This window comes from Micromys minutus, assembly GCF_963924665.1.
Source record: "Micromys minutus genome assembly, chromosome: 25".
Lineage (NCBI taxonomy): Eukaryota > Metazoa > Chordata > Mammalia > Rodentia > Muridae > Micromys > Micromys minutus.
Genome location: NC_137960.1, coordinates 45,815,337 through 45,959,515, shown reverse-complemented (window position 1 = coordinate 45,959,515; position 144,179 = coordinate 45,815,337). Strand labels below are relative to the sequence as shown.

Sequence of the window (144,179 nt, the reverse complement as noted above, 5' to 3'; positions counted from 1 at the left end):
CTGCTCAAATGTATGGATGTTTATAACCATTCAATATTTCTAATCAGTAACATATATAAAAAATTTAACCCGAATTCACCCAATGCGTTGTAAATCCAGTCAGAATATAATGCCCCATGTCTGTTTGTTTTCATTTCTCTGAAACTGGGTTGTAAAAGTCCTGGGTTATGTGTTAGGTACTTACTGCTCCCCAGTTCTGTAGGATAGATGTCATAAGTCAAGAAGTCCATCATTTCCGATGCCTCCAGGAAGGATCCCTCTTCTACTCCACATCCAGGGAAGACAGTGTAAAGCTGAAATCTGCCTCCATATTCACATGGTTCTTGTAGGGACATAGATCATATAAATTAGAGACTTAACCTGTTATTTCTGTAACAACTCCACCTCTAACACCTAAGGTACTAAATTTTAGGATTTCAAAATCCTTTAAAACAGAAAGATAGAAACAACTTGTAATTGAATTTATAGCCATTCACAACTCCTGCTTGAGTTACATTATTCATTTTTGAAAAGAGATTAATAGTGTGTAAAATTTGTGTGTGTGTGTGTGTGTGTGTGTGTAGTGCAATTGTTTGTATGTATGGAGGGGTAGAGGTTGGCAGAATATCTTATATTGCTCTTTACCTTATTATTTAAGACTAAGTCTCTCTCTCTACTTCTCCCTCTTTCTCTCTCTCTCTCTTTCGAAGAAACATAACCATGTTTTATTATTGGCACTGAGACAATGTTTAAAGCTTTACCACAAAGCTTGTGTTTTTGGAAATTTTGGAGAATTGTGCAAAGAATTGTGCATACAAAGGTTTTCTTGACTTGGTTATTTTTAAATTGCTGTTAGAATAAACTCTGGCATGACTTTACTAATAGATGGCAGGGCTTCAGAGAAAGCAAACTTTGGAAAATGCTATCAGCACAAATCAAAAGATAATTAACAAAGACTCAAAAGTTTTCTTTCGGGGGATACTCAATTGAAGCTTTGCATGTTCACAATTTCAATGTTATGCTGACTTCTTGTATTATAAAGAGTGATTTTTATTTATAATAATATTTTCTCTGATTTTATTGGATATACTTGATTTACATTCCCAATGTTATCCCCCTTTCCGGATTCCCTTCCTTATCCCCTATCCCATCACCTCTCTCCTTCCCTCTTCCCCACTTTCTTTTTCTCCATTTTTGTTTTCTGTGTATTCTAGCCTCTGTCGTATGCCTTTCCCTTGTGGTGTTCCCATTCTTATAAGAGAGACAGAGTGTAATCTATGTGACTATTTGAGGATATAATTTTGGATGACAACAATGAAAATATGGACCCAGGCAATAGAATGGCAAGTGAAGGGGTGGTGAAGGAGCTGAAAGGGTGTGTTGAGGGGACTGACCATGTGTGCTCTGAGGGAAGAGCACAGGAGCTGTTGTGTTAGAGCTGCTGGTTAGAGCACTTGTTACTCGGCACCATCTTTCAGTTTCTTATAGAGACAATGCAGGATTATCTCTGCTGTCTTTACAGCTACATCTTTTACTGATATTCATGTTCTGTGGGGTTTTCCAGTCTTCCAATGACAAGACATATAGGCTATTGTTAATCTTTTGTTGATGCATGCACAAAGTAGAAGATGGTAGGGACTCAGCAGAGCAGGGTGCAGTCAAGTAATCAGAACCAGAAACAACTTGTTTTCTTCATTTCCTTGAATCTTTACCATCTCTGTCTCATTGACTATTGAACATCAGAGATGAAGTAGAAAATAGCATGGTCAAACTGGTGGATTTTGCAATAACCATAAATTATAACTTAATGTTTCAGAGCCTAGACAAAATGAAATAAACAAACAAACAATTTCACTTCACAGAAATTCCTAACAAATGACTTAGAATTCAATTTTCTTCATTTTCTAATAGCTCTTAGTTATGCTTGTTCTTGAAAAATAACTTGTATGCATACAGCATTTCTTCAATTTTCAGCAGGAATCTTTATTTTTTCCTCAAATTTCATATACACATCCTCTACTATACAGTAAAGGTTACAGAGTGTTGACTTTGGTAAAATATTCCTTGAGATATTTCACCAAAGCAAGGAGGCATGTAGGTTAGGTAGAAAAGTATTTTCAATAAAAGATAAGCTGAAGTAAAACTAAGAAAATGGGGGTCAAGATTTCTACTCAAATTAAACTACTCTACCAATTGAAAAGTATTATTCTTAGTTTATTAACACACTATAACCTGCTTGCTGGTGTTAGTATGCATTGTTTTCCAGCTCATGTCTACATTTGGTTTAGAGATGAATGTGTATTTCATACAGAATAGGATTTTCAGAATAAGTTCTTATTAGCTAACACCTTCAGCATCTTTTCTAAGAAACTGTCTTGAAATACAGAAACCCATCCCTGAAGATGCAGAACTGTCAGGTAAGACTATAAGCAATGTTTTCTTTGGCTTACTTTATGTCAAGTGCTAGAACAAGTACGTCATAAACAATGATAAATTAGAATCAGTGAATGACTGAGATGGTTTCAGATTCTGCAACCTCATTTACATAGCAAAGCTGGACTGACAGCTCACTGGTCAGTCAGCATGTTGGGGAGAAGACAAAGCACACGAATGATGACTTTATCCCCCATCATGTAGTGAAAACGATGGAGCCATTAGCAAAGAAATAGAAGACACAGTTCCATATTAAATATTTTGCTTTGTGCTTTGGATTATTCTGAGCAAGTAGCCACATCTGAAGTCATAAACTGGGCATCTTAAAAATAGAAGGGATTTTTTACAGTTATGAGGAATTGAAAGCCCAATCAAGATGTCAGTAGTTTTGCTTCTACTGAGTTTTCTTTCTTTCACATGGACACTGTTAGGCTGGAGGTTTGGGGACAAAGGCAAGATGACCTGGGCCAAGGGGTCCCTGCCCTTCTTTACTGACCAGAAGCCTGCAATGGCAAAGGCCCATGCAGAACACTGGGCAAAGCCAGCTCCTAGTTCCAGATTTTAAAGTGACCATTGGACCTAAGACTCACCTACAGAGCCCTAAACTCAATAAATAAGGTTATAATCCCAAAAACCTCACCACCACATCACAACCTCCCCAAACCATTTAAGAAACCCCTAATGCAACTCAACCTTGTGACTTTACTGACCAACCTCACTGCTGTGAGGTCTGTGAACCTGCTTGGAAGATGCACCAATAAATCTGTCTTTTTACTACCAATTCAACTTAATTTGAGTTATGTCAATGGAGAAGCCATTTAGCCACCTTTTTACTATTTCCTCCTGTAGCAAAGAGAAAACTAGTTTAGGACATTAACCTCATCATGAGACCAGGACCTATTTAATCTAACCCTACTTCATTCCATAGAACTCACTCACTCTTAACTACTGTCACAGTGAGGGTGACGGTATCAGCATATGAGTAGCAACACCAATACGTTCAATCACGACAAGAGGAAAGACTTGAATGCTCACAGTTGTAGAGGAGAATGATGAGACACGAGTTCTTTGTGTTCAATGAGTTATGGAGGATTATCTTCAGTTTTACTTATTGAGAAGAGTAATCAACAGCTGTGGTGATAGCCTAGGTTGCTTGGGGGTTTCCATAGTGACCCTTAGCCAGCAGCTGAATCAGATGTAACATATTCCTGTCTAGATGAAGCTTGCTTCCTCTATTATTTGGTGATCCCATTTAGATCAACATGTCTGTTTTTATGCTGATACTATGCTGTTTTGTTATTGTAGCTCTGCAGTACAATTTGAGATTAGGGACGACGATACGTCCAACAGTTATTATTGTTGTTGTTGTTGTTGTTGTTGTTGTTGTTCAGAATTGTTTTAGTTATTCTGGATTTTTTTTTTTTGTGTTTCCCTATAAAGTTGAAAATTGTCCCTTCATTCAGGCCAGAGGAGAGGAAGAAAGAGCAAAGTTCATCTTAAAGTCTTTATCTAAAAGCACAAGTTAGCCACTGAGGATTTTTTAAATCTTAACCAAACAGTGCTTGTCAGATTTCTCTAGCCATGATGTAAAGAGTGACAGGTGGGTCACTCAGTAGCACAGAGAGAAGCTCATCTGTCAGGATCGCAGTAGGCTAGGGTTTCTAGCTCTGTAGACCAGGATGGCCTTGAACTCACAGAGATCCACCTGCCTCTGCTTCCCGAGTGCTGGGATTAAAATCCTGAGCCACCGTGACTGTCTGCTAGGTTAGAGTTTCATATCATTTTCCTAAAAATTCCAGTACACATCAACAAGTACCTTTAAAACATGAGTACACTTGAGAGGCACACATCTTTAATCCCCTGGAGCTATTGAGTTCTAGGACATCTAGGGCTCACACAGAAACCATGTCTTGAAAACAAAACAAAACATTAGCAGACACATGTAAGTGTACTGAGAGCCCTGCTCACTTGTCTGCCATTCCTATGGCTGGCAAGCATGGCAAATATTTCCTTCAGCCTGTTTTACTCTTACTTTAGTTGGTATTAGAGACAAGATTTCAAACAAGAGAAATTTCTGAAGAGAAGGCTATGATACTGGTCCAGCTTGCTTTATAGTGTAAAAAATTTCTGGACCAAAAGAATTAAGTACTCTCTGGTTACAATAGTCCTAAAGACTCATGAGGTCAAGTTCTATAGACCCAAATTTAAGATTTTTTTTTCTCTTAATCCTAGAAGCGTCTCAGGGTAAGACCTGACACATTTCCAGTTTAACGTACTTTTGGGCATTTCATGCCCATATTTCTAACTATAATTATAGAGAATAGGCTCAATTTATTGTCAAAACCAGAAGAGGGGGTAACTTCTCTGTTCCTCAATATTCAGACCTCTCTTTCCTCAAGAGTTTAAATAGTACACGTGACATTCATGAGGACTAATTTTTCTGTCTTTCTTACAAAAGTTCTGTCCCTGGCATGACAGTAGGCATGCTCTTAAACTTACTATGTCCCTGGCATGACAGTAGGCATGTTCTTACACTTACTATGTCTCTGGCATGACAGTAGGTATGTTCTTACACTTACTATGTCCCTGGCATGACAGTAGGCATGTTCTTACACTTACTATGTCCCTGGCATGACAGTAGGCATGTTCTTACACTTACTATGTCCCTGGCATGACAGTAGGTATGTTCTTACACTTACTATGTCCCTGGCATGACAGTAGGCATGCTCTTACACTTACTATGTCCCTGGCATGACAGTAGGCATGCTCTTACACTTACTATGTCCCTGGCATGACAGTAGGCATGCTCTTACACTTACTATGTCCCTGACATGACAGTAGGCATGTTCTTACACTTACTATGTCCCTGGCATGAGAGTAGGCATGTTCTTACACTTACTATGTCCCTGACATGACAGTAGGCATGTTCTTAAACTTACTATGTCTCTGGCATGACAGTAGGCATGTTCATACACTTACTATGTTCCTGACATGACAGTAGGCATGTTCTTACACTTACTATGTCCCTGGCATAACAGTAGGCATGTTCTTACACTTACTATGTCCCTGGCATGACAGTAGGCTTGTTCTTACACTTACTATGTCCCTAACATGACAGTAGGCATGTTCTTACACTTAACTATGTCCCTGGCATGACAGTAGGCATGTTTTTACACTTACTATGTCCCTGGCATGACAGTAGGCATGTTCTTACACTTACTATGGTTTGCTCTCTTTTCTGTACTCATTACATGGCATGTCTTGCCTGCCTCATGAAAATTGACGCTATCCTGGGAAGAGTCAATCTGTTTCCAAACTGGGAGAGATAAATTAAATAGCAAATCACTTGAAACAAGATAAAATAATATAAATATCACTACATATATGTAAGCAATGCCTAGGGCTCATAGAAGGAGAATGTAGTTGGACCAAGTTTGTTTGTATTTTTTTTAAGCTGGGGCTCAATGAATGGATAGAGAAAGAAAGGTCTGTCTATTTTTCTCTGGACCATTACGTGAATACAGAGACGTCAAAGGCTTTATGTAACAAATTTCATGAGACAAAAGTATTGTATGAATATTATAAATGTAAAACTTTATTAAATGTTTTACATATTTTGTTATCTACAATTGCTGTAAGAAATCAACACAAATTTAGTAACTTAGAAGAATATATATATATATATATATATATATATATATATATATTATACAGTTGTGAGAACAGAAGTCCCGAAGGGTTTCATGGGACTAAACTGCTGGCATTAATCATCAGGGCTTCAGTCTTTCTGGGGCCTCTAGATACAGCCATTCCCTTGATCTTTCCAGCTCCTGTAAGGTAATGAATGGCATTCCTTGACTAATGGTGGGTGCCTTCCTCTCTCTTCAAAGGCAGCAATGGAAGGTTGAATTCTTTAATTACCAAGTCACTCTGACCTCTTCTGCTTGCCTAGTTACTTTAAAGATCTTTGCAATACAGCACTGGTCCCATTTCAAGGTCAGCCGACTGTGGACCCAAGTTCCATTTGCAACTTTAGTTCCCTGCAAAGGTGACATATTCGAAGCCTATGAGGAACAGGTTGTAGACGTTTTGGGAGTGGTGACAAAGGCATTATTCTACTCTGTCTACTCTCTGGAATGTAATGACTACCCTCCAGATTGAGCTTTGCATGTGCAGCGAGTCTGCTAAGGGCAAGAGCTCCTTCTTCTATGTTGTAGTTTATACTCATCAAGGAGTTGCTGAAATGGCTGCTGCTTTTAATATCTCCTGGGGGGGATTTAAGCCTGCTTTGTAGGTTATTCATATTTATACTGTGGAACATTTCTATTTCAAAAGGAATCTGTTGATAACAATAAAAATGTACTTCACAGATTATTTTTAACTTGGCTGATAGTTAACATTTGCTAATTTTAGCACCTAAACCTTTTATATGAAATAGATCTACATGCTAAATTTACATAACAAATAGAAATTTTATTAACTGTAGGAAAATTATTAGTTTGCATATTTAAAGATATACTTTAGATAAAAGAAATACTATCAAATATATTGCAAGGCAGTATTTAGCTCATTTATTAAACCAACTAACACACTCCACAACATTGAGTTCTATTGGTATAAATTAAGATTTTTGACTGAATTTCAGTTGTTTTAAATCACTGTTCGAACTAACCCTGATGTTTAATTAGTTATTTTTTCTATTAAGACTTCTGTTATAATCATATCCCTAAAGATACCCCATTAATTCTGCATAAGTTTTTTAAAAGGTTCACTGCTGATATTTTAACTTTTAATGATACAACCTTCCATATAGTGATTAGTTTTATTTCCTGATTTGATTCATGTGATTTCCATTTAAACCCCATCCCAAATACTCTTAACATCTGCAGGACTAATGAAGGCATAGGTAATCATTATATTTAACCACTATCATTTATCATACACATAACAGCACAGAAGGAAGGTTATCACCTGCCACAGTCCATCTTACGGAAGCACTGAAGCTAAGGATCATTCTGTCTTTTCCTCTCAGGCTGGCTCAGCTCCTGCCTGTATTTTGGTGTGTATTGTCAGCCTAGAACTTGTCTGACTTTCTTTTGTTGTTGTTGTTGTTCTAATCATATTTTCCTTATTAGGATTTATCTTAGAATTCTCTCCTCAATGGACCCTGACTTGGTTCCATCATCAACTGCAATCGCAGAGACACCTCCCCTGCCTACCCAAAGTCCTATGCTTTCTTCTCTTGGTGTAGTTATCATCTGATATGTTGATTATTGATTTCACGATATTTTCCACAGTGCCATACATCCCCAGTGAACACAGACCATGTTTTAAGTCTCCGAATCGTATCACATTCTCAGTGTCCTATGTACAGTAAAAATACGTTTTAAGTTTATAGTGGCAGGCTGCATGTGCCTCCAGCCTTGAGTGTTACAGATGGCAGATATCAGTGGTGGCTAAAAAAGTTAGGTTCTGTTTCTACCTTTTTGGTTGTGGTGATGCAATTCTGGGAAAAGAATGTAATGAGTCCTCACAGGGGAATTGCTAGGAAAAGTTTCTCCCTTCAGGAGAGGACTGAGCTGGTCCCTCTCAGTTTGGGGGACCTATGGAGAACTGTCCAATAATAAAGATTACATGTATGTATACAACATCCTAATGGGAAGGACTCGGGTCTCACTCTTCTCTCTGGAGCAGATAATTCCATATTGAGCTCCACACAGTTATTAATATAAGAAGATGCATGGCAAACTCTATTTAAATCACCTTTTTATAATTGCATTAATTTATCAGGAAGCCGAGTACTTGAGTTTCAAGTATGAGAATCTGAAAGATGGTTAAAGGTTATAAAACGAGTTTTAACAAAGGATCTTTTCCTTTCTGTCTCCCTTTGTCCTTCCCTGAGGTGCAGATATTAAAGCTAAGGCCTCATCTTTGCCGTGCAGGCATTGTGCTATTATGCTACACCCCCAACTCCCGTAACAGGATTTTAAAATCTGTTCCACATTGTTTTTAATGTAAGAAGGCATTTGGAAGAGGAGTCTTTTTTTTTTTTTTTTTTAAGGTTTATTTAGGTGCATACACTGTTGCTGTCTTCACACACACCAGAAGAGGGCATCAGATCTCATTACAGATGCTTGTGAAGCTGAATAAGCCCTTTCCTCTCCGACTTGCTTTTGGTCATGGAGTTTTCACCTAACTCTGACAAGGGTAGAATCATTCATTCACTCAGTGAAGACAACAATGCTTAGGAATACTTTGGGTGCTGTCATTCAAGATACAGACTCTGGGGAAAATGTCAATAGAAGAAGGTAGCAGTCACTTTAGGTTTCTGTATGTTGATAAAGATTTCACGAAGTCAGAAAAGCAACATGGTATAAGGCAGGAAGAGCTCTGAAATCAGGTAAACAAGGCTATACCTATATTCCACCACTGACTAGTTAATATAATCTTACAGAGGTAGCTTGATCTTCACAATAAAGTGAGTTTACTTCTATGTCAAGGAGACATTTAGCACAACATATGTTATTTGGGAAAAGTTCAATATTTATGAACTGTTCCAATGTTCTCTTTTCAAATCAGCCTTCATTTTCAAAATAGATGTGCATAAAATATTTGCTTACAAACCAAAGGAGGTTACAGTACAATCCTAGAGCCAAGTATTTCACAAGGCAGAGGTTTCATCTGAAAGATGAAGAATTATGACAGCTAAGGCATTAAATTAGATATCAAAACATTAGCCTTTCACATTGAGCTAATTTTTTTTGAAAACTGGCCTCGACAAACTTTCCTTTAAGACAAGAGGGTTCTTTGTTTATTTATTTATTTGTTGTGGTTTTAATCATGAAGGTCTGTTGGTTTTAAAAGGGCTCTTTGACGATGAGTCTGCACTCATATATGTGAAAGCAGTTTTGTAAGATCATGAATGAAGTCTGTAGTTTTAATGAATTGTGACTAACACAAATTCATGGGAACAATCTTTAAAGGATTTGGCTACAGATCAACACCCCATACTTAGAAAATACAGATAAATATTTTGCCTTGAATGAAAATTCTGAGCCTTACAAGTTTGAAATGTTTCAGATATAAACCCACATTGTGAAGTTGCTTCATTGTTAAATTCATGTATTAAACCAGCTAAGTCTCTACCTTTCATAGTGACATTGAGACACCTACATAACATATAAACGTCTTTTATATTATTTTACACTATTGCTTTGCAAAAATATAGTGGATACTTGCCAGTAGCAATTTATTTTTCTGATTTTATAAAACATTTAAATCTCAAATTTTTAGCTCCTGCTGCATTTCATTTTGTTCTTTTCTCCAGAGGGTGAAGGTTTTGTAATTTATTTTACATCTGTGGGTTTCATAGTGAAGGAGCAAAATATCTGGGAAGAGCAAAAATAACCAATTTACATTATGTGAGGCATTAAGTACTTGTTATATTACTATTTCTTCCCAATTTACTTATATGTCTAGTTATATGTATATGTATATTATATATACATATAACAATATTATATACACTTATATGTATTTATGTTATACATTGTGTATTATATATTACATGTACTGACATTCTTTCAATAACATGTATTAAAGAATGGACTGCATTGTTTTTCTGCACACAGCATTTATAAGTGCTGTCTCTGCTGTCTCTCTGCACGCCATTTCAGTTACAGTAGTCCTTAGTCCTACCACATTCTGTGTCTAAAAGAATGTCCGGCCAAAATGTCTCTTGAGGAATGTTGCTCTTCAGTTTAGCAGCCACTTCTCATACATCACCGTTCAGCACATTGAATGAACTGAGTGTGACTGATGAGCTAACCTCATCTCACTTTGACTGATACAAAAGTAGCAGTCACATGCCCATGGGAGTTACTGTATTAGACAAGTGTTGAAGGCACAGTGCAGTGGGCTGGGTACCGTGCAGATGTGCTTCCTATGTCTCCAGGCTTCCCCTCTTTCTCAAGCTGGTCAGCCCTCATCCAAAGCAAAAGCCAAGTCAAGCTCATTTCCTCCACAAAGCATATGCTCAATACACTTGTCTGCATGAATGCATTAATGCTGTACAGGAAATCATTACGTTAGTGTACAAAAATTTAATTAAAATACACGTAAGCTTCAGCATAAGATATGTTCTATTAGTATGTTCTATTAAGTGAGAGCTTATAATGCTAACTACTTTATATATCATTTTTGCTTTATACAGCTTGTGTCATCATCAAATTAGAGTTCCGGGGTTACTTGGAATATACAAAGAACAACTCGCAGGAGTCTTTTCTCTCTTCCATGTTGGTCCTGGGGGTTAAGCTTATCTTTAGGCTAGGCAACAAGAACCTTTACCTGCCTAAAGAGATGAGGTGTCTAGGTTAAAAAAAAAACCCAAAAAACAAAACAAACAAACAAACAGCTAGAACTTGAATCAAATCCAAGACAAGTGGGGACCTTGTTAGCCTAAACAGAATCAAGTGGAACCCTTCGGCCCAACGGCTAGTGAAGATCATAATAAAACGAATCATGTCTGAGATGCATTGTTTAACAATCATAGTTTAGTCTCAATAAAAAACTGTGGCTCAATTTCATTTACAAGAATCCAGTCCTAGGCGCAAGCATCAATTTCTAAAGGACATGTAGCTCCCTCTAGTGACAGTTGTTGGGATATGTTATATGCCTAGCAAGCATTTAACAGTAAAAATTGCTCTGTGTGGAAGTAACAGTGCAGTGGGAAGAAGAGGCGAAATTATTTACCCAGAACGTCACCAAAATTGGATTACAGTTTCAGAAGACCTGATAGAGATATCTGTGTCACTCTCCATCCGCTGTAACTTTTATGAGACCTGTAATTTTCTAACGCATTTTTATTGGTGCGTTTACCACTGTGTGATAAACACCACACCATACAGTTCTTATAATCATCCAAGTAGGTGACCCTTTTGCTTTATTAAAATAGCCATCACTACAATAGCCTTTATAGAAAAATTGTTATTTTTTTAATTTATGCGTATAACTGGGTTGGTTATATTGTCTATGAACGTTATCGAAAGAAGTTAAATGGTGTTTTGAAAACGTGATATACAGAAGGTGAAATTTGTTCTGGTAAATTTGAATTTGAGGACCACGAATACCTTCTTTTTCTCAAAACAAAAAGGAAATGAATGTGTTTTTAAATATTAATTTATGTGTGGATGAGGAAAGGAAATGGGAAAAATATGAATCAACTTGACAATGATTATGGGTTAATGCTTATCTTAAAGTGACGTCACATCCTGTTCAGAGAGCCTCGGAATCAAATCTGCTGGGCTCATATCGCTCTGTCATTTTCTATGTTATTTTGGTAAGAGATCCAGTTTCTCCTTGTTTCAATAAAATGAATATCTTAATACATCACAGAATAAGACCTATACGACGTGGTGTGTATCACAGTGCCAGATGCACCAGTAAAAACAATCATTAAATATAACCACAAAACATCTTCCAAAAACCAAGAAATCCCCAAACCCACAGAGCTTCATTCCTGAGCAATGTCAGAGGTTAGCGTAGAATTGCGTTTTTATTATTATTTTCAGTACAGGTTAGCCTCCAAGTCAACGATTCTCTCTAGCACCAGAGTACGGAGAGGACAGGTAAGGGCCAGCACACTGGGCTAGACTTCATTGTTTTTTTAAATTCCGGGAAAGCGGGGTGGGGGCGGGGCTGGAGAAGTCCGTGCATTCACCTTGGTTAAATGCAGACATTTCGGCTCCTAGCTTTTTAAAAAAGTGATGAACTTGCATGCTGACTGTGGACAGCAGACAGACACACAAACGGCTGCAGCCGGGATGCGGGAGACGTTCCCAAAAGCCCCGCCACAGCCTTCAGTCTATGATCACTGACTTTCCTTTACCGAAACAATCCTGACAATTGCAACCCGCTACATTTACAGAAGCCAAACAAATACGAAAGTCAATCCCGCTGGAGAGCCAATCAGGTGCGCTGCAGGCTCTCGCGATACCTGCGGGACGCGGCTCTGACGTCACCGCCCTGGAGACAGCGAAGGGCGGAGCTGGGGCTGCGAGAAGTGAGGGTTGGGAGTAAACTGAGGTCTGTGCGACCGGACAGGACATGAGCGGCCCGGAGCGGGACGAGGGGACCCCTGTCCCCGACAGCCGCGGCTTCTGTGATGCCGACACTGCCCCGGCGACCCCAGGCCGGCGTCTGCTGCTCGGCGAGAAGGCGGTAACAGGTGAGGGCCTCGCGGGGATCGTGGGGAGCCCAGCGCCCTGGGGTGTCTCGGGCCTTGACCCCCAGATGCGGGTGGCCGCAGCTAGGCAGGGAGAGACTCCGCTCGTAGTCGAGGGCCTCGCGGCAGCGGCGTTTGTGACACCTGAAGATGCGGAGAAGGCCCTAGAAATTCGGGGAGCGGAGGCCCAGGCCCACGACGTGAAGATTGAACGGGGCACCATCGCGGTGGCATCGGAAGAGAAGTCAGAAGTGGCGACGCACGAGAGTGAGGAGGTGATGGAGGTGGAGCCGAAGCCTGCGAGTGAAGAACTGGAGATGTTGGAGGCTAGTGGAGGAGTGAGGGAGTCGCAGGAGGAGGCAGGGCCTTGGCACGTAAGCATAGATCTTCGCACGAACCCGCTGGAGGCCATCCAGCTAGAACTGGACACTGTGAATGCTCAGGCCGACAGGGCCTTCCAACATCTGGAGCAGAAGTTTGGGCGGATGCGGCGACACTATCTGGAACGAAGGAACTACATCATTCAGAATATCCCAGGCTTCTGGATGACTGCCTTCCGGAACCACCCTCAGTTATCCGCCATGATTAGGGGTCAGGATGCAGAGATGTTAAGGTACATAACCAATCTGGAGGTGAAGGAACTGAGACATCCTAAGACGGGCTGCAAGTTCAAGTTCTTTTTTCGAAGAAACCCCTACTTCAGAAATAAGCTGATTGTCAAGGAATATGAAGTGAGATCATCTGGTCGAGTGGTGTCTCTTTCCACTCCAATCATATGGCGGAGGGGGCATGAGCCCCAGTCCTTCATTCGCAGAAACCAAGACCTCATCTGCAGCTTCTTCACCTGGTTCTCAGACCATAGCCTTCCAGAATCTGACAGAATCGCCGAGATTATCAAAGAGGACCTGTGGCCAAACCCACTGCAATACTACCTGTCTCGTGAAGGAATCCGTAGACCCCGACGTCGCCCAATAAGGGAGCCTGTGGAGATTCCCAGGCCTTTTGGCTTCCAGTCAGGTTAACTTTTACCTTTGAAAATGCAGCTGAATGAGCCCCTTCTCACCTGTGCTTGAGCAGATGCAGCGGGTACGCAGTGTTTTGATTTCTTTGCTCCTGACTTTTCTGCATCTTCTGTCTGAATAGTTTCTCCACCTTGACATTAAGACTGTGGACCTGCTTCTGCTTTCACATGGCCCCATGCTGTTCTGAATTCGTATCTGCTGGTTCATAGACAGGGCTTGTACCCTTTCTAAGCGTAACATGAAACTGTACATTAAACTGCCTTTACACTGTGGATCCTGTTTTCAGTGTTACCCATTTACTGCCACCTAGATGTCTTTATCTGTTTACTTGTTCAGCATGTGGCAGTGTGTGCACAAAAGTTTTGGACAGTTTGCTGGGCCTAAGGTCGTTGCAGGAGTGGGCCAACTTCTGTGTGATTTTGTGACTTTCCAGGCTATATCACATTTTGTTTGCCAGTACTCCTCACCCTCACGCTCCCACCTTTCTCCTGTTATTGTAAAGAAAAGTAGTTCAGAAACATCTGTAACATTAGGAGTTGTAGTTCATTTAGCATTTCCTGAGAGGATGCTCAGTAAGAGGCCACAGAACTCTGCCTTGTTTCCTCTCTTACCCATTCCTCAACCTGGTTAGCAAACCCTAGAAAGCCTATAGGGCGACGGAACGAGACACACTTCCTAATAGTGTATAAAAGAAGTAAAGAGATTGTGATGGGTGCTCTTAGGGAAAGTGAGATGAAAAGGCGTAGAACCAAAATAAGTCAGATAAAATTGGTCTGAGGATGAAGACAGGATGTGTGCTTTCACAGTTTGGTCAAAGGTGATGGGAAGAGAATTTCTCAGGAAAATACTTTCTATGAGTGTTGAATGTCGCCTAGACAATGCTATTTAAAGAAGCAGTGCCAGTTTTGGTTGTTTTCCTCTCTGTGTGTGATCTGATGTCAGTGAAAGTGTAATATTGTGCTCATATTTTACCAGTATTCAGTAAAATGTGACTTGTTTCTACTTTTGGAGAAATTTAAACACTTCTGTTTTGCATTCATTTGAAACCATTTGGTCTATATCAAATGTGTCTATCAAATTATTATCTTCATGGGAAAATAAGTGTGTGACTTGACTGCCTTGATAGTCTCTTCTTAAACTGCACATAGCTGTAAAATTTCTTTGTCAGATTAACACTATATTATGACTATATTTGTTGCCATTTTTATGCATGATGGTAAATAAAAGCATGGCACCCTGTTGGATAGCTTTTTTCCCCCACCTTGGCCATAAACCTGCCTCAGTAGGTTTGTATAATTAACAAGATTGTTGAATTATCAGATTTCATAAATGAACACAATAAACATCCCAGAGGTATCAAGAGAACACAGTAATGTTTCTCCTGCTGTAATTGTTACTGTTAGTGTTTTGTTGCTTTAGAAGGTTGACAGTTACAACTGTTTACTGAGATTTGAGACCTTTCCACACAACTTGTGCAGTACTCCCATATCTTCACTCTTCAGTTTCACAATTTGTCTCCACAGATGATATTTTCATGTTATTGAAATGTGCATTTCATAAGCAGACATGAATAAAGTACTTACCAATGAATATACCATTTCAGACCCTTTCATCTGTGAAAATATTAACTTTATCATTATCTTCCATTTGTCAGATACTTCAAAGCCTTTTATCATAACTTCTCTGCCTCGTATTATTTCTGTTCCCGAGTGTGAGATAACCTTTTTAGGGACTCCTGTTGCTGGAAAATAAAGTAATTACTCACTGTGGTGAATTACACACTTTTTAAAAGGCATTCTGCTAGGCCTTGAACAAGAAAATGGATACATTCCATTCCTTTCAGACCTGATATGCAAATATACCATGATACAGTAGGTAGAGAATGATACTGTTTCACATTTTTACTTTTATTTCCCTCAGAATTTAGAAACCTTACGAAATAGAGCTAAGTGTATTTAGTTTTTTATTGCAGCTACTATGCATTGCACATAGTTGTCAGCAATTTATAGATTGACGAAATGAACCACACAGATGGCAGAGGTAAGTGCCCAGAAAGACTTAACGTAATGGGAAGAAGTTTCTTGGTATATTTGTTGTTAAAAGATGACATCCTGGGTTTTGGCACCAGTGTTGGGCAAAGGATGAAGAGAGTGTGTGTGTGGGGGTATGGCCTGTGGAGGTGTAGTGAGGCCTGGAGGTGAGGGGGTTGCCTCTGGGGGACCCATGTTGGGAATCCCTTCCACCTAAGGGACCGGCCACACCAGGGTATAGTACAGAATAGACTTTATTCAGGTCATGGGGGAGTTAAGAGGGTAGTAGAAGCAGAGAAGAGAGAGGAGTAGAGGCTTGCCAAGAGCACATGGAGAGGTGGGGGTGTACAAGAGCAAGAGAAGGAGGAGGGGGCAAGCAGCCCCTTTTAGAGTGTCAGGTCACTGGGGCTGTTGCCAGGTAACTGAGGGGTGGGATTTGCCAAATCCCAACAATCTTGCTTTAAAAACCATGCTGATAGTTTTCAAACCATTTGTAAAATTGATGTCAGAAGAATTTGCAAAGGAGTTTGATAAATAGCAAAATGCTCTTTTTTAATGATTAGACAAGGTTTAGACTTTTTAATGTATAATTTTTCATCTGCCATAATAACACCACTTCATGTTGAATACTCTTGTAAAAGTTATTTGCTTTTGAACATTGTAAGGTAGATCTTACACTGACAATAGGATATTATACTCAAGGCATATGTTGTCTAATACATTGGCAGTCTGAATCATGGATTAGTGTTTGGGCATATTTATCTGCTCTACACAGATTTGCTATAAGTAACATGTACTAACTTACAGAGTGAGTGTGAAAAACAAGATATTTCAGGTTTTCACATTACATTTTGAAAATACTGTCAGAACGGGACTAAATATATATTTCATACATAAATTTATATTTATATGGCATATAAATATAAATCAGTTTTCCATTAATGTGGCTAGTCGTAATTATACAGGACATTATTTAATGAATCTCTAAGTAAATGTATTTTTAAAAGTTAAACAGTATTATTTTCTTCCCATGAGCTGCATATGCCTTTGTGTAAGTCAAGATTTATCTAGCTAAAATGCAAGATCAATAAAGAATAGTGGGTTAAAAGAGGTGAGATATGTTTATTAACTTGAATGCCTAAGATACAATGAGTTGTTTGTAAAATGTACTGTCAAATTAGTCTACTTCTGATATATGCAGAGTAGATTGAGTCTAAATTTACACTCTGGTTTATAACTAAATTCTAGCAATTTCTAAAGATTAGTGTAGATTCATATTTTTTCTAGAATAAAATGGCTTTGTATCATCTGATTTAGAGATATGCACTATAATCAGAAATTACTTACTGTAGATGTTATAATAACTGAAAATTAACCCTGAAAATAGGTTATTCTACTCTAGGCATGTGCTGTATAATACAGTGGCAGTGTATGTGTTACATGGGCTTTGTATTTAACAGTTGTTTAGCAGCAACAAATCTGGGCTTGGCATTGTATTGGGTCACTTTCATGAGTGCTTAACACTCGAAGGAGCATGCTTTGCTTTTGAATAGTAATGTGGCCTTAAATTTTAGCAGCCTTAGTCATTATTTTTGAATGTGATTAGATGAGATGGTTCTGTCTTTGCTGTTGAGGAACTCATTCAATGAAGGGAGAATCACTTGTTTGGTGTTTTCTCCCTTAAAACTCAATATTGCTCATCCCTAAAAAAAAATACACAAACAAATTTAGGGGGAACCAAACTGGCAGAGAGGAAGCATCAAAGACGTTGGCGACTTCTCACTTTTCTTTACTATTGAGTCCTTGACTAAAGAAGTTGTGTGAGCATCTGTTTGTTTTATTTGTATTTCTAGAGCTGAGGACCCAACCCAGGACCTTGTGCTTGCTAGGCAAGCACTGTACCACTGAGCTAAGTCCCTGTGTGAGCATTTTAGGAAAGAGTGAGTAACTTGGGAGCAGTGCTTTATTCACGGCTAATTGCTGCTTTGATCCATTGGACTCCTTCATCCATTTCTCCTGACTTCAGAGATTCTGAAGACCTACAAGAAGTTTTCACCTACCCATGTTATAGTCAGCTACAGTTGTCAGTTTGACACAAACTTGGAATGAGCTGGGAAGAAGAAACCTCACTTGAAAAATTGTTAAGATCAGATTGGCTTGTGGCCATGTCTGTGTGTCATTTTCTGAATTGATAATTGGCATGACCCACTGTGGGCAATGCCACCCTAGACAGGTGAGGCCTGGCCATGTAAGGAAGATAGCTGAGGAAGCTAGAGGGAACACCAGTTCTGCTTCGGTTCCTGCCTTCAGGTTTCTGCCCTTGAGGATGTACCTATAAGCTGACATAAGACTTCTTTACTGTCTTAGGGTTTCATTGCTGGGAAGAGACTCCATGACTAATGTAACTCGTATCAAAGAAAACTATTAGAGCTGGCTTAAAATTGTAGAAGTTATCACTATGGCAGGAAGCTGGACATCATACAGGCAGATATAGTGCTGGAAGAGCCAAGAGCTCTGCATCTTGATCCAAACACAGCCAGGAGGGGACTGACTGCCTTCTTGCCTTTGCTTCTGGAGTTCAGGCATACATGACTATCAGATAATAAAAAAAATTTTTTTTAGAGTATAAATGTTTGGCATTCTTAAAAGATGTCCCAGTGTTTAATGAAAGTGTTGTTCTAAGACAAAATGTTTCCCAAATCACTACACTCCTGCGAGGTTGGTTCTGGTGCTCTCTAGCTCTAGCTAGGAAATGTCAGAAGAAAGATCCAGAGGACACAAAATACCCACTCTTCCCACTCACATAGTTTTAAACAGTTTGGTGATTGAAATGTCAAGAGGCTGCATCTGTCTGGTTACAATAATGAGACTAACAACCAAGTTAACAATATGCTTAGAAAATGACAACTATGTTGTGAGTGCTATTCTTATGACCAGTTGTTAGGTTTCATTGATTGTGTCATAAACAGTTATTTTATAGATGCTAAAATAAAATGAAATGTGTCTTAGAATTGAGATTGGACCATGTAAATTGTTGAAACCTAATATATCCACAGAATTTTACTGTAACATTGCTCTTCATTTTAGTAAATTCCACTAATGTCTCTAGTATCATCCATGTGATTCAGGTGGGAACAGTAACTCCACACACTGATGATTCCATATGTATGACCATCTAGCTATCAATGCATGCCACAGCACCTATATATTGAAAGATATTTAAAATTATTCTTTCATTTATCTTTAAATTACTACAATGATCTTACATTGAAGAAAATTGCACATAAAAAAAAAAAAAAAAAAGACATGGGTGTGAAGGCACCTTTGATCCAGCACTTTGGATACAGGCAGGTGGATCTGAGCTGGAGGTCAGCTTGGTTTACATAGTTCCAGGATTTCTAGAACTACAAAGAAAGTAGCAGCCTCCCTTCCCCCTCCCCATCTCCTGTCTGTCATAATGTTAAAGAATAACTCAGGAGTGTCCTAAAGAAATCACAGAGTCCATTATAGCAGTGTTTATGTTTACAAAGAAAGTTAACTAAGGCCAAAAGGACATTTGTTAAGAGAAAGAAGAAAGGGGCCAGAAAAATAGTTGCTATTTGTGTGTATATTTTTATTTTATTTAGATCAATTGATTTTTCTTTCTTTCTTTTTTTTTTTTTTTTTTTTCTTTTCCTTTTCTTGGGAGATGGGCCTATGAAGAGGCCAGTCTGGGCATACTGTCTTTGAGTAAGAACACTCAACTTTGGAGTAGAAAGAAAGGAAAAAATCTAACTGCATGATCTGCCAGGTGTCATTCTTATCACCTCAGAGTTTTAGTTGAACCAGGTGCCATCTTGGGTAATGTTTGTCTTAACCCCTATTCCAAGACTCTTATTGTAGCGCAAAGGTACTCTGGGAGGAATCAGTTTCCCCTGGCAAAGAGCTATAAGCCTTTGTTCTAATAGGAATGGAAACATTAAATATGCAAAATTTATTTCTCTTTGATCTTTCCTTTCCCTAAGGATTAACATCCTCATTCTCAGACTTTAGTAAAGACAGTGATGACTAAGTAAATAAATAGTTTTTATTTAGTTATTTTTAAAAAATGATTGAATAAATACGTTTTCTAAATTGACTTGCATGAATGACCTTTCATTTTAAAGACACAATTGCTTAAGTGTCTGGAAAAAAAAAAAGCGAATTGATTCTACCTTCACAAAAGCAAATTTGGGCAAATATTAATTGGCTTCATACCCACAGGCATGAAGCCGAACCTAAGGTCATACATAACCCATGGCAAAGGAAGATTAATGTGTATGGTTTTAGAAATTAAAATCCGCGGAGACTGTACTTCCTTCAGTAATTCTCAAGGGCTAACTGGATATGGCATGTGTCGTGGCCACCTGTAAGGAGCGGTTTACTTTTTAATAAAATTTATTTATTTAAAAGTGAAAAAAATACCCAATTGCTTTGTAGATGTCAGCCAATTTATAAAAACACCAAAATCTCTGCAGAAGTAGAAATTCATCTTTGGAATGTCTTGTTTGCTTGAAAATAAAAACAGCGACGACACTTTTTTTTCTTTCCGAAATCGGATTCTGCGCAATTCTTCAGTAGCCGCCATGAATCGAATCTGTGTCCGAAATAAGGAAGGCCTGTGAGGTGGCGAATTCGCTTCTCTATTCCTAAGGAGCTTGATGAAATCTGACTTTATTAGACAATAGGTTTTATTTTAAAATTTATTTTGAGTCATGGTTTAGATAGTATCGCAATTAAATTAGAGACTTACGAATAGATGTAAAATATAATGCGACGTCCATTTATATAAATACTCAATTTCCCATATAAGATTAAATTTACATCATTTTAAAAGACAAAAAGAACACACTTGATTGACAAAAGAAATCGGGATTGCGAGTTCTCGAGCTGTGGTTAGTGGCAGATGGTACACTGACGTCACAGGTTGCCATGGCAGCTCCAGCCCGAAAGAAAAGGGGTGGAGCTAAGCACTCACTGCGGTGCTGCGCTGCGTCTGCAGAGGACAAGGAAAAGCTCCTCTGCAGGGCTGTCAGCTGCCAAAATGAACGGTGTGGAAGGGGACAGCGAGCTCCCTCTCGCTAACACCACGACCCCTGCCCATGCCTCCGAAGATCTGGATCTGAAGCAGGACCAGGAGCTCCGTGAGGAGACCGACACGATGCGGGAGATGGAGGCTGCGGGTGAGGCCGGTGCGGAGGGCGGCGCGTCCCGGGATTCCAAGCACTGCGACCCTGAGCTCTGCCTCCGAGTGGCTGAGAATAGCAGTGCTGCGGCCGCGGGAGAGGGGCTGGAGGAGGCTCCATCTCCCTCAAAGGGCCGGGACGCACCCTCAGCCCCTGTTGCAGCCGACGACAGCAGTAAAAATGGCTGTCAGCTTGAAGGGCCTCGCAGCCCTGCTAAGCAGAAAGCTCTGGAAGCCTGTGGTGCCGTGGGTCTGGGGTCTCCGATGATGCCAGGGCCGAAGAAGACCAAGGAAATGACTACGAGGTGCGCCATCTCTGCGGCCACAGGCAAGGAGGGAGAAGCAGGGGCGGCAATTCAGGAAAAGAAGGGGGTACAGAAGGAAAAAAAGGCAGCTGGAGGAGGGAAAGAGGAGACTCGTCCCAGAGCTCCGAAGATCAATAATTGCATGGACTCGCTGGAGGCCATAGATCAAGAGCTGTCAAATGTAAATGCGCAAGCTGACAGGGCCTTCCTCCAGCTGGAACGCAAATTTGGGCGGATGAGAAGGCTCCACATGCAGCGCAGAAGTTTCATCATCCAAAATATTCCAGGTTTCTGGGTCACCGCTTTTCGGAACCACCCCCAGCTGTCACCAATGATCAGTGGCCAAGATGAAGACATGATGAGGTACATGATCAATTTAGAGGTGGAGGAGCTTAAGCACCCAAGAGCCGGGTGCAAATTTAAGTTCATCTTCCAAAGTAACCCCTACTTTCGAAATGAGGGGCTGGTCAAAGAATATGAGCGCAGATCCTCAGGTCGAGTGGTGTCACTCTCTACGCCAATCCGCTGGCACCGGGGTCAAGAACCCCAAGCCCATATCCACAGGAATAGGGAGGGGAACACGATTCCCAGTTTCTTCAACTGGTTCTCAGACCACAGCCTCCTAGAATTCGACAGAATAGCTGAAATTATCAAAGGGGAGCTGTGGTCCAATCCCCTACAATACTATCTGATGGGCGACGGGCCACGCAGAGGAGTTCGAGTCCCACCGAGGCCGCCAGTGGAGAGCCCCAGGTCCTTCAGGTTCCAGTCTGGCTGAGCTCTGCCCTCGTGAGAAGCTCTCGCAAAAGAGTCTGACCACCTCCCCAGCTTGGCCAGCAGCATGCAAGCCTTCTGTCTGCTTTTTCTTCCTGTTGGATTGTGTTCTTTGGTTCTGCTAAGTCTCCAGTAGTTTCAAGATTGTGCTTTCCAAGTCTTTGCTCTTCTTTCTCTGGGCCATCACAATGTTCCTCATAGTGTTAATGGTGTTCCAAGTGCATGGCCTTCAATTCAAACGCTTCTGTGTCAAGCTCACGTGCTGTAGTTTGTAATCCTTCCTTTGCATGGCTTGGTTCCTGTCCGTGACACAATCTTCTTTTAGTTTTTCTTTTTTTTAAAAAGTGGTTCTCTACCACAAGGAAGCTCGACACATCCTTATCAAGAACTAGCCATGTTTCATACTTCCTGCTGTGTTCTGATGTCTATGTGCTGTGAAGAACTGTGAGTTTCACCACTGCAAGATAGAACTGTATCCCAACCCAGCCATCAACCCAACTACAGGACATCCCAGGCTCTTGCCACCAGATCCTAGCTGTCTTCCTGGGCCTTTGCTTGTTATCTGTATAATGAGCAGGTGGCTGTAGGTGACAGGTGAGGAATGTTTTCTGTCACCACATGGGTCTTGTACTTTTGGTTGCTGTGCGTTGTGTTCAGTTACTGGTGAGGATGGAAGTCTGTGCAAGGCCCACCAGCTCTTTCCTGGTTGAGCTTTGAACAGGCCCAAGCAGGTCCTTCCTTGGTAGCACATAGAACCCCCTACTGTATCAGTTCCCATGGCTCACTTAGCTGCTGGGCAGGACCTGTAGTCACATGTGGCAGTGCCCCAAGCAAAGCTGAAGTGACTCCCTTTCAGAAGTTCTTACTGATCCAGGCAACTTTGATAGGTAACTCCCCCTCTTCCTGTGTTCACACCCACTCTGGTTAGGTCAAAGTTTCCTACGTTGGGGCAGGTAGAAAGCCTCTGTGGCACATAGGGATAGCAATACCTTTCTCTCTTGGGCTCTTCTCTTTTCTTCCTCCCTTCTTTGTCTTTGAAGTAGTTGCAGCCCAGAGACAGAAAAACAAAACAGAAAACAGGCTTTTTTTATTTGCTTCCCCCTTGACTGTGCAGGCAGAAAAAGGTACTGTAAGGTAGATTCCAAGTCTCTCTGCCCTGACTATTGGACCTTCCATAGCAGCATCTGAGAATTTCAAGGGAGACCAGCTCCACCCTTCCCTCCAGTCTACCAGATGCTGTGTGTTTCTTCAGCTCTAGTTTGAGAATTGGGAGAAGAGAGAAGAATGTCCGTGGCAGAGCATGTGCCTGCCCTGAGCAGCCAGTGAGGGAATGAATGCATCTGTCCCCCGTTTCTAAAGGACAGCAGTTCTTTTGCAGGCCTTAACTTGTAGAAATGACCAGAGAGAAAAAATGTGCGACATCTTTGTTGTGTTTGCCTGATCTTGAACCTTAACTGTCAGCTTTTCAATTTCCTTTCTTGTTTCCATTCTAACAAAAGAGGAAGCAGGCTGAAGAGTGCATTGTGGGAGGGAGACCCCGAGCCTCTTAGGGGTGTGAGGATATGAGGGTCTGGATTTGCAGGACCAGCTCCAGTGAGTTTGCAGCAGGGCTGTCACGGCTCCTGCCACTGTACCCCTCAGCCATTCCCTTTCTCTTTAAAGAGCTCCTGTGATGCTCTGGAGGTCTGGAGACCTTCAGTGGAGGCTGGGATTTAAGAAGACTAGAGGGAAGAGCCTGTTGCAGAGTGAGCTTTTCTAGGTCTGCTGTGATGGATGACATATGGAAGGAACAGGGTTGGGGGCAGGGGTCCCTGAGGCACATTCCAGTGTAGAGGGCAGTGGGGGTAACCAATGGGTTGGGATATAAAACGGATGCTTGGGGGACTTTTCTAGTTTTGTCCTAATTCTCAGCTGCACCAGTAATCTTAGCGAACAGATGTAAATCGGGGTGCACCTTGTCTGTGGGAGATCAATGGTGTGCACCCCTCATTCCACTGTGCTTGACCAAGCCCTATCTCCCTGTCAGCTGACTGGCAGGATTGACGTTTACAAGCCTGCCTTTTACTTATCACTGAGAACAAGTGCAAATATTAGAACTTCTGTCACTTGCAGTATGAGGACCCCGATGAATATTCATTACTAGACTAACTTGTTCTGGTGTCTGTTCATATATAGCTGTATTCTCAGACGTACAATCCGCACAATGTGATCTCTGAAGTCTGAAGACTTTTTGAAAACTTGCTATGTCTTGTAAAAGTGGTTTCACAAAGACAAATGTAACTCGTCTTACTGGTACTTCTTGCTGTAGTAATACTTGACATTATGTTCTTATTCAGTTTGGGAAGTAGAACGGCTATCAACTAAATGAGGATCTTAGTCCTTTGTCTTCTCCCGTGTGCTTGAAGGAAAGATATGTTACTGTTACGTTTCTCGTTTGCACCAAAACTAACTAAATAAAAATGAATAAAAAGCTCTATGCTGTTTGGGGTAATACACAGTTGTACAATGATGAAGCATTTCACTTTTATTCACAGAACAACATGAACTGAGCAGACCAGGATGATTTTTTTTTCTTGTTTGAGTCAACAGATGAGAGACTATCTGAACTGGTTTTGAGGCAGCACAGAGAATAGCTAGGGGAGCTGGGTGTAGTACAGTCTGTGACTGCAGCTCTAGGGAGGAGGAGCTGGAGTCGAAGCTAGCTTGGGCTATAAAGCGATGCACAGGCAGTGAGCTATATACATGATATACAATAAATATGTACATATATAGCATACATATTAAGACTATATTGAAGGAAGGAAGTTAAGATCTAAAATGAAGGAAGAAAAACAAGAAATGCAAGGGAATGGAGGAGGCAAGGGGTGTAGGAATGAACCCACTGTTTGGCAAGTGACATCAGGGTATAATTTTCACGGTAGATGAAGCTGAGCAGAAGCCATGTTAACCTACAGCAAGTGAGTGGCGCTGTCTCATCAGAATGACAGTACCTTTGTCAGATTAAAGCTGAAAAGGGAGTGGTAGCACATGACTACTTCTAGGGCAGGAAGAAAGCAGAGACCACCAGAGATGGTCCACTTGCAAAAGAAAGCCAGGCTTTCTCTCACATCTCTGACCCCAGAAGTAATTATGTCAGCAAGACCTGCCTCCGACTACTCAGTTACTTGACACTTTTTAACTTAACAGAAAATTTGGTACATTTGCTCAAGTTTTGCTTTGTTGGCTAAAAATATTGGTTATTCATTTTTCTAAACAATATAGCATCCATATTTTAATACAGATAATGCAGAAGTATTTAACCTCTAAACCTTTAATGAAGAGTGGCACAAGGAAAAACTATTACTTGAAACTGAAATTGTGAAATATTTTAGGGGTTTAGATACAGTCACAGACTTGCATTTTGGGTATTCCTGCTAACTGTTTTGTCTTCCAAGGCAGGGTGTCACCAAGTGTGTAGCCCAGGATGGTCTCCAACTCTTGACCCTCCTGCTGCTGTCTCCCTAAGTGCCAGTATTAAAGGTACAGGTAAGGACAACTGGGTACTCCTTTCAAAGCACCACACTGCTGCAAGGAAATAAAGCAGCACTCACAAGGTCCGTGAAGTTTTTTTCAGAAGGCTATTTTAAACCCCATAAGGAAAGGACTTGGACCAAGGACGATACTGTTCGCATAACTGGGACCAATGATGGCTCACAAGGTATTTTTCCACCAACAACAGTATTATAAGTGATAAACATCAGTACAGGTCCTTATGTTACCAACTCCCCCCCACCACCACACACACACACTAGTGGTTGTGTCAGAAAGCTCCATGCTTTTTTTAGTACATGTAACTATGAAAGAAGAAAAGAGCTGGAGAGATAGCTCAGTAGTTAGATACACTTGTTGCTCTTGCAGAGGACTTGTTTGGTTTCTGGCACCCTTATCTAGTGACTCAGTTATAATTCAGCCTCAGAGGCTGTCTTCTGGCCTGCATGGGTAGTTGCATGTAGACAAGCAGGCACACACATAAATAAAAATGATATAATAAAAAATAGTTTTTTTTATTAATATTCTTTTTAATCAGAAAAGCCTTATTCATTTTATGTAAGGATGCCTGGTCCCTATAGAGACTAGGAGGCCAGACAAGGGCTCAGCAAATCCCTTGGGACTGTAGTTATAGGGAGTTGTGAGCTGTCAAGGTCTTCTGCAAGAGCAGCAAAAACTCGTAAATGCTGAGCCATCTACCTTTCCAGCTCCATCTTTTTAATTTTTATGAGGCTACTTAATTTTTAAAAAACTTTTAACATCTAATTTTTTATTGTGCATATCTGTATACAAATGTGCCAAAGCTTGTGTGTAGAGGTGAGAAGTCTCGCACCAGTCTGTTCTTTCTACCTCTGCATGGGTTTCAGAGGCTAACCTCAGGTTATCAGACTTGTTCAGCACTTTTATCCACAAAGCCATCCTGCCAGCCCTGTCCACCTCTCCTGCCTAGTTAGAAACACTGACACTTTTTATGAACCACGAGATACAATTTAAATGTAGCTTAATACAGAGGCACTCACTAGAGGCAGCAGTGACAAGCCAGCAGGTGAGACAAGGGGCAAAGCACTGTAAACTCCAGCTCTCTTTGTAGAAGGAAAAGACTGGTTGGATGATGCAGCATCTTGACTCATAGTCTTTAGATGGGAACTGGGAAAGGATTTTTCATTTGAAGTTACTTTTAACTTTCTAAATTTTGGGCTTCTCAATTCTTATACCAACAACCATTTATAAGCATTGAAGCATGCATTTTTGGGTCTCGAGATGGCTCTGCGGTTAAAGGCACTTGCCCCAAGTGTGATTGACCTAAGCTTAATCACTGGGACACACATGGTAGAGGAAAAGAAGATACACACACACAGGCACACACACACACACACACAGGTTCTCACACATAGGCACACACAGGCACACACACACACACACACACACACACACACAGAGGTTCTCACACATAGGCACACACAGGCACACACACACACACACACACACACACACAGGTTCTCACACATAGGCACACACAGGCACACACACACACACATGCATACTCACAGGCACAGGCATATGCTTCCACACAGACAAATATAAATATAAAATTATTAATATAATATATGTAATAATATGATATAAATATTCAATAACACAAAAGACATCCAAAGGGAAATATAGCTTTATTTCAAAGCAAAGAGAAATCTCTACTTAAGCAAATCATAGACAGCATCTTTTACTTTGCCCTGAGCTTGTTGCTTGTACTTATTATAACATTCTAATGACATTCTGAATATCAAACATATCTTTGTATATATGTTCTTATTGATTAACATCAAAGATACTGATAATAAAGAAAGATGTTTTGTATCCTGTTCAATTACCCTGAGAAACACATTCTCATAGTACAGTTGGGATGTATCAGAATATTTGGAAATAAAAAAAAGTTTTTCAGTGCATGTGTTAATATACTAAATTCCAAGAAAAAATAATCAGAATGTTTTCTAATCCTGTCCACTGTGGACAGTGCAGTTAACAGTCAAAAGAGGACTGAGGAACCTACAAACATCCACTGAATCTAATCTTGTGTAAACAAGATCTGATGCATATGTTAACTAATCAAAACCACACAGAACACAACATATCCTGCCCTGAAGACAAAGCTGGAACTTAAGTTTAATAGGTAAAAATTTAACTTTCTCATGTGAAAAAATTCATGTTAAGAAATGAGGTTATATCATTTTAAGAAATCATGGTTGAAAAAAGGAAATAGCAGAAAGCATACTTGCTTGGAACAATAACATATTTTCACTAGACTCTGGTATTATCAATTCAGATTATAATTTCAATTAAAAGTATGAATAGTCAGCACAGGGTTTACTTACTAGGTCTCAAATCATAGTAGAGCATCAGATTTATTAGAAGCTTGCTTAAAAAGCCATTGCTGTCCCCACTCCCAACATTTCTGATTCAGCAGGTTTGGAACAAAGCATTCAGATCTGCATTTTCAAGTTCTATGTTGTTCTGCTATTAGTCTGGACCAGGTTTTGGAAACTGCTGGACCAGGTGGACGTATAAATACACACTAAATGTGTTTGTTATCGTCTTGGGAGAATCCTCCAAACTACCAGTATAGAAAATATCAGTCATATTCTTTTTTAAGTCTAGGTTACTAAAAATATTAATATAACAAGAACTATTACACATTAAAATGATTCATATAAAAAAGACAGATTGACAAGTATCCATTTGGTCAATTTTCACTGAAAAACTGTTCTTATAAAACATTTGTGTTGCTATGGAATATTAAGATTTTTAAAGAGTATGTCTACTGTACATGTGGTTGGTTCATTTTTCAGTAGAGATTATTTTGCTGTTTGTGTCTTGAGAACCGAAGGTATAATGGACCAAGGGATAGTAACCAGCTGTTTTGGAATTGTTTGTAGAGAATCTTGAAAATTTGTAGTCCAGGGGTAACTCTGTGAAAGAGGGAAGGAAAGAAATGATTTGTTTTATAAGCCTCCAAACTCCTTTCATAAATGCAGAAAGATTAAAATCCAGCGTTTCACAAGCTGAACAAGGACAACAATAACAATCACATTAAAGTTGATGAAGAAAGGACCATGAAACTTCCACAACACACAAAGAACTATGGAGAGCTAAAGCATGCTGGAAGTGGAGGAACAGATTTCCCCAGAAAGGGAAATAACCTCGGTTATCCAGGACCAAACGGTAGGGCCAAATGGTCAGTCTTGAAAACAAGTAACGTTTATAGACCAAATGGTTTGTCTTTATGTATTTAGGGATATATGTATGTATGTATATATATGTGTACACACACACACACACACACACACACACACACACACACGTAGCAGTAACTAATAAAAACAGAGGTCTGAATTTGAAGAGCAAAGGGGGACATTTGTGAGGTTTAGACGGTGGAAAGAGAGAAATGATGTAACTATAATGTTAAAAAATAAAAGAATAAAATAATTCAGTTTCATAATTTTGATACCTGTACTGTAGATAGGTTGGCACCAAGGATGAAGAGTGTAGAGTAAGTATACAATATTTGCAATAGTATGTATGCCAAGTCACATTTAGACATACCACACAATGATTATTGGGAAGAAGAAATCAGTTAGCGCTGGTGAACATCCTATACCCTGGGCCCAGGGTATTTAATTATGATCAACATAAATATAAAACATGCAACAGCAATGCTGCTTATGATAACAGCAACAATTTCTTATTAAAAAATGAGGGGGGCTGGAGAGATGGTTCAGTGGTTATGAGCACTGACTGCTCTTCCAGAGGTCCTGACTTCAATTCCCAGAAATCATATGATGGCTCAGAACCAATCTGTAATGGGACCTGATTCCCTCTTCTGCTGTATTTGAAGACAGCTACAGTGTACTCATATACATAAAATAAATAAAAAAAAACTTAAAAAAAGAAATATGAGGGGCTGTTAAGTTGGCTCCACAGTTAAAATCAATTGCTGTTCTTCCTGAGGCTCTAAATTTGGTTCCCAGCATCCACATCAAGTGGTTCATAACCACCTATGATTCTAGACTCAGAGATCTGTTGACCTTTTCTGACATCCAGGGGCACCCCACCCCTCCACACCTTAAAAAGCAAGGGTGGTTAGAGAGATAGCTCAGTGGTTAGAAAAATGTACGGCTCTTACAGAGGACCCAAGTTTGGTTCCCAGAACCTGTATCAAGTGGCTCACAGGTGCTTTCAACTGCAAAGGGATCTGATACCTCGGTGGACATGTGCATTTATATGAACATACCAACACACACAGACAGACAGATAGACAGACAGACAGATAGTTAGACAGACAGGCAGGCAGGCAGACAGACAGACAGACAGCCACATAATTTAAATAAAGGAAAAGACAAGAGATCCAGGGAGCTGAAGAGATTGCTCAGTGGTTAAGAATACTTGCTGTTTCATCAAGAGGACCAGAGTCTGAAGCCCAACATCAATATTAGGTAGCTCACAACTCCCATTCCTCCAAGTCCAAGGAATCTGAAGCCTCTTTCTGGCCTCTACACACACACACACACACACACACACACACACACACACACACAGAGAGAGAGAGAGAGAGAGAGAGAGAGAGAGAGAGAGAGAGAGACAGAGACAGAGACAGAGACAGAGACAGAGAGAAAGACACACGGGGAGGGGCAAACTCCGAGTGATCAAGAATAAGACAGCGCATCTCTGCTGTAGGGAGTCACTGATGAGAGTTAACTACTTGGAAGCAGAGAAACAAAAACTCCCTCCTGCTTCCTGCTTATTATACCAAGTATTCTCCTAAGTTCTGTCCTGAATACATTGAATCAGCCTTATTATCCCAACTGTGGAACAGTAAGTGTAGGAAAAGGAATAGATTTCCACATGGTAAAAAGACAGAGAAATGGAGTGACTCTTGGAACTGCAACTGCAGGACCTACGTCATAAAAGATTTTATCTTTATGTGTAAAGCTATGACCATCACACATTTGCCTTCCTTATTCTGAAGTAATACAGCAGTGCCTAACCACTTAGTCTGACATAAGCTATAATTGTGTTACATTTTGAAAAAGTGTCTCCAGCATCAAAACGAATAATACTCTCTCCCCATTTCCCAGCAAAAAAGGGGGGGGGGCTTGTTTCAGTTTAGTTTGACCTGCTTATTAGCTCCTCTGAGAGAAGCTGGCCCTGCCACATTCTCTCCTAAGGTGCAGGGAGAGCTTTAAGAATAAGAGAATGGCTTCCCTAGTGTCCACCCTCGGGCGCCCCAGCTCCCTGCTGCCCTCCCATGCGACCTGCATCCCTGGCCCACGGCCAAGGCCAAGCAGCATGCAGCTGAGTGGCTCATGTTACCCGTGACTTGGAAGCGGCTCTTGCTCAGTGACTTCCCTAAGGAGCCACCTCTCTGGGTCCCACCGTCTGGAGCGGCTCGGCCTCTCAAGCACCAGGGGATGCGGGATCCATGGTGAAGCCTGCGTCTGTGCCCCACAAACGACGCGGCGGTGGGGACGAAGGATAGGAGCTTAAGGGATGTGGCCTGGAGCCCAGAGAGCCATCTCCTGGCCAGCAGGGGGAACCCCTAGTCAGCGGGCGGCGACAGGGTAAAGCCACATGAAGGTTTTGGCAGTATTGGAGGAACCCTCTACCACCTACTGATCTGCTAGCTCTTGAAGATGGAGTGCACACAGCCTCACAGAAACCCTTGAGGACAAGAATGAAGGACTTGAGACTGACATTGAGTCCTGCCAGAAGGATCTGAAGGAATGGGGTTCACTGAATTTGGGATAAATAACTAATTACTACTGAATCTCCTAATGGATGTGGTACAGTTGTAGACAAAATACTTTTGTGTGCATTTTTAATGAAAAAGGTTTTGTTCACATTCTTGACTTTGAAGATGCTTATCTTGGAAAAGGAGGGTTTGACAGCTTTAGAGGAAGCATTTAGGTCTTCCGCACCTGTTCTGTGAAATGGTCCTCTGCACCAGAAGGTTTACTTGTGGTGCGTGGAATGAATGCACTTATATAGCTGGTGCTAATAAACACTTTCTAGTACATCATTTTGGCTCCCCTTGGTTGAACAAGTAGGAGACTATGCAAAATGTGAGATTGCTTCTGAAAGCTAACCTTGTTTTAAAACAGTTAGTTTATCGAGGACTTCCATTTGGGTAGCTTGTTTTAACTTTCACTATTTGCTGTTTATTAAAGCAGCAGGCAATGAATACCGCGGAGCAATGGATAAAGAACAGGAGGAAGCAGAAGCTTGCCCTTCCTCCCTTTTTCTGAGATGAAGGAAGTGATCTGGGCAGTTTACTGACTTGTTTTGAGGACATTTTAATATTGTTGATTACTGTAGACCTGTAGTTTCAACACTGACAGCACTTTAACCATCTCGCCTTGAGCCCTGGTCCTAGAGAAATCTCATTCAGTTATTTGAAGGCAGCTTTACACGTAGGTGGGGTTTTGTTTTGTTTGTCTTGCTTTTGCACCAATTCTGTATTCCTGTTCTGTGCAGATGGAGCCAGAACCACTAGACAGCAGCTCTTCCTATTTAAAGGAGCTCACTAGTACGAGCTGCAGCAATGCCTCTTTCCTAGTTTTGTCCGTATCTTGTTATGTTATTTGATTTGTCATTACTAAGTTACTGTGTTACAATTTTATTTTTAATAAAGTATAGTATACTGTTCATGTTTGAGCTATGTATCAGTGACTAATCTTTGCATTGGACTCAGAATGCTGTCTTTGTTACTGAATAGTCTTGTCTACATTTCTGCATTTTTGACATTAAATTTGACAATCCAAAATTTAAAAAAATATGAGAATGAAAGGTAGGAAATGTCTCCATGATTATGAGCATTCAATGGTCTTCTAGGGCACCCTCCCTCAGTTTGAGCATCTACACTGGGTGGCTGTCACAGGTGCCTGCCTGCATGTGACAGAGACGAATAAGATTAAATATATATTTACAAAACGAAGAAAAGCAAGGTGCATGCATGTGGCAGCCGAGGGCTCATTTTCTAAATATCTTAGAAGTAAGTTTTAAATGGAAACTTGGTTTCTTTGACTTTCTTACTATTCACAACCACACTTTACATTTTTTTTTATCCATGTGGGCATCTTAGAATAATACAGTACCTTCTATTATTATATCACCCCAATAAAATTCCAAACTATTTTGAAAGAAAATGGTTTTGTTAACAGCATTTTAGTTTTTTCTTTGCTTTGTTTTTGGTAAGAAAGATTATTTTAAGGCTGTCTTTAATTTTATGTGTAAGCACGGAACGACAACAAAAAGGAACACCTGAGAACAAAATACCATTTCAGAAGGACATACTCACATACTGAGTTTGTGTACTGACACTAGGTTCTTTTAGAAGATCAAGCCTAACTTAGGGCCGCCACCACCATCCTACTGATAATTCAGACAAGTAATTGCTTTTTCCCCTTGTATCCATTCTGAAAGGGAGAAAATGCACTCTGAAACCATCAGCTCCAACGCAGGAATGTGAAGCTCAAACACATATCCATGGTTCTGACTTGGAGGGGAAAGAAATAGAGTGGACAGACACAGATAAACACCAGGGTGACACTCACGGACACATGATTCCAAGGACAAATGAACGAAGAGGGAAACCACTTTCTGGCACAAATTTTCCTTGGTATGTGGGTTCGGGCTGAAGGCTAGGCTAGCTACTGGTGGCAGGAAGCCCAGGGACTTTAGGCAATCTTCCAGGGCATCAGAGACAGAAGCAGAAGTGATTAGCTAGAAGTCCAGTGCAAAGGAAGGCAGAGAACTGGATTCTGCTCTTTTCTCCTCAAGTCCTTTGCCAAATTCAAGAGATCTGGACCCTAAGACTCCACAATGAAAGCAGACACCTCTATATAGCAGGGTGGGCTTCTTCGATCCATGAGGACACATTGCTTCCATCTGAAGAAGAAAGGCAGCCCAGTGAGTGTCTCAGACTTTAAGTTACTATGTGTGTTCCAGAGAACTGGGAACTTACCATTAAGAAATCATTCTCATGTTAATAACAAATTTTCTCAGAGCGTCTAGTTTGTTCCATGTGACTACAGCTACTCTTGGAGCCCAGTTACAGACATTTTCGCTCTTTTATGCTCCCTAATCCCGCTTTCGGAGCTTCATTCTGCCCCCCCCCACCTTCCTTCCTGCCTGGCTCCCACAGTGGTGGGGACTGAACCCAGAGCCTGTCTGTGACAAGGACCTGCACTGCCACCCCCTCTGAGCTCCTTCCCAGCACAGCAATTCACTTTGCATTGTGTCCAATCAGCTCACCACTACCTCAATTTTGATTTTGAAAGATTTAATTAAAAATTTCCATTCTCTTAGCTTTTACATCTCTACAAAATGTCTCATTCCTTTGTTTTCTGTCATTGGCCATTTTGTTATTATTTTTGTGGTCTCTTAGCTTCATATTTCTGGCAAGTTTTTCATTCTGGGGCACACATTATATGAATTGCTTTTAAGGAGTATTTATGTCCCAGAATAATATATTTCTCACAAAGAAACGGACATTCATCCTCATCAAGTATATGGAGGCGTTAGCCACTGCTGGGAGAACTAGTAATTTTTGCTAGTCAGCTGTTTGAAGCTGAGTTTCAGCCCCAGTGAAAATGTGGACTCTGCCTTAACTTACCCTTACAACAGAGACTTCTTTCCTTCTGGTTCTCACCTTAGGTTATGTGAAGTTACTGAAAAGGTCCCAACCCAGGTTGCTATATCTAGAAGCTCTTTCCCTTAAAGAATAACTCATTAAACAGACTGAGCAGGATATATTTAGCAACACACACACACACACACACACACACACACACACACACACACACACGTAACAATCAGTGAAGAAAGAGGCCATGAATTTGAATGAGAACAAAGAGGGGTGTATGAGAGATGTTAAAAGAGAAGAATGTCTTGAGAAGACTGCTCCTTTTGAAGACAACAGCTCGAATGGTCACCTCTTGGACAGGGAGGCTTCACAGCTGTTTCCCCCTTACCTGCAATTGATTCAATGCTCGGAATTGCAATCGTGCTGTAGGTGCTGATTCTCTTAGAGGACCACGTGTAAACCATGGCATCTTCTTCATTTCCTCGCCTCGAGACTGAGTCAATAAAGTACGAGCCCCATTTATTAGATAAGGAATTTAGAGGCTTCCCCTTTGGCACCTGAGAGAGGAAGGAACACTGATTAGGACGGCACCTGTAGTGAAGAGCTACAGCAAGTGACCCACTCACTAAGTGAACAGAGGAGGAAAAGCTGCAGGGCCTATGGGCAGGCTTTGGAAACCTGCTTTATGTTGGGAAAGAAAATGACATTTCCTTATTATGAGCGCACTTTAATGCGACCCAGGATTGGCTCCTTAAAAAGTTGTCATAATCTAAAATCTATATATTCTCTATGACTGAAATAATTCTAATTTACCTACTATCATCATTATTAGTATTGTTATATTGTTGGATAATTAAAACCTACTTCACTGGAGTTTCCTGCTAGTGTTTGTTTTTTAGAAGAGTGTGAGGATATAAAAACATTTATTGCTTTTAGTGTATCTGAAACATGAGGCCAACACATGAATAAAGGTTTAAAATGACTAGTTTCTAATTTATTTAATTTGACATATAAAGAAATGGCATGAGGTGACTGCTTCTAGTTTGTTGTTGAGAGGGAACATGGGATCTTTGACATACTAGATAAGACACTGAGAAGACACACGCTCTCAAGCAGAGGATCCTGCTGTTCTGCCAAGTAAGCTGCATGTCTGAGGAAGTGGCTTTCATGATCCTTTTCTCATGAGACAGTAACTTTGTTTTTAATCATAAGAAGTAACATGTCTAAGAATTGGACTGCCGACAGACTTCTCAGCTGCAGGGAGGCTTGGTTCACCTTGAACCAAGATAAGCTATTGCTAGAGAAACAGCCGTTGGTGAGCACTAGAAGCTATAGAAAAATCTTGATTCTGCTTTCTGTATAAAAGATGCTGGAACTCTGAATAAATCAGGCATCAGCAAGTTTTTGCACTGCATTCCCTGTGTCCTGATTAATGTGAATCTCACTTGGGATCTGTCTTAGGGTTTTACTTCTGTGAACAGACACCATGACCAACACAAGTCTTATAAAAGATAACATTTTAATTGGGGTTGATTTATAGGTTTAGAGGCTCAGTCCATTATCATCCAGGCAGGCATGGTGCAGGCAGAGCTGAGAGTTCTACATTTTCATCTTAAGGAATGTAATTTTAAGCTAGTGGAAGACTGACTTCCAGGCAGCTAGGGTGAGGGTCTTAGGCCCATGCCCACAGTGACAAACCTACTCCAACAAGGCCACACATCCAAATAGTACCACTTTCTGGGCCAAGTATATTCAAACCATGAAGGGTCCCTCAATGCACTGAATGTTGACAGACAAGGTCTAAATGTGAATCCTTTGCTGGCCTGGAACTTTCTATGTAGACTAGGCTGTCTTCAAATTTATAGAGATCTGCTTGCCTCTGCCTCATGGGCTGAGACTAAGTGCACCACCATACCTGGGTTACTGGTTGGTTTTTTTTTTTTTTTCTTCATATCAATATTTTTTAGGTCTTCATTGAGAGAACTGAAGAATAAATATGTCCATTTCTAGGTCTAACTGCAAACTCTTCATTATGGATTTTCCAAGGGGTAGGTATATTACAGATACTTATTTGCTTCTGTGTGTGCATGTGTGTGTGCGTGTATGTGTGTGTGTGTGTGTGTGTGTGTGTGTGTGTATGTGTGTGTATATGCACATGTGTGTGCATGCACAGGGCAGAGGTGGATGTTGAGTGCATTTCTCTCTCAACCTTATGTTTTGAGACAGGTTCTCTCACTGAACCTGGTGCTCACTGTTTTCTGAGACTGGCCAGCCAGCCCTGTGGGTCCTCCTTTCACCAATCCCAATTTCTTGCAGCCACTACAAACATTTCCACATGGGTTCCAATACCAAAAAAAAAAAAAACACACATGGTATGCACTCACTGATAAGTGGATATTAGCCAAAAAGCTCAGAATACCCAAGATACAGACCACATGAAGCCCATGAAGAAGGAAGACCAAAATGCAGATGCTTCGGTCCTTCTTAGAAGGGGGGATAAAAATATTCAGAGGAGGAAATATGGAGACAGAGGCTGAAGCAGAGACTGAAGCAAAGGTTATCCAGAGACTGACGTGGGGATCCAGCCCACATACAGCCACCAAACCCAGACAATATTGCTGAAGCCAAGAAGTGCTTGCTGACAGGAGCCTGATATAGCTGTCTCCTGAGAGGCTCTGCCAGAGCCTGACAAATACAGAGGTGGATGCTCACAGCTAACCATTGAACTGAAAATGAGGCCCCCAGTGGAGGAGTTAGAGAAAAAGCTGAAGGAGCTGAAGTTATGCAACCCCATAAGAACAACAACCAACCAGAGCTCCCAGGGACTAAACCACTATCCAAAGAGTACACATGTAGTGACCCATGGCTCCAGCAGCACATGTAGCAGAAGTTGGCCTTCTTGGGTTTCAATGAGAAGAGAAGCTCTTGGTCCTGCCAAAGCTTGATGCCCCAGTGTAGGGCGGGAAGGCAGGAGGACGTTGGTGGGTATGGGGGCAACCCCATAGAAGCAGGGGCATGGGGGATGGGACAGAGGTTTTATGGAGTGGAAGCTGGAAAAGGGGATAACATTTGAAATGTAAATAAAATACACCCCACAAAAAAAAAATCAGAACCACGGTTTCTGAAAGAAAAAAAAAAAAGAAAGAAAGAAAAAGAAAGTGAAAGAGTTAAAATTTTAAATTGGCCCCACTAACTCTGCCTTGAGGACAAGTATGTCTCAAGGCTCAGAACAAAAACCGCAGACCACCTGGTCTCTATAAGGTCTGGCTCTGCAGTTTTGAGAAAAACAAGTATGAAGGTCAGTATGCCCCAAAACAGGGTGGCCTGGAGTTGAACCATGTCCAAAATAGGCAGAGTGTGCCAATTTGAATGAACCAATGAAATTGCTATGTGATTATTCCTATAAATACTTCTCCCCATTTGAGTTCGGGGTCGACTCCCCTATCTCCTGCGTGAGATACGTGTCGTCCCCAGAGCTCTGGCCTAAATAAACCTCTTGCCTGATTGCAGCAAGATAGGCTCTCCGTGAGTTCTTGGGTTCGCGTTCTCCCAGTACTTGAGTGAGGGGCTTCCCCAATTCGGGGGTCTTTCAAAAGAAGCCATGGGTTCTCAGGACTGAACTCGGGTCCTCATGACTGCAAGGCAAGCGCTCTCCTGACTGGGCCTCTCCCCAGCTGTGCCCCTGCTTCTTTCTGTCCTTCACGGTGTAACGTGGGAAATCGTGGGAAATCGTTCCTACAATGAGGTCACTGTCTCGGCTACTTTTCTCCTGCTGTGAAGGGACACCGTGACTATGATAACATACAGAAGAGTGTACTGAGGCTCACAGTTAGGGTTAGAGTCCAGGATCAATATGGTGGGCAGCATGGTAGCTGGCAGGCTGGCACGGTGCTTCTCACTAGCTAAGAGCTTACATTCTTGTCTATAGCTAAGCAGAGAGCTTGCTGGGAGTGGCCTGGCTCTTGAAACCTCAAAGTCTTCCAAGGCCAGGCTTCCTAATCCCTTCTAAACAGTTCCAGCAACTGGAGACCAGGTATCCAAATAGATGAGCTTATGGAGGCCATTCACATTCAAACCACCACAGTTACAACGATATTTTCAAACTTAATAAACATTACAGGTATGGCTTTACTTTCAGGTCTATACTCTCCCTTCAGAGTTCATTTTTATATGAAGACGAGGAAAGAGACCATATTTTTCTCATTTTATTCTTGACTGGAATGCTGTTTTCTTAGAGTGTGACACAGGGACCTGTCTGAGCCCTGTTATTTATTCACAACAATTGTTACAGATGAAGCGAATATCTCCTAACATCCGTGTGGCCAGAAGAATTACACACATTTTAGAATTTTTCAGTTTGGGAATATCTGAATATACTATACTTAAGCATCTATCATTTTAAAATTCAGAATTTGAAGGCTCTAAAATCTGGAATTTTTTGAACAACATCATATTGATGTTGTTGCTAGAAAAATTTCAGATGCCAGCCAAGTGTAGTGATGTATCCATATTAGCCAGCTGTGTTAGTGTAGCCATATTAGCCAGCTGTGTTAGTGTATCCATATTAACCAGGTATGGCAGTGTATCCATATTAGCCAGGTGTGGCAGTGTATCCATATTAGCCAGGTGTGGCAGTGTATCCATATTAGCCAGGTATGGTGGTGTATCCATATTAGCCAGGTGTGGTGGTGTATCCATATTAGCCAGGTGTGGTGGTGTATTCATATTAGCCAGGTGTGGTGGTGTATCCATATTAGCCAGCTGTGTTAGTGTATCCATATTAGCCAGCTGTGTTAGTGTATCCACATTAGCCAGGTGTGGCGGTGTATCCATATTAGCCAGGTGGGTGGTGTATCAATATTAGCCAGGTGTGGTGGTGTATCCATATTAGCCAGGTGTGGTGGTGTAGCCATATTAGCCAGCTGTGTTAGTGTATCCACATTAGCCAGGTGTGGTGGTGTATCCATATTAGCCAGGTGTGGTGGTAGCCATACACTCCCAGAACTCAAGAGGCTGAGGTAAAAGGACTTCAAGTTTGACACAAGCCTGAGCTATACAGCAAGGCCCTGACTCATAAAACTAAAGTTCAGACTATGGGATTATTAGAATTCTGGGTTAGTTATGCTTATCTGATACTATGTTGTGAGTACAAAAATTAAAAATGAATAAGGTTTGTAACATGACTAATATCTGTAGGTTAAAATCCCTTTGCAATATGGTTAGTAATCTTGGAATAAAATCCTCCTTTATTCTATTTCTTTATTTTATTTATAATTATTTCCTTAATCTTGCGAGTGTTAAATCTTCTGTGTAAATTGCAGAAAAGCTGCCCAAATCTTTCCAGGACTTTGCATAGCCCTGTGGCATCAGTTTTGCAGATAAATTTATCATGCCCTCTTAAGAAGATGTCTTCAACTATGTAGGTTTGTACTTAAAAACTTTAATAGAAGCATAAATCTTATGGATGGCGATCTTACTTATTTGATGAGGTAATTCTGAGAGCTGTTCAATTTATCTTTGTGGATAATTTGTCTCTTGGTACCCTTGAGGATGTGGCTACGGTGAAGAACAGCTGCTGGGCGTTTGAGTACCAATGTAGCTCCAGCATTTTGAATGAGCCTTTGTGTTAATTCTGATACCTTGATTTCTTCAATACTAATAGTCAGATAACTGTAATGTATGACAATTTGGAAACTGCCTTTTAATCTTATTCTACATTTCTTTCTCTTTTCTCATGGCCAGCTCTCTTAGATGGTATAATCAATAAGAAATACCCTTGTTTACATCAGAACCTGGAAGGAGACCCTAATGGGAGCTGCCTGGGTCTCCATGAAATACATGCATGCACACACGCACACACATTTTTCCTCTTCCTTAATTGTCTTCAAATATATTACATTTCCACTATGGATTTAATGGCTAGGTCTTCCCTAAACACAGGCTTTCTTATTTGTTAAAAGTGCTCACCATTAAAAGTAAGTTAATTTTGGACCTAAATTTAAAAACAAAATATTCCTAAAAGGATGCAATTTCTTTTTAGTTAAAATGAACAAATAAATTAGAAGAGCAAGGGAACCCTGGGAGCGGGCTCGCTGTCCGTCCCTGCACGGCACTGGGACGGTCTGAGTAACTCCCACTCTGAAGACTAACTTTCGATGGCTGATTATGTGGTTCTGATTATTCCCAGTCACTGTACCAGTGCTGTAAACCACTGAGGTGCACCACGTTTGTTCATCTGTCACCAAGCTCTGTACAGAAGAGCGGACAGCTAGGGATGTACCAAGATTATAGTACAGGGTTTGTGCAAAAGCTAGTCAGGTTCCATGTGAGATGTCCCCTGTCCTTATGCTTCCTGTCACAAACTGAGGGAGGCAAAAGTGAGCTCAAATACGGGTGGATTTAGCTTGGAAATTACTGCAAAACACTGCAGAAGAGAATTTAAACAGCGAAATAAGTCAGCACTGACTGCAGAACAGAACAGTCAGGGGTCCAGTCCAGGCCACCAGCTTTGGAACAATCTAGGGAATTTCCTTCTAACTAATTTTATTTTTAAAAGTTCACTTAGACTGATTAGATTAGATTAGAAAAATTGCAGGCAGTTTTGAACTATTTCGACTGAAAGACAGACTCTTTTTATATATTAAATGCTTGGCATTTGGAAAAAGTGCATTTTTCTTAGCCACAGGGTTCTCCACTATCTTGGCTTTCTCTAGAGACTATTTCCCTTCTGCTGAGTTCTGACCCCTCCACAGGGAGGCAGCAATGGCTCTAAACTCTAAGGAGGTGCTGTTTGTACAGTGCTGCTCAGAGAAATGGCTGGAGCTCTACATTTGGACCTCTTTAGTCACTCCCAGGCTTACGGCAAAAGATACTGGTGAAGCACACATTTCCTTTAAACCTAGGCAGAGAGACACATGACAGACCACATTTTTGGGGGTATTTTTTTGGGTATTTTCCCTCGATTTCACACATGCATATTATGGATGTGGATTATATTCATTCCCTTACCCTCTTTTCCTCACGCCCCTGAACTACTTCTCACTAGTTCCCCTCCTAATTAGACCCACGGAGTCTAATTAGGGCTGTCTGCATGAACACTGTAGGCTGCTTTCAGATCGTGGGCCACTTTCATTAGATACATCATTGAAAACAAATGACTCCCCTTCCTCGCAGCTGTTACCTGCCATCAGTTCCCAAGTTCGAGGGGGACCTCATACGGCTCCCCCGTCTGTGACGGATGATGACGGCACACACCAGGTTCTGAAGAGCAGACAGTACAACTAGGTTGACTAGAGGTCACTCAGGTGGGAGCCATGAAATAACAGTGACACATGAAGGTATCCAGTCAATAACAGTGATTCAGACACAATATAGACACGTGAAGGTATCCAGTCTATAACAGTGATTCAGACACAGAGTGTAGACACGTGAAGGTATCCAGTCTATAATATTCAGACACAGAGTGTAGACACGTGAAGGTATCCAGTCTATAACAGAGATTCAGACACAGAGTGTAGACATGTGAAGGTATCCAGTCTATAATAGAGATTCAGACACAGTATAGACACGTGAAGGTATCCAGTCTATAATAGAGATTCAGACACAGAGTATAGACACGTGAAGGTATCCAGTCTATAATAGAGATTCAGACACAGAGTGTAGACACGTGAAGGTATCCAGTCTATAATATTCAGACACAGAGTATAGACACGTGAAGGTATCCAGTCTATAATATTCAGACACAGAGTATAGACATGTGAAGGTATCCAGTCTATAATAGAGATTCAGACACAGAGTGTAGACACGTGAAGGTATCCAGTCTATAACAGAGATTCAGACACAGAGTGTAGACATGTGAAGGTATCCAGTCTATAATAGAGATTCAGACACAGAGTATAGACACGTGAAGGTATCTAGTCTATAACAGAGATTCAGACACAGAGTGTAGACACGTGAAGGTATCCAGTCTATAACAGAGATTCAGACACAGAGTGTAGACATGTGAAGGTATCCAGTCTATAATAGAGACTCAGACACAGAGTGTAGACACGTGAAGGTATCCAGTCTATAATAGAGACTCAGACACAGAGTGTAGACACGTGAAGGTATCCAGTCAGACCAGAATAATTTGCTTGTTTGAGGATCACATAAATCCCAGGCTGGTATAAAGTTTGTCCTAAAATCCTGCTCCTCTTGCTCCATTTACCATGGAGAGACTGACTGCAGGCGTACGGCACCATTCCCAGCTGACTCTAAAGTCAGGTAGCATAAGTAGACTTTAGCTTTCAACACTGTTACCTTCTACCCTTCAAAACAAATAAAATAAAATAAAACGGACAGACGGAATCCTTACCTCATATTTTCCTCTTTTCTCCAAAGGCTCTACTTCCTCAGGCTTCTCCATTTCTTGTCCCCGAAGCTCCTCAAGAATAAGGACTGTCTCCCAGTTGGTATAGTGATGGGCTGGGAAAATGTCTGAATGCATGCTGTCACCAAAGTAAACTACCTGTGACCAGAGAAGTTTGAGTGAGGCATGGCTGGGAGAGTCGTGGCCACTGCACAGAAAAGAGAAGGCCCTCCATAGGCCACAGCCACCCCAAAACAGTCATAAACTCCCACAAATAAATTCACACATGTTATCACATCTGATTCACAGGCTTGTTGAAGACGGCAGGAAGGTAGAATATGAGAAAAAGTTGTATTTGATATTTCTCATGAAAAAAGTGAACATGTGCGTTTTCACATGTTCATAATTAAATCTGCCTATAGAATCAAAATTGTCAACTTATTATAGAGGATTGCCTGCTACTAAGAACACGCATCATAACCATTATTTAAGAGTTTATACACTCTGAAGACTTGCCCTGGATTCTGCTGAAACAGAACTCATCAATGTATGGCTCCAGCATGTACAATTTGGAAAGTGCCTCAGCTATTCTGAGGCAAAGCCCTACTGATCCAGACCACACTCCTCCATTCACAGAAGAGGATGTGAGGTCAAGGGCTAAGAACCAAGGTTCTTCATCCCGGTCCTGTGTCTACTGACCCCTTGGAGAGTTCTCAGGAGGCCAAGAAAGTAGGCACTCATGAACCAGGGTCAGCTACCTAATGATTCTTCTCACCACATTCATGGACTGCATCATGTAGAGGAAAGGACTGTGCTGCAAACACATCAATGTCCAACACAACAGTGTGACAAAGGGGTCGGAAGCAAGCAGTTCTTTAAGGAAAAGCTGGTCACTGTTGTTACAGTCACTCCTTATTTTATGTATAAAATATTCTGTTTGGTGTTATCAGAATATTGTTCCTCAGTCATCACATATAAGAACTGTGTATTTCCTAGACCTGTGGCCTCTCTGGACTCCTCGTTTCTCCCTGTCACAAATAAAGACTGTGCATCTACCAAGAGTGCATCTAGCCAAAGAGGCAAAAGGAGGGATGTAGCAGGTTCTCAGAGGCAGAATACCCACCCCCCACCACTAGACAGATAACTGTTAACCATTTGAAGCCTGACTGTATGCACACCATCTGTATCTGCACATGGACATCAAGCAGAAATTACCGTGGGTTCAGGCTTGCTGGTCATTTTCTTCAGAAGCTCATAAAGGTGGACAGCATTCCCTTGAGAGTACCAGCCAGGTTTATCCAGAGATGGCAGTTCATCCTTCTCCTCATCATTCTCTGCAAGTATGGTTGACAACCTTTGAGTTGGGTTGTACCTTGGGCTACGGACCATGTATAGAAGGAAACCATGTAGGAAGGACGTGTTCATTCAGTAAGCACCTGTCACAAGTACTACGTATGCTCACACTTTATCTATCTATCTATCTATCTATCTATCTATCTATCTATCTATCTATCTACCTACCTACCTACCTACCTACCTACTGTCACCTGTTATCTACTTATTCATGGGTGTGTGCATGCCGTGGTGCACAGCTGTCAGTCTTAGGAATTAGTTCTATCTGACTATGTGATTCTATGGATTAAACGCTGCTGGGTATTCTGTCTTAACGGCAAGTGCCTTAACCGATTGAGCCATTACTTGCCTCTGCTTTATAAGATGGTTCACTTAGTGAACATCATAATGTTTCTTGCCATGGGTAGAATGAAAAATTTCAATATCTATCGAATGCTAATTCGTGTTGGTGTTGTAATAGTACAATTAATTAGTGGCTTTTTTTCCTAGGGTGACATGGTTATTGCCTTTTGAATCCTTAGCAACTGTGGTTATCAGTAAGAGACCTGCACAAGGTTGGGCCCATTGCCTGTCTCTTTTCATGGAGGAAGGGTCCATGTAGTCTGACCCCTCTCTGAGGACATACTATTTGATATTTAATAGTCAACTATTTAACTGCTGGCAGAGAATTTGTTTTTCTTTACTGGTACAGTTGCCTACAAGTAACCACTGCGTCTGTATGGAATCCCAGTTAAACTCATTTGCCCGCTAAATCACTGGCACAGTTGTTTCTGTGTTTCTGCTGGTCTCCTGACTAGGGTAAATAGATTTTTTTTATTTGTGTGTTCTCAGGAAATGTCCACAAAACAGGGGCTATAACAGGAAGATTTACTACTAAAGATAAACAACTTGCCAGCAAGGTGGAGCAAATTCAACAGAACAGAAACAGGAACAGAAGAATTGTAGAAACGGCTTAGTGGAAAAAGTAATTCCTGATGGACGTGCATTTGGAGCTCCAGAACCCACATAAGACTGAATGTGGTGAGCACCAACCTGTAACCCCGGTGCGACTCAGAAGCTGTACTGGCGCGGTGACAGGTTCTGCCACTTTCATTTAGAATTGTTTTCATGTTATGGGCACAGTGCTAAGGAAAGCTTTCTATACACAGCTGCTACCCAGGGGAGGCACACCTGAGTCGGAGGGAAATCTCAGCAGCCAGCTGCACTGTGATGCTGAGGATGGAACTGCCTGTGAGTGTTATCAGGCAAGGATAGGGGTTCTCCAGAGGAGGGGGTCGTTTCCCATCTAGTTCATTGTCCCTTAAAGTGTCATCTTCTGTGCTTAAAAATACAGAAGCTAAGGTTTCTCCAGGCTGGCTGAATCAGTCTCCACTTTAACAAGATGATTCTGTATGTACACTACAATGCCAGAAGCAGCGAGACAGCATCAAGGACAAAGACCTGGGTGAGGAGCAGAAGGTCATGTTCTCAGCAGATACTGTAACCAGTACACATCAGGGAAGAGGAGAACTGACTACAGGATTCTTATGTGGAGTGGGAACCGACATGATTGTGCAGATGAAATACAGACCGTGCTGCGAACAAGTAACTGGAAAGATACTGAACTGCTACAAGGCAAACAACCAACTGAGGTCAGTGTGAATGAAAAGCGTCAGTGTGAGGAGAAAGTTGCAGGATTACGTAAGGTCTGCACAGCAGACTAGAAAGGCTGAAGAAGGCTCTCCGGCTCTGGCACTTTCATGGTTAAGTCAACTCCTTAGTCACACAAGCTTTGCTATGAATCAGCATGCCTGGTTGTCTTTGTTTTCTAGATGGAAGGAAAATTAATGTTGAAAACATCCAGTGTTGTGCAGGGAAAAATATCCCTTGAGATTAGGAAAGGAGGCTGGGCTAGGGACCAATCAGGCAGGGTGGGGGTGGGAGCTGGGACAGTGTTCATGTGTTGAAGGCAGCTGAGGCCAAGGGACAAGAGACGTAAAATGAATTCCCACAACAGGGTGGGCAGTGTGTTGGCAGTGCAGTAGCCAGATAGGAGCTAGGTCCCTCTGAGATTTACAGTCTTGTAAACCCCAGTGCATGGCATGCTAGGGCTGGGGTCTCCGTTTGCACACATAAAAAGGAAGTGAGTGGGGGGGGGGAGACTCTGCCTATGTGAGGCTTTTCTCACCTCCACACAGCAGGGGGCTGGGCTGACTGAGTTGTTGGGCCCCCATTGGCTACAGTACCATTTGCTCTTCTCTAGTTACCATGACAACAACCTATGTCAGGCACTTGCCGCTCACCAAGGACACACTGAAGTATTCCAGCGCAGCCTCTTATTTTACTCCTCTGGCTTTGACTGTTTAGAGCTCAGACTGCATTTACTCTGGCGGTGATGGCAGAGAGCTGATCTGAAAAGCCTCCTACTTGTAATGTGGAAGGTGCCTTGAGGATTACCAGGCTGATGTGGGCCGGAGCCCAGTGACCCAAGCATAGGCCGTGCTGCATCAAGTCACCTGAGAGGAGATGAGGGTAGAGGTAGGAAGGCAGGGCTGAGCCTAAAGACAGATGTTAGGCAGGAGTGACGCGGAGGATGACTGGGTCTTTATCATTTCCTTGAGATCCATGGCTGGCAAAATTTCTAAGAGACTTATCGATCGTGAAAAGTATGGCAGGCTAAGGGCAGGGGGCTGATGAGTCTGAGGAGCATTCCAAGTTTCCAGACCTATCTCTGGGGTACGGAGAATACAGAAGACAAACTATGTCTCTGTGGGCCTCAGAACGAGAAATTGGAACCTATCAAGGTGCCAGTGAGAGCAAAACCTCCCACAGAAAGCGGGAAGCTGGGATCATTAGCAAGAAAAAGGCAGTGGCTACACGGAGAGTTGTTATGATGTGTCACGTAGGGAATGGCAAGAAACACCACGCACATGTGTTCCGTGCCTGTGCAATTTCTTTGACTAGTTTAGACCTGATGCTGGTTGGATCTGCAGGTGTGGAGAGCCAATAAGATATTGACAGAGAAACACTGTTTGGCATTGGAGGAGAGTGGCAGTGTTTGGAAGAGTATCAGTGAGCCTGGAGGACAGAAGGTCAGTGAGGTAAACCAGACACACAGACAAGTGCTACATGAACACATCCATATGCAAAATGTAAAAAAGCTCATCCGGAGGCAGACTAAGGACACAGGAACTGTAGGAAAAAGTGCAACAGCAGACCTACAGCTCCTGGGGACCAGCCTTGGCAGGAACACTGGAAATGTGGGTTGTAAGTGGGATACTGCTGTGTTACACTGTGCTTGAGTTGTCAATTACATAGTGCACACTTACGTTATATTACCACGGTGTACACTACACATATATAATTTCAGCTGCTAATAAAATAAAACCACAGTTAGGGAAAGTATGGGTCTTTTTGAGGTTTTCTAGAACTACAAATATGGTAATTTTGAAAAATGTTAAGTTTAGGTAGGAGGGTCGTTATAAGGTTGGAGACTATCCCAGTCTTCTGTGAGTTCTGGACCAACCAGGGTTACAGTGAGTCTCTGCTCTAAAAGACAAAATAAAACACTGTATGGTATGTTTGTTTTCTGTACTATGTATAGTTGTGGTTTACTTATTACTATGTAAGTGATTGTATGTGCACCTCCTATATGCCGTACTCACAGAAGCTGGAGGAGAGTGCACTGGGAGCCCGGGAAGGGAAGCCAGGTCCCCAGGAAGAGCAGCAAATACTCTTAAGCACTGAGCTATGTGTCTAGCCCAGTGTATGTATATCTTAAGATCTGCAATTCTCTCATACTATGTGTTTAATGGAAAGTGCTCTGAAGGAACAGTGTGTATCACGTTCGTTGTCACACCACGCAGCCCAGTGTGGTATCATACGACTAGAGACTGCAGAGAAGGCCTACAAGGGGAACTTGTACAGCGACAGGCTTGGGCAGTCCGATGTTTATCTCGGATTACTCAACAATGAAATAGAGCAATACTGAATGCCTCTTGAAAGTTGATATGGCACTGAATTTTATGGTCTTCATCTTAAATGTCACCAACAGTCCACTCTGAAGGTTCAGTCACAGCTAGCAGTGCTCCTGAGAAGGGAGGAGGGCTTTTAGAAGTGGGGCTTGCAGCAATGAGGCCCTTGAGAGTTACACTGGGAAACCCCTCCACCCTCTTCCTGACAGCCACTAAAGGAACAGGTCTGTTCTGCCATATGGCATTTGCAGTAGTTTGGCCTCTACAAACTCACTTGTTTGAAGGAAGTGGCACTATTAGAAGGTGTGGCCTTGCTGCAGTGGCTGTGACTTTGTTGGGGGAAGTGTGTCACTAGGAAGATGGGCTTTGAGGTGTCAGATGCTCAAGCCAGGCCGAGTATGACACTGACTTCTGCTGCCTGCAATCAAGCTAAAGAACTCTCCCCTACTTCTCCAGCACCATGTCTACCTGTTAGCCGTCAAGCTTCCTGTAATAACAGACTGAATCTCTAAAATTGTAAGCCAGCCCCAATTAAAACCCTACTAAATGTTTTCTTTATAAGATATGCCGAGGTCATGGTGTTTCTTCACAGCAGTAGAAACCCTAACTGAGACTTCCTTCTACAATGGTGTGTTTTTTTCTTTTTTTCCCGTACCCTTTCATGACAGTCTACTTGCCATAAGCCCAAAATAATATGGCAAAGTAACATGGGCTGCAACAACAAAAACTGACATTTTCTCCTTCTAAGAATCTGCCCAGAGGTGGGAATCTACATTCTGCTGACTCAAGATCTAGTCACACACAGAGATGACAACTAAACGTTTTGCCATTACCTTGGCCAGTCTTGTCACTCCTCTGTCCTCATGACCTGCTTCTTCCAAAAGCTCTTCCAGGAGCTCTAAGAGCACCCGTGAGGAGCAGCTTCTGATCTCTTTCTCAACTGCAAAGGGCCTGTTTTTTTCCTGCAACCTTGTTTCTCCACCAGTCTCTCCAGGAGTGTGACAATTCTTACTGGCCATCTTTCAAGGCCTGGATTGTTGCAGTGAAAGCACATGGTGTGTGTGTGTGTGTCACGTGCCTATGTTGTTTTGATCTTTGTGGATTCTATAGGGACTTCTGCTCCCACAATGGTTGATGCTGACTGATTAATTCATTCCCTCAAGCACATACAGTGCATTACTTAGACCATAATATTCAGGTGAGACTCACGCCCTTTGCCATTGAAAACAGGGAGAGGCTGACAAGTAAACAAATGATCACAATATGAGACGCAGATATAAAGTTTAATGGAAATACACAGGTTATATTTTCCTTCTTCTTTCAAGGGGAAATGATGTTTCCCATCACACAGGGTTTTGTACTTGGGGTTAGTCAGAGATAGAAATAACAAAACACAACTTACCGAGTGTGTGGAAAGGCCGTTGGCTTGGGAAATGAGAGAAGAATCCAGGCTTTAATGCATTCGTAATCACAATGTCGAAAAGGTCTGAAAAATCCTCCCTAAAATGCAAAGTGAGTTTACCTTAAGGAATTAGAAAAGTTGCAGAAGTTACTCCCTGCTTATGCATTCTCTCCGGGTATCATTGTTCACCTTGTCATGTGCTTTACAAAGTTCACCTTACACACCTTACACTCCTCTTACACTCCTTACACTCCTCTTACACACCTTACACTCCTCTTACACACTTTACACTCCTCTTACACAGTTTACACTCCTATTACATACCTTACACTCCTCTTACACACTTTACACTCCTCTTACAAACCTTACACTTCTCTTACACACTTTACACTCCTCTTACAGTTTACACTCCTCTTACACACCTTACACTTCTCTTACACAGTTTACACTCCTCTTACATACTTTATATTCCTCTTACACACTTTACACTCCTTTTACACAGTTTACATTCCTCTTATACACTTTACACTCCTCTTACACACTTTGCATTTCTCTTACACACTTTACATTCCTCTTACATACTTTGTATTCCTTTTACACACTTTACATTCCTCTTACACACTTTACATTCACCTTACACACTTTACATTCACCTTACACACTTTACGCTGGAAACTACACTGGAAAGAGAGGCTGGATGGATGCTAGCTAGGCTGTCTGAAAATATAACAATTACTTAAAGCACAAAATAACAGAGGAAAATCTAGTGAAGAAAAAGAAAAAGGAGAGAGAGAGACAAATAGGCAGAAAAGAAGAGAGAGAGGAAGGGAGAGTGGGGAAGAGAGGGAGAGAGAGATAGTATTGGGGTAGAGAGGGAAAGAACACAGACACTGTGCTGACCTAGACTCCAAATCACTCTCTCCTGAAAACATCGTGGTGAGCAAAAGTCTCTGGTAGCTGGAGATAGCCCATGGTTTCAAATCTGAGGAGTGGAATTTGTCTATACATGTAAGCATGAAGACTCAACAGACTTGTCACTACAGTCCCTGCAGAGAGCAGCATTGCATTTATCTCAGTGGCAATTCTCAGTGTTCAAAACATAAAGAAGGTATTTTATTTTGAAAACCAGTAGACTTGTAACAGTTTTAGATGACAGTACCCGTGTGCACTGTGTGGTAAGTTAAGGACTATCTGGAGAAAGTCTCCCTAGGCCCCCTATCCCCATGGAGACAGTGCTCCAGAATGTGTTAGGTAAACGAAAAGCACAAAGAGAAGAAGCAGGATTTTGGTGATCCGTGCCTGTGGGAACCGAAAGCCCTGTGTTCCGATACATGGAGCTACACCAGGAGTGCAAAGGTCTCAGGAAGAAGTGCTCTCCTCGGGTGCCCAGGACTCACCTTAAATTCACTTTAAGCATAACTGCCTGTGCATTTTGTAAAAGCAGAAAACCCATCCCCAGGCTTATGCCACAGAACAGACTCAATCGGCACACACCCTAAAGAACACAGAAATCCTGGGGCTAAAGACTGTTAGTGGAAGTAAGCTGAGGGGTACAGCTTAGTTCACACTCAGGGCGACTGTGCTTTCTGAGACGTGAAATCTTAGAAGCAATCTAAGGACCCTCTGTGGAATCCTGCTTTGCTTGTGGGCCTGCCCTGGTATTGCCACAATGACAGTGAGTAAAGCTTAGCAACTGTTCTGTGCAGTATGTATGACTAGCATGTACCCTGCACTACTTAAACATCCCCCATATTCACAAGGAATTGTTGTCCTAGCTTTAAGACAATGAAAGTAAGGCTTAAAGAAGTATAAACTGTAGCCCAGGCCACACAGGAAGAAGGGCCTGAAACGTGTTATGTCTGTTCAAACTCTATGGCCATGACTTTATATTAACCCCACGTGTGGCTTTGCTAACAGGCACAGGGCATACATCTGCACTGAAACAGGTACACCCCACATCCCGCAGTTGTCAGGGAGCCCTCAGCAGGTTACCTAAAGCCAAACAAAGACATCCATGAAGAATGGCTCCTCACTTACCCAAGGATGTAACTGCCAAGAAGTTTACAGTAATCACTGTGAGAACTAGTGATCAACATAGTAATTTTCCCAGCATCTTTCAGCTGTTGAAGCCACTTTCTTACAGACTCAGGACAGCGGTACACGTATTTGCCTAAATTTCTTTTTATTTCCGGGAAGAAGAATCCACAGTTTTCTGAAAAATTTAAAACATAAAAGGCAGCATCTTTAATAAAATGTTTTCAAACTTCGTTTCATCTCAGTCAAGCTTTCAAAGAGAAACAAAAGGCATAAGGACTAGGTTCACATGATCTGGCCCTTAGGTTAATACTAACTGGTGTTTTTTAAGACAGGGTCCTAGCTATTATAGAACTCACTATATAAACCAGACTGGCTAGAATTACCTGTGTCTGCCTTCAAGTGCTAGGATTGAAGGTATGATCCACCATACCTGGTCTCAACACATTAAAAAATATTTAAAATATATATATACTTCTGGGGCTATAGAAACGGCTAAGGTGTGTGGTTCTTGTGGAAGGCTTGAGTTCTCACAAACTGCCTGTAATTCCAGCTGCAGGGGCTCAATGTCTCCTGTTCTTCTCAGCACCGTCACCGAGGTGCAGTTATCCCACAAAGACACACTATACACACTTAATGGAAAATAAAAAATAGAACTTTAGAAAACATTATTCGTTGTTTACTTTTAAACTGTCGGGATAATTGATCATACTTTTCACAAGAATCGACATTATTAAAATAATATAGTGCAGTATCACCAGCTTGTCAAAAACAGAGAAAACCTTACTGTATTTGAAGTAAGTTGATTAATAAATACCCAACAAATACTTACTGAAAACAGATAAGGATCAAACGTTCACAGAATGCACCAGGAGCCCATCTTTGTCATAAAGCAGCTATTAATTCAGCTGTGTCTGTCCTTCAGAGGCACGGAATGTATGTCAGATGAAATATAAAACTATATAGCTAGGCAGCAGTTACTTCAAGGTGTCAGAGCAAAGCTACCAGAGCAGGTTGGAAGGTACTCGGGAGTCTGAGAGGCTACACTGCTTCTGCTGGCCCTGGCTCTCACTACATCAGGAAACTGCAGGTTTTGTTGAAAGGCTACCTGTTCTGTAGCACATTTTAAAAGGACTGTTTTCTAAGCACATGGTATTAATAATCAGAAGAAAAGCGAAATTCTTAGCTTCTTTAATGCCAGGAGAGAACAGTGCAAAGTCAAAACAAGAGGTTTTGTAGATATGGGCTACTCCCGAGACTCTGTCCAGTGATGCCCATGAAATAGCAGAAAAAATGGCATTTTAAGACTATGAAGGTCACATTTTTAAGACTATCAGGACATCACATCAGAAGAGTCTCTACATGAAGCAAACAAAAGTGAAGCCTGAAAGAGTAGCAAACACTGCTCCCTTCCTGCTGTCTCCCTCCTCTTTGCTGGAGAACACAATTTATGCGACATTTCCGGCTCCTTTCAGGGGCCTTGGATCAGCAGTAGAATCCCAGTCTCTCTGTCCACACACTCCGATAATTTCCTCATTTATCAGAGAGATGCAGAGTCATGTGTGGTCCCCAAGGGCTGAGGAAAGCTGGGTAGGAGTCAGGGACCCTGGAGTAATGAAATCACTGAGAACAGGGCTAAGTTTCTGTTCAACTTCACCATGATAACAAACTCTACTTAGACTCGCAGCTGGTACCTTCCTCACAAAGAACAAGTCAGGGGTCGAGAAGAGAAATATGAGGCAACCTGGACTCTTGGTAACATCAGCGGGTCCCAGGACAATCCTCTGAGCAATAAACCTCTAGGTGAACTTGGCTCTTGAGATACACTCATTTTACTAATAGTTCTACACAGTGCAGAAAACAATGCACCACAAGGACATTGCAACCGCAGTAGGACACAGCACAAGACAGAATATGCTATATTGAGAAACAAGTCCGATGTCAGAAGACCAAGTGTAAAGACAAAGTTTATAGCATAGGTTTCATTTGTATCTGGGTCTCAGTGACATGTGTGCAGCTCTCTGGGTCACTAATACTTCAGAAGCTGCCCAATGAACCTTAAAATTAAAAATATATTTTCTGTTCTTCAATGAAGAGAAGGTTCTATAAATAAAAGGATGTTAAGAAAAAAAAAATGTCAAATGCAAATGGCCAAGAACACAACCTTAACAAGTATTGGCGACAAGTACTAAAGTGATTTTAGAAGCTTTTCTGTGTAAGAGTGGTGTAATAAACAGACTTGACAGCTGGAAAACAAAGATTTATTATGCATGATGCCAAAAACATTTACAATCTTCTCTGTGTTCACAAAATACTTGTCTGCACTATGTGTGCCTACTGCCCTCTAGTGACCAACACGCAGATTGCTATTAAAATTAGTGTTAACATGTACAAGGGATAGAAAATGCATATACATTTAAATAGCACAATCATCTAAATTATCTAAATTCATCATCTAGATAAACTTTATTACTAACTTTTAGTGGATCTAACCCAGAAATGCAGGTTAATCAGGGAAGGTTATTAATACTGGAGTTTCCCTTTCATAAGGCACTGAATGGGAACTAAAAAAGACAACACTGTTAACAGATGCCAATGGTAAATTCCAAGTTTTATGTGCAACAAAAGTTCATGGACTGACACACCTTCGCAACCTCAAATGGTGTGTGTGTGTGCCTAAGTGATGTAGAAGCCAGAAGAAACAGTTTTCAGCACCATCCACTGACCTGGAGACCTGTAAGTAAGCTAGGCTGGGGGCCAGCGAGTCCCCGGAACCCACTTGTCTCCACATTTCCAGTACTATGGTGTGTAGGCTTTAAGGTGTGAGGTGTGGGGACTGATCCCAGGTTCTGATGCCTGCAAGACAAGGATTTACCAAGCCATCTTCCTAGGCCCCTCAAACTACATTATCCAAATTTTACAATTATTTCAATTTATTGTGTGTGTTCACACTCTTTTCATGGCACACGCGTGGAGGTCAGAGGACCACACAGGGGAGTTATCTCCTTCCATACCTATGAGTCTCAGGGCTTGAACTCAGGAATTGAACTCAGGTTGTTAGCATCAGTGACAAAAGCTTGTATCTGCCTAGCCCTCTCTACTGCCATCCAAACGTGTTCTTACCGACCAATCATTACAGAATTATAAATTTTCTGTTTGATGAATTCCCCTAAGAGACTCAACTTTGAAGGTAAGAAATATATCTTTTTGCTTGGCATGAAGCTGACAGTCAATGCATGGATGCTAGATTAGTACAGAAGAAAACACAAGAACATTTATGTCTTTATATTCAAAGGGATAACATGACTTGTAGCATGCTGTCGGAAAGTGCATAACAAACAATGATTATATTTGCTATGTGCTGTCAAAGTTATTAGTATCTGAAGTTCTGGTGCATACTCATCCTTACGAAATCACACTTACTATGACACCAACAGTTAACAGTAACTGGACAAAACGGGGAATTCCGTTCAGAGGTAGGAAAGAGTAATCCTGTTTGCTCTGACCTTGCAGGAGTCTGCATTTACGTTACCCACTGAAGGAATTCTACTTTACTGCCTAATGGAACTCATTTCTTAGACTTTTCCACCACCCTGCTTAGCTGGTATTTTCTGTGTCCAAATGGAAAGAAAGTAAAATTACAAAAAGCTGACTTTAAAGAATAAAAGTTTAGCTCTCTTTGTTAAAATCTTGGTTGCTACAGCATTGTGGGAAAGCTTCCCGGGTGGAAGCTGGAACAGGCAGCTGTGCAGAAAGAGGCCTGTAGGGATCAGGCAGGGTTGGGAGACCTCTAGTGGTCAAAGAAAAGCGGTACAACTTAAATACTAAGAAGTTAGAATCCAGAGAATCAAATAACCCTATTTTAAAAATGGGGGACAGAGCTAAACAAAGATCTCTCAACTGAGGAATATCAAATGGCTGAGAAGCACCTATAAAATTTTCAACATCCTTTGTCATCAGGGAAATGCAAATACAAATAACCCTGAGATTCCACCTACACCAGCCATAATGGCTAAGATCAAAAACTCAGATGAAAGTAGATGCTGTGAGGATGTGGAGAAAGAGGAACACTCCTTCATTGTTGGTGGGGTTGCAAGCTGGTACAACCACTCTGGACATCAGTCTGTGGTTTTTCAGAAAATTGGATATGGTACTACCTGAGGACCCAGCTATATACCACTCCTGGGCATATACCCAAACAATACTCCAACACATAATAAGGACACATGCTCCACCGTGTTCATAGCAGCCTTATTTATAATAGTCTGAAGGTGGAACAAACCCAGATGTCCTTCAACAGAGGAATGGATACAGAAAGTGTGGTCCAACAATGACCTCATGAAATTCTTAGGCAAATGGATGGATCTAGAAAATATCATCCTGAGTGAGGTAACACAGTCACAAAAGAACACACACATGGTATGCAGTCACTGATAAGTGGATATTAGCCCAAAAGCTCGGATTACCTAAGATATAATTCACAGACCACAAGAAGGTCAATAAGAAGGAAGACCAAAGTGTGGATGCTTCAGTCCTTCTTAGAAGGGGGAACAAAAATATCCACAGGAGGAAATACAGAGACAAAGTTTGAAGCAGAGACAGAAGCAAAACCCATCCAGAGACCACCCCACCTGGAGATCCAGCCCATATACAGCCACCAAACCCAGACAGTATTGCTGATGCCAAGAAGTACATGCTGAGAGGACCCTGATATAGCTGCCTCCTGAGAGGCTCTGCCAGACCCTGACAAATACAGAGGCAGATGTTCACGGCCAACCATTGGACTGAGAATGAGGCCCACAGTGGAGGAGTTAGAGAAAGGATTGAAGGAGCTGAAGTTATGCAACCCCATAAGAACAGAAATACCAACCAACCAGAGCTTCCAGGAACTAAACCACTATCCAAAGAGTACACATGGAGGGACCCATGGCTCCAGCTGCATATGTAGCAGAGGATGGCCTCATTGGACATCAGTGGGAGGAGAAGCCCTTGATCCTGCCAAGGCTGGATGCCCCAGTGTAGGGGAATGTCAGGGTGAAGAGGTAGGAGGGTTAGGGAGGGTTAGGGGGCACCCCCATAGAAGCAGGAAAGTGGGGGAAGGGATAGAGGGTTTATGGAGGGGAACCAGGAAAGGAGATAACATTTAAAATGTAACTAAAATATATCCAATAAGGAAAAAAGTAAACTGCCAGAGTTCAGCAGACACCTGTGCCACATCAGCACTGCTGCCAGCCCTGGGCAGCAGACACAGCCCAGCTACCACCAGTGCTCCTGCAATGAGGCAGGAGCTGGCAGAGCTGTGAAGCGGCCTGGGGACACCAACACCACCACCATTAACTGAAGTTACCACCACTCCCAGGTAGATAAGAGCATGTTGGTAAACTGCTAAATACTTTACCTAAGCTAAATATGCTGTGGAGATGATCCAATTGAATTTTCGGGGAAAAAAAGCTTGTATATGAAAGACTGAGATATTTACTGGAGGATGAAAGAGTAAATTTCTGTTGTGCATTTACAGAGAGCAAAGCATGTGGGGGAAGGTTAAAAAACAGATCTGCCATTAGAGCATCACAAACTACACTCTCACTATACTGTGTGATGCTCTAATGCTCAGTTCATAGTAAACAAATATGAACAAATGACAAAAACCAGTATGCTACATATAATACGCAGAAAAGGACCCCAAATATATATAATAAAGACATGAAGTATACTTTTAAGAATACTTTATTTCTCTCTCTGTAATGTAATTTACGTACCTATGCCTCACCCTAAAGATCTGACTCAGCTTGGCTGGGCCACAACATAGGTAGATTTTGAAGATCTTCAGGTATTTAGAAGATGACATTAGGGTAAGAAGAACTGTTCTGAATGTCTACATTCAAAGAGATTTTCTGCAATCAAGGGCATTTTACCTTTAAAGTATCTTTATTGGATAATATATACCTCTGTTCATAATAAAAGAAACTTGCACATAATCAACTGCTGTTTATTATGCTTTGTATATTTCAGTGAATGGTGTGTGTGTGGTGCAAATGCTCGTGGAAGTTAGTTGTGGGTTCTCGGGACCATACTCAGGTTGTCAGGCTTGGTAGCCAGTGTCTACTTTACTAAACGCTGAGACATTTTACTGGCCCAACTTTTGATTATCTGAAATGTTATTGGGGAAGATTATCTTTAAAATGTCTACTCTTATGTAAATTAGCAAGATATCTTAGTTGATTCAATTTGTTATCTATAATGAGAGAATTCATTGGGGGGAGAGGGTGTCACAGGGTTCCTTTAGAAATATTATTCATATGGTTCTAATGAATCGATGATAAGCCAAAGATCCTTCTTTCCTTCTGTCTTGAAAGCTATTGTCTTAATTTTCTTTCTATTGCCCTGATTAAACATCATGACCAAAAGTTACTTGGGGAGGAAAGAGTTACTTCAGTAGCTCATCTCCCCAGAGGGAAGTCAGGGCAGAAATTCAATGCAAGAAAGAACTTGGGGCAGGATCTGAAGCAGAGGTCATGCAAGAAAAGCACAGTTCGATGGTTTACCCTCGGAGGTCACTTGACGCCTTCCTTATACCTGCAGGAATACCCACGGTGCACTGGCCTTCCCTCACCAATCGCTAGTCAGGAAAATACCCCACACACTTGCCCACCAGTCAACAGAGGGAGGCAATTTCTTAATTCAGATTCCTTCTGCCCAGATGACTCCAGATTTTGTCAAGTTGACAAAAAACCCCTGACACAGCTATGCAAGGATTAGAAAAGTATACATGTGATTGATAAGCCCTAGGTTTTTGGTGTCTAGGTAGGGTTATATGTATTCTCTTCATCATTTACCACAACCTCTGCAATACCCGTGTGGCCTATGCAGCTCCCTGTAGAATCTGGAGCCTGTCTCCCCCACAATGACTTACTATGAAGAACAGTCTGCTCTCTCTGGTATGGTTACTAGGTAGATATCGACATTCTTGGAGAAAACAATACAAAATGAGGCTTAGATGGGTTCCCGCCCAGAGTGAGAGCCAGGCCACCACCATCAGGACTCACGGCCTGCCCACAAACTGCTGAACACCAGAGGAGCCTCAGGAGTGCTCTCCCTGCTGAGCCATAAAGTTGGAAAACCTAGGAAAGACATCGGCAGTCACAGACGCAAGCATCACCAACAGAACACAAGACATGGAAGAGAGAATCTCAGGGGCAGAAGATACCATAGAAAACATTGACACATCAGAGAAAATGCAAAATTCAAAATGCTTCTAACCCAAAACATCCAGGAAATACAGGACACAGGAGAAGACCAAACCTAAAGATAATAGGTGTAGAAGAGAGCAAAGACTCCCAACTAAAAGGCCCAGTAAATATCTTCAACAAAATTATAGAAGAAAACTTCCCTAATCTAAAACAAGGGAAGCCCATGAACATACAAGAAGTCTACAGAACTCCAAATAGATTGGAACAGAAAAGAAATTCCTCCAGACACATAATAGTCAAAACACCAAATGTTCAAAACAAAGAAAGAATACTAAAAGCAGTAAGGAAAAAAGGACAAGTAATATATAAAGGACTGAACGAAATTACCCCAGACTTCTCAACAGGGACTATGCAACCTAGAAGATCCTAGACAGACATCATACAGACCCTAAGAGAACACAAATACCAGCTGAGATGACTATATCCCATAAAACTTTCAATTATCCTAGCCCTACTGTCCCGCCAGCAAGAACGATGCAGAACATGAAATAGGATTCTTCTGCGGTAAAGCTTTAATGCTCTCGAGAGGCAGAGCATAAGCTTGCAACACGTGAAGACAAAGACCCCGAACTATCTAGCCCATCCCCTTATAAAGGGATCAGTCCTCGCCTTGGACGTGGAGCCCCCTGATTGGTTGAAACTCATCAGGCCCTATGATGCCACGGGAGAGGCAGAGCTCAAGGAGTGGAAAGTTACCCAGTGCGTGTGCACATGACTTGTTTACTGCTAACTCCAGCCGGATGTCAGCACCATCTTGTAATGGAGAATGTGCAGGCAGCGCCCCACACCCTACAAATGATAATAGATGGAAAACTTCAAAACAAGGAGGGAAACTACACCGTAGGAAAAACAAGAAAATAATCTTCTTACAACAAACCCAAAAGATGAAAACCACACAATCATAATTCTACCTCTAACAACAAAAATAACAGAAAACAACAATCACTATTTCTTAATATCTCTTAACACTGCATTGGTGGAATCTCAGGGTTGTATTGATTTGCATTTCTCTGATGACTAGCAATGTTGAGTATTTCTTCAGGTGTTTCTCAGCCATTCGATGTTCCTCAGTTGTTTAGCTCTGTACCTCATTTTTTCATGGGATTATTTGATTCTCTAGAGTCTAGCTTCTTGAGTTCTTTGAATATATTGGATATTAGCCCTCTATCAGATGTAGAGATCCTTTCCCAATCTGTTGGCTGCTGTTTTGTCTTCTTGACAATGTCCTTAGTCCTACAGAAACTTTGCAATTTCATGAGATCCCATTTCTCGATTCTTGATATTAGAGCATAAGCCATTGGTGTTTTGTTCAGGAAAATTTCCCCTGTGCTATGTGTTCTAAGCTCTTCCCCACCTTCTCTTCTAATACCTTCAGTGCACCTGGCTTTATGTGGAGATCTTTGATTCACTTGGACTTGAGCTTTGTACAAGGAGATAAGAAAGGGTTTATTTTCATTCTTCTGTATGCTGACTGCCAGTTAAACCAACACCATTTGCTGAAGAGGCTGTCCTTTTTCCATCAAATGTTTTTAGCTCTTTTGTCAAAGATCAAGTGACCATAGGTGTGTGAGTTCATTTCTGGGTCTTCAATTCTGTTTCACTGATCTACCTGCCTATCTCTGTACCAATACCATGCAGTTTTTATTACAATTGCTTTGTAATATAGCTTGAGATCAGGGATGGTGATTCCCCCGGAAGTTTTTTTATTGTTGAGAATAGATTTTACTACTCTAGGTTTTTTGTTATTCCAAATAAATTTGCAAATTTCTTTTTCCAACTCTATAAAAAATTGAGTGGGAATTTTGACAGGGATTGCATTGAATCTATAGATTGCTTTTGGCAAGATGGACATTTTTACAATGTTGATCCTTTCAATCCATGAGCATGGAAGATCTTTCCATCTTCTGAGATCTTCAATTTCCTTCTTCAGAGTCTTAAAGTTCCACCTCACACCAGCTAGAATGGCTAAGATCAAACACTCAGGTGAGAGCAGATGCTGGCAAGGATGTGGAGAAAGAAAAACACTCCTCCACTATTGGTGGGTTGCAAGCTGGTTCAACCATTCTGGAAATCAGTCTGATGGTTCCTCAGAAATTTGGACATAGTACTACCTGAGGACCCAGTTATTTCACTCCTGGGCATATACCCAAAAGATGTTCCAACATTTAACAAGGACACATGCTCCACCATGTTTATAGCAGCCTTATTTATAATAGCCAGAAGCTGAAAAGAACCTAGATGTCCTTTATCAGATGAATGAATACAGAAAGTGTGGTACATTTACACAACAGAGTACTACTCAGCTATTAGAAACAATGACTTCATGAAATTATTAGTAAACTTTTGGAACTAGACACTATCACCCTGAGTGAGGTAACCCAGTCACAAAAGAACACACATGGTATGCACTCACTGATAATTGGATACTATATTAGAACACACAGAAATCCAGACAGCATGTGAAAGCCTGTCCTTAGTAAATGGGATCAGCTAAGTGGGACACTAAAGTAAGGATAGTTAATGTCATTTGGTGAGATCAAATCATCTAGTGTTCAAAACTAAACTCCTTATGCAGATGAAGTTTTTAACGAGAGGTACACTATTTCTTTACCTACTTCTCTGAGCATCTTCAATCGCCTCACAAATTTATTTTCTTATTAATAAGTTAAGCAAGCTCAGTATTTATAAACTGACTTAAATGACATTGTCTAATGAAAAACTGCTTTTCTTAGGTAACATATGTATATGCCTTCACGTATGGAATCTTGGGCATAATGTCAGGTACAATGCTAATTTGTATCTGGTCACCTTTTTAATAATGTACTCTATAGTTCAGAAGTAGTCACTTCACTCTGCCACTTTCTCAAACACCTATGAAATTTTAAAAAGAAAAGTCTAATTCTGCTCTTGCTGCTGCCATTACAATTCTGATACACTTTATTTTCATCTGTGGATGACATATTTTCAGGTTCACTTGATGTTCTTGGTAATAAAGGAATAGCAGAAGCTTTAGCAAGATAATGTAAGTCCAAGGCTAAAAACAGCAGCTGGCAACATTTTCCCATGTTAATGTCAGAGGATGAAGAAAGACCCAGACAGCCTTTGTTAGGTCATGAGAAGGATCTAGAAAACTTGGATGCTACGAATAAAGTTTATCCTGCTTAAATACCACCTTAAATATTATCTGTATAAGAAATGGGATCTCCACATGCCCAGGAACAGTGGTCTAAGGATGCCTTGCAGATAAAAATTGGGCTAGGTTTTAGGAGCTAGCTTCAGGAGCTCTATGGGTTTCATGTCAAGCAGTTTTGTTTTTTATGTGCCAGACGTAAGTCACCCAGAGGGTGTTGTGTTCAACAGAGTTTGGTGACTGACTGATTTTCCTAATTTGAAATCTATCAGGTCCTTCAGAAGAGAGGATCTGGAAAGAAAACAAGTGAACTGTAACGGAATGCCTCCCAGCACGGTAAATTTGAAGGTGCTCATTCTAGTCTCTAAAAAAAAAAAAAAAAAAAAAAAAAAAAGTTCAGGCTAATTTCTTTGAGCTCTGAGGCAGAAAGAAATCAGAAACAGTAACAGGAACATCACCTAGTTCTAGTCTAGATATTACAATTCACTTGCTATAAAATTTTAAAGGAAATTTACCTCCCACTGGAGACTCAAGTGCTCAGTTATTTAACCAGCGAAAGTCCTAGAACAGTGTAGTCACTGTGGTTTTTATAACCTGAATTTTCTTCTGTAGTCTGTGGCCTGAAAGAGTGCCATGACTGCTTTAGTCTCCACATGTCAAGAACTCCCAGAGGACATGATAACAAAGATGAACACACGAGGGACAACTAGTGTGCATGCGCCACTGATCCCGTGAGAAGTAGAGTAGAGAACACAGCAGGGGATGAGGTGACCAGTCGTTTGCCTACCATTTACCACAGCTTGGAGTGTCTGTCACACTCAGCTAGAAACATCAGAATCCTGGAAAGAAGGGTTCGAGGGTAAATGGTGGCTGAGTAGGGTCAGATTCCCGAGAACAGCCTGCTCTAGGTGGGCTTCTAGTTTCAGCCTTTCTTCCCATCCCAGCCCTCATTTTGATTCCCTGGACAAATTCCTTTTCCTTCTGCCTTTTCTGCACTGACTCCTTCCAATTTCCAATTCATTAAGACTCCAGTGTTTCTTTATTTATTTTCTGTACAATTCATAAACTGAACAACAGATTTTCACCTTCCATTTATGACCCATGACCACATATACAAGGAGCACACATGTGCACATGCATACACACACACACACACACACACACACACACACACACACAGACTGTATAATGCAGAGGCAGAGTATACAGACTGTACAGGTAGAGACTAGAACAACAGGCAGTTACAGAACCACATGCAAATGATGGTCATGAAACAGCTCAAGTATTCCACATGTACACTGGGTGGGAAAGCTGTATAGGTGTTCAAAATACAAAAAAAAAAAAAAAGTTGGGAAAGTCAGGTAAAATTAGCCTGTGGTGTTAGATGTCTCTCCAGGGAAAATCTCCAGGCTAGAAGGAACAGGAGAGGACTTCAGAGGACAAGGAAGACACCACCATGACAAACAGAGTTTAACAACTGCTGTAAGAAAGAGCGACTCAATAACTTCATGATCAGGAAAGTGATTTTAGCATCAGACCAAAACCAACTGTTAATCCACTCACGAAAGGTTCAAGTGGACAGAACCAATGTAAATGGTTCAAATGAAACAATCCATGTAACACACGCCAATCTGTTCATATAGACACAGGGCTATTCCTATTTTCAAACCTGAGAAGTGTTTTTGAATTGTATAAACTATGGGAGAAAGTTGTGTATTTTGAAAACCATGTGTGTACTAAGACAATGCAAGCACAAGTCATGTAGGAGAAACAGGTTCCTTAGCACACAGGTTTTCTTTTCCTCTGCCACCTTATCCAGGTAGTACCAGTTACCATGGCACTGTCCTCAGTCCTGGAGGACATTCTCAATAAAGGAAGTAAATCACTGAGAATTGTCACTCTTTCTGGCTTCTTCCACAGAGTCCCTGAATCTATTTTTCTAATTTAACAGTGTTGGGAACAGCTGTCATTGTTTTAAGAGTTGAATGTTTTTCTTCGAAGTGTTTATGAATTCATGAACCACATTTCCCCTTTCCCAGTCCATAATCTTTGAATTCCATTCTTAGCTTAATGGAAATATCATGAGGCTGGATTTTTGTCTGGCTCTGTAAATAACTATCAATCAGGATTTAAAATGGCACTGAACTCTACAGGCATCAGATAACAGATTTGTATCTGTAAAAGAAAACAGTTCTTTGTTTTTAGAATTAAAGAAATAACCGTTTGCCAATAATAATTTTTAAAGGTTCATACTCTTGAAGGTAAAATTAAGGACATGTGAGCTCTCACCCCGGCCCCCAGAAGTGTAAAAACTAAGCTCAGCAAGCCACTTCTTTTCTAAAGTGTATTTCCCAATTTTACATAAATCCATGCACAGACACATATTCTGACCATATGCCCCAATTACCATCTTACAAATTCCATTGCTTAGCCATGAACTCAAGACTTTTTAGTTTTGAATGGAAATGGATAAAGTTTAAACCGAACTCTGTTCCTCTAGTGATCTATATATCAAATATTCTAAGAACAACAGGATCTCAAAAAAAAAAAAAAAAAACCATTCTTTCTAGGAAGATGACAGGCATACATAGACTACGCAGAGAGCTGACGTACATGAACCTGCATTATGATGGAAGATTCCTAAGTTGTCTAGGCCTGTCCTCTAGCAGGCCACTCGTCAACAGTGGCTTCTTAAAATTTGGTAAAAGAAAATAAAGTTGAAAGTCAGTTCCTGCAACAGCTTAGCCATATTTTAAGTGCTTGAGAGCCACATGTGGTTTCATGGCTACCACACTGGGAAGCACAGATATGTGCCATTTCACCATGGCAGGAAGTTGTGTCAGTTCACCTTTCTCTGGGTGTAAGTTAAATCCAGTTTATGGTTCCTAAAATGACCAGTTGTGGCTGCATACAATGACAATGTGGTCTTTGGATGAGAAAAATAAGTCAACATGATTTGGTTCAGAAATAGAGCACTTTTAAAAAATAGGAGGAATAATTATACTCCTGAAACTATTTCAATGTTTCAGGACAGGTTAGTGGGAACTATTCCCAGACTGGGTGGCTTTGCCTTCACACCTGCACCTCAAGCAGCCATGTTTACTTTCCTCAACTCTGCGCCTCTTCTAGGAGCAGCCATGCTGCCTTCTCTACGTCACCTAAATCATCATTACGATACTTGATCCTGTCAACTTGATAGGATTTAGAATCGCAATGGAAACCAACCTCTGGGTGAGTGTACCTGGGATTTTCTAGATTCCATTAGTTGAGGTGGGAAGGCTTCTCTTAAATGCAGAAGGATTATTACTCAGGCCGGGGCCCTAGACTAAACATAAAAGAAGCTGGCAGAGTCCAAACATTCCTTATTCACTGTTTCTTGAGTGGCTGCATGCCTCATGTGGCTTTCCTGCTATAGTGCATATATATATGAGTGAAGACACTTCCTTTGTTCTGTAGGTGCCTTCTGTCACACAATGACACTGGAACCAACTCTGTAAGCATTCCCCTAACTGTGCTGCTCAGAGCTCAAAGGCCCGTGGGGATGATTCCACAAGTCAGTGGCTAACTCTCACTGACACGGCAGAACACTCTCCTACATGCATTAAAATAATTCTGGATCAGCTTCTACAAAGAGCAGTGTTGAAATCCGTACAACATGTAGTACTGTGTGCCTAGAACACGAAAACGATGCTGTTCCTCAAAACATACGTGGTAAAATAACCGTTTTAGACATGCAGAGATTACAGCTAGAGCCAGAAAGGCAATAAGGCCACATTAACCCTCTCTGTAAGTTGCCTTGGTCACATTCTATCACAGCAACAGAGTAAGGAATACGGCGATCATGTCTCCTTAAACCTTGTTGTTGTTGTTGTTAGTAGTGACAGTTCTGAGGTACTATGGAAGGCAGCTCTGTTCACCACCATAGTGCCCACACTTGGTTAGGTATTTTGTGGAGTGTCCCTAATGTCCAGTGTAGACTATTAACATGACTCACTGCTGTCAATGGTGACCTTGACAGTACTTACCATAATTCTCCATGCAATCACAACACTCCCATACCATGAACAAAGTCGTGATGCACAGCTTGCATTTATAAAGAGGGGGTTGTGCTCCACCTCTTGAGGGTAAGATGTTCACACCAAATATGTTAAGTTCTTTGTATGGGCACATAGTTGTTCATTTGTATAATCATTTTTTTATAACAAACCCACTATTTTGTTTATACTTAGGGCTATAGTCTAATTCAACCTAACTTAAATTGTTCCAGCTTTGAGCATGGAGAGCTGTCATTCCCACAGCATTTTGACATGCTCCATAATTACATTTTAAACAACTTATGTGTGTAATTTTTAGCACTTCCTTAGTTGTAAGTATTACATGATACTCTGGCCAACCTGTGCATTTTCTCCCCTAGGCCTAGATCAGGTATATCTGGAAGAAGCTGGCTTTTGGCTTCTGCAACGCACACGTTCTCTTACACATGCTCATCAACCAAGGTAAACCAAGGCTCACAGTGGCTGAGGATGTCCCTTATGGAAGCTAAGGACAGACTTCTGAAGAGAGTTCCACGCTAGTTCCACCATCTGGTAGCTCAAGACCAGACAAACAATTTGAAGGAAAATGGAGAAAGGAAAAAGTACTTTCAACAAATGGTCCTCTCCCCAGTTATTCCACAGGCTTCCTTTCTTGTCTGTGTACGAGGACAACCGCAGGGCCTGTTAGTTACATTCCATCAGCACTTCTCTAATGGCGGTGGCATTTGTCTTTCTAGCCCCTCCTCCCTAGGGTACATCTGATAATACCTGGGGACTTTTTTGTTGGGTAAGGTTACTGCCACTGACATCTGAAAGCCAGGGGCCAAGCTACTGCTAAATGTCCTACAATATACAGAACACTGCTCACAACAGGGCTGAGCCTACAATATGTAGACCATTTCTTACAAAGGGTTATCTAGTCCCAAATGTTAAGTGGTAAGTTAGCTAGAGGAATGACTGCTAGAAAAATTTCACTCCACTTTATGCCACTTTTATTCTTGCTAAATTATTCTTCAGTTGTTTGCTCACTGAGAACAAAATCTAGAAGACTGTCTCTGTGCATGACTTCAGGAGTTAGTCTCTCTGAAAACAAGGAACCACTATGGTTAGCCTATGTGATTCTTAGTTGATGAGGCTCTCTGAGGGCCCCGTACTAGACAGACAGGAGCGATGCTCTTTAAAATGATCTGCCTGGGTCTAGCAGGCCATGAGCAACATGTTAAGTTCCCTCAGGTGTGGACAGTTCCAGTGAATGGTCTTGCCAAGGGAGGAACCTATACCTGTGCATCCACCATCAGTGACTGAATATGCCTGACAGCTGTCATGTGGTCTGGGCATTAGTAGTACACATGAGGTGGCTGGAAAACCTGCCAGCGAATGGGTGAACCTCATTCTGTTATCCAGAAACTGCTGTTCACTACTTGGTGACCTCAATCTGGAGAGGAAGTCAGTGACTAAATCCCTGTTTGTTGATGTAGTCACTGGCCACCCAGAAGTTGGAGAGTAGGAAAGAACCCTTCTGTTTACTGGGCTCTCTCTTGGAAGCTTTACAAAAAGCATGTTCACTCCTGGTACTTAATAAAGGCCATTTTCTGAGCAAAGCTGTTAACTGCCACTGCCTTGTATGAAAAAGTTTGGAGACCAAAAGGCAGCAGCATTATCTGGGGCGCAAATCTATTTGTAGAGCTGATGCAGTCAACATGGGAATGCAGAGAACTCAATGCATCACAATGTCCAGTACACAACTGTATATCAGCGTCAGTAATACCAGACAAAGGCTCACTCAGTAACTTCTGTGAGTTCAACTCTGTGCTAACGGCTTCACATGTTGTCTCATTGAATCCTCATAACTACAAGATAAACCTCATTATCAGGCTTCTTTTCATAAGAAGATTCAAAATAATTGTGTGAGGGTCCAATGAGAAGCAATTTTTAAAAGTAGTAGAGCTGACATTTCAGTATGTACCAGTATCATTCAATGACATGGATCATATTTACGACTGTATTAGACAGTTCTAAGGCCCTTACAGCCCCTGGAGATATTAACCACTAACCAGAAGATATCAGATAGACTTAAAAGCTCTTACATCCAATATATTATAATGGCAAGTTTTGTAGCTTTTCAAACCAGACAAGATTATAGCTAAGAGATCTAGAAGGAAAGCAAGTCTTATGGGTTTTCTACAATGTTCAGTTGTATTACATGGCTTCAAGAATGGGGACTGCTGCCAACAAACTGTCACTACTGTCTGATTCAGGACTAGGATGACATCTACATCGTATGTACACAAAGCCAATCAGTGGCCCAAAGTCCACACAGTCTGTGTCTACTCCAGCCCCAGCGAGGAAGTAAGAGACAGTACAGGTGAGGGTGACAGCCCTCCATGCCAACAACCTGGAGAGGACAAAACAGAGGAGGCAAACGGTAAGTTGTCATTGATGACTTTTTGCTATCAATACTTAAAATATGTTTATATCAAAGTATGCACAGCAATAATTAAAGATGCAAAGTAGGCTAAAAAAAATGACCACTTCTGTCTTGGTTCTTGCTCTCACTGGGAATTGCTCAACACACTACCATTTAGAGTCACTTATATTTTTTTAAGAATATTTTTATTTAATGTGTATAAGTTGTCACTACTGTCTGCATGGATGTGTGTGTATCACATAGATGACGCGTGTCTAAGAAGGCCAGGAGAGGGTGTTAGATCCCCTGGAGCTGGAATCACAGTTGTGAGCTGTCATGTGGGTGCTAGGAGCCGAGCCCAGGTCCCTCTACAGGAGCAGCAGGTAGGTGCTCTAGTCCTTTCAATTTTTTAAAAACATGACACTCACAATCCCAAATAATATAGCAGTATTAGAACTTCTAGGTTCATATGCTATGATAAAATTAACTGATGTCCATCAAGAGATGAAGATGTAATTAAGCCAGTTATACATTATTTTTACCCTTCCTTTGTAATGCTCATAGTTATAAGCTTATTATTTTACTGTTCACTATTAACTTTAAATAATATACTTCAAGCTCTATTTGTAATTCCAGGAGTTTTAATTTTCCAAAAAATAACCTAGTGATTCAGCCAATGTTGCAGTGAATATTAAAGATGGCTTAACCTTTTATCAGCCCCCAGGTCTCACTCTCAGATGCTGCTCTGGTGTGGAGCCGAGCACATGGATTCTGTCACTCTGTCCACAAGCTGCCCTCTTACGTGGTTCCCTTCTCAGGTGGTTCACTCTGCCCGCCCTGTTGCTTCTGTCCAGGGAGATATGACCACCCCGGCGTGTCCATTCCTCCACCGCCCAGCACAAACGTGACTCCAAAGCCCAGTAACTTATCAAGCAGGTCTATATATTAAATTCTCAATCCACAAACCCTCTACACAATAAGCTTACATCCAATGGACAAAGATACACACTGCCCTTATATATGAGATAAAAAGATCTATAGAAACCCTTAAAAATATTCATATCTACCACCCACCAACTCTCACTGGGGAGAACACTAACTTCTTCCTAAAGTCTCAACTAATTCTCCTACATTCTGTCTACAACTTGTTTCTAAAAACCAAAATCTTGTCTAAAACAAGAGCATTTGAATTACTGTTGCATCCCTGTTCTGAACTAGTGTTTATGACAATGTGACTATTCTTCATTGCAAAAAGTAAGGATGTTCTAGAATTGTATTTCTTACACAAGAATCCTTTTTTTTTTTTTTTTTGTAACAACTTCTCTAGTTCTTATTATGACCTCTTAGCTATGGAAAACAGTATGTTACTAGAATGAAGCCAAATACATGGTTTTCTTATAAAAATATTTGTGTACGCCTGCATGAATGTATGTGCATCAGGAATATGCAGGTGCCCACGATGCCAGAAGACGGCATTAGACCCCTAGAAAGATATGGACTATCTTAAGCTGTCATGTGGGTGCTGAGAACCAAGCTGGGTTCCCTGCGGGAGTAGCAAGTACTTTTAAATACTGAGCCATCCTTCCAGGCCCAAATTTAGTTTTCTTAATTTCCTCGATTTCTCAAAATGCCACATTTTATTTTATGACTGGATGATGAGGTCTCAGTCGGCTTCCTACTTGGCCTGGAGTTTTTAATTGTCTTTACATTTATATTATACATCTTAGTCTAATGAAGGTAGAAAATTCATTATTCTGAGAGAGTTATGATTAAAACTTAATTTTGAAATATTATTTATTTTCAAATGCTTAAAACAAAGACAACTGATCATTCTTGTAACTATTAGTGCCAAGGGCAAGTGTGCATGCACCGTATAGCACACAGTAAGAGTGCTGCACTTCCGCTGACAGATGCTGAGGAGCATGCTGCACTTCCCTAAGTGCTGTCTGTATGCCTTCACGGTTCCTCCCTTCTGCCTCTGAACGGATTTTTGTACCCATGTCCTGCTAAGTTCTATTAAAATCATTTTCTTCACCCGTAGAACATCCTACCATAGCCAAATCTAAATATTTATCCTCCTCTGATAGGTGAGAGCCTTTTTAAGGAGAGAAAAACCTCTTGCGGAAACATATGAACTTTACTTCAGCAGCAAGAACTCCACTGTCAGATACAACTCCTACTTGTGACTGTCCATTCAAATTTTTCTCTTTCATACAGAAAGATCTCAGTTATAGGCTTATAACTTATATGCTTAGAAATAAGAGAAACATGCATGAAGAACAAATATATCAACCTGAGGAAATCAGTATGAAATATTGCTAAGAAAGGGAAAATGTAAAAGAAAACCTATAGTAATAATGACACTTGAGCCTCACAACCTGGACTCTGAGCTCACTAGCACTCAACATGAGGGAACAGCTACAGCCACAAAAAAACTACGTAATTCTAACAGAGCGAAAGTTCAAATGAACAGAAGCAAAGCTTTATAAGAATATACTCAGGTAAGATATTCCCTAAGAGTAGTAATTTAAAAAAACTGGCCAAAGTTCAAAGGGAAAATGTCTCCTCCATACCTCCTGGCCTGCACCTTTTTTTTACCGTGTACTTGGAACAGCACTTGTGGTCGGGCTGGGGACATAGATCAGCAGGGAAAGTGCTGACCTGCACTATTCACAAAGACCTGAGTTTGAATCCCCAGGACCAATGTACATGGTGACGCATAGGTGACCCTACCACTGGTTAATGGGATGGGGCAGGTTGGAGACAACAGACTGATGAAGTTCTTCGGCCAAATTAGTGAACTCCAGGTTCAGTGAAAATCCTTGTCTAAAACATTGACATACAGGGAGAAGAAGATGACTCTGTAGGACCACCTCTGGACTCTACATGCATATACGCACAAGAATAAGTACACACACACACACACACACACACACAACTGTAATGATGTTCAAAATTACAAAGACTGCTGTAACTGAGAATATGCAAAGCCACAGATTCCAGGATTTCCAGGATCTATTTTAATTAGAGTAATGTTCTAACCTGGCAAAGAAGGTTTGTGTTTTATGTACTTTAAAACCCACCAATTTACAGGCGGACTGGCAGATTGAAGTTTTCCTTTGTTCTACATGGCCAACAGGCACTCAAGCACTGCTCTCTCTGAGGTGTTGTGAACAGGATGCTAACGAACCTTTTCCTTACTTTTCAGGAGCATAAAAACATGCTTTTGGAAATTCCAAGCAGACTCACCATTCATGCCTGCCCCCACTTCTCAGTTCCTCTGCCTGGCTTCTTCCTTGCTACTGATTGATTTACAGAATTCCTTCCCTATCCCACTATCTGTCTATCTAAATCTATCTTTCTATCATCTCTATATATCATCCATCTGTCTATTTTTTTCTAAGTGGAGATACTCATTTAGTTTCACTTTTTGTCAATTTTTCCACTTTTCCTTAGAGATGAATACTCTTCGGCACTAAAAGAAAAACTACCTTCAACCATTACATCTTTTTTTTTACATTTTTCTCCTATACTTTACTGAGTTGTCTTCATGCCTAATCCTATAACCTATAGGTTTTTTTCTTTTTTTTTTTTTTTGGTATGACATAGAGTAGGATGAAGTTCTAAAGTTCTTGTGGACATACTGAACTCTCCAGGCACAGTTTACGAAGCCTCCTGCTCACTGACCAGTGATGTCCCTCTGGCCTGTGCCACTAGCCTGGACCTTCACAGGTTACGCCCAGCTTTCTCCAGGTCCTTTATGAAAGGACCTCTAGATTCTTTATGAAAGCTATCTCTGGATACAGCACTGTGATAAGTTTTACACACAAACACACGTATACAGAGACACAGACACACAGATATGGAAATACAAAGACATACACAGACACACACACATACAGGGTCATGCAGACACACAGACACACATTATATAGAGATGCATAGATACATACAGATATACACATGGACATTTACATACAGAGACACTCAGACACACACAGACACACACACACACACACATCTAAAATCATATGTGGCAAAAAGACCTGTGAGAGACAGTCTGCGAGGCTAGCAGTGGATGGCTCTGTCAGGGCACCGGAGAAGGTGGGAGAACCATGAGACTGAGGGCAGTAGTGGCTAGAGAGTAACATGAAAAACGGAAAAAGATAAAGAAGCAAATCATGAACTCACAAATACATTGCATCACTGCCCCACACCTGTAATTCCAGCTCTCTGGCTTAGCCAGGGTTGCTGTGATCTGGAGGCCAGTTTGCATAGGGTGTTACAGGTCAACCTTACTTTCAGGATGGGAACATGTCTCACAACATGATCCATTTATGTTCACAGTATTGTAAATGTAGCTGTGCAGTTCACATTTGAGCAGAAATCCACATGACTAAAAACGAAACACTCATGATCACTATCTGGCCCACTCAGGAACAAAACAGATGGAAGCCATTTAGGGCAGTGAGCTCTTGCTCCAGAAACAATAACATCTAAATCATACAGTAGCGCCTGTCTTTGCATGCATTTTATAATATGCATGGATGAAAATACAGTTAATTTAGAAAGTATGTCGGGAATGTAACACATAGTCAAGAAAAACAGCAAAGGAAGACCACTGGGATTCATGATCTGTACTGAACACTGGCTGAAGTGGAAAGTGGCCATTAACAAAGGACTTACATTTTTATAGTCTTTTTTTTTTTTTACAACTTTATTTTTTTAAAAAAAGAGATACATATACAGATTTTTAAAGGCATTTTGGCATAACATTATATGAATATTTTTGTCAGTACTTAATTCTTTTAGAGGTTTGATAGCATGCATTGAAATCCCACTAGTTACCATAAGCATGAAGTACATGTAGAACGGAACGTAACATGGAAACAGATTTCTTGTTGAGTATAGATTAAGCATAATGATCCGTGAATACCAAAAATTGCCACAAGGCTATTATCTTAGCTCTTGGATTATTAATGATTAAAGGTCCAGGTGTACCACACTCTGAGAGGGTGCTATACATTTATTTTTTTCATAAGAACAACTGAGGCTTTCATTTTTTTGGCCTTTTTTTTTTTTTTTCCTTGAGCTTCATATGGCCTGTGAGTTGTTTCTGGGGTGTTCAGAGCTTTCTGAAGTTAGTATCCAATTATCAGTGACTGCATATTATGTCTCTTCTTTTGTGACTGGATTATCTCACTCAGGATATTCTCTAGATGCATTCATTTTCTTAAGAATTTCATAAGGTCATTGTTTCTGACTGCTGAGTAGTACTCCATTGTGTAAATATACCACAATTTTTGTATCCATTCATCTACTGAAGGACATCTGGGTTCTTTCCAGTTTCTGGATATTATAAATAGCACTGCTATGAACATTGTGGTGCATGTGTCTTTATTGTATGTTGGAGTGTCTCTGGGGTATATGCTCAGAAGTGGAAAAACTGGGTCTTCAGGTAGTACTATGTCCAAATTTCTGAGAAACTGCCAGACTGATTTCCAGAGTGGTTGTACCAGTTTACAACCCCACCAACAGTGGAGGAGTGTTCCTCTTTCTCCGCATTCTTACCAGCATCTGCTGTCATCTGAGTTTTTGATCTTAGCCATTCTGACTGGTGTGAGGTAGAATCTCAGGGTTGTTTTGATTTGCATTTCCCTGATGACTAAGGATATCGGGCACTTCCTTAGATGCTTCTCAGCCATTTGATATTCCTAAATTGAGAACTTTTTGTTTAGCTCTGTACCTCATTTTTTAATAGGGCTGTTTGATTCTCTAGTGTCTAACTTCTTGAGTTTTTTGTATACCTTGGATTTTAGGCTTCTATAAGATGTGGGGTTGGTAAAGATCTTTTCCCAATCTGTTGGCTGTCGTTTTGTTTTCTTGACAGCGTCCTTAGCCTTACAGAAACATTTCAGTTTCATTAAGTCCCATTTGTTGATCTTTGACCTTAGAGTACAAGCCATTGGTATTCTGTTCAGGAAATTTTCCTCTGTGCCTATGTGTTCTAAGGTTTCCCTACTTTCTCTTCTAATAGTTTCAGTTTACCTGGTTTAATGTGGAGATCATTTATCCACTTGCACTTGAGCTTTGTACAAGGAGAAAAGACAGGGTCTATTTTAATTCTTCTGCATGCTGAGTGCCAGCTGGACCAACACGATTTGTTGAAGAGGCTGTCCTTTTTCCATTGAATGTTTATAGCTCCTTCGTCAAAAATCAAGTGACCATATGTGTGAGGGTTTATTTCTGGATCTTCTATTCTATTCCACTGATCAACATGCCTAGCACTGTACCATGCGGTTTTTGAGAAAATTCTCTTGTAATATATAGCTTGAGGTCAGGGATGGTGATTCCCCACAGATGTTTTCTTGTTGTTGAGGATGGATTTTGATATTCTAGGTTTTTTGTTATTCCAGATGAAATTGCACATTGCTCTTTCCAACTCTATGAAGAACTGGGTTGGAATTTTGATGGAGATTGCATTGAATCTGTAGATTGCTTTTGGTAAGATGGCCATTTTTACAATGACAAGAACTTCAAATTGAGGAAGTAAATCAAATCTTCTTCAAATTGAAGAAGAAAATCAAGGAAGATCTCAGAAGACTGAAAGATCTCTCATGCTCATGGATTGGAAGGATCAACATTTTATAGTCTTAAGCACGTACTCAATTCTGTGAGATAGAGCTGAGTGTTTGTACCTATGCTGGATTGGGTTTGTTTTCATTTTTTAATCTTTTTTCGGGGAGGGCGCAGCTTGACACAAGCCAAGGTCATCTAGGAAGAGGGAACCTCAACTCAAACAATAACTTCATCATGTTTGCCTATAGGTAAGTCTAGTCTCTGGGACATTTTCTTAATTAGTGACAGATGTGAAAGGGCCCAGCCTATCTAGGGCCATGTTCTGGGTGTACAAGAAGCAAGTAGATTGAGCAAATCATAGACGCTCCTCCAAGGGTCAGTCTTGGCCCCGACTTCCCTTCATCAACTGTAGGCTGGAATAAATCCTTTTCTTCTCAAGTTTCTTTGTTCATGTTTTCTTTTAAATCATAGAAATAGTCCCCACATTGTAACAGAAGCTTCACTAGAAATAGAAGCTTCACATTTTATGGTTTGCACCAGGCTCATTTCAATGAAGCAGACCCGCATCTTTGACTCCCCAGTAAAAACAATTCTTATAAGCTTTCTAAAATTAAAATGAAAAACAAACAAAACAAAGATTGTACTGCTGAGTCTCCACTGAGGTTGCTACTGACAAGGGAAGTGATCTTTGTTAGTAATTACGGCTGTTTCACAATATCCTTTCATTAAACAACAACAAAACTCTGTTTACAAAAATGTCATATCCTGAAGTCGGAAGGAAGATTACAGTTTTGAGTTAACCTAGAATGATTAGTGAAATGTAATCTGCACATTGCATGATAACAGTGCAACTATTCTGGGTTGTGTTTGTCATTAGAGAGACCCCCGAATTAGCAAATTTACTAAATTCAGAGATTCTACCATTCCATGAGCTGACAGCAAGAGGACAAACATATTAGGACCACAGATGTGTGAAACAGAGCTAATACAAAAAACGTCCTCAGAGTAAGAATTCCCAGGTTGAGCTGGCAAAAAAGCAGTATCTGATATTCCAGCTCCCAAATTTCCCATGGGAGGTAAAATATGTGCTTCATTTTGCCAAACTCCTTTCAATACATTCTCTTAGCCATACCATTTCTTCTTTCCCAGAAACCTATACACACAGGCAGATTTCCTTAGACGGTCTGTGATCTGATACTCCCTCCCTCATCTTTTGAGCTCTTGTGGGTTGGAGTGTGCTCAGAACCACATCGTGCCTCCACTCCTTAAGGACGAGAGACACAGCAGCACTGTTGTGTTGGGCAAGAACACGAGTGCAGAGACACACAGCTGTGTTACTCATGTGTTGGTATAGCTCACTGCTGAGAACTGATGGAAAGCCATCTAGCACATCAGCCTAAGCACTACAGTGACAGCACAGCACCAAGGGAACCTGAATCCCATGGTCCACTGAAGAGATGGAAACCCCAGGCCAGTACACTCACAATGACACTAACTGAACCTCACATTTCACTTAGCAATTGCCTAACAAGACACAGGCTCATTTAACAGTACAACTGTTCAGTTCTGTTCACTGTAGTGTCTGATGCCCACACAATGTCTGGCATTCAACTACAAGTCTTGAGAATGATGCACTAAACAAACAGCTTCCTCAAGCCTCTCACTGTGAAGAGCTCAGGGAAGATGCACACCTTAGAACTATCAGGAAGAGTCTTAAATATAACTAGGATTAAAGTGTCAAAGGAGCTAGTAAGAAGTATGACCATGAGTGAGATAGTTTATTTTAGTATAGAAACAGGAACTATTAAAAATAGACACAAATATCAGAGATGAGGACATTTCCTTCAATAAACTCAACAGCCTCTGATGGAACTAAGGGTTTATCAGTGACTATGAAGAAGAGTCAGTTAAAATTTTCTGAACTAAAGCACAAAGTGCAGAAAATATCACAGGGAGAATGAAGAGGTCCTCACAACATTAGAGGACTATCTAATGTTTCATTGCAGTGGAAAGACACCTTTACCAAGTTACTGCTTATTAAAAAAAAAAAAAAAACAGAAAACAAAAACATTTAATTGGGTCTGGCTTACAGTTTCAGAGGTTCCAGACGTTATCATGGTGGGAAGCAGGGCAGCCTGCAGGCAGACATGGTGCTGGAGAAGGAGCTGAGAGTCCTACATCTTGATCTGAAGCCAGCAGGAGACTCTCCTTTTTCCCAGGGCAGAGCTTGAGCACAGGACTTCAAAGCTCACCTGTACAGTGATGAACTTCCTCCAGCAAGGCTTCACTCCCTCATAGTGCCAGCTCCCATGGGACAAGCATATTCAAACCACCACAAGGCCATTATGAAATGATATAACATGTATAAAGTTATATGCAACTGAAGGAATATTTGAAGCCACAATGATAAAGAATTAAAAAATAAAGGATGATATCAAATACAGATCCAAGAATTCCAGAAAACTGAAAAAATAAACATCACCTTACAATAACTCCCACATGATAGACAAGCTGTTAAAAACAATTAGAAAAAGAAAACCACAAAGGAAAGAAATAAAAACATAAAAATATATTACAAAACATGACTTTGTAATATATTTTGGATAATAATAAATTGAGAAGAAACTCCTAATGTTTGAGTAGGTCTCACATAGTGGTTAAAAACCAGACTATCATAAGTATACAGTCCAGCTGAATTAGATACACCTTATGTTACTAGTCAGTTAGAAATGGGATGGTGGAGATGGAAGATGAATTCTAGAAACTAAAGCAAAATAAAAGCCAAAAGGTAAACCAGAGACTGGAAGAGGATCAACACTACTGTGACTAAATATGTGTGGTGGGTTAGAAAACCTCATTGAACAGTTAGAGGGAAATGAGCGAAACATTGTCTATTTTGTCTTCCTGGAAGGTTTCTGACATTCACTATGTGCGAAACCAAAAATAGGTAACTTTTTAAATTTAATACTTGCAATTTGAGTTTTATAGTCACCTCGTTTACTCATAGGCATCTTTCAGTATGGGCAGCAGATTGATCCTAATTTCCCAACGTGAACTGAACCCGGTTAACTTGCTTCCTCACAGTAGAGCTTTGAAAGAGAAAAGAAAGACTTCCTGATATTTTTATTTGTATTTACACATATGTGCCACGGTTTTTATTTGTATTTACATGTACATGCCATATGCTTGCAGGTATCACAGAAGTCAGAAAAGGATGTCTTAAGTCCTAGAGCTGCTGTGACAGGCAGCTGTGAGCCATGTGAAGGGGCTGAGAGAAATTGAACTTGGGAGCTTCTGAAGCAGCAACTATTCTTACCCACTGTCTACCCAGAAAATATTACCGTTGTAGGCAAAAAGCCCAGTAGAGGATCTGCTGATTAGATCATCGGGGGTAGCATTACCCGGGACAGACTGACTGGGATCTCTGATGTATGGGATGCCTTCCTTCAAATCCACAGCTCCAGTCTGGGGGAAACAGCGGGCAAACCCAAATAGAGGGGTATTTTACAAAATACCTGGCCAGTCCTCTAGACTCTCAAGGTCATGAGAAACAGAAATGAGTGGGCGGATGTCACAGGCCAGAAGAGACCACCATGACATGATGACTAAAAATAATGCAGTATCCTGGAAGAGAAAAGCCATTCTGGAAAAGTTGGTGGGACCCTACTGCATGCTTGTAAGTAAGATCTGCTGTATGGTGTAACAATGTTGCCATCTGAAGGAACTGGGGGAAGAGCAGTCAGCATGCTTTGGGCTTTCTTGTCCTGCCAATCCAGGGGTTACTTTAAAGCAAGCATTTTATAAAACAAAAATGTTATGCGTGGCTATAGCTGGGACGCGCCAGGCACTCGCTCACCCGCACGGCTCTCTAGAACACACAGCGTGAACGCTAGTTCACGCTTCTACAGGGACTGCCACGTTATCCACCCTCTGGGTGTCACGGCACTGTAGCTGCAGCGTTTTGCTCCCCTGTCCGAGAATCACTCCCCCAGGAAGGACTGCTGGGGTGGCCCTGCCCCTGGGGCTGAAACTCTTTTACTTCCAGGTCATTAAAGGTAAATGTTCCAATTTCTTACATTTAATTATGTTTCCCTCAATTTTCAGATTTTGCTGCTCTTTAAAATCTGAGGAGCCTTGTTATGTGTCCAGCTCATTCTTGGATTACATGGCTGGGGCTGGGGTTTAGACTTCTGTACAGGGTTTTGAGCTATTACTTTTTACTACAATGTGCTTAACTTAACCCCATAATGAATTAATGATTAAAGCCCAAGAAGAAAGCACAAGGAACACATAATTTGAATTAAAAAAAAAAACTATGGAGAAACAAAAATAATTAATTCTATAAGCTCACCCCAGACAATTATATCTATGAATTGCATTTGTCTAATAAAATTGATTGTCTAAAAAAGATTTTTTGTCTATAAAATTAGACAAAATTGCATTTGTCTAATAAAAGCAAGCAAGATATGTCAAGATACCGTTATCTTATTGGCACCCCGGCAGTATGACACTGAGGAAATTTGGCTGCAAGCCTGTGAACCGGCGGTAATCTAGCTCGTTTCTCTAGGAAACAAAGGAAGTGTGGTGGGGTGGCTCAGTGGGTAGGGGCACTTGTTGCTCTTACAGAGGACCAGAGTTTGGATCCCAGCACCAGGTCAAGCAACCCAGAACTGCCTGTTATTCCACCTCCAGGGAACATGGAGGGAGGGAGGGAGGGAGGGAGGGAGGGAGGGAGGGAGGGAGAGACAGAGACAGAGAGAGAGAGAGAGAGAGAGAGAGAGAGAGAGAGAGAGAGAGAGAGAGAGAGAGAGAGACAGACAGACATAGTGGGAAAATAAGTCTTAAGAAAAAGAAAACAACAAAATAGCAACAAGAAGTCTAAGTTTTAAAATTCTAAATATTTAGATATGTAAAGTTTTTATTTGTTCTGATGTCTTGACACATACACTTAATACTTTAAATGCTCTTGACAACTAATATATTCTTACACAACAGGACTACCATCTACATCAAGAAAACACTGATAATCTTTATAAAGCATAAATATTAAGGAAAATAATCCAACCCATTAATAATGCTATTCCATGCAATCTTTAACAAAAATATGACCTTTTATTTAAGTTTAAAAATACTTCTAGAGTACAAAAAATAAAATAATTTGTAAAATTTTGGTGAATTACTCAATTTTGTGGAATGTGTTCACAAATTGGTAATAAATTAGAAAATGCTTCACCTCCGTTCTGATGTACAGACAGGGACAACAACAAAACCAGGTTTAACAGTGTGAGGGCAGGCGCCTGCTCTCCACCTTCTCAGCATTAGAACACTAGACTGAGAAAACACATGTTCACACAATCACTGTCCAAGATGTCTCCATGCCCGGCTGGCATGAGAGAAAGCCATAAGCACGGGAAATTTTACATTTATTTTCTAACTTGCATGTGTACCAGCAACAGTGGGGTGAAGAGGAAAAGTACGTGAGGGGTGAGAGAGAATTCAGCAAAATCAAACATGTCTAAAGTATGTCTGCTGGGACCACCTCCCTGGGTGATGCCAAGGTGCTCTCTCCCACCCCAGCATCTCCATGCACAATCCCAGGCTGCTCTCTCCCACCCCAGCATCTCCATGCACAATCCCAGGCTGCTCTCTCCCACCCCAGCATCTCCATGCATAATCCCAGGCTGTTCTCTCCCACTCCAGGACCTCCTCTAAAATCTACTTCTGAATTCTGATTGTTATTACAACAGTAACCACTTTTATTAGCACTAACACATAGCTTGATTTCTTTTACAAAATATATTTAAATTTCTGGTAATTAGATTGCAAATGACCTTTTGGAATAGTATCCAGTCCCAATTTCTGAGCTCAGAGTCTTTGTATAAAACAAAGCTCTTCAGAGTTTGAGCAAAAAAACACCTATTTATTTGATTTCATATTTGTCTTCTTAAATTACTCTTGGTAAGTAATTGCCAAATAAGCCTAGTGATTACAACTTTTAAATATGCAAAGCCGAAACAGTTGTAACAATTATATAACAGGTAATTTGCATTTAAATTAACTTTTATTCAATAATCTCTTAAACTCTTACTGCAGGTCTAGGACTGTGTTGGAAGATAAAAGAAATCCCACAATCTAAGTCTATTTTAGCTTAAGGAAATGATACAGATGCAGTGTCCTTAGAGACACTGGCTTGGAAACTTCCAAAACTATGTATGTAATACATACACATTTAAGAAGTCCTGAGAATACCAAGGAAGACAAAGATAATCAATAATATTAATGTACATCACAGTAAAAACAGACTATATAAATAAGTAGTCTGGGGAAAAGAGATCATGGTTTTGGAAACGGACAAATCATGGGTTTTGTTAATAAGCACAGAGAACTAGAAGACAATGTAAAACAGAAATATATAGTTTTAATAGTGTGTGTGTGTCAAATAATAATTAAAGAAAAAGAGGCCATAAATTTGAAAGAAAGTAGCCTGGGGTTATGCATGGAAGTCCTGGAGTGGGATGGCAAGGGTGATGCATGGGAGGGTAGAAGGGAGAAAAGAAAAGAAGGAAATGATTATTTTATAATTACAAAATATAAGAAAAATGTTAAAAAAAAAAACAATCTGGTCTCTATCTGCAACCAGAGCTGGGGCTGTCCCACAGCCCTCCGGACCCAAAACCTGCCCACAGAGAGATGGTCTTCCAGAAGTACTTTCACTCCTAAGCCCACAGGCAAGAGACCCCACTTTCTCTCCACCACTGTCCAAAGAGAGCCCGTCCAGGAGCACAAGGGCACAGGAATCGCAGGGCTGCCTGGGACTAGACCCTTCTGGTTTCTGTCTGTGCCCAGAACTTGGGCTGTCCCACAGCCCTCCAGACCCAAAACCTGCAAGGAGAAGGTTGGTCTCCCAGGAGCATTTTCACTCCTAAGATCACAGGCTCACAAGTCCACGGGAAGGACAAGCTCCAGTAAGAGTAAGACCAACTAACAGCAGAGATAATGAGATCTAAAGAGGCAAATGCAAGAACCTAAGCAACAGAAACAAAGAACTGGGCATCATCAGAACTCAGTTCTCCCACCATAGCAAGTACTGGATATCCCAACACACTGGAAAAACAAGATTTGGATTTACAATCCCATCTCATAATGATGATAGAGGACTTTAAGAAAGACATGACAACTCCCTTAAAGAAATACAGGAGAACACAGGTAAACAAGTAGAAGCCCTTAAAGAAGAAACACAAAAATCCTTTATAGAGTTACAGAAAAATACAAACAGCTGAAGGAATTAACAAAACCCCCTAAGATCTAAAAATGGAAATAAAAACAATAAAGAAATAACAAAGAGAGACAAACCTGGAGATAGAAAACCTGGGAAAGAGATCAGGAGGCTCAGATGCAAGCACCACCAACAGAATACAAAAGATAGAAGAGAGAATCTCAGGTGCAGATGATACCATAGAAAACACAACAGTCAAAGAAAATGCAAAAAGCAAAAAGCTCCTAACCAAAAACTTCCAGGAAATCCAGGACACAATGAGAAGACCAAACCTAAGGATAGTAGGTGTAGAAGAGAACGAAGATTCCCAACTTAAAGGTCCAGGAAATATTTTCAACAAAATTATAAAAGAAACCTTCCCTAACCTAAAGAGATGCCTATGAACATACAGGAAGTCTACAGAACTCCAAACAGATTGGAACAGAAAAGAAATTTCTCCTGTCACATAACAGTCAAAACACCAAATGCACAAAAAAAATATAAAAATATAAATATAAAAAGCAGTAAGTGTAATAGGGCTTTATTATAAAGTATAAAGAAAGACTGAACAGAATTACTCCAGACATCTCAACAGAGTCTATGAAAGCTAGAGGATGCTGGACAGATGTCATATAGACCCTAAGAGAACACAAATGCAGCCAAGGTTACTATATCTAGGAAAAAATTTAATTACCATAGATGGAGAAACCAAGATATCTCATGAAAAAATAAATTCTCACAATATTTTTCCACAAATCCAGCCCTACAAAGGATAATAGATGGAAAACTCCAACACAAGAAGGGAAACTATACCCTAGGAAAAGCAAGAAAATAATCTTCTTGCAACAATCCCAAAAGATGATAGCCACACAAAGATAAGTCTACCTCAAACAACAAAAATAAAGGAAACAAAAATCACTATTCCTTAATACCTCTTAACACCAATGGAATCAATTTCCCAATGAAAAGACAGACTAACAGACTGGATATGTAAAGAGGACCAAACGTTTTGTTGCATATGGGAAACACACCTCAGTGACAAACACAGACACCTCTGAGTAAAAGTCTGGAAAACAATTTTCCAAGAAAATGGTTCCAAGAAACAAGCTGGAGTAGCCATTCTAATATTGAATAAAATTGACTTTTAAACAAAAGTTATCAAAAAGGTAAGGAAGGACACTTTATATTCACCAAAGGAAACTCTGTCAAGATGAACTCTCAATCCTGAGCATCTATGCTCCAAATGCAAAGGCACCCATATTCTTAAAAGAAACATTACAAAAGCTCAAAGCATACATTGCACCACACAAAATTATAGTTCAAGACTTCAATACACCTCTCTTATCAATAGACAGATCATTGAAATAGACACTAAACAAAGACACAATGAAACTAACAGAAGTTATGAACCAAATGGATTTAACAGATATCTATAGAAACAAAAAGAATATCCTAAAACAAAAGAATATACCTTCATCTCAGTACCTCATGATATGTTCTCCAAAACTGGCCATATAATCAGTCACAAAACAGGCCTCACCAGATACAAGAATATTGAAATAATCCCATGCATCCTATCAGATCACCATAGACCAAGGCTGGTCTCTAATAACAAAATCAACAGAAAGACCACATATGCATGGAACCTGAACAACACTGCACTCAAAGTCAACGTGGACAAGGAAGAAGTAAAGATATAAATTAAAGACTTTTTAGAGTTTAATGAAAACGAAGGCAAAACATCTCCGAACTTATGGGAAACAATGAAAGCAGCGCTATGAAGAAAACTCATAGCTTTGAGTGCCTCCAAAAAGAAACTGGAGAGAGCATACACTAGCAGCTTGACAGCACACCTGAAAGCTCTAGAACTAAAAGAAACAGATATACCCGAGAGGAGTAGATAGAAGGAAATAATCAAACTCAGAGCTGAAACCAACCAAGTAGAAACAAAAAGAAATATACAAAGAACAAATTCAGGAGCTTGTTCTTGGAGAAAATCAACAAGATAGATAAATCCTTAGCCAGACTAACCAGAGGGCACAAAGTATCCAAATTAACAAAATCAAAAATGAAAAGGAGACATAACAACAGAAACTGAGGATATTCAAAAAATTAAAAAAAATCATCAGATCTCAATGATTCTACAGAGAATCAAATAACACTATTAAAAACTGGGGGACAGAGCCAAAGAATTCTCTACTGAGAAATACCAAATGTGTGAGAAGCACTTAAAGAAATGTTCAACATCCTTAGTCATCAGGGAAATGAAAATCAAAGCAACTGTGAAATCCCACCTCACACCAGTCTGAATGGCTAAGATCAACACTCAGCTGACAGTAGATGCTGGTGACAATGTGAAGAAAGAGGAACACTCCTCCATTGTGGTGGGATTGCAAGTTGATAGAACCACTGTGGAAGCCAGCAAGCACATTTCTTTTTAAACTTGGCAAATGGATTCAGAGCGTTGCCTGCCTTTGTAAGCCCAGACAGTAAGTTTAGTTGAGTGAGATGCTGTCCTGAAATTACCATTCATACCTAAAGTCACTCGGTCTCAAGCTGACCCTGAACTCTGGCATCGGCCTCCCTTAGTAAGCATAAACAATAAACTCGGCTGGGGGTGACCTTGCTCTGTGATTACCACTCATGCAGCTCTCTTTGTTCTTTTTAGGTCTGTGAAGCCCCTCACTTAATTCATAGCGCATCCTTATATTTTGCATAGTTGAGAAATTATAGATTTTTGATCTCATGTTTTCAGGGTTCTTTTCCACAGCCTTAAGGGCTGCCCTGAAGGTCTCAGTATTTACCATTTTGCTGAGACATTAGACAAACCATCAGCTCCCAGACTACTGCCTGGTTATCATGGAGTCATTAACCTTGGCAGAGAGGTCATTCCCCTGAAGGAGGAATATAAAGTCAAATATACAAATAAGCTTTACGCCTAGCAGCCATCAACACTTGTGGAGGCCCACACCCTGCTGGCTGTGTTCCACAGTCAGGAAACCATGTCACAATGTCCCTTCCTATGGTTATGTGGGATGTGTTGCACGTATAATTTTATGTGTCTAGAAAAGCTGGGGGCCACAGATTCCCTCAATTTTGTTCTTTCCAGTTGAATCCATCCTTTTGCAGAGAATGTAGCTTCTTTCTTTATAGCTGAAAAAAATGTCACTGCACATATGTTTCAATTTTCTTGTTATTCATCTGTTGCCATCTTTGGGGAAAAGCACACAGAAAGACACGCACTACATGTTCTTACACAAACTTAATGTTAGCAAAAGCTGATCGCAAAGGGAGCAATAGGATGAGGATTACAAGAGACAGAGGTAAAAGGTGTAGTGGGACAGAAGCAACAGCTTGTAACACACAGTGAAAGGGTAAATGTCTGATGGACAGAGTGAAGAATTTACTCTGATCTTTACACACTGTATATGTCTCAAGGAGCTGTGCATGCAGCATAAATATGTACAATTCTATGAGTCGATTAAAAAAGACAATTATGTTGCATTTATTCCCTTTAAAGAGCAGAAATATTTGAGCTAATTTTACAAATGCTTTGGATATCAAGTCTCTCACTTCAAATCTGATGTACGGAAGTCATGGGTCACGGTAAAGGTGATTAATGCCAATTCAAGGGGAACTACATTCTCTGGCCAGTCCAACTGTGACTTAATCTCCTGAATGCAATCACTTTCTCATTCATCTTTGTAGTTCTACAGCACGCCTAGTACATAACAATCCTAGCACATTCAGACACAAAAGCACAATTAATAAACAACATTCAGAGAGAAAAGAACAGCTCAACCGATATTAGAAAAAAAATTCTCCATGGAGGATTGGAAACAAAAATGCATTTCAGTTCTCTCATCTTTAAAAGATGCTATTCTTATCATGTATGTGTATGGGTGCATGACTGTGTGCATGTCACACGTGTGGTGATATCTTTTACTTTTACAAGCACTCTTTAGGGCAAGGGCCTTCACCCATGGAGCCCAAGTGCTTCAGTCTTCTACAGGAAGCACCCAACGAAGCTGACGGCAGGGAACCCTCACATCTTCTAACTACTGGCTACAATGGAGATGTTATGGACCCAGTAGGAAGCTGAAAGTTGGCTCATGTAGTCCCAGCACCTTGGAGTTTGGGCTTGGAACATTTCCATCAGTTCTAGGCCATCCTGAGATTGTTTCAAAAACCATCTGCAAAAAATAGAATCTGGTATAAATTCCTCATGAATTTGGACTATAAATGAACCACTTTCCAAATGAATGTTTTGTATTTATTCTTGGAGATAAGGACCTTAGTGTCTGGTATGCTCCAGGGAGCATAAGAAATACACAGGCTAGAACTGTAGACAAGGATTAAGTAAATTGGTGAATTAACTATTTATATGATGTTTTTAAAAAAGCTGGGATGCAGTGATAAGGCAAAAAGTCATCACTGGTATCCTGGCATTTGGGAGTGCTTGGTACATTCTAACCAGTGCAGAACATGGGGCAAAGGAAAGTCCAGTGCAGTGACTAACCACATACCTGTCAAAGAAGCAGGAGGAAGCGGAAGAAAACACGACTGAAGGTTTCATAACAGGGCCCTTTTCTCTGCATGAAATGAAATCATGTTTTTCTGATTTTTGCAATGAGTAAATACAAAGCTGGGTTAGTTTTAACAGACAGTAAGGTAGAAGAAAATCAGTAAAACTACAAAACAGTCACAAGGCAGTCATCCACTTAAAAGTTTGGCACTGCTGCCGGGGGACGGTGCAGCATAAGGAGCCATCCATCTGTGGAAACTGGCTCGCACGGCTGGGTATGTAAAGTAATTTCCCCTGTGAAAACAGAAACATCCTTTGGATCCAATAATTAAACGTACCCAAGACTTGTTTTCAACTGTCCCCATGAAATCTATGCCAAGGTGTCAGTCACTCCATCCTAACAGTAACTATGGGACCAAACATGTGAGGCTCCCCAAGCCCCAGCCATGAGTCCGAGAGTCACTGGCCGCTGGGAAACAACAGAAACTGATTCTTTCCTGGAAGTGGATCAGAAGGCAGCCAGAATAGGATTCAGCAGTGCTTGGTATAAAAGCACAGAGATAGAAATCACAGTGAGTTCTGCAGTGGTGGATGGCTTTGACCCTTTCTGGGATCAGTGCTGTTAACACCTTCCTGACTGGAGAAGAGAAGAAACACAGGGCAACGCAGGCAAAGCTGTTGCTTGCTAAAAGAACAGCAGACAAGCACGTAGGGACTCTCAGATACAGGTAGGAGATATTCAAATGTGACAACTGGTTCACACGCCACAACGTGAACAGAAACAAAACAGGATTTGAATATTGGCTATGAGTATTTAAACCATTTCAGAGGAGAAAAAACATTTTTAAAAGTGGAATACTTTTGTCTGTGTAAGACGGCTATAGTTTATACCAGTGTTTTTTTTATCAAGTAATGGTTAAGTACGAAGGCAGATCATTTACGAGCAGCATGTCTCTTCTGGACTAGAAGAGAGGTTGGCGTGGGTGACTGGAATGGAAGGGAGAAAGCAGGACTATCGAGGAAGCAGCTGTCTGAGCATCTGCACCTCTCGAGACGTTCCCTTCACAGGACTGCAGTGTCTGCGCCTACTTTTGGAATCACTGTCTCCCAGTGAGGAGACACTGTCTGTACCATGGGTTCCAGACCACCCGCAGTAGAGTGACATGGATATGACGACTGAGGCAAAGACAATTATTGCATTTTTAGAACTGCTTTCTTCTGAGCACCAAGCTGCTTTGAGATGTGTTTTTCTTTCAAAAAAATGAGAAATGTCAAAAAACTGTAAATGAAAACCTAAAGTTACCCATAGGAACATATGCCTTATAGTTTTTTGAACCTTCCTGTAATTGAGGATGCACTTAGGTGCTGCCCTTTAATGCTCTAAAAGGTATGAGAATCAGGGATGAACTGCCTTTTGGGAAGAGCCGCAGTAGCTGGATCAGTTCCTGAGACTGAAGTGATCCCAGCCTCTTCATCTCCATAACTTCAACACCCGTCTTACATCAGCCATTCTTTCTGTCTTCTTTATTCACGTGTTTATTTAGTTAGCAGAAAGAATTCAAAATTCTGGGAGGCAGGAGATTGTCTCCCTTAGTGTACTTTCTTCTTAGTCTCCAAAAAAGTGAGTATCAAAAAAAAAAAAAAAAAGTTCACATACACTTGTGAACCCCATTGACTCCAGTCTTTTTAACAAAGGATACTAATATCTTCTGAATTTAAAAGCTATTTGGCTTTAATATTTCAATATTAGATTTTGGCAGACACGTTACCAAGCCAGCAGCAGCTGAGCGATGGAAACCGGGGGGAGGCCCGCAGGGCTGTCGATAGAGCCACTACACACAGTACTTTCATAAAGGATTGTTCTGATACAGCTGGGCATGTTAAAAACTGCTTGTTGGGCAACAGTTAGTTAAAAACAAAACAAAACAAAACAAACTGGAACTTGTTCCTAAACCAAATTATTCCCGAAAGCAGGTAAAGAGAATGGGGTGGGGTTGGGAGCTGAATGTGGGAGCTGGGAGTAGGGGCAGGGCAAAGGTCAGTTAGCTTTGTTCTTGTCTTCTACACTCTTGCACACGATCTAGGTCACTGGGTCCAAGACTAGTACACTCTGCCCCCACACACAAACCCCACAAATTTCCTGTTTAGTGTAAGGGAGATGGTGCTGTACCATGAGTATAACCAGAGGCAAAAAAACAAAACAAAGCAGAATCCAGAATGAGGTTTGTGAGAAAACACAGCAGATTCAGCTCCATTCTTGCTCTTACACACAGACTGTAGTCTGGGAAGGTACTGGGGACTGTGAGGAGGTGATCTGGGAGAGGCCATAGGGTAGAGGGAAGCTGGGAAGCCCAGCTTTACTGCATTTGATCTACTATTTATAGATATATTTGACATCACTCTGAAATGAAATTATCATTGTGATGGTTCATATATGTTTGGAAGTGTGGCCATGCTGGAGTACGTGTGTCACTGTGGGTGTGGGCTTTAAGACCCTAGTCCCACATACTTGTCTTTCTGGGAATCACTAAACTCCAGTTATCTTCAGGAAGGCCTCCTCCATCCAGGATCAGTTAACACTTAACTCCCCTCTGCAGTACGCATGCTTCTTTGAAAGCACACCCCTTTCTACTCTGAGCTAACCACACCCTAGAATTCCATAGTAGGTAAACTATAGAGAGGATAATCTCAAAAGTGGGGAATCATAATATAGCACCAAATTTTAAAATACCAATGTAGTATTTTTTAAAAAACCAAGCAAATAAAAACCAACCAACCAACCAACCAAACAAAGAACCCCAGCCAGTTAAATGAGAAAGTTTTGACAGAAGGAAAAAACAAACAATAATAATAATGAACTACATCAGTTGCAGAGCTAAGCAAGGACTAAAAGAGAAAATACTATTTTTCAGAACAAGAAATGACAACACACAGAATATCAATGATATTATACTTTTCCAAATACAGAAATACTGATCTTTAAACCACTTCAAGAATGTTAAGCAACTATACAGAAAGTAGATTAGTTACTATTGTATTTCATTACAGGAGGTAAAAGACACACTTGACTTCATTGGAATGAGTGCAATTTCTCTCTAGCACATTCCCGTCCTTGAGACCTTTCAATTTCTTGTATGTGCTTCCAGCCTTTCTTTGGCCCTTACTCATTTTTATACCATTTGTATAAAAGCAGATCACTGCATATATCTGTGCATCTCACAGATTTAAAACTTATACATCTGGGGAATTGTTACATTCTAGTACCCACAGAAAGAACTTGAACCACAGATTCCCTGTGCATAGGCACAAGGTGGTTTACCTAGCCCTTCCTAGAAGAGTAAGCACCTTGCTTTAATGCAATGTAATACAGGTAGTAATGAATAACAATAAATATATTATTTGAGTGATGAATTAGATTACTATAGGCAAATGCATTGGGGATTTCTTTATTGATTCAAATTTATCTTAAATGGTTTCTAATGCTACTTTATCTTTTAAAAGGACATTTCAAGTTTCTAAAATTGGCTTTAGAATACTGTTTATTCTTAAGAGATACTTTTGCATAGATGGTCATTAACTCTGGTCATTCAGAAGGTCTTCTAAAAGTGCCTGGTGTTCGTGAGTGAGGATAACTCCCCATGGACGGTGTTGAAGGAGTATATAGTGTATAGCAAGAGAGATTATGTCTCTCACATTATCCCGTGCTTAAAGCAGTTCAAAAATTTACGGAAATTATGCCATATATGTTTGTCCTTTAAGCTCGGAAGCAGCGAGTGATTCTCAAACTGCGGGTCATGACACTTTTGTCAAACTCTATCTCCAAAAATATCTGCATAACAATCCATAACAGTAGCAGAATTACAGTTATAAAATAGCAAGGAAAATAATTTATGGCTGGGCTGGGTCACCACAACATGAGGAACCATATATTAAACAGTCACAACATTAGGCACGTTGAGAACCACTGTTCTAAAGATGAGAAAACTGCACCTGAGAAAGACCTTCTAGCACCTCATCATAGACAGCTGCCAACACAGCGAATTCGGACATGCCTGAGGTCGATACTGTAAGTCTCATCCAGGAAAGAAGAAAAACGAACGAACAATATAGTTGCTCAAGACTGTTTTCAGGCTTGAAAAGTCCTGACTGTTTTGTGTTTATATTGCTTACTCAAGAAAACCATATTTTATTCTCTAAATCATGATGTTTTCCTCATCTCTCATGCATTACCACTAAGCTAAGGAACAATATGGTATCTCTGGTAAGAAAAGAATGTTTTAAGAAATAATCCTGAGGCATAAACAAGTCAAATGTGGCTTTATTTTTAGACTGATGGATAAAATAAAACAGAGCAAATAGGGAATTATTTAATTCACCACCAGAAATACCATGTATTTCTCAGGGAGAACCTCTCCCTTCCATAATTAAATCAACCTGTAAAGTTACCAACAAACACATGAATGGCCAACTTTCAAACCGGCCAACACTGCCTCACTGTGTCAGCATCTTTTAAGCAAATACAAAGTTCTGTGTATTTTTCTAATTAGCATTTTGCTAGGAGACTTAAGGCTACGTGAGCATTCCACACTGGGAACAGGATCACCTGTAGCGAAGAGACTCGGTGTTAGGTGAATCTTGTGTCAGAGTTCAAGAAAGGAAACAAGCCAAGGCCGTGTCTGCTCTGGAGAAGAAAGTGGATCATGTAGGCAGTGCTGGGGATGGAATGGAAGGAGATCCCGGCTCAATGTCACCTTTAGTTTAGCCCAAACTTCTGTTTCTACTGTTTTTTAAACATGGTTAGCACACATGTAATTTCAAAACCTCACATGTTTTCAACACTAGCAGTGCACAGTCAAATATAACTGCTGAGCTTAGGAGATGAAGGAGCTAGTAAAGTGTCTACTGCACAGCAGGAACCCGAATTTGGATTCCTTGTACCTACGGTATACAATATAACTACAGCATAACAATATATATACCATATACAATATAACTACACTATAACTGCTGAGCTTAGGAGATGAAGGAGCTGGTAAAGTGCCCACTACACAAGCAAGGACCAGAATTTGTATACCTCGAGCCGACAGAAGGCCCCAGCACACTGCTGCATTCCTGGGCCTGCCCCCCATCCAGCCTGACTGAACCAGTGAGCTCCAACACAGAAACCCTATCTCAAAATATATGGGACTGAATATTTAAGGAACATGCCTGAGGCTGACTCCTGACCCCTACACCCACATGTAGACAGTACCTGTACACGTATACACACAAATCTATACAAACCTAATGTGTATGTCAATGGAGACATACACACATGTATACACACATCACATACACATAAACACAAGAAATTAAACAAGAATGTTGGCCTGGGAAAAGAAAGACATTATAAATCTGTGTTGAGTTGGAAGCTATGCTTTACCATCACCCTGATCTATTGTTTCAAGGAGCACATGTGAAACATGTGCTAGAAACAGCCCTTAAGATACAGGCGTATTATGTCCAGTGATGCATCCTGCACTTCTAAAACGGTGTGCCACTTTACATAAAAAGGTAGCTCAAAAACATCTGGTATGTCATATGGCCTATCCATGCACCCACAGTGATTTTTCTAAATTGCATGTCTGTATTCATATCACCCACAAAAGTCCACAGAGAAGACAGAGGAACAAGTGTCACTGTCAAATCAAAAGGCTTCTCCGTGGTACCACCTGGGTTCTCTGCAGAGAGCACAGAAACGAAGATCACTACTAATTTGGACGTCTCGACACCGAGTCATACAAAACCGCTCTTGTTTGAGTGTTTCTGAGTGTCTGAGTGTTACGTGGAGGTAAGTGGTGATTCCCATGGGGTAACTCAACAAAAACCTAAACAAAGGTGGAGGCACTTCTTTATATCTGACGATCTGACCGAAGGAGTCCTAAAAGATGCTCAAAATAAGTGAATCGTCTCACCTGACAACGGAGGTTAGGCCTACATTCATGCAAGCTGTTGGGAAAAATTTTAGAGCTTATGGCTATGGATACCCTGCAAGGACATGTTTTAAAATGTACTAACCTTCATATATAATAGCATGCATAAGTATGCATGTTTATGTGTATGTATACAAGGATGTGCACAGAATTACTTCAGGTGAAAGCTTTCCTTTTCCAAAGCAATGCAGTTCAGCCACCTAGTGGTAAAGAGCAAAGCAACACTTTCTACTTCTTTATGTGATGGAATAGGACGCACAGAGTGGTACAGCTAGTTCGAATGTACCATTTCTTTCCTATGGTGAACTCCCAGAACACAACGACAAACATCCTGAAAAGTGAGCTGTGTGTTTATAAAGCAACTCACCAAAATTTCAATTACCTTGACAAGGAAGTAGATAAATTTGGCACTAAACTTGCCATCACAAGCTCTAAGTCTACAGGGAATACTGCCTGCAGGGAATGGGGCTAGACATTCAAAAGCCAGAGAACGAAACGGTTCCATGGAGATCTGGGAATCCTAGAAAGGCTGGGAAACACATCGCTAACTCTGGAGAGGAGTGACCTTAGCCTTTCATGTCTGTCATGTAAGCGCTCTCCTGCCTGTCTCCACTGTGTTATTTTCAAGTTCATTACATCCACTTGAGCCCTCTCTGGACTTCACACAGACATATGAAGACCTAAAGACCAGCAGACACTTTCAACTATGCATATTCATTTTTCTCATACTCTACATTAGCAATCTTCAAATGATCCAACTGCAAAAATCTCACCGTCTCTCAGTTTCAGAACACTTGGTATGATACCGTCTACCTTCCTTACTTTATTCTGGAAAGACCTACCTTCTCTTGACTCTCCGGGACCCCTGAGTGTGGCTATAGAGCATTTTTCATTGGGTTAGCTGTAATAGTGTCTGACTGCCAACTCCCTGCATCTACTGAGTTTCAAACAGCGAACTTGGAAAGAAGGCGCAGGAACAGAGGTGAGCGATCCTAGGAAGAGGCTACAGGAGAAGAAAGCAAGAAAGTACATGGTGTAAGAAGTTAAGCGAAGATGGGAAGGAAGAAGTGCAGATGTATGACTGTTAGGAATACCAACACTCATGGGATGAACAAATCAGAAGTTCGGACGTCAGAGAAAGGGAAGTTCAAGGCTGACAGGAACCTTGATAGGCGAAAGGAGGAGTCATAGTTAGGTGTTTACAAAAATGGCGGTATGACAAGAGGAAATGAAGAAGTACAGACCAATCTGTGCAGAATGGCTGTGAAGGGAGGGAGGCCGAGGGAAGAGAAGGAGCTATGGAAGCTCAAATAAAGATCTAGTAAAGAAAAGACAGAGACTGAAGGTCTCAAGTGAGTATCAGGGGGTGATGAACCTCATGCCCAGGCACCAAACGAGCTGATGTTTCTTTCCTTCCCTGGATTTTGAAACAAGAAACAAAGAGATGCGTGTCAGGAAGTGGAGGACAGTGTAAAAGCACTGGAGGTTAAATGGTGAAGGAAACTGAACTCTTGGGGTCTGGGGACAGTGTTGCCAGGAAAGCATGAGGACCAGAGTTTGAAACCAGAATGAACAAGCCAAGCGTGGGGGTGCACACTTACAATCCCAGTGTTGCTTGTCTCAAAAAACAAGATGAATGCCTGCCACTGACCTCTAGCCTCCAAGCCCCCAAGCCTGTCCACTCATGTGTGCACATGCATGTGCGTACACACATGCACACATATTCACCCACACCAAAAATCAACCAACCAACCACCACCACCACCAAGCTACCCAAATCAATATATTACTTTGTCCTACTCAGGTCATGGAATGAGGAATCACTGAGGAAATGGCTCAGTGGATAGATTCTTTCCTCTGCAGGCCTGAGGACCCAAGTTCCAAACCCCAGCATCAACATCAAAATACCCACTATGATGTTGGTGCACATGCATGTAACCCTGACATAGGAAGTGAAGAAGGTGGTCAGCTAGCCAGCCAGCCTAGAAGAAATGGTAAGCTTCCAGCTCAGTGAGAGACCCTATCTCAAGGCATTAAGGAAGACACCGGCAAGGAAGAGAGCTAGCATCTTGCTGTGGCCTCCAATCAGGCATGCACACAGGTCTTCATGTGCACACACATTCACACAAAGACATTAGTTGTTATTAGATGAACAAAACACAAGCAGCTCCTGTAATTCTCAACCCTCCACACCCACTGCAAATTCGGACGCTTCCAGTAGCTTAACACTTGCATTTCTGGTGTCAATGACAAAGTAAAATAAAAAGGAAGACAGTGTGTCCTTTGAAAGCAGATTCTGGAACATGAAGAATTCTACCATCTCAAAAATTTCCATGTTTCTCCTTTGGAAGGAGAAATGTACCAGAATCAAGCAGGTCACTGTAATGCTGCACCTTAGTCAAGGGAAGTGCCTAAGCAAAACAAAATAGCTGTTTGTAATAAAGTTGGCACCAACAACTCTCCTAATAACATGTCTTTATAAGGGTTTACAAGCCAAAACAAGCACTGTGCTGTTCCAGCAACAAAAGAATTTTTGATGATACAAAACTATCAGTTCATAAACCTAACAACCGAGAAAAGAGTCACTGTTCCTCACTCACTGTGGAGAACTGTTTTGTCGCTGCTTATTTTTATATTTAAAGTGTATTTGATGGGGTAATGCAAGTCAGTATTTGATATGGATGAGTTACAATGGATGCCTTACCTAAAATATAGTTGGGAAGGAAGAACATAAAGTAAGTTTTCAATCATACTGTCTCTGAACCTAACACTAACGTCAGTGACAAAGAATTGCATTTTTACATACTACATATTCTTACGTTTCTCAACAACACAGAATTTTAAAAGCATGCAACAGATAGCATTTAGATTGTTAACACTAAATAACCTTATGTTAATTAAGCTAAGTAAGGAATAGCATGCAAATGTTCAATATATATGAATAAATAATAAACAGAATAAAATTTTTGTCTCCAAATATTTTTAAGCAAACGATCACTTGATGCAGTGGTTCTCAACTTCCTGATGCTGTGACCCTTCAGTACACTTTCTCATGTTGTAGAGACCCTCAGCCATAAAATCTCACTGCTGCTTTATAACTGTAAGTTTGCTACTGTTATGGATAGTAGTGCAGATATCTGTGTTTTCTGATGATCTTAGGCAACCTGTATGAAAAGGTCACTTGACGGCCATGACCTACAGGTTAAGAACTTCTGCCTTAGTGTATGGCAATCAAAACCAGTGTAAAAAAAAGGATTTACGTCCTCTGTCATTTATTCTGAAAAGAAATTATCTATGAAAAGCATGCATTGAACTTGCACATCCTGTGATCCAGGAAGAATGTCGTGCTCGTGAGAAAGCCACAGAGTCTTTGAAGACAAGGCAAAAGAGGAGGGACGGGCCATACGGGTGATGGTGCAGACACCAAAGCCAGGATGCCCATCTTTATTTGAGGCAAACAGGGGGCTGGTCGGGTTGAAAATATTGTGATTAGAAACTGTAAATTTTAATCCCTATGTGAATTCAGAAACTTATATGAACATGGAGATGTTAACATTTCAACCCACAAGGTAACACTTTTAAATGCTATAGTCTTCAAATGCCATCTTATTATTTTCTTATTTATTAAACCATAAAACTACATAGTCTAAAATATTTGATTATAAATCTAAATATACTAAATATATACCTAAATCAAGTTAGGTAATGTTCAAAATGAATACTGTAACTATTACACAGAAATTTAAGTATTATTACCAAGCAAACACTGGACAATCACTAGACAGACAATACATTGACTCTCCAGATTCACAGTAGATCATGTGTTAAAGGTATAATGTCAGACAGCAATAAGAGCAAACAACATGAAATCAAAATACCCTTACCCGATACTGTTCTACTAATGCTTCAATCTGTAAGGACAAGGACAGAACCCAAGAGCAGTTCCTTTCCTTTTAGCCTCATCTTCCAGCCTTTTCCAGTGCACAGTCTCTTCTAAGACACCATCCTCTTAACTCAGGGATCCCCTCAGTATGGGCTCCATATTGTAGCCAGAAGATTTTTTTTTTTTTTTTTTAAATACAACTAAAACCCATCTAATCGGGTCACTCTTGGGAAAAACTCATTTATGTTCAGCCTGATAGTGTTGTTAAAAAGAGTAGTCTCTTTACCAGGCCTAACTGTTATTGTAGCTTGTATTATCTGGGCTGCAATGCACAAGGCCCACAAGCTTTCATTCAAGTCCTTTGTAACAGCTTAGAGGCAATCAGTGGGGAGAGCTATCAGAGGGAATAAAGAAACACCAATGTTCCAATTCCTTCAGCTGTACCTGGGAGTGGAACAGGAAGGGGGCACTAAACGCTAGGTAAAAACCAGGAGTCTAAATGCTGAATCTCTGTGCAAATACCATCAAAGTTTTTCATCTTTATATAAAAGGTCTGTGTGTGACTCTTCAGTCTGATTGCAAGGCTCTTTCACGGATAACTTTATATGTAGACGTCATACCCACAGCTCTTCCTCAGTCTCCGTTCTCATTTGGCAAATCAACAGTTCCAACTTGTTCCTTTTCAATTCTGTTTCAGCAACAGGCATTTAGACTCCTGCGGAAAATAACTCGTTCTCCAAAGTCTAGAGTCTCATGACAGTGTCCTCTGGATCACCTCTGTTAAAACCAGCGGTGATCTTCAGACACTCTTCAGATGCTGTAGTGGTTTTGAAAGCTCCGTCTCCAGTCATTTACTAAAGTAGCCTTGATGGGGTCAGTGTTCTGTTAACACTGGCACGGGAATAGATAATTTATAAGACGCTAATCCTAAAAAGGCAGAGCCAACCCAATGTCTACACGACTTCCTGTCCCACACAGTGGGAAGAGGCATGCGTTAGTACATTAACATAGTTGGAAAACTGCACCGCCGAAAAGATTCTTAGGATATTCACTACAGAAAAATTCTTTATTTAAAGTTAAAAATCTGTTGAATTCGCTAATAATATCATCTACATCTTCAAACTGTGACCCAAATGTATAATTAACCTAAATATCCTGCCAGGTAAAATACACTTCTGAAAACCCTCTTTATTTAACATCCACAGTGTTTGTCTATGGGTTACACACCTGCCCTAAAAACAGAAAAAAATCTGAAAAACATGAAAAGTGAGTTAAGGACCCAAAGGTCAAGTTTAGTCCCAGCAGTATGTTGCTGCCCAGCCCTGAGAGAGAAGGTCAGCGTCTTCAGCAGCAGAGACTGCATTGGCCGCTTAAGTGGAAGCTGTCACTGAGACGCTGGGTCACATGCTATGTGCTAACTGAGTGTATATCTTTGTCTACAGCTTCATTTTCCCTTCCTTTTGATTTACTTAAGGAAATAACTGTTAACGAAGCAAATCACTCAAAAGGTAGTTTTAAAAACAGCCAGTGCTCTTAAGAAAATTTCAATGTTAAACATCACTGTGCTCAACCATTTCCCCACAGGTCAAAAAGGAAACCAAATCATTTCTTAAAAAAATCAATTTAGACCAGGTTTTGGTAGCACACAAGTTCAGTCTGGACTACGCAGCGAGTCCCAGGACAGCCAGGGCTACAAAACCAAACCAAGCCAAACCAAAAAAAGTATATAAAATTAATTTAGTTACGGAACAGTTTAATACATAGACAACTGAATTTTCAGTTATTTCTTCCCTGCTAAACGACAACGCACGGAAAACAGATGCATGGTAGACTGCTGTTCTGACAGCTGTTAATGTCCCACAAAGAGGAAAATAAAAGCAAGGATTCACAGCAATGGCCCAAGACAATGCAAGATGGAGCTGGATCAGCGTGAAAGTGCAGAGTAAACTGAGTTATAGGAACACTGTCTATTATTGTGTTCAAACGACACACAAGAAGGTAATATTTGAACGACATGTGTGTCAACTGGCATTAAGACACTATTTCATATCTGTTCATAGTTTATTTTAAAAGAATTTTTTAAAATGTGTTTATGGCATGATTATACTTGTACTTAACACAATACTTCCATGAGAAAGATTGCTACATGACAAAGAGTAAGAATTCCCACATTCCTGCCCCAGTACCCACATGCCCTCTGAAAACACAGTAAAAGAAATGCCCCCTTGTATCTTGTATGTTCCTTACAGTTTCCTGTAGTCATGTTACAACTTGACACATCCCTTACACATTAGTGTGGTACCGGTGACTGTCCAGATACCATGATGTGGCAACCTCTTTCCTAAGTCATTATTTGAAAGTCATCATTTCACCAACAATTTAATGTTACTAATTTTATTTTTCGGATTTCAGAGTGAAAACACTACACTCTGGTTGGGTGGTGTGGCAGAGCCAAGTCTTCTACCATATTCACGTTTCCAAACAAATGCATGTGGCCGCACTGCAGTCAGTGTCATCTGCCCTCTAGACTCTAACATGCTGCAGAGGAAGAAATTTCAAATAGTAAGAGGGATCGTTTTTGTACATTATAGTATTTATAATCTAGCACAATGTTTCAAGGTTGTATACTTTATAGTTTCCCAATTGTATTAAACGTAAAAGACACTGTCTGTCCTCCTTGTCCATCAGATCTCTACTTGGCATATTCACTGAACTCTACAAACATTTCAGCAGCACATCCTGGATGAGTTCTTTTCCTCTGCATCTCTCACTGGTGATGTGCATATTTAAAAACAAATGCAGTAACAGGAACAAAAAGTGGCATACAGTTCAGTCAACACCACTCTGAAGTTTCACACCCGTCACAGGTTTCTGACTGAGACAGGGAGAGAGAGCTGTGAGTCATCAGTGGATGAGGGCACTGGATCACCATTCCTGGTGCGCAGTCTTAAACAGTGTCTCCACAGTCTAGCTGCAGACTACAAACAAAATTCTAACAACATAGTTACTACTTAAATTAATATAAACACACTCAAATATTTGAGTTCTAAACGTGGAGTGTTATTTCGGTAATATAGAAAACCAGGGCAAACAACCTCAGTAAACAAATAAATATATTTAGCAGCTTGGTATATATGAAGCAAAGTTGATGTCCTCCTTAGGGTTCTCATGCTAATAGTACAAGGATATACTTGTTTATGCATTTGCTGTTATGACAAGGATTGCAGTTACGTAAGTATCTGAAGGAAAATGGCCGACTGAACTACACACACACTATGCATTGCTGACATAAATGACATAACACCAGTGACCATATATGCACCTGGCAAAGAATGTAAAGTCATGATAAAAAAATCTCCTAGCCTTTGCATTTTCTCTTGCTCTCCCAACATGGTGGCCTCAAGAAGAAAAAAAGGGAAGAATAAGAGTAAGAGGGGGGAAGACCACCTCCCTAACGGACTTTCTAGCTGAGGATGGGGAACTGGTGGAGGAAGCACCTATGTCCCCAAACCAGTCAGCCGGGCTGATTAAACAGATGATGTGGAAGGAGATGTGTCGGCAACTTGGCATAGTAGTGATGATGATGTGTCCAGGACGCCTCCAACTGACCGTACTGTCCTTCCCAATATCAACCAGAGCCATCTTCCTAAGTCACCACCCTACGCTGCTTTCCTAGGAAATCTGTCCTATGAGGTGACAGAAGACTCCATTAAGGACTAAATATCAGCGCTGTACGCTTTCTGTGGAACCCAGCAATCTGGACAGGTTGAAAGAGAAGTAGAGGAGCAGCTACAGAAGGAGGAGGAGCTGTAACATCAGCTGGATGAGCCAAAACTAGACCCCAGGAGAGACACCCAAGTTTGCGAAGTGAAGAAACTCAGGAAAGAGAACAGTCGAGGACAGGAAGTGAGTCATCACAGACTGTGACCTCAGATACATCTGGTAGAAAGACATGACAGAGAGAAAGTGCAAAGTCTCTAAAAGTGAAAGCCTCATTAAAAAAGAAGACTGTCCCCAACCTCTAAGCCCCTTAAACCTGACCAGCCTCTAAAGGCAATGCCAGCCCTTCCACCAAAGGAGAATGCGTGGGTGAAGCGAAGCTCTAACCCTCCTGCTCTATCTCAGAACTCAGACAGAGCAGCCATCCCCTACAAGTGGTGGAGGGAAAGTAGCTCCAGCTCAGTCCTCTGAGGAAAGACCATCAAGGAAAGATGAAAGTAAAGTCGATGGGGTGAGTGCCACAAAAGGCCAAACTGGAAACTCTAGCGTAGTTCAGTTCCGAAAGCAAGTATGCTGCCCTGTCTGTGGGCTGTGAGGATGACAAGGAGGGAGACGATGGCACCAAGGAGACCTCCAGACCCTGTGCTTTCTCCTCGTCTCCACCTGGGAACATTCAATAGCAAATCAAACCTCTTAATGATGATGATAAGAAGGTTCTAATCTCTACTTACATTTTTAATCAAACTGTAAAGATTGGAGACATCCCATGCAGATTCCATTTTTAAAGGTTACAAGAGGCCAACTAACAATAGCACATTAAGCTGTTAGAGAAAAAAAAGTGTCACTGGCCTTACTGGCAGCTTCTGTAATTAATAGTAATCTCTTTTATATGATTACAATGAAACACATTTCTATAGTGAATTTTGTTGAATAACTGATCTCCTAAGCTCATCCAGTAAGTGATCATTTATCTTAATATTATAACATTATATACAAAATATATAATATATAATAATTTTGTATATAATATATAATATTACATACAAAACACCAAAACATGCAGCACATCAAGATGCTGAACTGCCAGCAAGAAAAATCAATGAGCTCTCAACTCAAGTTCTTTCAGGTCCATGATGGTGTGCATGCAAAGGCATCGAGTCCAAAATGCAACTTGAATTCTTCTTTTTTCCTAGGCTTGGGATGTATGGCACGGGGCTGTTGGGAGATGCTGGGCAATAGCAGAGCGTATCAGCGTACAGCCAGGGTATCACAAGGAGAAAGTGCTATGTATTATACAGTGACGCTATGCGGCCTGGGAGACTAAGAATACTGAATGTATTTGGGCACTGAAAGATGGCTCCGTGGGTAAACAGATTTCCCACGAATGCCTGATCGCCTGGATGTGATGCTCCAAATTTATACAGTGGTGAATGTTGGTCATCCAGGCACCCCAGGACTGCTGCTCAGAAAGCTTGCAGTCCAGCTAGACAGAACCTACCTAAAGATAAGGAGGAAGGAATGAACCAATGCAAGAAGGTGGTCTTCTAACTTCCATCCATGTGTCATGGCACATGTATGCATGCACACACACATATGATGATGATGATGATAATAATAATAATAATAGCAACAAAATAATATTGTAAAACATACTTGAGGCTTATATTTTCAATTTACACCATTTATTAGGTTGAGTTGTAATCCTTTTTTTTTTAGTTGAAAAGCACCTATGTATTCAATAGATTATTCTTGACTTTCTTGAAAAGGAAGAAAAGTCTATCATCTTTGTTACAATGGTTAAACCTGGAGGATACTATGTTGAATAAAGTAAACCAAGGTACACAAAGACAGAGATTGCATAATGTCATTTAGACGTGGAATTTAAGGAGGCAACCACAAGATATCAAAATAGACCAGAGTGGAGCTCATAGTGCTTGGAAGGCAGGGAATGGAGAGGGTGTAGACCAAAGGCGACAGAGCTGCAGACATGCAGCATCAGAAGGTTCCAGAGATTTAATGTATAGCACTGATGGCCATGGTTATCAGCATGTTATTATATGTTTGTCCCATGCCATCTGTAGATTCAGCTGTAAGTCAAAACATTTCAGGAAACTATGTGTCTACAGTAAATACTGTAAAGTGTGTTTTTTCTGTCTCATTATCCTTTAAACAAGATCATATAGAAATTACCATATAACATTTACATAGCAGGCATATTAAGAACTATAGAGATGACTAAACAACATATATGAGAAACAGGTGTGGCTCCATGGTAGAATATGTGTTTGGGATACTTGAGACCCTAGCTTTGATATCTAGGAACAGTCTCCACCACAGAAGGGCACTTATACCTGGTATACAAATCTTATGAAGGAGACCTGAGCACCTGTAGATTCTTGCATGGGGAAAGTGGCTACTAAGTATATATTTTAAAATATGCTGACAACATCTTAAATTATACTAACAAAGTCGACTTGAAGTGTTCTCACCACATTCACAGACATAACATTAACTGTATGATAGATATATACATGTGTTATGTCTCAATAGTGCTGGATTTTTAAGAGTATTAGTGAAAGTGTGACTAGGCATAGGTCTACTGAGCTACTGGATAAATGCCCTAATCCAGTTCAGTACAGAATTTTTTTTTCATTTGAAATACAGTATAAGAAAGTCAAGAATGTGCCAGCTGTGGTGGCACATGCTGCTAATCCCAGCACTTTGGAGGCAGAGTCCAGTGAATCTCAGAGTTTGAGACCAGTTTTGTCTACAGAGTGAGTTCCCAGATAATAGGCTACTTAGAAAAACCCTGTCTCAAAAACCAAACCAAAAACAACCAACCAACCCCCCTCCCCAAAGAAAGACAAAAATCATATTTGAATATAACTTGTAAACAATTCCTTGGTAAGAAAAGTTATTCACTAAAAGATGGAATGGCCCATTACTAAGATTTTAATGGGAAAAGATACTTTGCAGGAACACACTTTTTCGTGGATAACAGGTACCCCTAGGCTCTGCTACTGCCATCAAGAAGATGCAAATGGAATCATAAAATGGGTGCTTTTAGGAGGCTCATGAGTAGTGGGTAACGTTGCCATCAAAAGCATCCCTAGGTCCGAGCACTCAGAGCCACAGCTTCTCCAGTTGACACACAAACAGCATTAACTGCTGGTCTTTCTTTGGTTCTCAAGATTTGCATTTTAATGTCTATTTCTCATTAAAAATGACTCTGAACAAGTCGCTTAAGTTTTTCATCTTTAAGAGTCTGATATTCTAAACCATCTACTAATAATATCTCCTGCCTTGAAAGGCTATGCATTTCCCACAGACAAGGAGGAGTGAGCCCGGAAGGATCAAATCTTACTTCACCAAGACACTGAATGGCTGAGTGCCTAAGTAAATGAGATTAAGGATAGATGGGGGGGGGGGGGAAGGGGAATGAAGTACAGCCATGACTAAAATTATTTATTTGTTAACCTTATTTGTAGTTAGGTTTCTGAGACATTTAAAGAAATTCCTTTACTATCAAAGGCTTGAGTTTCATGCTCTGTATGTCCATGTGTATGTCCAAGTGCCTATGGAAGCCAGAGGTCCATGCTGATTGTTTTCCTCAATCACCTTCCACCTTAGTTACTTGATGTAGCATCTCTCACTGAACCTGATGCCTTTTTGATAGCCTTTGCCTTGTTGGCTAATATGGCTGGCCAACAAGCCCCAGGGATCCTCATTCCTCCCTGGCACCAGGAAAGAAGACAACTGCAGGCTTTTTAAGTAGGTCCTGGGAGTTAGACTTCATCAGCCCTTGTGTGAGCCATCTCTCTGGTCTCTGAGCTCCTTCCTTTCCTTGTCTTTATTTCTTTTCTTCACTCTATTTTAGCTCCCAACTTCTACCAACCTTCTTACATCTAAGTCCTCATCATTATGAGCTGATCGTGAAGGACCAACAGAAAATCAAACTCTGAGACTACAACCTGGTAGCTAACAAATGGCTCTCCAGGCAGTTGTTACCGCTTATAATCCCTCTATTTTAAGGTCTAACATCGTTGAACAGACTCTAATACAAAACAGCACTGTGCGAATGACTCCACCTTTGAATGCCCACAAGTGTGAGAGAAACTGCCTACACCCAGTAAACACTGAAATCTGGTCTAAAGCTCTGAGTTCCTTTCTGTGAGCACTGTGTCAGCATTACTCCTGAGCTGGGAACTTGTGGAGAAGAGTGATCCAAGAATGGCCAATGTTCCTTGAGTCACACTCAGCAGAGTGTATGTGTGATGAGGTTCACATGGGCAAAGTTTGTACAGAGCCCATAGGGCTATGTTGGGTGTGATATCTAGAAGACTGCTGTCTATAGGTGGAAGCACTCTGGAGCTGTCTGAGGGGTGGAATGCAGCAGAAAGTCGAAAAACAACTGGCAAACATTTGAGAAAACTGATCCTGACATTTACTCATATTTCATTCATTTCACATTTCAAGGTATTTTAGCAGTAAAGTTTATAGAAGACACGATTAGGCCACACCCTGTTCACTATGTCTCTGTCTTCTCGGTATTAGAGGTGTTGTGTTATTTCGACTTTCAAGAGACGAGAGACACTGATAGAATGTCTAAAAAGTTCATTGGGTTAAAGGCACTATTGTCTCTGTGACAGAAGAATTTTATTTCCTTAGCTCTTTTCTCTAAGGAGGAATTGAAGTAAGCCGGTGTTGATGGATTTACCAGTGAGGAAATCAGAAGCAAGAGGACCAAGTGACTCTCGGAGTTAATAACAGGTCGAGGCTGCAGGAAAGGTTTTCAGCTGAAGCAGTGGTTTTCACCCTTCCTGGTGCTGTGACCCTGTAATACAGTTCCTCAAGCTGTGATGACCCACAACCATAAAATGATTTTCATTGCTACTCCATAAGTGCGAATTTCATACTGTTATGAATCACAATGTAAATATCTGTTGCACAAGAGGGGATCAAGACTCACAGGTTGAGAACCAATGACCTTCAGCTGCTCACATTCAGGAGTGGAGGTGTGTTACCTAGTTTACAAAGCTGTTTGGCTAAAAACCAAACAGAGAAGACCCCAGCATTAATAAAGTAGAGATCTCTGAGGAGTAAGTTCAGAAATTACATGAGTGTCCAGGCAGCATTTCTTGGTGGTCTGTGTTGCCATGCGAAGCCTATAGGTATCAGGGCCCGACAGGTACATTATGTCCTATGGGCAGTCCTGCAATTTGTCCCGTCATCCGTGATTACACAGTCGTTCTGAGGCATAACAAACACAGGGCACTATAGTCCACTGGTGTCACTGTGTGAACCCCATAACACTCTAAGTTGGCAGACACTGTGTGAGAAGAGTCACAGGGCAGCCTGAGGATTTGAGGCGAGAGGCCAGGAAGCTCTGTATTTTTATCTCAATCAAGTCACCATGGAGAGAAACTGATGTCATTAAGTGGCAGGTAGAAAACTTGAGGGGCTTACCACAAATAACTTGGTGCTTTAAGTGTAACAGAAAATAAAATAAAACATAAAGCCTTTGTCCAAACTTCTAAAATGACAGTGTCTTTTGACCTGACCTGAAGTTCCAGGGGGATTTTCATAAACACCTGTTTTTATGCATGAGTGTCTCTTTCCAAGCCCTCAGCAGGTATCTAACCACAAAACCACATTAGACTGTTTACACAAATAGATCATTCCTAGCTTTTGACTCCGTCACAGCACCAACAAATGTCCCTTCACATTTTTTTTTTTAAAAGAGGAATGTGGCATGGCCCAGTGGCAGTGAAAGGTGTGGGTCGTAGAGGGCCCGAAGTGAACTTCTGGGTGCATTTGCCATTTCCACTAGGAAAAAGATGATGCAGAGGAACACCAGTATCCTGTTGAGTAAGGGAATGAGGCACAGGCTGAGTCACTGGCCCTTCCCTTCATTGGGCTCTGTCACCAGCACTGTTCCTTCAGACACTAAACCATTACAAGAGGAACAGGCAAGCTAGTCTCTCCTAGTGAACAAAAATACCCATTCCACATGACCTTTGCTCCCCATGTCCTTTACAACTTATAAGAGACTCATAATACTTGGAATCAAAATGCTATGTGGCTCAAAAGAAAGCTCTGAACATCAAGAGAACCACCTGCGTCACAGAGGGGTGAAACATGTAAGCTCTTATCACAGAGGGGCTCCCATTCCTAAGCACAGGGAAAATGACCCAGAGACATGGCCCAAATCATATGCTCTACCTGCAAGACATATAAAACTACAACTAGATCAAACTGTAGTCTTTAGCCCTAAAGTGGGTCAAACCCAAACAGTCAATACCAAATAGTGCATTGTGTTTGTAAGGCTGTGAGTAAGCAGAGATAGCACTTAAGGGAATAAGCAGAATGGTCCAGTATCCATGGAGGGGAATTTGATGCTGTCTGAGAAGATTGTATGCCTATGTTTATTTTCTGACCCATGAACGCAAATTTTCAGTCTTTTCCAAAGATACCTAGACAAAAGATATGTACATACACAAAACTGCTCACTGTAGAAGTATTTGTTTTAACAAGAAAAATATAGATGATGAGAGATAATAAGCTAGACACCAATGGTAGAAAACACACTGGTATATCTTCACAGTGGAGTACTATGAAGCTGTAAAAAAAGAGCTAATGTCATCATCGTGTGTATATGGGTTTCATGATAAACAATTACATTACAAAAACATAAAATACAAGAAAGAGAAGATAAAGGAATGAATTGCTTACAAGAGGATAAGTTAGTTTTTAAAAAGGCCTGGAGAGATGGTTCAGCTGATAAAGTTTCTGCTTCTCAAGCTTGAGGACTAGAATTTGGATTCCCCCCACACCCTTATTAAAAAAAAAAACTCAAGTGGGAGAGACATGTCTGTAACTCCAGTGCCTGTATGTGTGAGTGGTGGGGTGGGAGGTTAAACAGAGACAGGCAGGTCACTGAGGCTTGATCACCAGGGAGCTGCAGGCTCAGTCAAAGAACTTTGCTCAAAAATAAGATGGAGTAGCGGAAGACACCTGATGTGCATGTGCACTTGGGTGAACACACAAACACGGTGGAATTCGTCCAAAACAGGACTGCTGCCCTCATACCGGATTTCTGCAGTATTCCACGAGAAATGGAGAGACTGTAAGAAAGTTCAAAGCAAACGTAAAACAGGCTAAATCAAAACAAATGTAACAGTGAACTGAGCAGGCACCACTGCTGGTTCCAAATGAACTACTGCAAGAGAACAGGTGACTTCACACACCTTCTGGAAAATGTAAAAAAGAGTTGCAAAGTTACTCGGTTTAGCAGCTTAACTGTTTTCAGTATCAAGTGTGAGTACTGACATTCTGTTATGAGAAAATCATCATTTCGGAATAAGTCAAGTGAATCACTGCATCCCTGCGGGAGAGCTAGGGTATTCAGGGTGGGACTAAAGAGTTAGAGACATGTTTGAGTTCACTCAACAATCATCCTGTGATCCTGAGTGTGAACAGCACATGTACGTATGAAGTTATGATACGGCTCATATCAAGCTGACACTACATGTATGCATCTTTTACTTTGTTCACTAAAACATGTGGAGACACCAACATAATGACTGATCTAGGAACAGTGGCCATCTGTAGGACTCAGACTGCTGTACCCAAACTTCTATTTCTAATTTCTATTTTCCAATAAGACCACGAGTTTACAAGAACTATCTTATTCCAGAACTATGTCAAGGAAAGCAGAGGATGTTGGAAGGGAAGGAGTGTTGAAGACAATGGAGATGATGTCAAAGATGGAGAAAAATCCTGAGCAATAATATAACTGTCATGGCTTGTGCTAGCTTCGCAGCACATATACTAAGATTGTCATGGGTGGCATGGAGGAAGTTTGTATCCACACAGACACTGGCCAGACCCTTAGCACTGGAAGATGCTAAGAAGACAGCTAGCTGCTGTACACACTGGTGAACATGTGGCCCCTCGTCGTTTTCCTCTCTTTACAGATAGTATCCCAGGATAACCAAACAGTTGGCCCAGGCATTCTTTTTCCTTTATACAAATATTTTAGCTGATGAAATAAAAGAGGAATGATAAAAGTTACACACATACTAGCACTTTAAAATCTATAATGAAACAATGAACTAGGGAAATCATCTGTGTCTAATAACCCCAGAGACAAACAGCAACTGGGGGCCTCCCGCAGACACCACACCCTCTTTCTCAAGTAGCCTGGTGTTCCTGACAGAGAAGTGTTTGGCTGGTACCTCAAACCTGCGTCACATCCACGCTCCAGATCTAACGACCAACCAGGGAAGGCATATTGTAGGCGCACAGGATAGATGACTCTGTTTCAGCAAAAGAGTTGCTAGTGAGAAAGAAGAGATGGGGTAAGCAAGCTATTAGTCAGTGGCAAATTATGAATACTACTGGATCACCACTCAAAATTATATGAGATTATGTGTGTTTATACCTGTCTATAGTATACATGAGTGTGAATCGCTGTTGGCATGCATATATACATATATATGCAAATATAAATGCACACGCACATATGTATTCATGTGTGTGTATACACACACACACATATGCCTCTACAGGTATGTATTATACCTAAGAGGTAAATAGAAATTCTTCTTGAAAAGAATTGTGCTTCATACCTTTAATTCCGGTACTCAGGAGGCAGAGGCAGGTGAGTTTGAGGCCAGCCTGGTCTATAGAGCAAGTTCCAGGACCGCCGGCCAGAGCTACACGGAGAAACCTTGTCTTGAACAAACAAAAGACACAAACAGATGAACTGGCGGGATGCACAGGAGAGGTGGGTGGGTGGAGGGTGATGGCTACCTAAGTATGTACTGTAGCCACTCCCTGGTATGGGTAAGTTCAATATTTTATAATAAAGTTTGAAGTATGAGCATAAATAACAAAAAATGAGGTAGCTAATATTAGAAAGTTAGTGAAAAGACTATTAGACCGCATGTTCCATCTCAAAGTCTATCATGGCCACTGCTGGGCTTTTGGCACCTTAATAAACTCCAAACACTAAGCAAACTGTGTCCTATTCCGCAGGACTGTGGCAGCAGGGAGAGGCTGAGGACCACTGTGCAAACACCACAAGGACAGGAAGGTGCATTATTCACACAGTGTTTACCCAGTGTCTAACACTTAAGAGACATTCAAGAAATACTTGGAGAATGAATGAATGAGTGAATGAATGACCTAGGGTATGTAATAGCAGCTAACTGCTACATGTGCAAAACCAGCAATTCACATTTGATATTGAAACCTCACTGGTCTTACTTGCTTGAAGGGGCTGGGCCTTCTGTTTCACGTAGAATAAGCTCCTTCATAAGGACATAGACCAGTCACTCTGAACAGCTACAAGTAAACACCCAGAATAAAAATAGTTTTATACACGCAATTAGGTGTGGGTGTGGCCAGCAAATCCTCGGATTCTACAATCCTGTGGACCGGCAGTGCTTTGTATGTGGCTAACAACGGTTGATGGCCTGTGTGCTGAGCAGTTATTTGCCAAAAAGGCTAAATATCCAGTCTGTCAGTAAGACAGCATGTTTCCCCAAGCTAGAGAATACAGACTGGTATATGCTTGTGTTTAAACATATCCCCCAAACAACAAAGAAGGCACATGACCCCACAGCATGGACCTCAATCTTCCTTTTCTCCAGAGTGTGAGATAAACTGATGAACAGGGCAGTAGGGTATCTCAGTAAAGAGTGGATGAGAATCCCCTAGTTCAATGCTGTTATGGTGATGAAAAGTCAGACGGGTAGAAATACTAAGGAGGAAGTTCTGAAAATAGGAGGAGTATAGCTGGAGAAACTGCACGGGGCCAGACTGCTGGCTGAGTCTACAAAGCTGAGAACTTGTCCGCTGATAGTCCACAGGAGTGATGCTTAACCAGACACTAGCATCAGTCTCAAGTGTAGGCACGGACGTGGATGTACCTACATACTGAATTACCAAAGATGTGTTTCTACAAAGCCTTCACCCTAGCACTGAGGAGCAGCCATGTTACCGCCTGCTTCAGAATGGTCTCCAAGGAGCCAGGTATAAAAGAAGGCAGCCTCTCTCACCTGTGGTTTCTCAGATGCAGTGCAGCTTACAGTACTACAGAACTGTTTTTCAAAATATGGTTTATAAAAGATGAATACAGACTAGATTATCAGCTCTCTGGTTCTCCTTATAATCTAAGCTGAAGTAAAATCTGCATTTAAAACCAGGTACAATGGTACACTTCTGTATTCCCAGTATTTGTGAGGCTGAAGCTGGAGGATTGCTGTGAGTTGAGAGGTGCTTAGGCTACATAGAAGCACCAGGCTAGCTAGGGTTATATACTAAGACCTTAACAAGCAAACGCAAAACTTCTACAACAACTGTATATTACATGTTTCTGAACACTGCATAGAAACATACATGATAATATAATGTTAACAGTTTTAATATGTGTGTACTCTTGAGTGCATGTATGTGTGCCTCATGCACACAATGCCAGAAGAGGTCAGAAAAAGGGGTCAGATCCCTGGGAACCGGATGCGAGCCACCATGTACACACTGAGAATCAAACCCAGGTCTTCTGGAAGAGCAGCCAGAGCTCTGAACTGCGAAGCTATCTCTCCAGCATCATGGTAATGTATATAGCTAAATATGGCGATCAGCAAAACATTTAAAAGAAGGAAAAGGTAGAATGATTTATGTATTTATATTTCAACAAAGCTCTGTACAAGGTTTTGTTCAAACACACACAGGGAAAAAGCCTGTAACAGGGACAGGAAGATGAAAAGGAAAAAATTTTGTGTCATCTACTCAAGAGTCAATACTCTAATTACCAATCAATACTGAGCCCTTATTACTGTAATTCCAGCCAGATACAAAAACAATGTGTTTACACTGTGCACCGGATGTGCTCCCAGCACAGTTACGGACACAGCTGATGTGACTCAGACCCAGAGTGATGGCATTAACAGTGATACAGAACTTGGGCTCTCAGCTCCTTGCTATTGCTTTTCTTAGGATCCCGAAAGACTGATGACAGTTCTCTAGGGCTGTGAAAGAGAAAACCAACCTCTTACACGAATGGAGACCACGTTTATTTCTTTCGGAGAAAAGCCTAATAGGGACGCTTCACGATCCCTTAGGAAACTCCATCTTTGTGTTTTTAAAAGGCAAAACCTGTGAATTTTTCTCCCTTTGAAATGAATGTTGCAATCTTATGCAAACATCCAATAGGATTATTAGGGTAACAGCCTTCTCAATTATGGTAAGATGAACACTAGAGAAGAGTCCAGGGCCACTTGCTGACCTTTGTGTAGCTGTGAGAACAGAATGTAAACCCTTCAGAGATACTGCCACAGTCCAAGATTGCTTACACTTGCTCTACATTTTTAAATATTTAATTTGAATATATCTGAAATAGTTAATGTTACCTTTTCATGCACCAGCTTCTAAGAGCTTTCTGTAAAATCCTGTTTTGCAAAAGAATATACCTCCATTTTTACCTTTTTGCCTTTAGCTTAAGTCTCCCAAGTTAGCCAGCATTTAGGTAAGGTATACTCATAGAACCTTCTCCTAATAGCTGAATGATTAACCTAATGATCTAAATCCATATTCTCCCCCCAGTCAGTCTCACACTTTGTATATTACCTAATATTTTCAGTCAAATAACACAAGAATGTACTTTTTAAAAATAAAAAGGGCAAGTCATCATTCCATCATGAACCAACATTGGAGTCAGAACTCCTAAAAAGAAAACAGAAAAAAAAAAAAAGGTGCACAGTTAAGGCTATTAATATATAATGGAGACAAAGAGTTTACTTTTCAATGAAAATAACAAGGAAAAGAGCCTGATTTTGTATGCCTGCCCAATAGAACTTTCCTCCATAATTAGTGCTTCTCGCCCCTGAGGGGAGGAGCTTAGGCTCAGGGTAACCTCATGCACTAAGGGAAAAACAGTATAAATACTCCAGGGCAGCCATGGGGAGGGCATCATCCTCTGCTCACCGGGCAGAGGACACCAGCAAAGCTGCCCCACAAATCTCCAGGAACTCCCAGCACCAGGTAAGCCTAGACTGGGGGTCAATGGGAGACATCCCTGCCAGCTGGCTTGGAAACAGGCTTCATTTAGTCACATGTCTTTGTGTGTGTGCATGATTTTTAAAAGTGGCTTCTTAAAGGTCCCCAGAGGGTTCATTTGTATTCATCCATTTCAGACATTCTTAATGAAAATGACTGTACAAATATGCCTTAATGGGAATTTCAATTTATCTCAAAAGTTCTAGCTATTTCAAGTTATGTCACAGACCCTGGAGTATTTATTTAATACAGTCATGTAGTGATGAGACTGTGTGGTGGGGGTCATCTTATTCTTAGAGCATTATTTCAAGGCAGCTTTCAAAAGCTAGTAAGACATGAATATTCATACAACAAAAACTTTCCTTCTATAATTTTATGGAATATATTCAAAGTATAAAAGGTCAGTCAATAAAGAAAACCACGAGATAACTATATGAAGAATCTGCAGCCTGTAGAACATCACAGGAATGAAACAGACCAGCGATGGGGCTACGTGCAATTGTTCTCTTCTGTTTTCCAGAATCCATTTGAAAATATGCTGCCACAAATCCCTTTTCTGCTGCTAATGTCCTTGACCCTGGTGCATGGAATGTTTTATGCTGAGCGGTACCAAACTCCCACGGGCATAAAGGGTCCACTTGCCAGCCCCAAGACACACTACTTCATCCCATACACGGTAAAGAGTAAAGGTAAGCTCAGCTGTGCATTCTGCTCTAACTGGATAGTGTTTTTAATAACGTTAATGATAAGCTCCTTAACAAATGATTTTCAGTCTGTCCTTATTCTGTGTTAAAGTCCTGACTGGTGTGAGTTACTACAGTGGGATGATGTACAGCAAAGACAGGTCAGAACAGGAACATAATACCCTGGAGAAGCTGCTGTAAGAGAAAGACAGGAAAACCAAACAGTTTCATGTATGAGGCCACCTTTCTTCCCTCTCAAATGATGGTTCCATACAATTAACCAATTACCCAGACTCTAGAACTATTAATTCAATAAAATTAAGTTAATTTAAACTGAAAACAATTGCATAGACTAGAAATTTTATGTATCTAATTACTTACATTTGCTTTAAAAACCCTAGCCAGCAGATACTAAAGAAAACTGGTATCAAATAGAACCAGCCCTCGGTAAGTGCAACGGGCAAAGGAAGCAGCAATTTTTATAATCACGGACACATTCAAACACAGTGCAGCGGGTGAATGCTTGAACATGACTGCTACGTACCTGCGGAGAGGCTCAGAGTTCCAAGGGCTGAGTGAATTAAATGTGTCTCACCTGCCGAGCGTGCATGTCTAGCTACTGCTGTATTCACGCATGGCTGCTTCCCTGCTTCTCTCTCAGGGGCAGCCTGAGACATTTCACCTATCCCTCACCTGCTTGTGAAAAAGCCGGGGATTTCCATAGCGGGCAACAGTGAAGTAATTGCTCTGCTACCTCCGTGTAACAGCACTAGGCATGGTGACTACTGATAATATAAGCCATCCTCAGATTTCCTGGCCCACTTTTCAGTTTGGCCATACATTTTGTCCTGCACTGAGTGAAGGTGTGTGAGCTTTAAATGGTAATGGTAGAGTTTTGGAGCCAAGTATTTTGAAAAAAAAAAAAAAAAAAAAAAAAAACCTCAAATGTTAAGTATGTTTTTTTAAGAAGAGAATTTAAATGTTGCATGAAAGGCAGCTTAATATTTCAAGTGGATGAGGGATACTCTTGACTGCCTAATAATATAGATGAGCTGAAGGAAAGATAAAAGGGAGAAGGAAAGAAGAGAAGACAAACTTAGCCCACCTTAAAGCAGTGAGTTTGGTTGGAAATGCCAACAGGCTGTGACAGGTTCAGCACTCTGACCAAATCCAGAGTTTTCTTTATCACACTGTTTAGTACCACAAAAACTGTTGAATTAAAACCCAAATGCACGCTACTAGGAGGTTGAAAGGATTTCTGATTCCCCACCTACAACATACTGGTCATCATCGAATTCTTCCTACAGAACAAATGGGAACCTCAATCGACACAACAGTGTCTAGTTATCAGATCTACCTGGCTTTCTTTTTCATAATGAACAGAAATCGCACTCACTGCTCTTCGCTGCCAGGCATCAGTGCCCTGTAACAACCATGCATGCTCACATGACAGTAGGAATCCAGAAAGTTCCGATGTGATCTCTGGGCAAATCTGCTCAGCACATGCTAACAGTGAGAGAGACCAGGCAAAGCCCATTCAATTTCGCCGTAGGGAAGCTGCCTGGCCACAGTGCACAGTTGGACACATAAGAATCTTAAGAAAAGGTAGCTTCTAGTCTTTAGGGTTATTGCTGCCCTGGTCTTTCTTCCTGAGACTGTAAGCTGATGGCTAGCCTCTCAAACACTCACAGAAGCCATTCTTCCTTGCACTGAAGGGTTTAGGATCTCAAGGGCAACATTTTAGGCCACAAAGACCCTCACCCTGTCACCGGAGGTCAAGTGGTACTGTCCTTTCCAGTAATGTGTGTTTTCCCCTTTGTCTTAACATAAAAAACATATCACCACAATCCCATGACAATTATTTTTGTAAAACTATGATCCTTATAATCAGACACTGAAGCAAATTCTGCATTTGAAACTATGCCATTTTACTCCAAGCCATTAAAAAAGTCCCTAATTTACTAATCAATTTTAAGTGTGTCAATATTACACAAACTTATCACGAATGTACACCAAAGTTAATCTCAGTCATTATCTTTGAGAATATTAGTAATTGCTGTAGTCTGACCACTCTTTTAAGTGCCAGCTACTGAATTTAATAGGGGAGAGTTTAAAAAAATTAATATACTTGTGTATTAACAACTAACAGCTTAAGCAAATGATATTCTTTAAAGCTTCATCAAAGATAATTTAGAATTGTTAATAATTATCTTCTTGTCTCTAGTCTGACTTTTTAAAGTTATTAAAAATCTTAAGAGTTTATCACATTAAAACAGTTTAGGTAAAAAAATGATAGGCATATAATTAAGTGTTTAGCTCAGTGGTAAAGCACTCACCTAGCATTTATAAGGACCTGGTTTTGAGGTCTAAGACACACACACGCACACGCATACACACACCATGCACAGACACATCATAAGGTAAAATGAACAGATCATAGTTAAACATGTTTACAGTTTTGAGCTATGCAGTGTCTCATCTGATAAACCAGCATTACTGCTTTCTAACACTACAAAAAATCCGAAGGTTTCTAAAACTTATTAAAGTAAAAATTGTATGACTAAATATTCAAAATCATCTGCAACCTGATTGTCATCTTTACTAGTTAAATGTAATTTCTGAGTAATAAACACTTCGTGTGATGTTTACAATGACCACAGCCAATAGACAGAAGCAAGCATCACAATCACCATGGCAAACGGTAGTATCTAGTAGACTGCAGGCTACATCCCACCACCCTTCTTAAAGCAAGCATCGCACATTCCATCTGAGGCTCTAGATACCATTCTGTGCTTTCGCCTTCTCAGTGGTCCGACAGCGTGTTCTGTCACAGGCACTCAATAAGGGGACACTAAAGTTAGGTTTAGCACACCAGGAAGTGCTTTGGTTAAGTGAATCCACAGCTTTATGAGATTAAGTACTTCTTGCATCTTGATCATCATTTGAAACTATTCTATGTTCCTCCTCAATATATTATGCATAAGTCCTGTCATTCTTTGCCTCCGTTGTAAGTCAAGAAAGGAGAACAAAAGCCCAAGTCTAAGTCGAAGCTGTTCAGTGGGTGAATAAATACATCAGACAGACCGTCCAGCTCCACTCAGGTGTGCTGTGTGTGGAAGTTACCTGCAACACAGGGCACTACCACACTCTGTCCTCACCGTGCTCACAGTCTCTACTTGCCTTTAATGTTGCTTATGTTGAGTGCGATGTTGGTGTCTTTCAGGGATTCCAGTAAGAGGAGAACAAGGCATTCCTGGTCCACCAGGCCCAACTGGACCTCGAGGACATCCAGGTCCCTCAGGACCTCCAGGAAAGCCAGGCTATGGAAGTCCTGGACCCCAAGGAGAGCCAGGGTTGCCAGGACCACCAGGAATATCAGCCACAGGGAAGCCAGGCCTGCCAGGCCTGCCAGGCAAACCAGGGGAGAGAGGACCACATGGACACAAAGGAGATATTGGCCCAGCAGGCTTACCAGGACCTCGGGGCCCTCCAGGCCCACCTGGAATCCCAGGCCCAGCTGGAATTTCTGTGCCAGGAAAACCCGGACAGCAGGGACCTACAGGTGCCCCAGGACCTAGGGGTTTACCTGGGGAAAAGGGAGCACCAGGAGCCCCTGGTGTGAATGGACAGAAAGGGGAAACAGGATATGGCACTCCTGGCCGACCAGGTGAGAGGGGTCTTCCAGGCCCTCAGGGTCCCACAGGACCCCCTGGCCCTCCTGGAGTGGGAAGAAGAGGTGAAAACGGCTTTCCGGGACAGCCGGGCATTAAAGGTGACCGGGGTTTCCCAGGAGAAGCGGGACCATTAGGCCCACCAGGTCCACAAGGTCCTCCTGGGAAGCAAGGACGAGAAGGTGTTGGGAAGCCAGGAGCCACTGGACCCCCTGGTCAGCCAGGTATCCCAGGAGAAAAAGGCTACCCAGGGGCTCCAGGAATAGCTGGGCCTCCAGGAGCTCCAGGCTTTGGGAAACAAGGCTTGCCAGGTTTGAGGGGACAAAGGGGACCTGCTGGTCTTCCTGGGGCTCCAGGTGCTAAAGGGGAACAAGGGCCAGCAGGTCATCCTGGAGAACCAGGTCTGACTGGATCCCCTGGAAATATGGGACCCCAAGGACCTAAAGGAATCCCAGGGAACCACGGTATACCAGGCACTAAAGGTGAGACAGGTCTGGTTGGGCCTGCAGGGCCACCCGGGGCTAGAGGAGCAAGGGGTCCCCCTGGGTTAGATGGAAAAACAGGGTACCCTGGGAAACCAGGTCTCAATGGTCCTAAGGGCAACCCAGGGTTACCAGGACCAAAAGGTGATCCTGGAGTGGGAGGAGCCCCTGGTCTTCGAGGACCTGTTGGTCCCACAGGAGCTAAAGGAGTGCCTGGACACGATGGTGAGGTAGGTCCAAGAGGTGAACCTGGAATACCAGGTACCAGGGGCCCTACTGGGCCACCAGGTGTCCCAGGATTCCCTGGATCTAAGGGTGACCCTGGAAAGCCAGGTGCTCCAGGCCCAGCTGGCATAGCAGCTAAGGGCCTCAGTGGGCCCACTGGTCCTCCAGGTCCTCCTGGTCCAAGAGGCCACAGTGGAGAACCGGGTCTCCCAGGCCCCCCAGGTCCCCCAGGGCCCCCCGGCCAAGCAGCCATGCCTGATGGCTTCATAAAGGCAGGCCAGAGGCCCAGGATTTCTGGGGTGCCTCTTGTCAGTGCTAACCACGGGGTAACAGGCATGCCCGTGTCTGCTTTTACTGTCATTCTCTCCAAAGCGTACCCAGCAGTAGGTGCTCCCATCCCATTCGACGAGATTTTGTACAACAGGCAGCAGCATTATGACCCAAGATCTGGAATCTTTACTTGTAAGATCCCAGGCATATACTATTTCTCCTACCACATCCATGTGAAAGGAACTCACGTTTGGGTAGGCCTGTATAAGAACGGCACGCCCACCATGTACACGTATGATGAGTACAGCAAGGGTTACCTGGATCAGGCTTCAGGGAGCGCAATCATGGAGCTCACAGAAAACGACCAGGTGTGGCTCCAGCTGCCCAATGCCGAATCAAATGGCCTCTACTCCTCTGAGTACGTCCACTCATCCTTCTCAGGATTCCTAGTGGCTCCCATGTGAGCACTTCCGGTAAAGTTCATCCTGATCCTCTGCTTAGAAAGACCCCCGCCCCCGCCCCAATTCCATCCTTCGCTCCCTCCCTGGAGATGCACATGGAGGTAGGCTAAAAGTAATGTGAGCAACCTCAGCTTTCTACAGTGCACTCCTGTAAAAGTGAGCAGCAACAGTGGGCACTGAGGATCCTCTCCCCAACAATCAGCAATCCTAAAGCCCCCGCCCCCCGGGGAGAAAGGGAGGGGAGTGGGGGGAAGGGGAGGGCGTTCCCATCATTCCATCAATATTTAATTTCTTAATATAAGTTTAAAAAGATACTCACGAAAACTGAAATACGGTTCTAACTCACCATAAATCTCATTTCAGAAACTCAACATTCCCATTTCTACTTTTAATAATGGGAGAACATCTAAGAAACATGTAGGAAATATCATGTAACTGTTTATTCTTTAAATACTTGAATATTCAGATTTAAATATAAACACTATATACCCTAGGCTGTTTCTGATGGTGCCTCACTTGATAGCTCATCAAGATAAATCCAAATGACCAGGTCCATTTTTTGAAGTGCTCATAAGAAACCAAAATACTGTATTAAAATTAATTTCAGTTATAAGGTGCTTTGTCACAGCCATTTCAAGCTTTTCTGCAGTTGCAGAGAGTCCACATACCTGGTGCGACTTTGAAACAGGCGTCTGACTAACTCTTATGTCAGTAAGGCAGTATTACTCTGATAGAATTTCTTGCATCTTTGTAAAATGACTTTTTGGGCTTATACGACATTAGAATAGACATTCCGTGCACCTTCCATCCCAGTGCAAGTATAAACTAACAGCAAGGCCTCGAAGTCAGACTAAACCGAAAAGACATTATTTATTTATGCTCTGTACTGTATTTTGACATTACTGTCTAAGACTGGTAAGCTGTACTTCACGTATTAAAGCACAGGGTACTTAATCTACTTGGTACTACAAAGCAATAAAATGATATGACCACATCTTCATTCTACACTGAGTTTGTGTCAGAGCAGCAGCAGGCTGTTCCCAACCATGCTTTGCAGGTTTTCATGGGCTGAAGCTGGTAAGAGGAACAGTGAAGTGGTGGGAACTTTACAGTTGCCATGGGTTTGTTCCTTTGTCAAGGTGGGAACGGCACATTCTTTTTACATGAGAATGTAAAACGCAGCCTCTATGAGCCTGGACCAAAGCTGCTGAGTAGACACAGGGAGATATAAATACATAAACATCACTTCAAAACACTGCTTTTGTCTTGGAGGGAGAGAAGAAGGTGTCAGACAAATATCAATTTGGAACAAATATCCTGCAATTATTATTTTATAAATGTGCCTTAGCACAGTTTAGTCATAATACTTAAATTTATTTTGATGGCTTGATTTACTGCAAATAAAACATGGGTTTTTTTTTTTTTTTTTGTTTTGTTTTGTTTTTTTGGTGTCAATCAAAAGGCAACGTATTTCAAAACTTAAAATCCTGCTGACTAGCATCTATTGGCCCACTTGCTAATCAAGCCAGTCACTGGGGCAGCATAACTTAAAGGCTATTCACTTCCTGAAATAAGACTCTAAGTCTTCAGAGGAAACCTCAAAGTCCTAGCTTGGGGGGTGGCGGTAACTCTGCTCCCGTTCTGGGCCAACCAGTCCTGTTCCTTAAACAATGAGACAGAACGGAAATTCTATCAGCTGGCACTTTATCTGTCCGTCCTTCACTGCTGCACTGATGGTCACAGGTGTCACTAGCTCCCACTCCTAAACCAGAAAACGAGGACTGGGACTTTCATTCTAGGGGACATGCTCCTGCTCGAGAAGGAGACATTTGGAGGCAGCTGAATAAACTGGCTTAGACTCCTGACAACGACAACCACAGAACAGATACATCAGGACTAATTTTATAGCAAACATTTGTACCATTTAAATCCCGAGTAAGGAGCACAGCGAAAGAGGTAGATGCTACCTAATTCAGCAGACACCGGCGGTTCACAAACCTCTGCCAGGAAGCCTCTCTTCATGTTACTCACCCTTAAAGGCTGACATTTTAAAATTGTGTTGTATACCAGCAACTACATCCTTCCAAAAATCAAATGTTTTTTGACCTCTGTTCTGCTAAAAAAAGAAATTTCCAAATGTAACAGGTACAGTAATTCTGCTTCTGAACACAGTGGCAAAGCTACAGCAAATCATTACATTTATCTACTTCAAGTAGGAACTCGGGTTTAAGGAAACACGACAGATTAATACAAAAATATTCCTCAAAAACCACTGCTACAAGTCAACCCACAAATAAACCTCACTACATAGTACTGCAGACATGTAGCCTAACTAAGAGAAAAATGTCCACTCATACAGCCTAAAGCTACAAAATATCTGACTATACAAGACATTTACAAAAAAATTATAGAGTTCTATAGTTTCAGAAATAACAGAACATACTTCTTAATGCATGATGGTAATACTGGGCCCAAAGCAGGTTACTTCACAATTCAGTGTCCACTTAACTTGCATTTCTATATAAAAATCAGTAAGTCACTGCAGCGGCATGACTGAGTGGCTAAATCCAAAATGAAAATTCTTTTATAAAGAATTTTCCAAGCTAGCAAAAAAAAAATTTTTTTTTTACATCCAGTTACACAACTCTATAGCTCTTTGCTTCAAAAAAACATAGTGTCTTTTCTTTATACAGAAAGAACACTAGAAATTTATATGTAATTACATACATTAACAACACCGCAGCTCAGCAGTAGAGCCCTTGCCTGAAGAATGTGGGGTTGATCCCCAGGCTTGGAGGGGAGAAGAAGACTTGATACTCCCCCAGCCACCACTGGTGTAAGATAAGGAACAGACTCCATTTTAGGCTAATAAAAACTCCAATGCTGAGAATATACCTTAGTAAAGATATGCACGTATACACTAGGTCCCCAAGGAAAATCCCCAGCACCCAACCAAGCCAAAAATCGCTCCTGCTCAATCAAAACATTCACAAATGTCTGACAGTAATTCTCATGTTCATAATAAGCCACTTATACACTTAATTGTGATTTTTAAAGACAATATATGCAAGAAGAAAAGTGCAAATCCAGTTACAGTCATAGGTCTTAAGTCCACATATAAATAGTCAAGTTACCAGATTTATTTCATCTAGGCAGGCACAAAACAAAGGATTAATTTAAAAAGTTTGCCTCCTGTTTCTGGATTGATATTTAGAATATACAAAACACATTAAATTTTTCTTAATTATCTGTACTTTAAAAAAAATCTGCTAATGAAAGCAAGAAAATATTTGTTCAGAGAATATTTTCTGTTTCCCTTTTCTAGACTTTTATACCCCCTAATGGAGAAGAGGGTGTTCTTTCCTTGACCAAACTTTTTTTTTTTTTTTTTAAAGAGTACTGTTATTTAATTTTCCAAAAATATTTTTGACCAATTTCACCATGTTTTGCTTCCTCAGTCACCTCTGAAACCACCCAAAGAACACAGTGAAATCTCAACCCAAGAGTTACATGTAATTAACTCAAACAAACAAAGAAACAAAACAAACCTGAATGCGCTCACCTTTGTCAAAGAGTCCACCACTCTGGCACACAGAAGAGCCCCTGGCAGGTCAAAGTAGTTATCATAAAAATAACACTTTCCTGAAACAAACAAACCAACCAAATCAGTGACCCCTGCTTGTGGCAAACTGAGAGTCTGGATGCTCATGGAATTATCTGCAGTGCCTCCACCTTAGTCACTCTGTGTGTATGACAGTGGGTGCCATTCTTCAGGGTTCATCACCCACCATTTGTTTTTAAGGACACAGGGCTTCCATGCATTCCCACACCCAAGCACTGGGATTACAAGTGCATGTGGCACCATGCCAGGGCTTCTAAAGGTGATTTCTGTAGACTGAACTCTGATCCCCATAGCCCTTTGAGTTTTAATTTGTGGCACATGTTACATTTGCCACTGTGCATTGTTTGCTGAATATGAAAAGAACTTTTTATAGTAATTTTATCGAAAACCCCCATTTCGATTCAAATTGGCACTGCTATAGGCTATCCTTTTTATCATATTTTAAAGATGTTTTTAATATAGTTCGTTTGAGCATTGTCTCTGCATGTATGTATGCATGTATGCACTACATGGGTGCCTGGTGCCTGTGGACCAAAAGAGGGTGTCAGAAACCCTGGGACTAGAGTTACAAACAGCTGTGACCTGCCCTGTGGGTACTGGGAACTGAACCCAGGTTCTCTGCTAGAACGAGTCTCTTAACAGCTGAGCCATTGTTCAGTCCCCATCCTCATCTTTTGAGGAATGTTTAAGTTCCAATGACATTCAAGGAAAGTTGAAACATGACATCTGTAAGTTAAACATTTTATGAAAACATATTTCAGTGGCAAAATATATAACCCCCAAAGAGTATATTATCATTATAAAATGCAGTATGAAGAAGCCATAATATTAGTCACCAAATTTCAGTAACAGTCAAATCTAACATTAGCATCTTATGAAATGTTCTCCACAAATCGCCCCAATACGTGTGCTTATTAACCCATGCAAACTGCGTTCAACTTTCATGCTACGTCCGACAGACCGGAAAGCCTGAGAACCCAGGGTAATGACAGGATAAAAGTCATGCCGTGTGAGTGGCCTGTATCAGAAAACCTCCAGAGTATGGGACACTCCAGGGTCTCACCTGAGAAAAGGATTAAGGTTTATTCTGTGTGGCCTTGGGATGAATCAACCCAAGACATATCTTCTTGGCACAATTGTCACCTTTAAATTTCCAGGTCTCAGGCAACACTCTGATGTTTCCATGGTGCATCCCTGTGGCCCAGCACCTGACTCCAGCCGCGCTGCCGAACAGCATCGCACAGCAGATAGAAGTTACATCTTCCTCCAAAGGCCCTGGAACCACATGGCCCACATGGCCAACTCAACTAACTACACCTCAACCTCCCTGAAATCTCAGTGGAAGCCAGAGCCCATTGTTCCCCATTTCTATAATATTTAATGTAAGCATAGTCTAATTGCACTGTGGAACCACCAGACATTTTTTTCTTCATACTTCTTTACACTTGTAAAATTTTATCTGTGGGATGGAGAAGGCTCAGTGGCTAAGAACATGCACTGTTTTTCCGAAGGACCTGAATCTCCAAAGTCTCATGATTCCAAATATCTGTAACTCATTTCCAGGTGTCTTGACATCCTCTGCTGGTCACTGGGTGCCACTACACTTAAAAAGCTTTATTTTTCAAAGAGGTGAGACTTTATTGTGTATTACAGTCTGATATCCCATGTGGGGCAACAGACTGAACTGATAAGGTTGTTGTAAGTTTAGAACCTGGTAAATTTCATAATTAAGAACAGCAGGCATTCAAACTATCTCCCAATCAGGTCCCAGTCCTGGAACACAAGACCAAGACACCCCACTAAGAGGACCATGACAACAGATCATGTAGCATAGAACCTAGACTTCTCCATGCTCTGAGGTATGTATATAGGGCCGAGTATTTAGCCAATGAGCTTTCCTTCCTGGGTATCCCTTCCTGCAAAAGGCTTATCTCTGGTTCACCCTGAGTAAGACATACACATCCTCACCTGTCATGAATCACGCAGGTTGGACAAGCAAGGACAGTCTCCTTCTTCAAGGACTGCTATGGGGGTTGGGGGAGGCCTTCCTCATAGAGTGACATCCAAGTCTCCCTCCCTACATCTGGCACTCACTTGAAGAAGCTGAGCCAGACAAACACAAACACCCCCACCCCATCACACCCGAGTCTCAAAGTCCCCAGCCATGTTTATGTACACTGGAGTTTGAGAACCACAGCATCTGTCCTGATGATGTCCCGGAGTGGACCCCCAGCGGTGAGGTGAAATACAGAATGACAATCCCAGGCTCTGCTCCCCTGGATGACAACTGTGCCCAGCAAACCAAGTAAGATTAGAGCAGTCAAAGTCAGCCGTGTGTGCATGGGGAAATGAAGCAGAAGAAGCTGTCAGTGCCAAGAAACAGTGCCCTTAGGTGGCAAATAGTGAACAAATGAGCCTGTCATAACTGGGCACCTCACTTTTTATAGCTGACGAATATTTTACACTTAAAAAGATTCAAGATTTTGAGTAACTTCCCAAGCAAAACACTTAGCAATGTGCTTAGCTTTCCTTGGAAAAGGCAAAAAATTACTCAACAGGCCTTTTAGCTCTTGGGAATTGAACATACAACTTCACACATGGTATACTCTACCAGTGAGGGCTGTCCCCAGCCAGACAGCAGTTCATCAGCATTACTTGGGAAGAAAATTTTGGCTGAGTTGTGCAAAAGTATCTAATACTGACCTCTAAGGCAAGGTCTCATTTTCCTTACCAAACTCACCCATACCTCTTAAAGGGTGGTCCTTTCACTCTAGAACAAACATGGGTAGAAGGAAACTCAAGGAAAGCTTCATCACACCAGCGAAAACGTAGCCCGAAAGCACACGCTGAACGAATGCCAAACAGAAACCAGACATGGCCGAAAAATCATACATCCTAGTTATGAAGTTAGATCCATTCCTCTGGTCATCTTGCTTGGCCAGAGGGATGGGTGTGTTCCGCTGTGTGCTCACACTGCAGGGAATAGGCCAAAAGTGAAGGAGTGGGAGTGGGCATGAGCCTACCTGAACAGCAAGGAATGTCGGTGATCGACACACTGGTTTTGTCGGACACATGGGGCTTGTCTGATAGACAGTGTCTCCACTCCTTCTTGCTGTAGGCCTCCGTCAGTGCCTCTGGAGTCATCATCTTGGTGCCATGGCTTGCCCTGTTGGAGAGACAGGACTGCAGAGCTCACTAGCAGTTCCCTTGAATACAACACCTTTGATGACACTGAAATTACTGAGTCCCAAGCCCATTGGACTTAACAAAGTTTTGTTTTTCTTTTTTATTCAGATGGCATCTTATTATATAGCCCAGGCTAGCCCCAAACATGTGATTCTCCTGCCTCTGCCTTCTGAGTACTACTCAACTATTGTTTTTGCTTTTATGTATCTGGTTTTCAGCTGGGTTGATCTCAACTGGTCTGGGATTTCTACCACAGGCTTGGCTGTTGCACTTTTAGCCTCTCCTCTAGTAAATGAGGAGCATGTTAGAATATGAGCCAAATCAGCTCCACAGAAGTGGTAGGTACCTAGCACCAAGGGCCTGTGGAGACAGGAGTGGACACTCTACCCACACAAGGACACATATGCCAGATCAACAAGTACATCGGAGTCACACTGCCAAGCAGCAGCCAGAGGAATGTTACCAACAGAACAGGGGGCAGAAAGAGTTAGAGCCTATGCTCAGAATATTGCTTCTGCCTCACTAGGGCCTTGTTAAGGCACGCTCACTTCATAGATAAGTAGAAAATTGATATTTTATATAGGTCTTTACAAGAACATACAGTATATTTAATTTTGGTTGGAAAATAACTTGAAGGGGAAAATGAAGAATGAAGGCGAGCAGATGAGGAAGAAAACACAGAGTTATTTTCTTTAGAGGCTGACACTTCAGAAGACTGGGGTCAAGATGGAGGAAGCCTACAGACAAACGAGCAGACAAATACCCACTGTGTAGGATCAAAGACATTATCAAGGAGATAAAGTGTGCTAGAGAAACCTCAGGTTATTCAGAAGTCGAATTGGGAGAGACGGAGACTGGGCAGACAGACAGACAGACAGAAATAAACAACTAGAAAACAACTGAAGATTGATTGCCAAGAAAGTGGCCAACTTGACTACAGACTTAAAGGTCATGGACACAGTATTCCCATACAGATAGACACCCCCAGAAAGACAAAACAATTAGAGATAAGGCCATACCTGTTCCTTTTAGACACACCTCAGGGGAGAGTCTGAGGAAATATGAAAGCAACTTGATTATAAAATAAATAGTCATTCAAAAGTATCCAAAGAGGGAGTGCCTGCAGGGTTCAATACTGAGTCTTCTCTGACATGACTAAGTGGGTGTAAATACTAACAAGGCACTGTATGCTTATGTTGGCATGACAACACTGTGCGTACATGGCGGGAAGTCAATCCTCATTCCACGGTGCTCTCCCTGAGACTCAGTTTCTTACGAACTGCTTTTCATAGCCTGATCAACCCAAGAGGTCTGTGTGCACTCAGAGAAGAGGGTTGGAAAGGGAACCAGAGCATGGGGTTGGCTTGGTCCATAAGAAGCCCTGCATGATGGAAGCAAGCATGGCCTGAAGGGGTATACCCAGACTACCAACCCCTACCCAGTACCCATCAGCATCTTCTTTAATCAAAGGCTCCCTGATGGTATTCTAAGTACCTAATGAAAAACAAAAGTGTAATATCCATGATCTTTTGAGGATGTGGATCAAATGGAACACTCCTACATTGTACAATGGAGTCAACTTGTAGAACCATTCTGAAAACCAATATGGTGGCTTCTCAGAAAATGGGACTAGATCTGCCTCAGGACCTAGCTATACCACATCTGGGCATATACCTAAAAGATGCTCCACCACTCCACAAGGACTGTTGCTCACCTATGTTCATAGCAGCCTCATTCATAATAGCCAGAAACTGGAAAAAACCTAGATGTCCATCAACTGAAGAATGGATCAGGTATATTTACACAATGGAATACTACTCAGCTATCAAAAGCAAGAACATCAGGAACTTTACAGGCAAGTGGATGGAATTTGAGAATATTCTCCTGAGTGAAGTAGCCCAGACCCAAAAGGACATGCATGGTATGTACTCACATATAAGTGGACGGTAGCCATAAAGTACAGGGTAACAATGCTACAACCCACAGACCCAAACAAGCCAAACAACAAGGAGAAACCAAGGGAGAATGGTTGAATCTTTCTCAGAAGGCAAAATACAATAGATATCAAAGGTGGATAGAGGGAGAGAACTGAGTGGGAGAGGGGATATGAAGGGGATGGCATCAGGTGTAGGGAAAGCAGAGGAGAAAGAATGGAAATTGGTTGGGGGACATCTCTGGGATGTGCCAGAGACCTGGGACAGAAGTGCGGGTAGGAAGGCCCCAGGGTGTCTACATTAAAACTCTGAGAGTCCTAGCAGTAGGGATGTAGACACTAAAGTGGTCACTTCCTGTAGTCAGGCAGGACTCCCAGTGGAAGGATAAGGACAGCAACACATCCACAAAACCTTTGACCCAACACGTGTCCTGCCTATAAGATATGCAGGGACAAGAATAGAGCAGAGATGGAGGGAATAACTAGCTAATGACTAGCCCAAATCGAAGACCCAGTTCCTGACACTAATAATGATGCTACGTTGTACGTGCAGACAGGAGCCTGGCATAACTGTCCTCTGAGAGGCTCCACTCAGCAGCTGACATAAACAGATACACAAGGCGTATTATTTTCTACTGCATTTCCTGATAATATTTCTAAGAAGTTAAAGGGAATACAGAGCTATTGTCTGTCATATGACTGACTAAAATAATAACCCATTCTTGTAGTGCACTCTGTACACTAATAAGAGTGTCCTGGAGCCTGACCACAGTACCGTTGCATTACCTGAGCACAGTGCCATCAGCCGCAAGTTTAATGAAGGTGCCGTCTTCCAGGTCCAGTGCCAAACCCTTGCAACTAAAATGGAAACATTTGACTATCAATCAGCTCACACACTGAATTCACCTCAGAGTAAAAACAATCTGCATTATTAAATCTGACAATGTTAAAGAGATTTTTTTCCTCCCCTGAAGAAAGGATATGTTTATCAATGTGGGTGAGCATCCAGGAACTATACAATAAGTCTCACGTAAAAACAGGAACAGATGGGAAATTGGCCAACAGGCCAAAGTTAGCATATTTAGCTTATAAAGTCTTTAGACTTTTGTGGGAAAAAACATAAATCAAAAGAGAAAATACTAAATGAAGACTATCCTGTACCTTGTTAAAATATACTAATGTTTTCCGTGATCTAAAATACATGGGCAGGCGACATGGTTCAGTGGGTAAAAGTGAGTGCTGAGCAAAACTGACAGCCAGAGTTTGAGCCGCAGATATATGGTGGAAGAGAGAACAGACTCCTCAAGTTGACCCCTGACCTTCACATCTGTGCTATGGTACATGTACGCCTGTACCTACATATGCTCGTGCGTGAGAGCACACACACACACACACACACACACACACACACACACAAGTGTGCATACACATACACACAAATCACACTAAAACACATACAAACAGAAAGATGCTCATGAACATACACATCCACACACATTTACAATGCACAGCTAACCTCTTTTCCAGGGGGTTTTCTACATTGTTTCTTATGGATTTCCATAGAGTTTTCTTACCCTCTAGTCAAGGAGTATTACTGAAAACTAGTAAAAGGTCAAATACGAAGTTCTAGGTTCTTTCTGATAAAAGACTTGTGGGACCTGGGGAAGCTGGATAGGTCCACTACTGTGAATAACAGCAGCAAAGCAGCACAAAGCAGGCCAAGAGCGAGGTCAGACAGACAGGAAACCGCGCGGGGGGGTCAGTACTTACTTCCCCTCACAGTAAAGTTTCTACAGACAATAATTTCACATGGTGAGAGCTTTTTGTTACCTCCCAGGACAGAAAGGACGTTCCCAAGGACAAACAAGTCTCAGAGGGATGTACAGTGCATGATCATTCTGCATGTATTTAATGCAATTAAGTGTATACATGTTTTCATGTGTGTTCACATGTGTACACCTGTGTGTAGTTCGAGGCGGACGCTGACATCAGGTACCCTCCCATCTGTCCACCTTACTTTTCAACACAGCATCTCCCACTGAACCTGGAGCTCAGCAGTTGCTCTGGGATCCTCCTGCCTCTGCCTCCCTAAGACTGGAATGAGGACAGCTCTTGGACTCATCCTTTCTTCCAGCCCTCCTCCTATCCCTCTTCCACCCCCTCCCCACTTCCTTTCCTTTGAGAATTCTGTTTGCATATACAGTGTGCTTTGATCCCTTCCATGCTCCAAGTGTCCCCCATTTTCCCTACTACTCCTTCCCAATTCACCCCCACCCCTCAGAGAGAGAGAGAGAGAGAGAGAGAGAGAGAGAGAGAGAGAGAGAGAGAGAGAGAGAGAGAGAGAGCCACAGTTCATTTGGGGCCTCTGGGCCAAGTGAAGTGTGAAATTAGTCAAATGACAAAATAACTTCTATTCTACAAGTTCTGTGTTTAATGAATTAAAATACTGTACTTTGAACATGTTTAGACTTTAGTATGAAAATGAACTTCAGCTTGTGACCATTTGTAGACAGGAAGCCTCTCAGAGGCCCCAACATAAATAGTTCATCAGCTAAGGGCGGGATTTGGTCCAGTCTCCTGCTCCATGCATGGGTTTCATCCAGTCTGACCTTATGCTGTCATTACCCCTGTGAGTTCGTATGTGCAACCATCCTGTTGTTTCCTCAGAACGGCTTCCTTGTAACCACTCACCACCTTTACCTTTTACCATCTTTCTACCCTCTTTGCAATGACCCTTGAGCCTTTGGAGGTTCATTTCTTCTTGTTTCTGTGTGTTCTGAAAGACTGAATCCACTTGCAGATTACTAGCTAACCCTGAACAGCATCCTCCTGCCTCAGGCCTTGAGTAGCTAGAACTATATTCATACTTGCATGCATATGCTATCATTGCCTGTCTAAACTGAGCAATTTAAATTAAGTTTTCTTGCTTCTTTTTGTTGTTTAAATGAGGACAAAAGACCAAGATGCCCCTTGTGACACTGAAGATCATAAATCAGGGAGGAAGTAACAGTTAGAATCATAAAGGAATCTTTACTCAAAGGCCCTAAAGCACTCACTTATTTAAACATGGTGATGACTGCTCTTCCATGGTTCCTAACAATAAAACAAACGTATTCACTAAGATGTAAGTTACAGTTCTTAGTAACATGTCAACCTCCTGGCTGGGACTGACTGAAACTGCATAAAAATATCGTCCAAGTGGTCACAAGCTGAAGTTGACTATAAAGTCTAAACATGTTCAAAGTACAGTATTTCAATCCATTAAACATAAAACTTTTACAATAGAAGTTATTTGTGTTTCTTTTTTTGACTAACTGCACATGTCACTGTTCATCTTCAGAAGAGTACAAAGGTTATCAGCAACAGTCAGGAGCTGCAGAGGAAACTTACCAGAAATCCCAGTCCTCCGGGGTCAGGGTGAGCAAGCTCCTATCATATCCTTTCTCCTCGACTAAGAACTGAGCAAAGCTGTCATAAATGAGCTGCAAATATGGAAGCAAAAAGAGAGATTATAAAGTTCACTGTTCAGTCTTAATTTCATTAACGTGAAAAGTTAACAGAATCACAGATGGAGCTAGGTAGGAGGGAATCTCAGTAACTGTAAAGTTCTGAAGTTTAACCCCCTTCCCAGGTGGATGGTCAGCCCAAAAATTGTATTACCAGCACACAACCACACAACCAAAGTCAAGTATTCATTTTATACCCAGGTCTAAAGGATTCGAAATCATTGTTAAAACCTGACTGCAGCTACCAGACCAGTGATAGTCAACCTGTGTGGGTCTCAACCCCTTTGGAAAGCCTCTATTTCCAAAAGCATTTACTTTACAATTCATAACAGTAGCAACAAAAGTAATATGGTTGGGGTCACCACAACATGAGGGACTGTGTTAAAGGGTGGCAGCATCAGGCAGGTTGAGAGCCACTGCTCCAGGATCGTCACCAGGACAATAAGCATCGCTGAGCACTCTACCGTTACGCTCAGTCTGTGGTCCATCACTGTTAGAAGCGGGGCCGAGAGATTCAATGAGATCCACCCGACAGGCAGATGAGCTGGGACAACATACGAGGTATCTATCAGGCACAAGGCATTTCTCATTTCTCTACGCAGAGAGAACAACCAAACACAAAGGAGGAACGACGCCTTGAAATCAAGCACAGGATGAGCCAAAGCTCTGTTGACTGTCTTGATTTCTCAACATTTTTTAAAATTAAAATATTCACTTTTAATAAGTAGCTGGATACTAGAGTGAAGTGCTTACTGTGGAGGTATGGGGACTTGGGTTCAAGTCCCTAGCACCCTTGTGACGTCTGGGCACGACACCCACTGTAAGCCTAGCACTGAGAATCAGAGAAACAGTGGATCTCCGGAGCCTGACGGTCAGCTAGTTTGGCTGAATCTGTGAGCCAAGTGCAGTGAGAATCCAACCTGTGGAACACATGGCAGAGCTGGGTGAACGCAGGGCCATGGAGAAGCAGCCAGGCACACACACCAAGGCCCTGCACTCTGCTGTGCTGGGAGCTGAGGGCTGGGGAACGGGAGCGGAGAAAGCAGACTCCCATCAAATAGAGCTGCTCTCTAAGAACCAATTAAAAACACACTATATGGCTCGTATCTAGTGCATGTCGCCCTCATCCGGCCAACAGTACCATATACCTAACAGTCCTAAATCATGGAGGTGATTAAAAAAGGTGGCCGCTTCTTAAAGTCACCTGACTTTACGGGACAGGAGTGGTCTGGTGGGTTCCTTTAAGATTCCTTCTTTACTTTTTCTCTTTTAAGAAAGTATCTTACTATGTACCCTGGCTGACCCGGATCAAAGAGAGATCCACCTGCCTCTCTAGTGCTGGGATTATGGCTCCTTTGGCATTCCTTAACCTTAGGAACCACAGACCCACATGTTGAAAACAAAAATTCCTTTAAGTACCATGAACAGTTTAAAAAAAGAGTTGTCAGAATCCTGCCCGCAAGGCCTATTGCCAGCAGAGGATAACAGCTGTAAAGCTCAGAGGTACTTGGCACGTGGGTCAAATCAAACACAAGCATTTACTTTTGTTTCTAGTCCTGAGCTAGTCATAAACCGAAACAGAACTGAGCACAACACCTGTGCATTTTCTACTACAGACATGTCCTCTTCCTGCCAGCCCACAGCAGACATTTGCTTTCCACTGGAACCTACCAAACACAGAATGAGGGGGTAAAAATAAATGTTAGATTAACAGCAAGTATTTTGTTTGTCTTGTTTTGTTTTCCTTAAGCATTTTCCATAAAATAGCTGGGGTGTTCATAAAAATTAGTAATTTGAAATTCAAGTTGAACTATGTGTGTGCCCTGTGTTTTAGTTTGCCCAGTCTAGCAACCCGACAATCCTGCTGTGTTGGAAAAAGAGGTGATGCCCTGAATGGAAAGGTGTCAAATTACTTTAGATTTCCAGCTTACAAAAGTGAATTACAAGACCCGGCAGGGCCTTGGTTAAGGTTAAAAAGACTGGCGGTTGGCTCCTACTTCGGGTGGTACACATATTCTCAGTGTCAGATGCCCCATTCTCCCAACCACTGATAAAAGGAGAGTGGGTGGTGACCTTTCAGTCTGCAAGCCTAGGGAACATAGGTGTCAAGTCCTGAAACATGGTCATCCCTGAGGCCCTGGGGGAAGGGACACACACCGTCCACATTTGCAGGACACCATACCCTCACTGAGAACATTCTTGATTTCTCTACAAACGTCGGCAGTTACCAGCATCTGAACACTTACCGCTGCTTGTCCCTTTCCACCCATTACCTTCCAACTGCAACTCCATGTGGACACCTGGCCCTGGGCCTCTCCTCTGACTTAATGAGGGCCCAGGTTTAAGAAATGGGAATTCAGGCCCAGCACCATGCTGGACGACTCCAAGATATCAGGATCTATTAAGTAAGGGCTTAAACTTTCTGCAACTAGTGGTTACCTGCTGATTGGGCTGTAGCTCAGAAGACAGAGGCTCTCGGGGAGGAGTCCAAAGAGCAGCGAGGAATATTTAAAGCTTACGGTGAGCATTTGGAGAAGTTAGGTTTTAAGGAACTGGAACGTGGTGACACAGAAGAGCTTCATAGGAAGGAAGAGAAGGGCTGGGGATGTCCTGGTGTTCAGCACTCTGTGAGATTTAGGATTTCCATACCAAGCATAACCATGATGCAGAGTATCTTTTTGTTTGTTTGTTTTGCCTTTAAACAGCACTGCGATTCAAAACTCGCAGTCGACTATCTTCTGAATCTTACATCCTAAAATTCTTATGCTTACACATGCACAAAATCTGCTTTTAATATGACAGAGGTTAAACAACATTCCCCACGAGTGACAGTGAATACAGATGAATTGCATAAGAAAATAGAAACCAGAGTGGACTCTGAAAGCTGTTGAAGGAAGGAAATTAACACCCAGAGATCTTTGTGAAGGAGTAGCCAAAGGACCAAGACTTAAAGAAATGTCTTCAAATTGTTGCTATGAGAAAAGAAATGAGATCTGTGTAACAGGCAAGCAAAACAGTGCACCAGCAGGAATACACACTTTTTTTTTTCGTTTTAGCATCTGTATGCAGAAAACACACACGAGTGATTCAGGAACCTTATTCTTGATTTTGGAGGACCTGACGAACTGAGGCACTGAGAGTAAACACCGACCCACCCTGGCTGTTATCTGTACTAGTGATGTGTACTCAAATACTCTGGGTGCAAGCCATAATAGCAAACAATTGTTCTTTCACCAAGGACAGGATCTAAGCGTCACACATCGACTGCACACTTAATTCCCACAAGGGAAACTCAGAAGGAACCCAGATCATTTGCCTAGTGTACCGAAACAGGTAATTTGACTGCAGAGTTCTGCTTAGATTTCCCACTGTGATGTTCTTAATTCTTCAGTTTCTTGTGACCCGAAGTAGTCAGAGAAAGCCGGGCAGTTAAGCTGAGGGCACAAGCCCTACAAACAAAGCAAGCTACTCTCCGTATATTCTGGATAGATTCTGTTGTGATTACTTTTATTTAAAGTGCACAGAGCAAGTAGTTGCACAATAAATGCTCGTTTTATTCTCCGGGTAAAGGCAAAGTAAGTCTGGGACGTTAATGACTTCGGCCGGTGTTTTTCACAATATTATTATACAGCCTCTCCCTGCTTGCAATGCAAAGATGCAACCACGTTTTTTAGAAGTTCAAAAGAAGTGTTACACCCATTCAGCTGGTGCCCAGAGGAGTTGGAAAAAATACCAGGGGCTGGGATCAACAAAGGACACTCAAAGCCCCGGACCCCGCCTTTCCAGCGTTCTTTCTACAAGACAGTTTCCCATCTCCGTCTTGGGCCATCTTCTACTCCTGGCTTCCTCCTCCGGATTCGCAGAGCCCCTGAAAGTACACTTCCGCCCAGCGGCCCGGGACCTACGACACTGCGCAGCCGCCTTTGGAGGCTGCCTGCGCCACTCACCCTGGCGCTCTCGGGCAGGTTGTAGCGGCACAGCGTGTGGTCGAGATCGAAGCCGACCACGTCGCAGGCGGCTAGGGAGAAGTGCTGAGCCATGGCGGCGCAGCGGCGGGTACCCAGACCGGAGGGCACTTAGAGCGTGCGAGAACAAGTTGCCAAGACCGGACAAACGCAAGCGGGGCGTGGCCTGACGGGGCGGGGCATAGTGGAGGTCGGAACAGAAGGGCGGGGCACGGCCTGATAGGGCGGGGCTAGTCACGTGGGGCGGGGCCTCACCACAGGCCCAGTCCCTCCCACTTCCCTAGTTTCTGGGGGCTCTCCGGGCTTCTTGGACCTTTCCGGTTTTGCAGGCCGGTACAGACCAGTTCCGCGGCTTGCTTCCAGCCTGTACAGTGGGGCAGGTACTGCTGGAGCTGAAGTGCCCAGCTAGGACCCTGCTAATCAATGTCACTACCTAAAGGTTACACAGACTAAGTTGTAATTCGCGTTCATAATTTATCTTTCAGGTGCCACACTAACGATCCTCAAACCTCATCCTCTGAGGCTTGAGTGGAACAGTGTGGGGGAGGGAGAAAATGAAATGCACAGATAACTGTTGGGCCCCTTTAGCATAGAGTTTTCGTAGGTGGTCTTCGTATGTTGAATCAACAGCTTTATTACTCTATACTTTGATAATAAGATGCGAAAGGCATTCCTTACATCATTTCATTCCTTAGAATGCATTAGAAAATATATTAGACATTATGGAGGACCACCTTACTAAAAGACACCAAGGCTGGCTGTATTCTCTAGAGTCACAGAACTTATGAACTGTCTCTATACATTAAGGGAATAAATATATTGTGATGACTTACAGTCAGTAGTCCAACTAACCCAACATTGGCCAGCTGTTAATAGGAGGTCCAAGAATTTAGTAGTTACTCTTTTCTATGAGGCTAAGTGTTTTAGCTGGTCTTCTGTAGAATGTGCTGGAAAGTAAGTGCAAGCAGTAGAAAGAGTGGACCTTCCTTCTTCAATGTCCTTATGTAGGCCTCCCGGAGGAGGTGTGGCCCAGATTAAAGGTGTGTGCCACCAAGCCTGGATCTGGGACTTGCTTTGTTTCAGGGTGACCTTGAACTCAGATCTTCTTGCCTCAATTTTCTGGTATTAAAGCCATGGACTACCTTGCCCGGGCAAAGCTTTTCATGGCTACTATGCCTCAAAATCTCCATGCCAAGATCCAGGTCCGAAACTTGTGTCTTTCTGCCCCAAGATCAAGATCACAGGTGAGCCCTCCAGTACTGGATTGTAGTTCATTCCAGATACAGTCAAGTTGACAACCAGGAAGAGCCGATACACTGGTGGTTATTCGATTATACTATCCTCCTTTTAATTGAGCTTTTCTGTGAAGACATCAAAAATGTTATAGATGAATAGAATATACTACCCAAAACTTTTATAAGAATGAAGGACAGAATGATATGAATGATGATTTGCTTGATTAAGAATTATACTATTTTAGATTCAGAAAACTCAACATTTGGGACAAAGGATGTCAGAGCCATTTAACTTCCAGCATCTGCATGAGAAAAACAAGTATATTAGGATTTTGTCCTCATACTCCATCATTTATAAAAGAAAATACAGATCTATATCTTTATGCCTTGTGTGATGAGGAAGAACAGTGGAAAAGGATAATGGTGTAAACAGTTGAGGGTTACGCTTAACCCTAACAGACACTAACTTATAGGAAGCAAACAGACCAAGATCTGTCAGTTCGTCAGCTCAATGGATATTGCAGTTAGTGCGGTTGGTTAGGGTGCTTACATACAGTACCTAATGGACTCACACAATACACATTGACAACTTTTCTGTCATAAGGAGCCTCAAACCAATCTGGACTAGGAACAGAAATAATTCCTCTAGAAAATGCAGTGTGTCACTAATCAGAGCTTAAAGACCACTGAGGTCCACCTTTCTTCACTGTCTGCAAAAAGGAAAGGCAGGATTTTTTTGTAGCTCACACTGATGCAGGAAACTGTGGGGTCCGTGAGTGTAAAGGAGGGTCCTTGAGTAGGCCAGGTCATCCTGATTCAGAAGCGCTTTAAAGCGGGAGTTAGTGTGCCACAAGGTCACCGTTAAACAGAACTGTCACTGAATTAGAAGCTCTGTGTTCTTGTCTCTCATATTCAGAGAAAGGAGATAGGAGGTCGAGTTGAGAAAGGAGTTTTAGTCCAGAACTGTAGATGGGAGCCTAAGATAAAAGAAGGCACAGTCCCTATATAGCTTGAACTGGTCACAGGATGGAGCACTAATACGGGAATTCTTACAGATCTGATGGCAGAAGCTGGAGCTGGCCTGGGAAGGCCATTGCTCAAGAGATGACAGAGCAGGAACCAGAGGTCCCTGTGCATTGCTGGCCTCTGTGTGGAACAGAACCAAAGTAATTTTTACACCTGGGACAAAAGTCTTTTGAGGTTCTTGCCTGACTAGTTCCTGTCCCTCGTTCTTATCAACAAACATTCCCTCATGAATTCATGGAATCACTGAGTTTCCTGTGCTTCTGTGAATCTTCAGTAAAAGGCCTTCCAAATCTGACTTTCATTTTAATTCAAACCTGGAGGGCACAGGTCAGCCTAGAAGAGACTGTGTGTGTGTGTGTGTGTGTGTGTGTGTGTGTGTTTATTTTGTGTGGGTGTATGTGTATTTATTGTGTGTGTGTGTGTGTGTGTGTGTGTGTGCTGGGGGATGTTTGTATTAATAGTCACTTTAGAGATTCTCTTTCGGTGGTCAGTAATCATAGCCAGGAGTGTTAAAAGGTTTGTTTCTTGATTATGTAGCAGAAACTTCCCTTTACAAACTCCACTGGGTGTTCTGAACCAGGGATAACATTTTTTCCAAGGGAGGAGGGAAAATAAGTTATTGTTCCCAAAAGGGGGTGGGGTGGGGTGGGAGAGGTCATCCCCATCTGTAACAGGTGGCTCCAGGCTGGAGCTGGCCATTAGACCTGTTCAGCAATAGTCCCGTTCTTGCTGATCCACCAGCATTTTATTTATTATTTTTCTCACGTCTGCTCAGAGAGCCTTTGTGCTGTTGCGCACATCATTTCACTGGGAGGGAACTCAGTTATTCAGTGTCTTGAGCCCCTTCCACAGTCTCCTTCCTTTTGTTCCATTTCTCGCAGAACACTGATCATAAATGATCTGATCCATAGAACTTGTCCTTAAATAAAGCTATTTTCTTTCTTACATGTTAAACTTCAATACAAATAACACAGGCTCCCTGTTATCAACTAAAAGTTAAATTCCTTGCTTAGATGTTGTATTCGCTACTTCTCCCCATCACTGTGATAAAAACAACTATTTCCAAGGCCCACAGTTTGAGGGCACAGTAGACCACAGGGGTGGCTGCATGGTGGCAGAGCAGATAGAGGCAGCCTGGAGCAGAGCAGCTGGTCACATTGCCGAGAGAGACGACTGCTGATGTGTTGTACTCGCAGCACTCCTTCTTCTCAGGGAGGGGCTTTCTATCTCATTCAAACCTCTCCGGAAACACCCCGAAGACAAGCTCAGAGGTTTGTATTCTAGGGGACACTTGGTCCTGTCACAGTGACAATCAAGGTGAACCATCACATATATGAATTGTTTCCCTAAGTAACATGTTGAATACCAGTGTTATAGAGTGAATTGTGTCTCTTACAAGTCATAGGTTGGAGTCCTGTCATGTAATGGGAGCGTATTAATAGACAGGTTTACAGGGAGGTGATTTTGTTAAATCAGGTTTATAAGGTCATGGGGGTAGGTCCCTCATCAGATAGGCTTACTGTCCTGCAAGAATAAGAAGTGACGTCAGAGGTCTCAAGCACAGAGAAAGGACATTTGAGAACCCTTTCAGAACCAGCAAAGCAGATAGGCTCCTCTGGGAACCAACTCTGATGGCTCCGTGGCCTTTGAGGTCGCCTATACAACTACAAAGAAATCTCTGTTGTTAGGAGTGGCCTAGCCTGTGGGTTTCTGAAGACAGCCTAACTAGGCTAAGGCAGTCAATAATCAGATTTTTCTCTAATCAATGTTGATGTGTTACTTATAATGAGCATTGTTTGCCATTTCCAAGATCCTCAAAGGAAAAGAACATTGTCACTTGTCAATTTTTACAAATCTAGATACTTTTAAAAGTATTCCTTTTGCCAAGTTTTGTAACTACAGTTACATAATAATGTAGAAATTTTCAGTAATAGGTTGTAATATTGCTGATACTCTGGAGTTGAATTTCATCATTAAAACGTGTTCCTCTCCTCTCTCTTTCTGACACTCTTACTATGTAGTTCAGGGTGCTCTCCAATAGATAATCTTCCTGCCTGATTCTTAGTGCTGGAATTATGGGCCCATAGTTAAAGCCCCATGCCCCTTCTAGCCTTTTAGTGAGAGTATTACTTGGGCATTGTGATCTATGGCTTTTACTTATTCGTCATTATTTACCTAAATACTAACTCTAATTAATTAGCTTGTTTTATATTATGAATCAAGTCATTAAATGACCATTTATGACTTTACAAATTTCTCTAAACATATAAATTTCAAACATAATTTGTCCAAGTATGATTTTAAACAGAGAGGTACATGATCTTTTTATAATTTAAAATGGATACTCCTAATGAACCCCTGGAACACTCAACATTTTATACACCCTAAGCTAACCCACACGTTCTCTGGCACACATATCTTGATTAGCCTGTACCAACAAGCTTTATTTAGAAAGAATGGTACAATGTACAATTACTTCTCAATAGTCATAGCACCTACATACCAGATATTCAGCTAAGTAGAAAAAGCATTCTTGTAATACTGGACAAAGTCATTAGGTGGCACTAACTCTGCATCACTCTTCATTTATTTTTCTTTTGTGAGCTTTAGATCTTTACATTTTTTAATTAAAAAATGTTTCGTATTGGGAACTCTGGTTCTGATATTGCAATAAAAAGAGAAACTAACTTAGAAATTTCACTGAGGTTTTTGTGTTTGTACTTACTTTTGATGGTGGTGTTTAAAATATGAAATGAGCCTATTCTGAGGCGAGATATAAAACTTTAAAAGACAGAACTATGGCTCAAAAGGATCCTAAAGATTGTGCCAACCGATCAGAAGGTAAATATTAAGTTTTACTTGTAGGTTCAAATGACTAGCTTACACAACATTGTGCAGAATCTTGATTCACTAGCAGTAAAGTTCAAAAAGACATGTCAGTTAACTCAAGGAGAACTCTGTGTCTTTTGAACTGACAGCAGCTTCTTTGTCAGATGTGAAGCTTCTGGATTACATGAGAGCTAATGAGATCTCGTCATCGAGTCTGGGGAAAGGTTGATGGCGGCCATTCCATGGCTCTTACTGAACGATGTCTGTGCTGGGTATATGTCATTGCTGTTAGCCAGGCTGGCCATCAGTAGCAATCTTTGCTATGTAGACTGCAAACCACATCTTGATATGGTATTGTCAGAACAAAAGGGTCCAGCTTAATCTCAGCATTAGGCATGCCATTGCCATCCTCAGCCAATCCCTGAACCTGTCTATTGCAGAGCTAAAGCAAACCAACAGCTTTGGAAACATGGAGGTAAAGAAAGATAAAGGAAAGGTATGGCAGGGTGACCACAGCAGGCAGGTCGTTCTCAGACCCTGGGTTCATATTCTAATCATGATCCTAGCTGTCACAAGACTCTGTGGAAGGTCACCTCCTCTTAGATTCCCCAAGCAAATAAAGATCAAATTCCCTATGCTCTCTGCTCCGAAACTCACATGGAAGGTACTGTTGTTTTTTATGCAAGTGGAACCTTGTATGGGTAGAACATAGCACTGACTAGAAAGTTCACTAAGGGTCTTTCTCTGCTCTGAGACTGTATTACTAGATCAATATATTATGCCTAATTATATTCGCCACAATCAAACAATTTATAGGGTATATTAATACTAAAAACATACCTACTAAAATCTTGAACTTTCCATTAAAATAATTATTTTGTGCTGTTATCTCAGAATCTGGCAGCTCTAGTCCATTTCATGATCAAGTGGGTTTTTTTTTTAATTTTTTAAGATTTATTTTTAGTTACGTGTCTGTATATGTATCTGCACATGAGTATGTGTATGTAAGTGCGGGTGTGTTGAAGATCAGAAAAACGATATCAGATCCCTGGAGCTGGAGTTACATAGATGTTTGTGAACTGTTAAATATAGCTGCTAGGAACTGAACTCGAGTTATCTGGAAGAGCAGCAAGTGCTCTTAACCCATTCTCCCATGAACCATTTCTCCAAACCCTATTTGTTTGGTTTAGTGTGTGTGTGTGTGTGTGTGTGTGTGTGCAGACAACTTCAAAGTGTGGTTCTCTTTTTCTACTTTTGCTAGGGTATGGGGGCTTGAACTCAGTTCACCAGTCTTTATTGGTAAGTGACGGACCATCTTATCAGCCCTGAAAAAAATTTCTAATACTTTTTTTTAAAAAGTCTAGAATTTAAAGTCAAATGGGCTTAGTGTTAGCCAGCAGCTAAATTGATTTTGGTCTTGAGTCCCTAACTCATGGATTGTTGTGGTGAATCTCCAACTCAAATAAGGCCGCACAAGGAAAGCACAACTCAATCAATATGAATACAAGCTCTGCACTTTCCAGCTTCTGGGTATTATAAATAAGGCTGCTATCAACATGGTGGAGCATGTGTCCTAGTTATATGTTGGAGCATCTTTGGGGTATATGCCCATGAGTGTTATAGCTGGGTGCTCTGGTTGTACTATGTCCAGTTTTCCAAGGAACCACCAGACTGATTTTCAGAGTGATTATACCAGCTTGCAATCCCACCAACAATGATGAGTGTTCCTCATTCTCCACATTCTCAACAGCATCTAAAGTCACCTGAATTTTGATCTTAGCCATTATGACTAGTGTGAGGTGGAATCTCGGGTTTGTTTTGATTTGCATTTCCCTGATGACTAGGGATGCTGTGCATTGCTTTAGGTGCTTCTCAGCCATTCAGTATTCCTCAGTTGAGAATTCTTTGTTTATCTCTGTACCCTATTTTTTAATAAGATTATTTGATTCTCTAGAATCTAACTTCTTGAGTTCTTTGTATATATTGGATATTAGCCTTCTCTCAGATGTAGGATTGGTAAAGATCTTTCCCCAAAATGTTTGTGCCATTTTGTCCTTTTGATAGTGTCCTTTGCCTCACAGAAGCTTTGCAATTTTATAAGGTTCCATTTGTCAATTTCTGATCTTAGAGCATAAGCCATTGGTGTTCTGTTTAGGAAAATTCCCCATGACTATGTGTTCTAGGCTCTTCCCCACTTTCTCTTCTATCAGTTTCTGTGTTCCTGGTTTTATGTGGAGGTCTTTGATCTACTTGCGATTGAGTTTTGTACAAAGGAATAATAATGGATCAATTTGCATTTTTCTGCATGCTTACTGCCAGTTGAACCAGCACCCTTTGTTGAAGGTACTGTCCTTTCTTCATTGAATGTTTTTAGGTCCTTTGTTAAAGATCAAGTGACCATAAAAGTGTGGGTTCGTTTCTGGGTCTTCAATTCTGTTCCATTGATCTACCTGCCTGTCGCTCTACCCATACCATGTGGTTTTTATCACAATTGATCTGTAATACAGCTTGATGTCAGGAATGGTGATTTCCCCAGAAGTTCTTTTATTTTTGAGAATAGTTTTCACTATTGGGTTTTTTTTAGTCCAAATAAATTTGAAAATTGCTCTTTCTAACTCTATGAAGAATTGAGTTGGAATTTTGATGGAGATTGCATTGAATCTGTAGATTGCTTTTGTCAAGATGGCCATTTTCTATTTTGATTCTTCCAATTCATGAGCCTGGGAGAAATTTCCACCTTCTGAGATCTTCTTCACTTCCCTTCTTCAGAGACTTAAAGTTCTTGCCATACAGATCCTTCACTTGCTTGGTTAGTGTCACACCAAGGTATTTTAGTGGGTTTTCTCATCATTTAGTTTGGTTTTGGCTAATGATTTGCTGTATATTTCCTTTTACTATGGTTAAGTATGAGCCTTGAATTCCTCATCTTTCCAAGACTTTTACCATAAAGGGATCTTGAATTTTGTCAGATGCTTTCTCAGTATCTAATGAGATAATCATTTTTTTTTCTTTAAGTTTGTTTATATAGTAGATCACATAGATGGATTTCCATATATTGAAACATCCCTGAATCCCTGGAATGAAGCCTACTTGATCATGCTGTATGATTGTTTTGATGTGTTCTTAGATTAGGTTTGCAATAATTTTATTGAGTAAATTTGTATTGATGTTCATGAGAGAAATTATTCTAAAGTTCTCTTTCTTTGTAGGGTCTTTGTTTGGTTTAGCTATGAGCTTAATTGTGGCTTCAAAGAACGAATTGGGTAGTGTTTCCTCTGTTTCTATTTTGTTGAATCGTTTGGAGAGTATAGGTATTAGGTCTTCTATGAAGGCCTGATAGAATTCTGCACTAAACCTATCTGGTCCTGGGCTTTCTTTGGTTGGGAGACTTTTGATGACTACTTCTATTTCTTTAGGGGTTATGGAGCTGTTTAAGTGGTTTATATGATCCTGATTTAACTTTGGTATCTGGTGTCTGTCTAGAAAATTGTCAATTTCATCCATATTTTCCAGTTTTGTTGAGTATAGGCTTTTGTAGTAGGATCTGATAGTTTCTTGAATTTCCTTGGTTTCTGTTGTTATGTCTCCCTTTTCATTTCTGATTTTGTTAATTTTGGATAGTTTCTTTGTGCCCTATAGTTATTCTGGCTAAGGGTTTACCAATTTTGTTGATTTTCTCAAAGAACCAGCTCCTGGTTTGTTGATTTTTTTGTATAGTTCTTTTGTTTCTACTTGGTTGATTTCTGCTTAAAATCTTTGTTTGATTATTTCCTGCCATCTACTCCTCTTGAGTGTATCTGCTTCTTTTTGTTCTAGAACTTTCAGGTGTCCTGTCAAGCTGCTAGTGTATGCTTTCTCCAGTTTCTTTTTGAAGGCACTCAGAGCTGTGAGTTTTCCTCTTAGTACTGCTTTCATTGTATCCCATTAGTTTGGGTATGTTGTGGCTTCCTTTTCATTAAATTCTAACATGTCTTCGATTTCTTCCTTCATTTCTTCCTTGACCACATTATCATTGTGTAGCGCATTATTCAGCTTTCATGTCTGTGTGGACTTTTTGTTGTTATTGAAGAGTGCTCTGGAGTCTCCTCTAGGTCTTCCGCTCTCTGTGGGCAGGCAGTGAGTCCTCAAGTTTTATAACTTAAATGACAGAAAGCATGAATGATAGAGAGCTACCACATTAAAGGATCCATTAATCATTCATTTAAAGAGTCATTCATTCATTAAAGTATTTTTCAATCATTTATAAACTTTTTTTGAAATTGTCAAACATTACCCCTTGCTATACCTACCTGAGCAAACAGATTCTGCCTACCATGTTAGCTACGAACTGATCTCTTTTCAGAGCTGCTTTGTCTAGGAGGAGAGCTAAACTACTTTCTGGAAGATGTTACTTAACATTGGAACTGAAATGCCATAACCCATGTGGAATGCTTATGGCACACATGTAACATGTATCGTCTCTTTTAACAAAACAGGAATGCTGTATGATGCTGTGTGATGGTTTGTAACATTTGTTTCTAATTTCTTTGTTGTTTAGTATCTGGTGGAGAGTATATGATATGGGAAAGGAAAGCTTATGGTGGTTTGAATATGCTTGTTCCATAGGAACTGTCACTATTGGGTAGCATGTTCTTTTTGGAATAGGTGTGGTCTTGTTGGGGGAAGTGTGTCACTGTGGGGGTCCCATGGAATTCAGAAAAGCTTCAGAAACATTCCTAGAAGGGGAAAAGGCTCGGCATTTCTCTACTGGCTCCTTGTCTGTCCTGAATGAGACTTACAGCTTTTCAGGCTGTTTGGGACCTTGGGTTCCTTTGGCCTTATAGTTAACCCCTGGACACCAAGACTAAGAATCAGAGATCCTTTGAGGTGGTTTTATCGTCAGTGTGCTATGAACTGGCTGAAATCAGAACTGGGCTAAAAAGTTGAGGATGGGGCCCTAATGTCATCTGCTATACCAGCTATTCTTGTAAACCTTAATCACTTCAACATAGTTTACAAAAAATTATTTCAGTAAGAATTTTTCTGGGATTGGAGTCTCCATCTGTAGGTC

General features: G+C 41.3%; 4 protein-coding genes across 6 annotated transcripts; 3 read left to right on the top strand and 1 right to left on the bottom strand.

Annotated features, from left to right (window-relative positions):
• The first annotated feature begins 12,461 nt into the window (after positions 1 to 12,461).
• On the top strand, positions 12,462 to 13,928 carry TSPYL1 (TSPY like 1). The gene has a single exon (XM_080938025.1). The coding sequence runs from the start codon at positions 12,517 to 12,519 to the stop codon at positions 13,654 to 13,656; it is 1,140 nt and encodes a 379-aa protein (XP_080794151.1). The 5' UTR covers positions 12,462 to 12,516; the 3' UTR covers positions 13,657 to 13,928.
• Positions 13,929 to 20,748: 6,820 nt separating this feature from the next.
• Positions 20,749 to 24,261, top strand: TSPYL4 (TSPY like 4; the record flags this gene model as incomplete). Its single annotated transcript, XM_080937641.1, has 1 exon — positions 20,749 to 24,261. One exon carries the CDS (start codon positions 20,749 to 20,751, stop codon positions 21,970 to 21,972), a length of 1,224 nt encoding a protein of 407 aa, XP_080793767.1. The 3' UTR covers positions 21,973 to 24,261.
• Positions 24,262 to 27,282: 3,021 nt separating this feature from the next.
• Positions 27,283 to 134,125, bottom strand: NT5DC1 (5'-nucleotidase domain containing 1). Of its 3 annotated transcripts, none has more exons than XM_080938117.1 (12): positions 134,022 to 134,125; positions 129,959 to 130,050; positions 127,355 to 127,426; positions 124,473 to 124,615; positions 121,390 to 121,469; positions 119,859 to 119,943; positions 51,224 to 51,398; positions 49,187 to 49,284; positions 43,694 to 43,812; positions 42,485 to 42,637; positions 34,520 to 34,688; positions 27,283 to 28,459 (listed from the first exon to the last, which is right to left on the bottom strand). In XM_080938117.1, exons 1-12 carry the CDS (start codon positions 134,112 to 134,114, stop codon positions 28,329 to 28,331), a joined length of 1,410 nt encoding a protein of 469 aa, XP_080794243.1. In that variant the 5' UTR covers positions 134,115 to 134,125; the 3' UTR covers positions 27,283 to 28,328. The 3 variants fall into 3 exon arrangements, with proteins under 3 accessions (XP_080794243.1, XP_080794244.1, XP_080794245.1); XM_080938118.1 differs by having other exon boundaries at positions 121,390 to 121,502; positions 124,542 to 124,615; XM_080938119.1 differs by having other exon boundaries at positions 119,859 to 119,940; positions 121,390 to 121,502; positions 124,542 to 124,615.
• On the top strand, positions 112,571 to 117,830 carry COL10A1 (collagen type X alpha 1 chain; the record flags this gene model as incomplete). The annotated part of the gene is made up of 2 exons (XM_080938116.1): positions 112,571 to 112,724; positions 115,942 to 117,830. 2 exons carry the CDS (start codon positions 112,571 to 112,573, stop codon positions 117,828 to 117,830), a joined length of 2,043 nt encoding a protein of 680 aa, XP_080794242.1.
• Positions 134,126 to 144,179: the final 10,054 nt, after the last annotated feature.

Excerpts from the sequence above, each read along its gene's own strand:
- TSPYL1 (XM_080938025.1), top strand. The coding sequence starts at position 12,517 with ATGAGCGGCCCGGAGCGGGACGAGGGGACCCCTGTCCCCGACAGCCGC.
- NT5DC1 (XM_080938117.1), bottom strand. The coding sequence starts at position 134,114 with ATGGCTCAGCACTTCTCCCTAGCCGCCTGCGACGTGGTCGGCTTCGAT. Across the intron at positions 43,813-49,186 it reads ACGGCCTTTCCACACACTCG|AGAATGATGAGGAGAAGGAT; the intron begins GTAAGTTGTGTT and ends CCATACTTGCAG. Across the intron at positions 28,460-34,519 it reads GAGCATTGAATCAATTGCAG|AGTTACCCCTGGACTACAAA; the intron begins GTAAGGGGGAAA and ends CCTCTTTCACAG.